We start from the raw sequence: 121,896 nt of genomic DNA, 5'->3' as shown, positions 1-121,896 counted from the left end.
ATCTGCCAGAGAATCTCTTGGATTCCAGAGTGTATCTAAGTAAACTGTCACCGTGCATAACTGTATTGCCTTTTTTAGACATTCCTAAAATGTCTTCTTTAATATTAGGCTGTGCACCTAGCAGGCGAGTGACATTGCGTGGAGTCCCAAAATGCTGTAACTGGGCCCCCTCCGTTTATCTACTGACTTTCAGCACCGTGCTCCCTTCGAGCTGTGTGTTTTGTTTTTTTTTTACTTCTTTCTGCTCTGGATTGATCTATGTGACAAATGGGTCTGAACTGCTCCTTGTGACAGATGGGTCGTCATTGATCTGTATGACAAATGATCTGAAACATCAATGAAAAGATACTCCGCTTACTTAATTTTAAGGGGAATGCAAACTAAAACCATGATGAGCTGTGTCACCTACACTTGTTAGGATGGCTATTACCTAAATCAAAAGCTAAATTTTGGCAGTGTAAGATCTTCTCTCAAAGATCGTCAGATAGGCTTGCCCCAAAATGTCCAGAGCAGGATGTTTTCTTTCCCTCTCTCATCTTTTCCCTTGGGGGAGGGAAGGAAGTGACTAGAGGGACTTTCCAAGCAGTGTACTAGTATTGGGGATTGACAGTTCAATGCTGGGACGGAGCAATATGATACTTAGCAAGCTTGATTTGGTGTTGCTGTGGTGTCATCAGGATACACTTGGTATTCTCTGTGGGCCCTGAGTACAAAGATTAGGACTCAGGTTCTTTGTGCTATGTCCCCAGTCCTAAACAGGAATTTTCTACTATCTAGGTATGGGTAACTAAGACCAATAAAGGCCATATGGGCATTAGGAAAAACTTAACCATAAAAAATGAAAATTACCAATATGAAAACATCTCAAGAAATCATCTTTATTTGTGAAGCCTATATTAAGAGAAGTATCTAGAATTTTTCATATAATGTCATCTCCACTTTGTCATATGAGATCTCGCCTCCTGTCTTATGCTGTAGCCCATATCCATTCCTTAGCTCAGTACATAGAGTCCAACTGTGTTCCATTTACTTTAGAAATTAGAGTCATATATATGTACATACATTAACATACATCATTAACTTTTTTGCTCACTGCCTGAGAAGAATCCAGAAGTGTGGAAGATTGTACTGTTTCACCTCAACAACAAACTGTTGCTGGAACCAGGGAACCAATGCCAGTGAGCAGGGTTGAAGTATGGGCATCACTGAGGGTTAAGAAATAAGAAAGAAATGAGAGTTAAAAGAGTGGGGTCAGGGGAGCAAACAACCTCGCAGGCTGAGGTCTCTGTCTCCCTCAGAACATAATTATTGCCTTCCTCCAGGAAACTGGACCAGGAAATAACATTCTTGGGGGAAAGGGGTAACAGTATTCTTTGATTATAAGCATAATTATTCTTATAAGAACTATAAGTTTCTACACTGTCTGGGTCATTTGGGACAAACACCTTCCTTGTAGGCTCTTTCTAAGGGGGTTGTTTTCTCATAACAATAAAGTCAGACAAACATGGAGCAGTCACAGGACCACTGCTTCAGTGGCATTCTGAAACAGCTGATGCCTACCCTTAGTTCCCAAGAGATATGGAGAAACAGAAACATTGATACATCATGCTGGGCATATAAATTAGTGTGACCACTATAGAAAACAACATGGAGTTTTCTCCCAAAGCTTAAACATAAACTAACTACATAATCCATGTGTTTCACTTCTAGAACCCAAACAAAATAAAATAGCTGTCTCAAAGAAAGCTGAAATTTCATGTTCATTGAATTATTCACAGTAACCTGGATATGGAAACAGCCTAAGTGTCTAATAATATTAATGCATAAGCAAAATATAGTGCATAAGTATATTTGTATATAAGCATGTACACATATGAATGGTTGCAGAGAAAGAGATTTAGGCTGAGAGGAATGGAAAATTAAAGTGGGTTTATTGGGGGGGTGAGTTTCACAGATTTCAAAAGAGGCCAGCAAAGTCATTCCCAGTAGGAGTCTGCATGGACTTCTTAGAGGGCATGTTACTGGGAAGAAGGGGTGGAACAGACTGAGGGAGTAAGAGCTTCTGTGCAAGTTGTTTCCAAAGAGGAGCTTCTGTGAAAGCTCCAGGAATTCCAAAATGATAAAGAAAAAATCTCTGGACAATTTCATAGGCTTTGTCTGCAGGTGCTCACCAGTGGTTCCAAAGTTCCCTTTAACCCAAAACCCCCTGGGCCTACCCAACAACATGGAAAACTATTCAATATAAAAGAAGAAAAGAACTATGTACTATCATCTAGTTAGAAATAGAATGACAGCAGGGGTGTGGAGAGGAGGAACTGTTGAGGAAAAATACAACTTTTAATTATACAAAATGTAATTACCTAATTCGAGCGGGCCCAGTAACGTCTCCATCGTGAGACTTGTTACTGAGACTTGTTATTGTGTTTGGCATATTGAATATGTCACGGGGAGCTTGCCAGCTGCGCGCAAGGCAAACGCCCTACCGCTCTGCTATTGCTCCATTATCTGATGTGGGTAGGGCATTTGCCTTGCAAGCAGCCAATATAGCCGACCCAAGTTCAATTCCTCTGCCCCTCTCGGGGAGCCTGGCAAGCTACCAAGAGTATCTCACCCCCACGGCAAAGCCTGGCAAGCTCCCTGTGTTGTATTTAATATGTCAAACACAGTAACAAGTTTCAGAATGTTACTGGGCCCATTCGAGCAAATCAATGAACAATGGGAGAACAGTGACAATGACAATTACCTAATAGTGACTATAATAACTATATGTATTCTATATTTGAGGTGTGTTGAGAGTAGATCTCAACACATACCTGCAAGTGGGACACATTAGATTAGTTCAACTGTAGTAATCACCTAATAGGTCATGGTTATGGTCCTCCCGTTGTTCATCGATTTGCTTGAGCTGGCCCAGTAACATCTCCATCATGAGACTTGTTACTGTGTTTGACATATCGAATACGTCACGGGTAACTTGCCAGGCTTTGTCATGCGGGCAAGATACTCTCAGTAGCTTGCAGGGCTCTCCAAGAGGGGCAGAGGAATCGAACTCGGGTTGGCCATGTTGGCCACTTGTAAGGCAAATGCCGTACCACTGTGCTACCGCTCCAGCCCTATCACCTAATAATATATGCACACATATAAAATATCTTTCACCATAAATGCATGTTATTATTAAAAGTAAATTAGAAAATGTATAATTAAAAACAAAAAGTGAGTACTGTTCAAGTATGGCTTTAACTCAGTTTACTCAGTTGTTTGCTGGAGCTTAGCACATCTGGCACACAATTAATGCTGGATGTGTAAGTTTTGGAGGAATGAGACGATGGTGATTGCAAGAGAACTCAAGTAAAGAGAGGCACAGTCACCATAATCCTTTCAAAGACTGTCTGAGATTAACTGGCGGAGCTAAGAAAAAGCAGGTCTTCATACTTCTAGATTAAGTTCATCACCTATTACATAGCATTGTTACTACCACCTTTATAGGTAATATCGTTACAGAAGTGGTACAAACACACAGCAATAAATGCAACAGAAAAATCTGGCACAAAAACAAATTCCTAAAAGCAATTTCTGAGGTGCTTTGGTCAGCAATGAAAAGAGTCTAACTGTCCCCTTCCACCTGCCCTAGTATTCAAGTTTGCCAGAACTCCTTAAGAGTCACAACACCCCAGAGGGATCGCTTGGGATGGGACATGTGTGCTGAAAGTAGATAAAGGACCAAATACGATGACCTCTCAGTATCTGTATTGCAAACCATAATGCCTCGAAAGTAGAGAGTAAGAAGAAAATCATTTGCTATAGAGGCAGAGGGTGTGGTCGGGTGTGTGTGTGTGGGGGGGGGGGAACAATGGGGACACTGGTGTGGAAAATGTACACTGGTGGAGGGATGGGAGTCCAATCATTGCATGACTGAAACTCAATCAAGGATGTTTTGTAACTATGTTATAGTGATTCATTTAAAAATAATAATAAATAAATAAAATGAAAAATAAAATACAACTACAAAATTAAAAAAAAAGGTCACAACACCCTTGGTCAGTTCCAGGTGTGGTTCCAGATATGACATCTTACTGGACTTGCCCCCAACATCCAGGAAGTCCCCGCCCCGGTTCATACTTGGCAGCCCAGACCCCGCCCACTGCTGCGCGGACCGGAAACGCGCCCAGGCTTCCGGTCCCGGGGACCTCGGCGCGCTGCGCGCGCGCAGGCGCAGGAGCTGCCGCCTCCAGTCCCTCCTTCCTGGTTGCCTGCAACCTGCTTCCTGGACCTTAGTTACGGCTGCTGGTGACCCTCCCCTCCCCAGCCCCAGTGGGTGGGTGGCAGGTGAGGATCAGGGCCCCCGGATATAAGGAGGTGGTCGGGCTGTCCTTCCTCCCAGAGCCCTGCAGGCCCTTTGCCTCTCCCGGGTCTCCCTCCCGAGGGCGCGCCCTTAGGAAGCATCCCATGGGGGAGATCCCTTTTGCTGTCTGGGTTGCTGCAAAAAAAGTGTTGTCTCCACACCGGTGGTAATTCTTTGGTTGTCCTGCCCTGGGCCCGCCCTCAGAAGGAATGGGGGGTGGAGGGGGGAGTCGGCCGGGCTCCTTGGGTGGAGGGTCACTAAGCCCCCGCCGCAGGCCTCCACTGCCTTTTGCTACAGTGCCTCTGATCCGCTGGCCATCTGGCCAGTGTCCGCGGGCTCTCTGCGTGCGCCCTCTGTGTCCCCTATAGCGGGAGAGTGACCATTGGCAGACAGATGGAGAGTGTCCACCACCGCTCAGCTGGACAAGCACGAGAGGGATCTGGAGTCCAGGGAGCAGTGCTGGCACTCGATGACCGGCTTGGCCAGAGCAAGGGCTTTTTCCTCTCTTACTCTTACTTTGGTTCTTCTTTAGAGAGCCTTGTGTAACCTGCTCTGCCAAACTCAGTACAGTCGGGGACAGCTGTGATGATTTTATGTGAAATCTGCCACTGTGTATGTGTGTAAATGTGCAGCTATTACACATCCTGATCTTTCCCAAACACCCTCGGGACATAAGTGACTTTTAGAGTATATACTTTCAACAACCTTAAAAAAAAAAAAAGACTCAAAATGCTTGTCTTATATACTCTTGACCACAAGAGTTAAACCCCAGTGAAAGGTTTTCTTTTATTATTTTATTTTTTTTAAATTTCCCAACTCCTCTTCCCTTTTTTGTGATGATGCCTGGAGGTCATACACATTTGCTTTTGCTATCAAGGGTCACCTACTGTATTTGCGGTGCTTGCACAAGCTGCAACCATTGTTAAGTTCATGCATATTCTGATTGTGTTGCTCGCATGGCTATGTTTTGCCCAGATCTTTAATTGCTGTCTGGCCATGTTGCCATTCTAGCCACTGAGCCAATGCCCCTCACCTCACACTGATGAAACATTTTCTCGGGCCTACAATTTTTCACCTTTTTTTCTTTTGGCTGCTTAATGATGTGTTTGAGTTAAATTATTTGTTTTTTTACCATAAAGTTGGAAGGCATTAATTGGATGATAGACCTCTATGTGTTGAGGGGTATGTAAGTGCAGCATTGTTTATTCAGCCCTTAAAATTCTGTGACATCTAGGATAATCTTCACCATTCAAGGAAAGTGTATTATCTGCTTCATCATTAAAATTGCAGTTATTTTGCTTATACATAATGCAGCTTGTCAGTTTGAGAAGTGCCTTACATTAGTTACTCTTAGACATTGTTGCATTTTATAGATGAGGAAACCAAGACCTAAAGATGCAATGATTCTAAGACTCGGACAAATTTTCAGAGCCTTCTTTCAATGCTCTTCCTTCTTCACCATTCTACTCTCTGTTATTAACTAGCTTTCCAGCCTTATTAGGAAATCAGGCAGAAAAGCAGTGTTGGAATCCTGTCAGCATCAAGGGTTGGCAGAGTAACATTGGATAAATCATGGCTTTCTCTGAAGTATGAGTGAATGATATACTTACATTGGTCCTGGTAAATAATATGCATATAAAAGCTTCTAATAAGTTTGTTTTTAAAACTATATATCGCACTTTTGTAAATATATGGTAATGAGATTTCTACCTCCAATCTTAGAACTCTCATGCAAATAGAGTTTATACTATTCCAGTGTGGTAAAAGCTACCTAATTCAAGAATTTTATGCTTAAAGAAGGCTCTGAGCAGACTGTTTTTAATCATTCTTAGTGATCCCTCCATCCCTTGCTTCTGTTAATGTTGTTTGATCCCGAGGGTCACACGTGTACTAGTGGTGTTGCTCACCAAGGGTTGCAGTTCTGTAGTTGTAATGCTTGCACATGTGCTCCTTGGAGTTTAAACTCTTTGCTCTGATACTCACACAACGTTTTTTAAATGGTGGTACTTGTGGTTGAATTGAGATGAGTTGGGATAAAGGCAGTCACAGTCACACCCTGCAGTTGCAATATTGACACGCATCTGGCCAGAAATCACTTGTATAGAGAGTAGGACTGCAAGGCCCTAAGAGCAGAATGGTGCGGATTGCAGTGGGTTCATGCAGAGACACAGGGATTGAACTGATGTGTCTTCCATACTTGGAAGACAGGTGCTTTAGACACTGCGCCATTACCCATCCCCTTTTTCTCTTTCTTTCTCTCTTTTTTTTTTTTTTTGCTTTGCTTTTTTGGGTCACACCCGGCAATACACTGGGATGTTACTCCTGGCTTTGCACTTAGGAATTACTACTCCTGGCAGTGCTAGGGAGACCATGTGGGATGCTGGGAATCAAACCCTGATCGGCCGCATGCAAGGCAAACACCCTACCCACTGTACTATCGCTCCAGCTCCCCCCCCTTTTTTTTTTGCTTTTTGGATGACACCTGTTGATGCACAGGGGTTGCTCCTGGCTGCTGAAGATCGAACCCGGGTCTGCCACATGCAAGGCAAACAACCTCCCCGCTGTACTATCACTCCAGCCCCACCCAACCCCTTTCTTAAAGAATTTAAAATCTCTTAAAATTATTGCTTAATTTTTAAGGCATTAATTATGCTCATTATTCAAAGCCACTAGTTAGACAATGATAAAGTCAGCTTTCTTTGCCAGCATTTTTGATGCTGATACAAACTGAAAGTGAGCTGTGTGGCTTAAAATACTAAGCCAATAATACAAAACGGAGTAAAGATGGGCCCTAGAGATAGCTCATGGACGCAGTGCATGCTTGACATTCGGGAGGACTGAGTTCAGTCCCTGGTACTACATGTTCTTTTCTCAAGCAGCACCAGGAGTGACCCTAGAACACAGTCAGTCAGGTGGTGTCCCCCCATCCTACTCCCAATAGATGTATACAATATACAAATGAAGAACAGATACAAGTGACAACTCCTTTTTTGTTTATGAACTATAAAGACTACATAGAAGTACCTGGCTGATACAAAGAGCATATTTGCAAACCCAACCCTATCTTCTATACCAGTGTGAAAAAAAAAAAAAAAAGAAAGAAAACACCACAGCCACAGGATTTGAAGTTCCTGTGTTCCTGCCCAGTAAAACCATCTTCCTGTGCAGTCACCTGCATGCCACTCCTCTTTCCTCCCAGCCCCAACTAAATTGGGCATTGTCACCAGGCTCTTGTGTTTCTGTTCAGTAACAGCATTGCTTTTCTGCTCTTCATGCAAAATTACATTCGTAAGACTAAAACATATTATTGTATCACGTGGGGTGGTTTGTTCATTTTCTCTACTGTTACATATTCCAGTTTTGGTTTGAAATTTCCAGTGTTGGTTTGAAAGCCACAGCCAGTTGTGTTCAGAAGATCCTCAGGCTGTGTGCTCTGGGGACCACAGGTGTAAAGGGTGAACCTAGTTCTCCAGCATGAGAAACAGGTACTGTAACCCTTTGAACCATCACCCTCGCCCTCAGAGGATTTCTTTTAATGTATTTCAGTCTAGGCCCAGAGAGATAGTATAGCATGTAGGGCACTTGCCTTGCACACAGCTGACCTAGGTTTAATTTCCCAGCACTCCATATGGTCTTCTGAGCCCACCAAGCGTGGTTTCCTGTGTGGAGCCAGGAGCAGCTCCTCAGGACCACCAAGTGTGACCCCAGAACCAAAAATAAATATTTTAGAACAGAAAGGAGGGAGAGCTTAATAGGCTGAGTGCATGCTTTGTATACAGAAAGTTTGGATTTGATTATTGAAATAATATGGTGCCCCAATCCTTGCCAGGAGTAATTCTAGCAAAAATGAAAATTTGCCCTGGTATATGTTTATTTTTGCATTTGGGGGCCACCCCTCAGGAGTGCTCATGGATAATACCTGATTCTGTGCTCAGGGATCATTCCTGGTGGGTCTCAAGAAACCTTATGCAGTTGTAAGAATTGAACCCAAATCAGCTGTGGGCAAGGCTTTAGTATTTTTGACCAGTAAGTAGTACAGGGAGTTAACTTATTTGCCTTGCATGTAGCCAGCTCTAGATTGATCCCCAGATATCTTCTTGAGCAGAGCCAGGAGTAGCCTTGAGCAATGCTGGGTGTTCCCCTCCAGAGAAACAAGTAGTTCAGGTAAATCGGTTTTTAAAAAAAAAGGTGTATTTTTGTCCTCTCTCTGCCTAGCTGTTCCCATTCTCAATAAATAAGATTCGCCTAATTCCCAAGGAACTGACACTTCTAATAGCATAAAGAAATTGCTATTGATAATGCTGTTTGTCATGGTGCCATGACTTATTTGTCCTACTGTAGATGGGTATTTGAACTGCTTTAGGTTTTTAGTATTGCAAAGCGTACTATTAATGGACATTCTTAGATATATCTCCTGGTGGGCTCGTATGTACTTCTTGATATTTCAAATAATTTATAGGCAAATATAGCCTGTTTTGGTCGGCCTTTAATTATTACTGATGCAGTTCTTTCTGTACCTGTCCCCCATAATGAATGGGTGTGCTTGGTTATTAGTAGTCTCTAATTCCAGTGTCTCTTGGGACCATAGCAGTGTCAGCTAGGGGCAGCCCTTCAGAGTGCCCATTTAATCCCTGTCTTTCTCTGTAAGCGTCCTGCTATGTGTGCAAATTAACCTCGACTAGAATTGACTTACACTTATCTTCAGTGTAGAATTTTCTCGGCTCTTCCCTTTATATAAAGAAAACACGATGATTTAGGTAGTTCTGTTGTTCTTGACCTTTTCCTATAATTGTGTGTATTGGACCTTTTCTAATATCCTACATTTTCTGAGAATTATTCATGAATACAATACTGGGAAATGTGGAGTTATAGTCAGAAGTGATTTTGTTCTGAATGAACTCAGAACCAGTAGTTACTGTGTCTGTTAGATACCATGCTTTAGCAGCATAAGGGATATCATCCGAAGGACCAAATTCCATACCTGGCAGAGTCATTTCCCAACACTGATTGGGGAATGGTCTCTCGATTTTAGATGTCCTTCTGTGTAATCCGGCCTTTGGTTCCTACACTACTGCCCTGTGAGTCATGCTTGTCTCCATGCCCTTCCTGCCCAAGCCTTACTTACCACCTGGATATGTTCCCTCTTGGATGTTCTGTGTTGGCCTTCTTTCTGGCTCACTAGCCATTATTACACGAAAAGGGCTTTTGTCCCTTTTCAATGTATTTTTGCCTCATCTATAACTAATAATTATGAGATGACTACTGTATTAAAGACAGGGAATTAATTAGTAACTGTGCTGAGCAAGAAACCTTCCCCAAAGATTTACATTTCATTATCTACTTTGAAAAAAGTTTTTTAGACCTCAGGGTGATCCATGATATAAAAGGGTAGAATGTTAATTTGGAATACTGTGATAAAAAGTGTTGACTTTTCATCAAAAAGTAATCTCATCAAGAGATCAGCTAAGTATAGATTTTAAAGGTCAGAAAGGTGTTTTTTATTTTTCTAAAGAAACTCATCTTTTCTCTTAATTTCAGTTTTTTTTACTGCAAGTGAAGCTATATGCAGTAACTTTTGCTCAGAAAAATTCTTTAGGAAAAAGAACAAATAATTTAGATGTTTAGTTCAAAATCCTTGTTTCATACTGTGGCCTTCATTCATGTTAGCCTAACATTTCAAATTCTGTATGCTTGTTTTTTTTTTACATACTGGAGATAAGGGCTGGAGGGATAGCACAGCGGTAGGGCATTTGCCTTGCACTCAGCCAGCCTTGGCTGAGCCATGTTCGATTCCTCCGCCCAGCAAGCTACCGTGAGTATCTTGCCTGCATGGCAGAGCCTGGCAAGCTCCCCGTGGCGCATTCGATATGCCAAACACAGTAACAAGTCTCACAATGGAGATGTTACTGGGCCCGCTCGAGCAAATCGATTAATAACCGGAGGACAGTGCTACAGTGACTAGAGATAAAAGGAGCAAGGGTGTACATGTTTCTCTAGGCCTCATTTTACTCATCTGACAAATGGAGTAAATTATAGTAGCTATATCAGAGGAGTTTTGTAGGATTAGTGTCACGGTCACGGTCACGGTCCTCCCGTTGTTCATCAGATTGCTGGAGCGGGCCCAGTAATGTCTCCTTCGTGAGACTTGTTATTACTGTGTTTGGCATATTGAATACGTCATAGGTAGCTTGCCAGGCTCTGCCGTGCGGGCGAGATACTCTCGGTAATTTACTGGCCTATCTGAGAGGGGCGGAGGAATTGAACTCGGGTCGGCCATGTTGACCGCTTGTAAGGCAAAAGCCCTACCGCTGTGCTATCGCAACAGCCCAGGATTAGTGTAACAAGATAGAATAGTGCCAGAACATAACAAGTAATAAATAGCTTCACCCACCAGAGTGCCTCACCTTCTTTATTTCATACTGTTTATTTTGCTCCAGACACCTAGCTATCTTAAATTCCCAGATGAAGGGAGACTGAAGAGATTTTGAATAGTTGGAATGTCTTGGAAAGTCTTCATAGGAGAAGGAGGACTCCAGCTGAGTCTCGTACACTAAGTAAAAATTAAAAGCCTAGAGACCTCATACAACGTAGTATATCAGTGCACCAACTGCTATCAGAAAGAGAAAATTAAAAGTGCTGGGGTAAAAATGTGGAAGAAATTGGAATACTTGTGATGGGATTGTAAATGGTAGAGTCATTATAGAAAATAGTTTGTTACTCAAAAACTTAAAAACAGAATTACTGGAAAAAATAAAAATAAATTTTAAAAAAACACACAGAATTACTGGGACTAAGTGATAGTAAAGCAGTTGAAGTATTTGCCTTGCATGCAGCCCACCTGGGTATAATTCCTGGTATCCCATATGGTCCCCGAAGCACCACCAGTTTTAATTCCTAAGGGTAAAGCCAGCAGTAACCTCTGAGCATCTCTGGGTATGGCCCCAAAACCAAAAAATAAAACAGATTATGATCTAGCATTTTAACCTCTTGGTATACCCAACAGAAGTGAAATATCTGGAGAAGATACTAGTTGCGGCAGCATTCACAATAGACAAAACATGGAAGCAGCAGAGAAGTAGATAAATAAATATGGTACGTACATCTGATACAGTGTTAGCCTTAGAAGACAAGGAAATTCTGACCACTTGGGTGAACCATGAGGACATTGTGCTAAGTGAAATAAGATAAAAGACAAATTTTATGTGATTCCACTGCACCAGACTGGTCACAGTGATAGTCATCAAGTAGAATGGTGGTTGTCAGGGTCTGGGGAAAAAAATATGGGGAGTTGTTTACTAGCTACAGAATTTTAAATTTCATGAGATGAAGATATTCAACATATACTCCTTTAGTATTTTGAACTACTTGAGTATCAAGTATTAATATCAATCATTAAAAATAGTTATTTAATAAAATTTATTTTTATTCATGCCATGGCCTAGATGGAGCTCTATCCCTGAACCACATACCTAGCACAGATTTAGTTTAAGTTTCAGGTTCACTGTAAAATTAAGAAGAAGGTAAAGAGATTTCTCATGCGCACTCCTCATTCCCTGTTCTCACCATCCCCCAGCAAACTGGGACATTTGTTATGATCCGAGAATCTATATTTAATCACATATTTAATTCCTCATAGCTTACATTAAAATTCACTCTTGGTCTTGCCCCTTTTGTAGGATTGGGCAAATGTTATAGCAGCACATAGCCACCATTTTCTCTCTAATTAGAAAGCAGTTTTAATCATAAGGCTTACAATTAGCTTACAAATAACCCAGGTAGAAAGCTGATGTGTTCAACATACATTTGTCTCTTTTTCAGCTACCATGGAGAACACGAATGGGGCTGATCGAAACATGAATGAGGACAATGGGCTGGCTGTGGGACAGACTGACACCAGCTCTCCACAAGGGCCCGTGGAAGAACCAGACCAGCTTCTCTACCATGAGGAGACCATCGATCTCGGTGGAGATGAGTTTGGGTCTGAAGAGAACGAGACCATCTCTGAAGACTCAAATCATTTTGTCGACAAGCTAAACGAGCACATGATGGAGAGTGTCCTCATCTCTGACTCACCGAATAACAGCGAAGATGACACCGGTGACCTGGGTTGTTTGCAGGACATGGCGGAGCCTGCCACCAGCAGCTCTGAGTCCAGACTAGAAAGTGCTGTGGACAAGGGAGTGGTAGACACTCTGAGCAACGGCAGTGAAAGCGAGGGGGATGAGACGCCTAAGAGCGTCTCTGAGATGAGTCCTGATCGCAGGGCGTCCTCAAAGGAAGACCCAGAGCAAGAAGAAGCAAAAGACAAGCCTGTCATTGAAAAGGAAGATGTAGAGGATATGGAACCGGGGGATGAAAAGACTCCCGCAGACACCCCAGTCTCGGAGCTCTCCTCCAGGCAGGCCTCTCCCAAGGAGGAGCCCATCCCCGTTTGCACCATTTTCAGCCAGGCCCAACCTGCTGGCTCCCAGACGTCTCCGTTCCTGCGGGATGGCTTTGAGTCACAGATGGTAAAATCTCCCAGCTTCGGTGGCACCAGCGAAACAGCAGCCAAGACCCCTCCTCAGGTGGTCCAGCCAAGCCCCAGCCTGAGTAACTTTTTTGGGGACACAACCAGCACCAATTCCGTGGCCGCAGACTTCTTTGATTCGTTCACCACTTCCACATTCATCTCTGTCAGTAACCCCAACGCAGCCACTTCTGTTCCGGAGCAGCTGTCTTCCCTCACGACTCCAGTGGGAGAGAAATCTCTCGGCTCGACCGATCCTTCTTACTCCCCAGGCATGGCCAGATCGGAATCGGGCATCTCCACTGCTTCTCTAGAAATCCCTCAGTCTCCCAAGCCGTTCTCTCAAATCCAGGCTGTGTTTGCAGGTACTGAGGACCCCTTTGCCACGGCCCTGAGCATGAGTGAGATGGACCGGAGAAATGATGCCTGGCTGCCTGGGGACGCCACCAGGGAGGTCCTTATCGCGGTAGCAACTCAACAGTATGGCACAGTCTTCATTGAAAAGGAGAACCTCACCATGCCTGGCCTCAAGTTCGACAACATCCAGGTAAGTCTGGAGAGTTGTTAAAGAAAATGGTCACCAGCAGAATTCTTCCCTAGGGAAACAGGTCATTCTGTGTGGATAGGTTGTTCCTTTTTTATCTACTGTTGATAAAATACATAAAATACATTTCTGTATTTGAAATACAGTTCTGTAAGAAATGTATAATTCCTTTAATAACTTGGAGAATCCTTGTTGCAGCATTTCATAAGATTCTAATTTGTGAGTCCGTTGCTATGACCTTAGGTAATTTGGGTTTTTGTTGATTTCTCCCAGGTGTTTGAAGTACTGTGAAATGAATGTCAGCAAGCTAGTTTGTTCCATCTTGGTTCTCAGAGATAGTTCTAAACTGTATAATCAGTTTACTTGTGACACTTCAGCTCAAGTAAATGATAACTCCTATCTATTTTTTAAATCTGGGAAAATACTTGTATACAGCAATGTTTTCCAAACTTTTTTCTGACCATGGTCTCCTTCTTACTTAGTTTCCTTGCTGTGACACTCCTATCCTACCAGCTAGCCTAATCTTATGCCAGTGCCACCTCATTTTCATTTGTGGTCCCCTTAGAATGTACTGAGATTATTTTTACAGATGCCCCCTCCCTCCCATTGAGAAATGCTTATTTTTTTAACATGCTTGATATCGAGAGTTCTTATAAATTGTTTGTGGCTGGAGTGATAGCACAGCAGATAGGGCATTTGCCTTGAACAGTCCATCTTGGAGAGCCCTACAAGCTAACGAGAGTTATCCCACCCACACAGCAGAGCCTGTCAAGCTCCCCATGGCATATTCGATATGCCAAAAAATAGTAACAACAAGTCTCACTTCATGTTCCTGGAGTGAGCAGACACCGTTGGGCTACACTAGCACAAGACTGGGATGACTGGAGATGTTACTGGTGCCCGCTCGAGCAAATCGATGAACAACGGAACGGCAGCGACAGTGACTTATAAATTGTTTAAGTAAAATGTAAGGCCTCTAAATGATGGGTCACAAAAATGTGTGATGTTATATATAGTAATAGTAATACTTAAAAGTTTGGGCTAGTGGCTGGAGTGATAGTACAGCAGGTTTACCTTGCACACGGCCGATCTCAGTTCGATTCCAAGCATCCCATATGGTCCCCTGTGCACCACCACCAGTAGTTCCTGAGTGCAAAGCCAGGAGTAACCCCTGTGCATTGCCAGATGTGACCCAAAAAGCCAAAAAAAAAAAAGAAAAGAAAAGTTTGGGCCAAAGCAGTAGTGCAGTGGTTAGGATGCTTGCCTTGCACACAGCAGACCCAGGTTCAATCCCCGGCACCCCATATGGTCCCCTGAGTACTGCTAGAAGTGATCTCTGAGCATAATCCCTGGACCGTGAGCACCACCAGGTGTGCCCCCCCCAAAATCTGTGTGTGTGTGTGTGTGTGTGTGTGTGTGTGTTTTAAATAAAAAGTTTAATGTTTCAAATAATCAAAGATAGCAAAATTATTCTCATTTCAATCTAATTAGCCCTTTTGGTTATAATTATTCAGTGTTTGTTGGGTATGGGAAAACGCCCAGTCAGGCAGCCCAATAGGGTCATATATTGGTAGATTTTATTTTTGTCTGTTTCACTTGCGGTGGCACCAGGACTTAATAGGGCGTGCCTGGCTTCTTGAACTCTATCCCTGACACAACTGAAGACTTTGGAAAATTATAAAATACACATTCATTCAAGTGTTCAGTTCTTTTATTTTTTTTTTCTTTTTGGGTCACACCCGGCAATGCACAGGGGTTATTCCTGGCTCTACACTCAGGAATTACTCCTGGCAGTGCTCAGGGGACCATGTGGGATGCTGGGAATCGAACTCAGGTCGGCCGCATGCAAGGCAAACGCCCTACCCACTGTGCTATTGCTCTAGTCCAAGTGTTCAGTTCTTTGATACTGGAATCCCACTATTGCAACTTTTTAATAGGGAAATAATCTTATATATAAAAATCCAAAACATCTTTGGTTGAATACACTTGGAGTTGCGGGGAGGGGAGTGGGTGCTGTTTGAACCACACCCATTGGTGCTCAGGGGTCTACATGATGCTCAGGAGACCATGCGGTGTAAGGGATCAGACCTGAGCCTCCTGTATGCTCTCAACCCATCAAGCTATGTTTCTGGCCCTATTTAAATTTTTCTTATAGCGCTCACTTTGGGCAGTTCCTGGGGATACTTTATAGTGCCAGTGATGAAACTCCGGACTTTATATGTGCTAGGCATGTGCTCTACACTTGAACTATCTCCCAGACTTGTGTTCTATGGAAAAATCATATGGTGGGACTGGAGTGATAATATAGTGGGTAAGGTGTTCACTTTGTACACAGTAGGCCAGGGTTCAATCCCCAGCATCCCATACAGTGTCCTGAGCCTGCCAGGAATGATCCCTAAGTGCAGGGCCAAGAATGAGCACTAACACTTCTGGGTGTGGCCCCAGACTTCCCTCTTACCCCCCACCCCCACCCCCGGGCACCACGGAAAAAAGGGAAAAATGACATGGAAAAGGGAAATGGTTGATTTTTAGTAACTGAAGTTAACCCCATGGGATTTGGAGACTTTGTAGTGCTATTTTTCCATAGTATGTATTTACCAAGAGTATTTATTCTGGGCTTACTATTTATCAGGCTTTGTTCAAAGTGTCCTTTTCTCCCTTCTTTTTTGCTTGTTTTCCCCGGTTTTTTGTTGATTTTCATTCATCTGTAATGCAGAATTTCAGGGACTTCTCTACCTTAATAAACAAATATATGTAACATAATTTACTTTTGAAACATCTTAGAAAACTTATTATAACTTAGGTAATACGATAGCATTACCTTCCATGGTTTTAATGTAAACAGTCACTGCACCTTCATCACCACCAATGTGCCCAGACCCTCCTCCATTGTCTCTATGTGACTCTTAGTCAAACTCTTCCCTCCATCCTCTTTCCACACTGTTTGGCAGTCTCAGTTTTATAATCAAAGGCCAAGGGTTTGCCATCCCTTGATACTGCCTAGCCCTGTTTTGTTTTTTTTTCTCTCTACACCTGTAGGATCTTTCTAATGATCTTTCTAATGTCCCACTCACGGACATTGATTTTGGAGGATATTGGTTCTTGGGTTGCTTTCATTTCACTAAATCCTTATCCAGCCCTTCTTCAACCCTTGATCTTCATATCCTTAAAAAAGCCTTAGTGTTCTGCTTTATGTTTCAAACTTTTCTTCCCTCTCGTCTTGGGGTCTTTATGTTCTGCTCTCTTCCTTTCTCTTCGCTGGGTTTGTTGGCCCTTAGTTCTTCCTTCTCAGACAATTTCATGTCTATAGTTGCTTCTCCCTCTTTAATGTCATTGAGGGGAAAGTTGAAGGCTGGTATACCAGACAATAAAAAATCATTTGGGAGTGCCAGAGCAATAGTACATTTTGTCCCCAATTTTGGTGATTGTTAAGAAACCCAGGTGCCAGAGATTCTGTGCAACTGATTCAAAACCAAAGGTCCTATCTACAAGGTAAGAGCATGTACACCCTGGTGGTCCCCCAGAGCTGTGTCTGTCTTCTCCCCAGTTCCAGATAGCTAAAGTGCTTAGAGCACTCATTACTCCAGTAAGGACTAGAGAGCCTCCGCTATGTGGATGAAACATGTGCCTGTGACCAGCAAGGGAATAGTATATTTTTATTCCTGGAAGTTCTAAGATATTCTCACCCGTACTCTTGTAATTCACAGTGGTTGTGTTGGAAACTTTATGGTAAATTGAAATTTGGACCAAGATTAGTTTACAAAATGCCATTGATTTTTACATAAACAAACGTACTAGATGTGTGTTCACCTTTGTCTCAGCAAAGAAACTTTTATTCTCAGGGCAGAAGAGAAAAACTATTTGGTTTACTTTGAGTGAAACGCTCTGTTTATTTTTTCAGAAGACTTCGGATTGGTTAAAAAAAAATGAGATTTTATTAACTTTCTGTGCACACCAAGCTTTTAAGATGTCAACCAACATTTCATTGGGTTTGTTTATTAATAGATTTCTCTGGAAATTTTTACTCCTGCATTGTTTCTTATTCTAAATTGCCTTTTTTAACACAATTTGACATTTTTCCAATTTGGTACCTAATTAAAATTTCCCTTCTTACGGGATCAAATTTGAAAAAAAAAGTCTTAGTTTTCTTATGAAGTCACTTTTATAACAGTCTCAAAGGCCTTAAAGGTGAATATTTAACAATTCATTGAAACTATGGTAGCATTAGCATTGAAGATAGGCATTTTCAAGTATTTATAGTTGATGATGGCCTATGATCTACATAGGGAATTTAAATTAGGAGTTAGGGGAAGTCATAATTTTTCAGAAATTAGAGTAGAAGGTTATAGTCCAGATGGAGAGAGAGAGAGAGAGAGAGAGACAGACAGACAGACAGACAGACAGACATAGAAGGATAAATAAAATGGAAGCCTTAGAATTTCACTGGTAAAAATAGTAGGATCAGGGACTTACAATGGTTTCACTCTGACTGCAGCTTACAGATTTGGAGGCTGGATCTTTTTCTGCTCCCTTCCGTTCTGCTAGAATTCTTTCCTTTCCTCTTTTCCTTTCTGTTTGATTTTGACAGGATTTCAGTCAGGGAAGCCCACGTTTTAAAACCCCTCTCTTAGGCCATTTCAAGAACCCTTTGACATCTCCGGCAAACCATAGGTGTCACTTGTTACTGCAGGTCCAATCAGCTACTATCTTTCCAGCTTATGTTACTTTGAAAAATAGAAAGAATTCTAGGTTGTCATATTTGTTTTCCTTTAAGGAAGCCCTTTATCTCCTGGCTGTGTCATTGCTTTTGTGAAGCCTATAATAACTTTCATTTTTGCTTTTCTGTGCCTGTATTGCCCCCTGCCCCCATGGTTGCTTATAATGTTTTATCACAAGTTTCCATCAATTAGATGAAATACCATTTTCCCTTTTGTATTTGTTACTGTTTTGTTGTTGTTCTGTTGACTCTGGGACCTGTGAGTTTATCATCTCTATTTGTGTTAGAACTCTTTTTGTTCATGCTTTTTCATTAGCACTTTTTGGGTTTCCCTCTTTTTCTCTGCTATTTTTTGAAACTTCAAATCCACATTGCATTTGATATTGTCGAAGAGGTCACTAAGGATCTGTTTGGAGAGGTTTTGCTTATGTGTTTACTTTTAATACTATATAATTTTTTATAGTATGATGGGTCTCATTCTCCTAATCCTGAAAGAGCATTGAAATGGCTCTTTTAAAATTTCAGGGCTAGGAAGAAGGAGACGTTACTGGTGCCTGCTCTAGGAAATCGATGAACAACAAGATGATCGTGATCTGATCGTGATCATTTTGTATGTTTACACTTTGTGGGCTGGAGCAATAGCACAGCGGGTAGGGCATTTGCCTTGCACGCCGCCGACCCAGGTTTGATTCCTCCGCCCCACTCGGAGAGCCCAGCTGCCAAGAGTATCTCGCCTGCATGGCAAAACCTGGCAATGCCAAAAACAGTAACAAGTCTCATAATTTGTTGTGAGATGTTACTGGTACCTGCTTGAGCAAATCAATGAACAATGGGAGGACAGTGCCACAGGACAGTGCTTAATTTTGAAATTCCTATTATTTTGTTAAGTTCATCAATCTTTTCTTATGTACCTTTTGCTTTGTTTTGTTTTGTTTCTGGTTTTGGGTCACACGCAGAAGTGCTCAGGCTTACTCCTGGCTCTGCACTCAGGGATCAATCCTGGTGGGCTCAGAGGAGCCATATGGGATGCCAGGGATCAAAGGACAGGAACCTTACCCACTGTACTATCACACCAGCCTCCTTCTGTACCCTTTGCAGTTGAAGCTATTCAGGGTTATTTTTTCCATCTTTTTGTTCTGGCAAGCTCCCCGTGACGTATTCGATATGCCAAACACAATAACCACAAAGTCTCCAATGGAGACGTTATGGGGCCCGCTCGAGCAAATCAACGAACAACAGGAGGGCCTTTACCTTTACCTTTTGTTCCCATAATCTTCATTGGTCCTTTAAAAAATGTTTTTTCCTCAGTGTGTTCAAGTTTTACTTTAGATCCTTGAACAGATTTACAATATTATAAAACTCTATCATTCCTTAATTTCCAGGCTCATTTGAATTTACCTTTTCTCTTGGCTATGGGTCATGTGTACCTACTTTTTCAGTAGAGTTACTGTTGATTAAAGGCTGACATTGTGGATTTATGTTCTTAATTATTTGTATTCTGTCTGCTATGTCTGATATTCTTTAAAAAAAGTTATGTTTTGTTCTAGCAGGTAGTAGGTTTTTTTGCAGATTTATCTGACCCTTTTCAGGTTTCTTTAGAAATTTCAAAGTGAATTTAGACTAGCTATTACTCTTGAGTGATCTTTCTAAAATCTATACTGAAAGAAAGAGTCTAGATATACAGCAGGGGCTCTGCACAGTGACTGAGCTAAACTTGACAGCTTACAACACAGCTGTGATTTCTCCCTGTGCAAGAACAGCTGCTCACTCAGTAGCAGAATCAGGGACTCCTACAGATTTCTAGAGTCCTTCCTTTGCATACCTCTCTGGTTCTCCCGTTTGTAAATTCCAGCCTCCTAGAATTAATTGACTCTTCTAGGTTCTATTTTATCTTTGGTCACTAAAATAAAAAAAAAAAAGAAACTGCTGGCACCAGAGAGAAATAGTACAGGAGGTAAGGCACTTGCTTTGCGCAAATCTGACCCGACCCTGGTTAGATCCTGGACCCCGGATATGGTCCGCAAGCATCACCAGGAGTGACAAGGCACCGAGCTAGGAGTAGACCCTGAGCACTGCCAGGAGTGGCCCAAAACTTCAGGGGAAATGAATGGTGCTGCTCTGAGAATCAGTGCCTTGACTTCTCCATAAATGTATCTGACAGGGATAGGTGTCCTCACTATGCTGGGCTCTGCCTATAACCCCTCATTGTCCTGTCCTGACCTGACCTTGGAGGCAGTAGCCCTGCCCTGGGCATATTGATTTTATGGGCTCCATTGGGTTCTAGATAGAGCCTACCCCAGATGGAACCGCCCAGCTCTCAGTTCCAGCACCGTCTGTGCAGAAGCTCCCTCCCTCAACACAGGCACCGTGTGAAGATTTGCAGTAGAGACCCCATGGCCCCCGCACCATAATTGTCTTCAGCTTGGTGACATGCCAGGAGTTAGCTTTCTGTTAAGACATTTTCAAGTCTTGGGGCTTTCACAGTTGAGAGTTTGTTAGTCATCGTGTGCTATTGTCCAGGAGCTTCCTGTGGTAACGGAAATGTTAACTAGCAGAATTTTAAGGGCAGAGAGAGTTTTTTTTTGCAGTGTGGACTAAATAATTGGGCACTTCCAAGGATGGAGGAGTTAAATCTGTCCTCCCTTTGTGCCTTCCGATTTCATTTTGCCCTTTTCTGGTCCAAAGCTCCTCCAGCTAAGATAATGTCCTTTGTCTCATTGGAGTTGCATTTCTGCAAAGTTTTGTGAAGTCATTTGGTTGAGCTGTCTCTCTTCTGCCCTTTAATTATCCCTCCTGGACCGCTTAGCCACTTCTGTGGCCCTGGCATTTGAAGCATTGTACCTTTCCCTCAGAAAGGAAAATCAGGGGAATGCGGCTTCTCAGTCTTGGCCCTGGGGTCACTTGTATGACTTGACCTCTGAGCATTAGCCTCAGATCCAGGGCAGAAGCAGATGTGGCCTAGAATTCTCCACTGCCACCAGCTGTCACCTTCCCTTCTGCAGCAGAGGGGTTAGTGGACAATGGCAGCAACCTTCCTCTCTCCTGCTCTGTAGGGAACCGGGGGGGTGGGGGGGGAGCGGTGTGGAGACAGTGAAGGGCTGTAATACTGTCACCATTTTGGAGGTTACTAAACAATTAAAGAAACATTCCATCTGAGTAGGACTACTGTCATGCCCTGATTCTCCACCAACAAAGGGAGGGGAATGTTTGGAAGGGACCTGGGACAGTCATGAAGTCTGTACAGGGGAAATATCCATGCCGATGCCCCTTTATCCTCACCCAAGGATGGCACCCAGTTGCCACCTGAGTTCACTGCTATTGGCTGAAAGCCAGGCTAATGCTCCCTGGGCTGCTGGGTTTTTGTTGTTGTTGTTGTTGTTTGTTTTTTGTGTTTTAATTTTATTGAATCACCGTGAGATAGTTACAAGCTTTCATGTTTGGGTTATAATCACACAATGATCAAACACCCATTCCTGCACCAGTGCACATTCCCCACCACTAATATCCCTGGTATACCCCCCGTTTCCCACCCTCCACCTGCCTCCATGGCAAACAGTATTCCCCATACTCTCTCTACTTTGGGGCATTATGGTTTGCAATATAGACACTGAGAGGTCATCATGTTTGGTCCATTATCTACTTTCGACACACATCTCTCATCCCGACCGATTCCTCCAGCCATCATTTTCTTAGTGATCCTTTCTCTATTCCAGCTGCCTTCTCCCCTTTGCTCATGAGGCAGGTTTCCAGCTATGAAGCAATCTATTTGTCCCGTGTATCTACTATCCTTAGATGTCAGCCTCATATTATGTTGTTTTATACTCAACAAATGAGTGCAGTTCGTCTATGTCTGTCCCTCTCTTTCTGACTCTTTTCACTTAGCATGATACTCTCCATATCTATCCATTTATAAGCAAAGTTAATGGCTTCATCTCTCCTAACAGCTGCATAGTATTCCATTGTGTAAATGTACCATAGTTTCTTTAACTAGTCATCTGTTGTAGGGCACTTGGGTTGTTTCCCGATTTTGGCTATTGTGAACAGTGCTGCAATGAACATAGAGGTACAGATGTCATTTCTACTGTGCTTTTTTGCATCCTCGGGATATATTCCCAGAAGTGGTATTGCAGGATAATATGGAAGTTCAATTTCTAGTTTTTGAAGGACTGTCCATATTGTTTTCCAGAAAGGCTGTACTAGTGGGCATTCCTACCAACAGTGAAAGAGTGTCCCTTTTTCCCGACATCCACACCAGCACTGGTTGCTTTAGTTTTTTTGAATGTGTGCCGGTCTCTGTGGTGTGCGATGATATCTGTTGTTGTTTCTATTTTCTAGAAAGGGAGAAGTAGGCCACATAACTTTGGAAACCTCTGATTCCACCCTCAGAGCTAGGGTGTAAGGTTGATATTTCCTGTGCTGAGGCTCATAAGGACTCTTCTCTGGCCACAGCCTGAGCCCGCCTTAACTCCTGTGGCTGGACGACCTGCCGAGCTGACTGTGAGGGACCTTGGGGAAGGCACCCTCCATTTACCTGGGGCTGGGGAGTGGACATAGCATTGGGAAGGAAGACAGGTGGCTCATGCCCAGGCCATCTGATAGATTGGGGATGGGAAGGGTGGGGGGTGTCTCCTAAGAAAAGCTCTTCTCAGGCCAGCATGCCCCAGCCTCCGTCCCCAGCATGTCATCTCACATTCTCTAAGCCACTCACTCCTGACTTGGTGAGCCTCTTAGGTGAGTCTTGGACGAGTGACGGTCAATTACCACTTCCTCTTCAAACCAGAGGATACTCCTAAACTACACATTATATTAACATCCACGATACTTTAGTGCCTGGTTAATTGAAGTTTTGCTGTACTGTAATCATAGCATTTTTACCTCCACACACCAATGGAGAAAAAAGAAATTCTGGTTAGTTATGGGTTATGGTTAGCTGAGTTTAATTAACATTTTATTGTCTTGACATATTTTTCTTATATTCTTTCAAGGGAGATGCCGTTAAAGACTTAATGCTTCGCTTCCTGGGTGAAAAGGCTGCAGCAAAGAGACAGGTCTTAAATGCCAACTCAGTAGAACAATCTTTTGTTGGACTGAAGCAGCTAATTGTAAGTAAAAATATATTTGATCTTCAGTATTTTTTTTTGATAAGTCCTGTCTCCCCTCATAGTATTTTCAGTATTTTTCCTCGAGTTAATTGCTTTGAATATATTATCCAAAGCCTTTGCACATAAATAGAATTTTGTTGGATTAGATACCAGCCCTATGCTGCAAAATTGTTATACTTTTAACTTAAGTTTCAAACCAGTTAGTTTAAAAGTCATTATTTTAAACATTTTCTTGTTTGTTTGTTGTTTATGGTGTTGTGGATGGAACCCAGGGCCTCACACAACGAATGCAAGACACTTGCTCGAGCACTGAACAAAATCCCGGACCCACAAACAGCCATTGTTTTAATTAGTTGGCATTAGTTGAAGCTGCATATACATCGATTAAAGGTGTACCAAATAAATACCAAACACATTAACTAGAGACACAAAGTTGGTCGTTATTTTTGTTTTACATTGGGTGCACCCAGTGCCTTTGCTCAGAGCAAACTTTTAACTCTGTGTTCAAAGATCACTCCTGGAGCTGTTTAGGGTACCAAATGCAGTAGCAGGGATCAAACCAGAAAACCAGATTGGGCCATGACTAAGGGAAGCACATTGCCTCCCTCCCCCCATACTATTTCTCCGACCCTGAGATAAGTAAAATTTTATTTTAATTCTTTAATCTTTTTTATTTTTTTAATTTAACTTTGGGCGGAATGATAGCACAGCGGGTAAGGCGTTTGTTTGCCTTGCACATGGCCAACCCGGGTTTGATTCCTCCACCCCTCTTGAAGAGCCCGGCAAGCTACCAAGAGTATCCCGCCCACATGGTAGAGCCTGGCAAGCTCCCCATGGCATATTCGATATGCCAAAACAGTAACAACAAGTCTCACAATGGAGACGTTACTGGTGCACGCTCGAGCAAATCGATGAACAATGGGAGGGCAGTGACAGTGCTACAATGCCTATTTAACTTTATTTTTATAAAGCTGTTCCCAATGGTTTATTATATTCAATATTCCAACACCAATCCTACCACCATTATACCTTCCCACCACCATTATATCCAATTTTCCCAACCACTACCCAAGCCGGCCCCCGTTGCGGCCCCAAATAATTTATATGATTTTGCTTGTTATGAATAATTCACTCAATTAGTTTTTACCATAAATTTTATTTTATCATTTTAGTTCAAAACCTTTGTTTCATAGGGTTATATGGTTTGAACCTCAAAAACTATTTGGAAGCCTAAGTCTTTCAAACTTACTCTCACTCTTGGTCTTAGAACAGAGGCTTTCTCCAAAATAACTAAGAGAACACATTTGTTTTCATCTTAATGCCAGCTAAAAATACAGGTCTATCCATGACAGTGATTTTTTTTTTTTACTTTTTCTGTTCTTTTTGAGCTTTTCAAGGGTCATGGCAATTAAATGGGTGTGGACATCCTTGTAATCTTTTTTATTTTAGCAGTACATATTTTATCTCTACTTAGTAACAGTGATAACTTACTCATAACAGTACTATCCAGGGGCAGAATAAAAGCTTTGTGACAATTAATTTTTTCAATACCCTGTTTTGACTATTTGATATGATTTTAATATTGAATGCCTATGTTTCTAAACATTGTTAAACTTTTAAATAGCATGCATATATTTTATTATTATTAATTGCTGACACTATGCATGTTGATTTGTTTCTAATGAATGTATTATCTGTTGGAGAGCATTAATCACATTGGCTTACTTACTTTTAAGGGAAAAATATCAGAAGATAATCATGAAAATATTGTTGTTCATGGGGCTAGAGAGATGGTACAGCAGGTAAGGCATTTGCCTTACACACAGCCGACCTGGTTCTATCCCCAACACCCTATTTGGTCCCCTATTTGTGCACTGCCAGAAATGATTCCTGAGTGCAGAGCCAGGAATAAGCCCTGAGCACTGCGAGCTGTGCCCCCCACAAAAAAAGAAAGAAAGAGAGAGAGAAAGAGAAAGAGAGAAAGGAGAGTGGGAGGGAGAGAGAGAGGGAAAGAGAGAAAGAAAAAGGAAGGAAGGAAGGAAGGAAGGAAGGAAGGAAGGAAGGAAGGAAGGAGGGAGGGAGGGAGGGAGGGAGGGAGGGAAGGAAGGAAGGAAGGAAGGAAGAAAGGAAGGGAGGAAAAAGTTGTTTAGCCAATTCAGGTTCTATCCTCTGCATTCTGTATAGTGCCCATCAAGCGTAATCCCTGAGCACAGAACCATACGTAAGCTCTGAGCATTGCCGGTTGTGACCCCCAAAAAGAAAATATTATTGTAGCCATCTGGAAATACTATCAGACATAACCACATCTCAAATCCTATTCTTCCTTTGTTAGCTTCCACTCATTTTTGTATTCGAGAATCATTCCTCCAAGGTTTCTAGCTGGTTTGTGTGCTGTGAATTAAGTAAAACCATCCTCTTATATCTTAACATAAGCAGAGGGGCACACTGTTGAGTGGATGTGTGGAGGTACTTGGCTTTGGGAATGTATCTGACTGGCTGTATAAAGCTCTTGACTTGAAATTCCATGTACACCCTGACTGCTTGCTCTTCAGAATCACATCTGTACACATACAGCAGACCAGTGAGTAATCTGCAGATGTGTTAGCTTTCAACCTTTAAAAGATAGTGTCTGGGGACAGAGAGATAGTACAGCTGGTATGGTGCTTGCCTTGCATGCAGCCGCCTGGGTTTGATCTCTCGCATCCCATTTGGTCCCCCTCACCCCACCAGGAGTGATCCCAGAGCATCGTTGGCCCCAAACAAAAGTAAATAAATCAATGGCTTTTCCTGCTTCTCTTCTTTAAGCGTTTGCCTTCTTATTTGTCTCATTTGTGACTTTGGGAAAGCCTTCAGATCTCATACTTTTCAAGCAAGTTTCAGTTCCTCCACCTGTGATAGTTAAGAGGTAAAAAATTTATTGAGGCTTTAACTTTGCAGCTCCTTTCAGTCAGAAGAGACAGTGAGTCTGTAAACTCAGTAAAAAGGGGAAATGGAACTTTCAAAAGGTCTGTTTGGGGAAAGCATAAGTTTGAGTCTCCTATGTAGAGATAGGCATTGATGTGTGTGTGGGTGACTTGATTGTACTGAGTGTGTGTAGTAAAAGTCAGAGTAGTATAATAGTTTTTTGTTTTGTTAGTTGGTTTGGTTGGTTTTTTTACAGTACCCCAACATCCACACAGTAGCAGGATAGAAGTATTAGAAATATCACCAGGAGGCAGCAGTCTTGGAGAGAGAGAAAAGTCTAGAGTCAAGACAGGAAAGTTGAGTTTTTCCTTTGTTTGCGCAGTAGCATTTAGCCAAAGAACAAAATGTTCCTTCTTAACTGACGAGGTATCCTGAGTTCAGACATATTCACTATTCTTAATTTTGTGACTATTTAAAGCTGCAGTGCACAGGACACTTGAGGCTGCAGTCCCTGGCCACCCAGAGCTCTTGGGCAAGCAGCCCAGCTGAGCCAGGAGGATCCAGAGGGCCTGAGAGCAATGTAGCATAGAACCAGAGAAAGGGCCCCAAGGAACCCGAGGGAAGATCCTCCACCAGGATCAGGAGGATATGGCCTGCAACAGATACGAGTGCTCACTCCCTCTCGCTGAGATGGGACCTTCCTAGTTTGTAATAAAATGGAAGAACAAGAATTCCAGACACTCAGAATTTCCTTTCAGTTCTTGTGTCTTGTTAGCTTTCTTTCACCTCTGATCTTTTGCTTGTTTTACCAGGAACATAGTCCAGTGGTAAATCACTTGCCTTGCATATGTAAGACAATAGACAAATAAGATTCTCCTGAGTCTATTTTGAGATGCATAGATACTTTTTTTTTTCCTTTTTGGGTCACACCCGGAAATGCACAGAGGTTACTCCTGGCTCATGCACTCAGGAATTACCCCTGGCGGTGCCCGGGAGACCATATGGAATGCTGGGAATCAAACCCGGGTGGGCCGCATGCAAGGCAAACGCCCTACCCGCTGTGCTATCACTCCAGCCCCAAGATGCATATATACTTTTGGTGGTCTGGGAACCACTGAAAATTGTATGCCACACTACTGCCTTTTTTTTTTTTTAAATCAGCATCTTCTTTCATACTTACAAAACTGTGTGTCCTCAAAAACTTAAGTAAGAATCACTTGTTTAAGTGTTTATCAGACTTTTGCTTAAGCTGATTAAGATTTCATTTTTAGTAAATAACAACCATTTCATTGAGTCCATTTCACTAAATTATTCTAGAATTATTCCTGTGATTGAAGCTTTGGGGAGGAAAGATAGGGAAGTATTGTTTTTTAATGGTAGGGAGAAAAGCTAATTTTCAAATACCTGTATACTTTATTAGTTGCTAATAAAATTCGAGACCCTAAAAGGTAATTATCTTTATGGCCGTCTGAAACTTAGAAGTAGGTTCTTTCATGCTAAAGAGTTTTGTTGTCCTTTCTCTTTTTGGCCTTTGGGGGGGGGGGGGGAAATACAGCAACAACAACTATATACTATAGGGGCAGGAGAGATGGCCTAAGAGCCTGGAGCACATCTTTTATATTTGGGATGCCCAGCTTCAGTCCTCAGCGCTGCCTCACGAGCACTGCCAAGAGGAACCCCCACATCCCTGAGCACCGCTGGCCCCCAAAACAAAGCAAACCTGCTCTAACCTGGTGACTGGCAAGATAGCTCAAGTAGGGATGCTTTGGATGTTCCAGGATCTGTGTTCTAACCCCTATATTGCATGCCCCACTGCTCAGGCACTGCAGAGGATGGTGGTGCTGGCTCAGCAGGGCCCAAGTAGGTCCCCATTCTTGGGACCTAGTAGTGAGCTGCCCCTGTGGTAGGCCCCCGGGCCCCTGAGTATCCCCTAAAAAATGCTATAATACATCATGAGTAGTAAGCTGTACTTGAAGTATGACACTATTTGATGGTGAATTTTAAAAGTACATACAGAACTGTTCACAGTAATTACAACCACTTTGCTCCACAAGTCCTCTTCTTACCTTCTTTCATTATTCCCAGTATTAATAAATACATGCAAAGGTTAGTCTCCCCTTACCCCTTATACTGGACATACCTGAAAGACTAAAGATTTTAGGAACAACTCTAACCCGGTTATTTATTTAAGGCAGAAACTCTATTTATGAGAAAAGATCATTAGACCATTACCTTGCCATGATATTTTAATTATGTCCTAAAATAATTCCTATCATTTTTAAGACAAGGCAAAAATTTCTAAATGTATTTTCCTAAGTAATGTCAGAGTATTCTAGGATTGTAATTTACAGGAAAATGAATGTCATAGCCTGCAGAGAAGGACATTTTAATCACTTTAATGCTATCATATATAGAGTTAATGATTCCCTTTGAGCTGTAGATGGGAAAAGTTATGTACATACTATTAGTTACTTGAGTGATTTTTATTGGACTCTTTTTCTCAAAAAAAGAAGTTGTTGAATACCTATGTTTAATTTTTCAAATATATCTTATTTCCTAGTTGAAAAGAAAAGCAATACTTATTTAAATGTAGATCTTTTTCTATAATCACACTGACTTGATTAGTAGAATTCTCTATGATATGGGAGTATCATGTAAGATTTCCTTCTCAGAGCCCAGTTGTACATAGATACTGTTGTCTTATCTAGAGGGTGAGTATTCCCTGCCCGTCCTTAAGGTTCAGCAGGGCTACTCTCAGCTGTGCTAGGGGTGGGGTGCCAAGGAGTGAACTCAACTCCTTTGCATATGCGAAGTATGTGCCCTACCAGCTGAGTTACATCCCAACTCTCATGGTTTACTTTGAATTTTAATTATTTTAAAAATGGGGGGGCAGGCTGGAGTGATAGCACAGCGGGTAGTGTGTTTGCCTTGCATGAGTCTGACCCAGGTTTGATCCCCGGCATCCCAGCACCACCAGGAGTAATTCCTGAATGAAGAGCCAGGAGTAACCCCTGAGCATCGCTAGATGTGACCCAAAAAGCAATAAAAGGGTAGGGGGCAGTGTGTTCTTTCTTTCCTTCTTTCTTTCTTTCTTTCTTTCTTTCTTTCTTTCTTTCTTTCTTTCTTTCTTTCGCTTTTTGGGGGTCACACCCAGTGATGCTCAGGGGTTACTCCTGGCTCTGTGCTCAGGAATTACTCCTGGTGGTGCTCAGAGAACCATATGGGTTGTCGGGGACCGCACCCAGGTTGGCCTCATGTGAGGCAAAAGTCCTACCCGCTGCATTGCTCAGGCCCCAGCAGTGTGTCCTTAAGTGGTGATCATGTAGCCTGGTGGTCCCTCCCAGCAATTCCCAGCCAGCCAGACCAGTATTTGAATGTGAGGGCCCAAGAATGTAGTGCTGTTCAGCCCTGGGTGTTGGGGATTACCCAGTACACCCCCAACCGTGATCATACTGGGGTCAGTAGCATACATCTCTCATACATCTCTAGTCCTTAAAATTACTTTTTTTTCCACTAAATATTTGATGTCTAGGATTAAAAATGGAGGAGAAGCACAGAAAAGGGAAACTGGAAGGTAGAAAACCATGAAATAAGGGCCATAGGGATAAATTAAAGGTCTGGAGCACGGGCTTTGCATGGGAGAGAGCTGGGCTTTATCCCCAACACCACACAGTCGCCTGAGCACCACCACATGGCCACACGCAGTGTCCAAGAACTGAGCTGGGAGGAACCTGGAACCTCTGAGCACCACAGGGCATGGCCCAACCCCCCCCCCCCCCCCAGCCAACTCCCCCCGCCACACACACACAATCACACCCTCCAAAGAGAAAAGAATGAGATAAAAAATAACTGCTTTTTCCTCTGGTGAGACCCCTGATGTCTTTTGAACACCTTCCTCCCTCTCTCTCTTACTCTCTCTCTCTCCCCTCTTCTCTTTTCTCTCTCTTTCTCTCTCTCTCTCTCTCTCTCTCTCTCTCTCTCTCTCTCTCTCTCTCTTTCTGTCTTCTTGTCTGCACATTTCTCTAAGTGCATTCTCCTAGATTCTCTAAGTGCTTCTCTATTCCCCCCACATTTCTCTAAGTGCATTTTCTTTCCTAAGAATTTAATAATGATAGTTTTGGGGGGAATTATAATTCTCTGGGGGGAAAAGCAAGGATTTTTTTATGTAGCAGGCAGTGGGGAGCAGTGGCTCTTTTAGAATATTGGGAGAGCACAGCTAAGCTTAGTGAAGGAAGAACACGTGCTGGGTTGGGTCACCTTGATCCACTTGATCGAATGCCTTGGTCCACTTCAGCCCCTCCCGCAGACCTGACCTGGCGCATTGCTCAGGTATCAGAGCAGAGAGAGGGAGAGGACGGGCCAACTCTGCTCTCCGCCAGCGTTCTTCTGTTAACAGAGAAGCCCTGATCTTAGGCACGTCCGCTAAGTGAAAGAGACCATCAGAAAACTGGAGGTTTTTTTAAAAGGCTAGAAAAATAATCTCCTGCTTATGAGCTTGTATGACTAGGAAAGAGTTGTCAAACAAGGAAACGCTCACTGTCTGTGCCTTCGACCTCTTAGGCCAGACTCTCACACCAGAAGATAGACCCTGTCCACGCTGGATCTTAGTTACTTTTCGGAGCCGTCTCCTGTCTTGAGTGGCAGGAGGAGAGTCCCTCCCCGGCCCCCAAGGAAGAGGATGCAGTCTGAGCGGGAGCCTAGTCCTCACCTCTCCTCCCAGGCTCATTGTTTCCCCAGAAGACTGCCAGGAAGATGCAGAGAAGGCGTCCAGGCTTGCTGCCATGTGTTGTTAGTGTCGCCAGCAGGCTGCCAAGTCGGTGGCGAGGAGGTTTCCATACTCCCTGCCATATGCTGTTTGGTGTTAAGGATTGTCTGCAGGAATTAGGTCGGCCTGACTCTGAGAAAATTGGCTGTCAGGTTAGTCTGAGTTTCCTCAGATATGACTGCATCTCATTTGGAGAGCACTGATATTAATCAGAAAATTGCCTAGCCTAATAATGGAATACTCAGTCAATAGTGACAATTATATCCAGCTTATCTTTCAGTCATCTCTGGGACAATTTTATTGGAACATAAACATTTCTGTTCTCTACGTTCAGTTAGGAAAGAAGCCACTTTTAAGAGATTTACATTACTAAAAAAAAAAAGAAGAAAAGAAAAAGAGAGCTTTTTGCTTCCTTTTTTAATAGTAGTGATCTAGTTTGAAATTTAAAAGCACATCTTAAAGTATGAAGCCTTGGTAAGAGCTGAAGCTTTCTATATGATATATTCTACTATGTTAAAACATTTATGGAGATTCGTTCTTGCACAGTACTTGCAGATAATTCTATTATACATTTAAATGTTTTATTAGGGGGTTAGTGTCTCTACATAATGAATGGAGAATAAAATAGGAATTTTTGCTGCTTAAAATATTTGGTTGAGATATTTATTGTTGACCATATATTCTTATTCATCATCATATCTTCCTATCTGTGTGTTTTTGCACCTACACACTTTTTAGTCTTCCTCTGGAGTCTGTCAAATAGATCCCACGTGGTTCTCTTTGGAAGTGATACTGCTTCTAGCGGTTCCTTATCTCCAAGCTCAAGTCCACCCACTCAACCCCCCCCCCCCCTTTATTTTTTCAGGAAAAAGCCTCTTGGTTTATGCTTTCAGTGCTGTACCTAGTAGTAACTTATACTTGATATTTGGTTTTAAAAGATATTATTTCAACAAGCACTCATTTGGTTCCTGTATTACAAGCATTCCAAGTCAGAGATGAGGTGAGGCGGTCCCCTTTGCAGCCTCCATGTGGGACCCGAGTGGATGAGGTAGACAGCCAGGATGTGAAAACCTGTCTGCTTGCTGAGTAGGGCTGACCTTCAGAGGACCATTAATCATCCTACTCCCTAAAGAACCAAGTTTCTTTCCCCTCGGCCTCTGTTGCCCAACTGAGAATGTGTCTATATTTGTGCCAGCTCTTTTACAGCGATGAAAAATCAGGTTCTAAGAAAATGTTTTCAAAGATGGGAAAGTTTCAAGTGAAAAAGGACTCAGGATAATGAGTTAAAGATGAGTAGTTCCCACACACAAGAGCATATCATTGTTCACTGTCGGCTTTATTTTTCTTTGTCATGCCCATGTGTTTTCTGCAATTAAGGAGGGCCACGATTCCCACTTGCATTGTTGAAGTAGCTTCCTGTGTGTCAGCTGTGTGGGTGTTTAAAAGGTGCCCCTGCATCAGGACCATTCCCACTGGCACTCACAACCCAGCCTGAAGTTCTCCTGTAGTGTCTCCATTCACGGATGTGGCTCCCATAGCCTAGTCAAGACCTGCAATTTACTGGGTTGTCCTCTCTCATGCCCTCCACACCATATTAAATTGAGCCTGTCCTTCTCAATTCAACAGACTGCTTCAGCAATCTTCCAGCTCCTGGTCCTTGTTGCTTAGATTGTAAACCCCAAAAGAATTAGAAAAAGGTCCATACTCATCAAAAAAGTGTTTGATCATGAGTTTAACTTATGGCAAAGGATGCCATTAGTTTCTAGTCTGTCATATGTTGCGTATGTGTTTTAAGTATATGTTAAATATATTTCAGTCAACACTTGAGACGGTAGAATGAGCTCATTTAGTTTTGGGGAGATACTTGTAAGTAACCACTGGACTTTCAGTGCTTGTCGAAAGCCTCAGATTACAACATTTGTCTTAGAAGGAATTTCACTTCAGTTTTTAAAACTGCATCAAGTTGTCAGAAAGATCCTGGCAGCGCTCACTGTTTTGCTGGTTTGGGTTCTGGCTCCTAGCAGCCCTCTCCCGACCACCGTGAGCTGTGTACCTCCCTCCTGCCTGATCCAGGGCTCTCTATCCCTCTCCCTGCCGCACTGGGAAGTGCTGTTTTCAGAAAACCAAACCTGCTTGCTCTTCCATGCTTTCATGACACGTATCTCTGCCAGTACAAAAGTTGAGGTTGCTGACGTGAACATCATAGCTTGGTGTCGCACAGTTGCCACATTATTAAGGGCCACCATCTTCCAGTAACCCTTCAACACTGTGGAACAGTTCCTCTTTTGGTGGCACGCAATACCTTTGAAATTCTTTTTACTTTTTTCCTCCCTTCTTTGGCAGGGTGGGCCACACCCAGTCTTGCTCAGGCCTTACTCCTGGCTCTGCACATGGGGATCACTCCCGGCTGGGTTCGGGAGTCCATATGGGGTGTTGGGGATCAAACTGAAGTTGGTCACATGTACAACAATCACTATTCAGCTCCCAAATTTGCTCTACACTTTTATGACATTCCACCCTAGTCATGCTTGTGAAAGTGATAGACCTGCTCCCTGGGTTTAGAGAAGAGAATGGGTCCATTCTGTTAGAAGCCTTGCCTTCCCAAAGCCAGCTCTCACCCACTGACACAGTTCCTACCCCTTCCCTCCAGACTCCCTAGGTTGCATTTTGGAACCTTATGTACAGATTGTCCTTTGCTTCTCACATGTAGTCACATCCTGTCTCCATCTAGATCCTGTAACATTCCCAAGTAATTGGTTCACAACATGCATATGTTCACAACAAATGCTTGTCTCTTACCTTCTAGGATGCTGTGTCTCCCTTCCCCACTGAGAGTTTGGGAACTCTGACTCATTATCTTATCCCACTATCAAACCATCTCCCACAGAGATCTCTAGTGATTCTGTTGTCTCTAGGTCTGCCTCATCCTCATCTTCCTCCTGCCCCCCACGCCCTGTCCTCCTTCCTTTCCCTCACCCTCCTCCTGCTGTCTCTTCCCCTCCCTATTCCTCCTCCCCTTCTCCTGTCCTTCTCCCGTTCCCCTCCTCTTCCTCTTCTCCCTCTTTTCTCTTCCTCTAAACCCTCTCCCCCTGGACATACACTCTCCCTTCACTCTCCCCACTTGTTCCTTCCCCTGGACTCCTAGGTCCAATCTTTTCACCCCACAGTGCTGCAGGCCACCCTAGTCATAGCCAGGCTCCTAAACCCTGGCGCTGACAGAATGGGCTTTCTTCTAGTTAAAAGATTTTTCTAATGGGCCAGAATAAGAGTACAGTGGGTTAGGTACTTGCCCTTGCTGTGCCTGACCTGCGTTTAATCCCCAGGGCTACAGGTGTTCCCAGGACTATGTGTGTTACCAGGAGTGATTCCTTGAACAGAGCCAGGAGTAAGCCAGGTGCCCCCAAAACAAAAAACAAATATATCTATTTTGGGGTTCGATATAGAAGTAGATATATCCATGTATTTATTTCTATGTATTATCCCACTACAACTTTTATGAAAATTCATTATTAAGAAAAATAAATAAGGGGCTGGAGCGATAGTACAGTGGGTAGGGTGTTTGCCTTGCACGTGGCTGACCTGGGTTCGATTGCCAGTATCCCATATGGTCCCCTGCGCAACACCAGGGGTAATTCCTGAGTGCAGAGCCAGGTGGGTCACACCCCTGTGTATCACCGGGTATGACCCAAAAAGAAAAAAAAAATCAAAAAAATGAAATGGGAACCCTGAACCAGGCACCTTCTTGCTAACTTTGCTTTCAACTGGACTTAACAGTATTCTCTCCCACGGCTGTAGCAGACTCTTGGTTTCTGGACCTGTCTCATCATGGACAGCCCCAAGCCACCCACAGTTCTTTTGTTGTTGTTGTTGTTGTTGTTGTTGTTGTTGTTGTTTTAGATTTTTATTAGTGAAACACCATGAGGTACAGTTGTAGATTTACAAATTTTTGTGCTTGGGTTTCAGTTATACAATGATCAAGTACCCATCCCTCCACCAGTGCCCATTCTCCACCACCACTGATCCCAGTATCCCTCCCACCCCCCCATCCCACCCTGCCTCTGTTGTGGCAGGCCACCCACAGTTCTTAAAATAATGATGCCTGGGCCTGGGGCAGCCAAATGTCCTGTCAGGACACATGGGAATATCTCAGGCTTTGTGGCCTCTTGGTCTCTGGGCAACTGCTGTGTCTGCTGTGACTGCCGCCATCTCCATACTGATGAGCGGACTGGGTTCCAGAGCCGCGTTCACTCAGGCCATGGGGCAGAGGTGCTTCCTCACACACGCATGCTCCTCCCGTCCTGCTCACGGGGTTTCTGTCAAGTAAAGTCAGTTCCTGGGAGGACAGCCTTGACGTTCATGTTCTGTAGCCCCATCATGGCCCCCGAACCCTGGACCTGCCTGGACGGATACCCACCAAACTGGTTCAGACACGGCAGAATATTTTCCCCTCTCGCTTTTCCACATTTGCAATTCATGGAGAATATACATAGCTACTTTTATTATATAAAGTGGTTATTACTTTGGCTCCCGACCAGTGAAAATGTATAAAGATAAATTTAGTAAATTATCTTCACCAGCCCCAAAATACTTCTAAGCTGTCAACCAGGATATGGAAATCCTACATTACTTGCAATCGATTTGTTCGTAATTTAGACTGCTTGGGGGACGGCGGCTCGGGCTTCAGTCTCACAGTTGGCCAGTTGCTCCCAGGCTTATTCAGAGGTCTGCAAAGTGGCTAGTGAAGAGCACAGTCTACGACGGCGCACAGGCATCATATGGGCGAGGGACAGTTTTAGTAGCAGGAAGCCTGGCTGCATTACATATGTGCGAGTCCTCCTCATCATGAGGGGAGAAGGGGTGGGAAATGCGCCACAAGATATATTTTAAGAAATCACATTTGCGTTGTCCTGTTATGTTTGTTGTAGCTTGCTAGCTGGAGTGTAGCTGGCGCTCGCTGCCAGACTGTAGAAGGCGTGAAAATACACGAGAGGAAGTGTTGAGAACTTCCTCAGCTAAGTGACCACCGTGCCACTATTGACATGGCCAGGTCCAGAACACCACCACCACCACCACCACCACCACCACACCTGGTGACAAAGCGGCACCACAAAACTGTCACCATTGCTGGTGTGAAAGCAGAAAGGTATAACCATTAGCAAAGATAATCTCAGCACTTTCCTACAAAACCGTGTCTGCTCTCGGGGGTGCCACCAGCAGGTCAGTCTGTACCTGTGAGGCAAGTGCATCAGCAGCCTGATGGTGCCTTCAGACTTCTAGATACCCCAAAACTGCTGCAGTACCTTTGGCCAGATCCCAACAACTTGGGCCCAAGTTTACCAAGAAAGTAAATGGCCAGAAGTTAGGTATGTGGGAGACATACCCACAAACCACCTCCGGCTCAGCTAAATAATGAGAGGCAAGGCCTCTCTGGTTCCTGAACAAACTGCTTAAGGGCCATGATCCCAGAGACTCAGAAACAAATCTCGGAACCCAGAGGCCTTTGGCAGAAATGTATCTGGTCCCCGCAGTAGGCCACCGTCACTGGGCCACCCCAGGGGAGAAAGGGTGTTATCCCTCCTCCTGCTCCCTCCTGGAAGCTCAATGACCATCATCCTTCAGAGGCCATTGGACAGTCAGGTTGGACCCGCAGTGAGGACACACACGGGGCCTCATGGGATCGGGGTGGAACCAGCTCTTTCCTCCCTGCCCCAACGAGACCCTAAGTCCTACCCACAAGCGGCCTCTCTGGCTCCTGATCAAGCTGCTTAATGGCCATTATCCAAGAGACTCAGAAACAAATCTCGGAACCCAGAGACTTTTGGCAGAAATGCTTTCGGTCTCCGCAGTAGATTACTGGTGCCTGCCCACCCCAGGTGGGAATAGGTTTCATGCCTTGGCCTGTTCCCCCTGGAGGCTCAGTGACCGTCATCCTCTAGAGACCGTTGGTCAGGTTTGGGCCCGCAGTGACAAGACACGTGGGGCCTCATGGGCTGGAGGTGGAACTGGCCATTTTCTCCCTGCCCCAACAAGACCCCGGGTCGCCACCCACGAAACAGCCTTCTCGGCTCCTGATCAAGTTGCTTAACGGCCAAGATCCCAGAGACTCAGGAACAAACCTTGGAACCCAGCAGGTTTGGGCAGAATTTAATTGTTAAAATCTCCAGATTTAATTGTTAAAATTTTGGAATTCCAGAATTGCGTGGCCACAACTGTGGTGGCGTGACATCATATGTTATTCATGACAGCAATAGAAAGCAAATTGTCTCCAGTTGCCTTTTCGGCAAATCTGAGTGTTGGGGTAAAATCCCAAATAATAATGGTGGGTCTGGTGTCAAAATATTGAATGTAATAAAGTAGAGAGAGACTAATGTTGAAATTCTCTGCCCCACAGGGAGTGGGGGGGGGGGGGTGGGATGGGGGGTACTAGGATTTTTGGTGATGGAAAATCGGCACTGGTGAAGGGATGGGTGTTTCATTATTGTATGACCTAGACTTAAACCCGAAAGCTTTGTTAAAAAAAAAAAAAAAAAACTATGTCTGCTCTCACCATCCCAACCAGCAGTCACAGTCCTTGGTATTTATCAGCAAGAGCTGAAAATTTATGACCACATAAAAACCTGGGCACAGATGTTGACAGCAGCTTTATTGTTAATTGACAAAACTTGGAAGCAACCAAGATGTCCTTCAGTAGGAGGCTAGGGAAATCAAATTCGGTGCAGCCAGTTAATGGAATCTTCTTCAGTAAAAATCAATGAATGATTGAACCCTGAGAGGCCCCGAAGAAGCTTGAGAGGCTGGTAGTCAGGGAGGGTGAGTGACAGGTCACCTGACCCTCGAACAGAAGGCCTGACCCCATGCTGAAATTCTTGATCTTCCTGTGTCCTGATACAGTTTCAATGAGTTTATCCATGCCTGCACACAAAAACAAGACAGAAAAGCAGGTTCCTCCCTGAGGAAGCTTCTATTGGTCATTGGTGATCACATCATTAAAACACATCTTGAGGGTGGGTGCTGGAACATTGTAGGACTGAAACTCATTCATGAACAATTTTGTAACTGTCTCACTGTGATTCCTTTAATGAAACGCGCGCGCGCGCGCGCGCACACACACACACACACACACACCCCTTGAGGGTCTGGAGAGAGCACAAAGGGCTGGAGCATATACCTTTAATGTGCAAGAGCCTGAGTTTGACCCCTGTACCCTATGACACCCTTCTCCCGCCCGACCCCCACTACCACTGGGTATGGCCCTGGTAGGCCCAAATACTACTGGGTCACCTGAGTGCAGTCTCACACTATCAGACTTGAGTATCACTGCATCTGCTTCCTGGGTCCCTGGGTACCTTTGGGGCAGCTTCCTTAAAATAAAAGTTTTCACATGCCACTTGAGTAGGGGCTGGAGGATAGGACAGAGAGGGTGCACCATCTAGGGTAGTGAAAATTATTCAAGAAGGAGAAGGAGGGGGCAACAGTACTGTAAACCACAGGGTCAAAACTATATATATATAACTTTATACAGATAGAAAGTTATATATAAGGGTGTGTGTGTGTGTGTGTGTGTGTGTGTGTGTGTGTGTGAGAGAGAGAGAGAGAAGAGTGTTTGTGTTACAATCACACAATGATCAAACACCCATCCCTCCACCAGTGCACATTCCCCACCACCAATATCCCCAGTAATACCCACCCCCCAGTATTCCCCACCCTCCCCCTGCCTCCATGGCAGACAGTATTCCTCATACTTTCTCTCTACTTTTGGGCATTATGGTTTGCAATACAGACACTGAGAGGTTATCATGTTTGGTCCTTTATCTACTTTCTGCACACATCTCCCATTCTGACCGATTCCTCCAACCATCTTTTTCTTAGTGATTCCTTCTCAGTTCCATCTTCTCCCCTCTGCTCATGAGGCAGGCTTCCAGCAATGGGGCAGTCCTCCTGGCCTTGGTACCTACTGTCCTTGGGTGTCAGCCTCATATTATGTTATTCTATACTCCACAAATGAGTGCAGTCCTTCTATGTCTGTCCCTCTCTTTCTGACTCATTTCACTTAGCATGATACTCTCCATGCCTATCCACTTATAAGCAAATTTCATGACTTTATCTCGCCTAACAGCTGCACAGTATTCCATTGTGTAGATGTACCAAAGTTTCTTTAACCAGTCATCTGTTCTAGTTCATTGCAGCACTGTTCACAATAGCCAAAATCTAGAAACAGCCCAAGTGCCCTAGAACAGATGACTGGTTTAAAATTTTTAAAAAAAGAAAAAGTGAGGGGGCTTGAGTGATAGCACAGCAAGTAGGGTGTTTGCCTTACATGTGACCTGACCTGGGTTCGATTCCCAGCATCCCATATGGTCCCCTGAGCACGGGCCAGGAGTAATTCCTGAATGTATGAACCAGGAGTAACCCCTGTGCATTGCTGGGTGTGACCCAAAAAGCAAAAAAAAAAAAAAAAAGTGCCTTTCATAGCAACAGACTGGTGGGTGAGAAGCAATGGGGGTTGGGGGAAGTAGACACTGGTAAGGGAGCAGTGTTGAAACATTGTATTCCTGATCAAACCAAATCAAATCATGAATAACTTTGTAACTAAGTAAAAAATATATATATATGAATGTGAAAAAATATACAAAACAAACATATATGAATGTGACTGAAAAAAAATAAAGTTTTAAAAATAAAATTTTTCAGTAATCCTGAGCACCACCACTACCACCGTAAGTATATAGTTCATTGCTTCTGTGACATTGGGATCATTCTTAGTAGTATTATAAACCAAAGTAACTCAATTTAAAAAAATTAACATTGAATGAAAAAGCAGATGTTTTCAGCTTGTAGCATAAAACTAAATCATGGGCTTCGGTGTATTAAAATGGCAAGCTATTTCCTTGCTGCCGTGGTAGCCCTTTGGGGTGGGAGAGCTTTCCAGCACTCATTTTCTTTCCTGTATTCTAGCAGTTGTTCCACCTAATGTTTTTGTGAGTTGCTCATCTTGATCTTCATCCCCTGCCCCGTGCCCTTCTTGCCTAATTGCCCGTGCAACAGTGACAAATGGCACTCTCCGTGGCCCAGCATCTGCCTGCCACAGCCTTGTCACTCGTAGTGGATGGAGCTGTGTCCACCCCACCCACACCTGCATGTCTGAGTACCACTGTTTTACGTGACGTACCCTACTCTCTTCCAGAGCTGCAAAAACTGGAGGGCAGCTGTTGACCTGTGTGGCCGGCTTCTCACGGCCCACGGCCAGGGCTATGGCAAGAGTGGGCTGCCGACCAACCACACGGCGGATTCACTGCAGGTACAGTACCTTAAGTGCCTCAATTGTTACCCAATTCATCATCTGGGGACCTGACAGGGTTTGTGACCTTTCCTGCCAGAAAGAACGATGGGAGAACAAAAACAGATTTTGATACCCCAAATGTAATCTCCGCAAATTCCTCCCGCTGGCCCGTGACCAGGCAGCCTCGGAAGGCCTGTGGCTCAGCACAGTTCCCAGGGTGCCGGCCCCAGGAGCAGCTCTCACGGATGCTGTGGTGCCAGGCTGTGAAGGGGTTCAGGGACAGGTCGGCTAGAGAGGTTCACAGGGACGGGCGGGCCATCCTATCCACCACTCACTGAGTGTTTGCTCTCCCTGGTCTAAGAATAACCCTTAACACTTAAATTTAAAAAATGGGGTAGCAAAGGAAGGAGAAAATGAAAGGGAATGCCCTGCCACAGAGGCGGGGTGGGTGGGGGGAAGATGAGGTGGGGGTGGTGGGGGAGATATTGGGATCATTGGTGGTGGAGAATGGGCACTGGTGGAGGGATGGGTACTCGATCATTGTGTAGTTGAAACGCAAGCACGAAAGTTTGTAAGTCTGTAACTGTACCCCACGGTGATTCACTAATAAAAAATTAAAATAAATAAATAAAAGTTTGGGTTGCACTGTAGCACTGTCCTCCCATTGTTTGTTGATTTGCTCGAGCGGACACCAGTAATGTCTCCATTGTGAGACTTGATGTTACTGTTTTGGGCATATTGAATATGCCATGGGGAGCTTGCCAGGCTCTGCTGTACGGGCGGGATACTCTTGGTAGCTTGCTGGGTTTTCCGAGAGGAGCTGAAGAATCGAACCTGGGTCGGCGGCGTGCAAGGCAAATGCCCTACGCACTGTGCTACTGCTCCAGCCCAAAAGATGGGGTATGTGCAGAAAATAGCATTCTGATGCGAAGTACAGTTATAAAGGTCCTTCAGCCACATTACCTAGGAACATTCAGATCTCTCCAACCCTAGGAGAGATATTGGAGGAACTCCTGAGGAGTCCCGCACGGAAGTTATTTCCAGAGTGTTCCATCCTTTTCAGTCTGCGAGCATGAGATGAAGAGCAGTTGCTCAGTGTATCTCTCCTGCAAGGTGGGCAGGGTCACAGGGTGGCCTCTTTCTTCATGGTGAGACCCATAACCTGACCCCTCAGGACTTTAGTGGAAATGTTGCCTCACTCTCCATTCATACTCTTCCAAAACACTGCTGCCATGTGCATGTTGAAGCGCAGTTATGATCATGTCACTCTCCTGCTCAAAAGCTATGACAAGCTTCCTCTTGCTCCCCAAGTCAAGTATAACGCAGTGGTAACAAACTGTTTACAGTAAATTGAAGGGCATAGTGAAGAGGGTATTAGCTTTGTTGGAGTCCTGCCTCTTTTTTTCCCCTTTTTAATTCTGCAAATAACTAATTGTTTGGTTTTTATCAATTTAAGCAGGAGTCCAGGCTTGAAGGCCCCTGCCCCAGCCCCATGCCAGAGTCGCATCTTTTAATTTGACTGTTTACTGTGTGATTTTGAACAGCCACTTCCTTCTGAACTTTTTTTTTGTGCACAGGTAAAGCGAAATTGAATTAGGTCATCTCTAATACATCTTTAATTATCAAACTCTGATTTGACTTCCCATCATCATCGTGAATATGCTCTGCATTCTACCTCTTCTGAGCTGACTTAACACCACATACTCTTTGCTTTATGGTGACCCTGTAATCACCTCCTTCTCTCAGTCTGTCCTGCCAGGCTTCCTCCAGCACAGCTGCCTCCATACCTGTCTCCCCTTTCTCCAAGAATTCATTTCTGCACACTCACTCCCCCCCAGCAGATTATATTGTATTTTGGGGTTTATTGTCTGTTTATTGGTTAATGTCTAGCATTGTGCTTTGCAAAGATCACCTCTTTATTAAGTACTGTCAAAATAAATTTAATCAACTATACTATTGTTCCTATTAAGCTCAATAGTACTTTTATAAATATGTAATGGTGCAAATGAGCACAGAAAGTTTGACCTTTATTTTTAATAAATTAGAATCAAGTTGGGTGGAGCGATAGCACAGAAAGTAAGGTGTTTGCCTTGCATGTAGCCGGCATAGTCGACCTGGATTCGATTCCACCGCCCCTGTCAGAGAGCCCGGCAAGCTAATGAGAGTATCTCACCTGCATGGCAAAGCCTGGCAATATCCCCATGATGTATTCAGTATGCCAAAAACAGTAACAAGTCTCACAATTTGTTGTGAGATGTTACTGGTGCCCGCTTGAGCAAATAGATGAACAACGGGAGGACAGTGCTACAGTGCTACAGAATCAAGCTGATACCAAATTAATAGGAATAGATATTTCTGTACTTGCTATATAACCTATTGTTTCAATCACGTTTTATGTTTCTAGCTTTGGTTTGTGAGGCTGGCATTACTTGTCAAGTTGGGCCTTTTCCAGAATGCCGAAATGGAGTTTGAGCCCTTCGGAAACCTAGATCAGCCAGATCTCTACTATGAATACTACCCTCACGTGTACCCTGGGCGAAGGGGTAAGGCAACAGTGGTTAATGTTTGTCCCTTTGCATGCATTTGGCTTAACTTTGTATGTAATTAGGCATCCTTCGTTTTTCCTTACTTATCCAGTTCTGAAAAATCAATAGAGTAACTTAGCAACAAGCTTGAACTTACAGATGACCTTGCTCAGCTTTATAAATCACTGATCTGAACGTTTTTTCTGATGCTTCCATTTGTTCATTTAGCAGCCATTTTTCAAGCTCCTGCTGTCACAGTAAGGTTTGGTAGAGGGAGTGAATAATTCAGCATGTACTTTTTTTTTTTTTTTTGGCTTTTTGGGTCATACCGGGCGATGCACAAGGGTTACTCCTGAGTGCTCAGGGGACCATATGGGATGCTGGGAATTGAACCCGGGTTGGCCACGTGCAAGGCAAATGCCCTACCAGCTGTACTATTGCTCTAGTCCCCAGCATGTACTTCTTGACTGTGATTCACAATAAAAATTATATCATAACCTAGTACAAATAGAGATCTGGAAACAAAACAAAAATATGCATGCAATAATCCCCACTCTGTTCCATTTTTTACTAGTCTCTAATATGATGAAGATGCATCATATTCATCATATTATGGCGACCGCATGACATCTTATCAGGACATCTTTTTATGACATCTTATTATCTCATTCCTACTTTGGACAAACTTGCAGGCTATCGAATGTAGCCTGCCCACAAGGCAGAGTCTGGCAAACTCCCCGTGGCCTACCAAATATGCCAAATACCAGTAACAATGATGGGTCTCATTCTCCTAAAGAGCCTTGAATATAATCTCAGGGCTAGGATGAAAGAGACGTTATTGGGGCCTGCTCGAGGCAATCGACGAATAACAGGATGATGAATGAATGAATGAATTGAAATGTCTAGTTGCTGCTCAGCAATGGACCATGTCCTTGTTTGGAAAATAGTGGGCTACACAGCACAGTAATGTTTATAGGAGAGTGATCAGAAGTAAGAATTGGGGAAAAGAGGGTGCAGATTATGAGGATCCTTCTAGGCCACTAGCAACCTTGAGGCAGAATGATTGATACTGAATCTTATAAATAGTTTAAGACTCATTAAATGTTCATATTCAGTATAAAAGTTTGGGAAGGACTTCTGCTAGGATGCAGTATATGCTGAGTTATATGCCTGGACTCTGGTCAAATTTTCATTAAATCCTAGTCCCTTCACTTACTCATGTTTGCCCTTGGACAGTAATACATCACTGGGCCCCAGGGAACTTTTCCATACCATGTGTGAAGTCCATGCCTATGTCGCAGGGTGTCACAGAGATTAAATGAGGTCTTAGAACGGTGACTGGGACAGATTACTGAGGATGCTACTTTTTCTTGTTCTGTACCTAATTCATCAGTTGCACTCTGTAGAGTATTTCCATCTTTGTAAGATCAACTTCTTAACGTTTGTTGTATGCAACACCAGAGCTACCGAGAAAAGTTCTGGTTATCAAGAAAAGCAGAACCTTATTGGATGTAGAAAATCACAGTCACTATAGTACAGGTTAGTATAAAAGTCCTCATCAGTAATCAAGATAATAATTGCTAGAGAAGTTTAAGAAAAAAATTCACTCATCTTAACTAGGTGAATATCGGTACGTAAGTAGATAAAATGAAAGTACCAAAAGTAAAAGTGCTTCTCTCGGTTGTAATTTTTTCCTTAAAGCTCAGAGTCCGCATATTTGGAGAGGTTATAGCTTGCTTTGATTTTTTTTTAATTAATTTTTTATGTGTGGCAGTTTTGCCCAGCTTGGGATACCATTTTCTGCTGAGAATAGAACCACTAAGGCTACCTCTTTGCAAAGCATGTGCATTAGCCCTTTGAGGTCTCCCCAGCCCAGAGTGAGCATTCTTTAGTCAGACTTCTTTCTTTATCTTCTTTACTTTTCATAAAATGGGATGGATATAAATTAGTTGGTATAACTGAGTTTCCAAAAATTGGAGAAAGAATTTTAGCATGACCTTTTGCCTCCTGAGTCTTAAATTCTTCATCTTCCAATAGAACTTAACCACTTACAGAAAATGTGAGTTATGAAAAGGTAAGCTTTAAGACCTAAAACAGAGCAAAAATCAGACCCAATTGTTTTCATTGGTTTGGCTCAAGTGAGTGGCAAGGAGTTAGCCAGTCTGGATAGATTTATCCTCGGGAAGGGGACATCCAAACCACCATCACACACATGGACACAAGCCCCCATCCCAAATCTATAAAGCTTATGATGACCCTGAGGCCTGTCATGCTTCAGTAGCCCCCACAAAGTCTAATAATCAGAGGAAAGCCAAAAGGCCTCATAAAGCACTATAGCCAGGAGAAAGCGGAAATCTCACGTTGTCTCCCTAGACACATCTTTATTTGACTCTTGGTGCTTCTTCTCCCATCTGCCATCCTCCAGGAAGCCCCAGGTACCACGAGTCTGTTTGTGGGCAGCAGGGTTTATCTCTCTTCATGACTAAAGTCTCCCAGCCACTCAGTGTCAAGGCGGGTGCCACAGCCTTCCATGTGCTGGAAATGTGGACAGTAACAGCTGGTCCTCTCTCAGTTCCTCAGGGCCAGCTTCTCTAAGTGAAGCAGCACTGTCTCTGTAATCCTGTTTCTTTCTTAGCCGCACTGTCTAGTCATTTGAGGATCATCATTTCACAGAACATGGACAGCAAACTTCCAAACTCAAAAGAAAAATGAGACTTTTCATACTTCTAATGGAATGGTGAAAGGCGTTGTTCAGTGGGGCCATTTGGGGGCTGTTTCTGCTGTTTCTGGGGGTTGATCATTATTTTGTCTGCTGCCACCAAAAACTGAAACTGTGAGCCCACCACCTCATCCTTTAATGACTGTAAGCTACCAAAGTCCCTACACTCAGCGGTAGGAAATGCTCTGATTTATTTTCGTGTTGAAATCCAGGTGAATTGTAAATGAATCAGGATGACTATACACGTATCAACTACTTCAGAATTTATAGGTGTTTAAGAATAAATGAGATATTTATTTAATGTGTTGGTCAATCAAAACTTCCAACTCCTCATTGATTTCTAAACTTAACCAGTTTGAGTATTCCCCCTCACTGGTTGTGCCCAGTACCATCACACTAACCTGCTGATAGAACCATGTAGCACTGCTCACTCACTTCTAAAGAGAGCATGTGGAAATGGCACTGAGCACCTGTAAGTAAGGAGTTAAACTCTCAGTATCCTATCTAGAACTTCCGTATCCTTCCTCTTTGAGGATATTGTCCCCTAAGAGTTTGTGGATAGGAAGTGGCTTCTGCCTCCGCCTGATATTACATTGCATTGGGATATGGATAAAGAGGATATAGTAGCCATGCAACATTAAGCAGCTAATTTAAATTATGAAATAAACATAAATCACACATATATTTTAGCTAAAGCATGTTAAGATCCACAATGATATGCTGAACGTTTACTAATTTTTCTTCTCATTTTGTGGTATAATGAGCATAAATGTAAGGTTTTGATTCATTCATTTCATTTTAGTTTACAATCTATAAGCAAAGCAAGTCATTAAAATGCGCTTTTAAAAGGAGGCTCTAATGGTACAAACAAATAAATAACCTTTAGAATGGGCTTTAATGTATTTCATTTAAATATTGAGCATAATTTTTATCAATTCAGAATAATCTTAACAAGACATGTAATGAATCATGAGTAAAAACCATGAAGCTTGTTGTTTTTTCTTTCATTTTTTAATTTTTCTGCAGGAAAGGAATAGTATTGTAGTGGTATACATTTCTCTTATATTTTTAGCAGTTTTATAGTTTCCGCTACTCTCAAAAGATAGAGTGTATGTACTTCCACATATTCAGCTATTGTTTAGATTCTTCCCTCCTAGTTTCAGTGAAGACTGACAGTAAGCATTGACTAGACCCTCCCCAACGCCCCATGGCTTGAGTTATGAATGGTTTGGTGTAGGCACCATAAAGTCACAGAACCTAAGGATGCCTCATCACTTTCATTCTTTTCCCTTCCTTATTACTCCATCAATAGCCCCCTTTTTCTTTCTCCTTTCACTTTACTTATTGCTTCTCCCTTTATTATATATATAATAAATAATATTATATACATATAAAATGTTCCTATAAATCAGGGACCCAAATTTAGTGTTGAAGCTACTTGCATGAAGCTATTGCTCAACTTCAGGGTGCAGAGTGAAGGAGCTTAGAGCTCAGATTTGATATTTAGAAACCAAATAAGGGAACCGCAAGCAGACTGCCTGCATTTTCTCCTTGACATTGAGGTTCCCAAGCCACACAGAATGGACACATCAGAGAGAACAGCTCTACCTGGAAGTGTCATAGGGTTCAGGAAACTCAGAGGACAGTACTGGTCACACAAGTAGAAGATGTCAAAACAAGAAGACTGAAAATTGAGTTTCAGGTACCAAGTGATAACAAGGTCTCTATCACCAGGGGCAAAGGAAAAGAGAAATGTATCTTAAGGTCGTCTTTCCTATTTCTATTTCTCTGATTTTTGAAATAGAAATTCTCATCTGTGATTTTGGATTCTAGTTCCCTTTATACTCCAAAGGCTATCCCCATTGCCACATGAAAACTGTCACTTAAACAGATTGAATGGTTTGTGTCAATAGAAATTAGTTGCTCTTCTTGTATTGTTCACATCCTAGTTACTTTTTTGCTCTTTCAAAAGTTTGCATTTGGGTTCCCTCTGTGTGTGTGTGTGTTTGTGTGTGTGTGTGTGTGTGTGTGCTTTTTATTTATTTTGCTTTTTGGGTCACACCCAGCGATGCACAGGGGCTACTCCTGCCTCATGCACTCAGGAATTACTCCTGGAATGCTCGGGGAAACCATATGGGATGCTGGGAATCGAACCCAGGTTGGCCGCGTTCAAGGCAAACGCCCTACCCACTGTACTATCACTCCAGCCTCTGTTTGTACTTTTTAAATGTTTGAAACTTTATTTAAACACCATGATTTTCAAGGTTGTTCATAATACAGTCATTTCAGATATTCAATATTCCAACATGATTTCAGCCATCAGTGTGACCTTCCCCCTACCAGTATCCCCAGTTATCCACCCATCCCCCCCACCGCTTGCCACCTTAGCAGACACAAAATAATTTACTTTATATTTCCTATTATAACATGGATGTCATAATGTCGCTAAAGTCATTGTTGAGGATTTACTGAACTGTTAGGTGCTTGTCGAGGGAGCCTTCCATGCTATTGTTTTTGCTCATTGAGCTTATTGAGCTTCTACACAGCTCTTTCATCTAATTTGCTGTGCTCCTACCGCTCTGTCAGTACTGTGAAGTTTGGGGGTATCACGTGGCTGCATATGCTCCAGAAGCTGTGGAACTGGCATGATTCAGCAGCATAGTGTCTCAGCTGGGCCTTTTATGTGCTGGCGGAAGTAAAGTATGGGTGGAATGCTGGGCCTTCCTACAGGGCCAGGACTTGGCTGGCCACCGTTCTGTGATGGCTCCATAGATCTGGGCCTGGAGACTGGCCCTACCTAGTTCAGCTGAGCTTATCTGAATTTGGTTGCAAAGCTCATTTTCTATTGTGTATATACACTTTAGCACTGTCCTCCCATTGTTCATTGATTTGCTCGAGTGGACACCAGTAGCGTCTCCATTGTGAGACTTGTTGTTACTGTGTTTGGCATATCGAATACATCATGGGGAGCTTGCCAGGCTTTATCGTGCGGGCAAGATATTCTTGGAAGCTTGCTGGGCTCTCCAAGAGGGGTGGAGGAATCGAACCCGGTTCAGCCAGGTCGGTCTCATGTAAGGCAAATGCCCTACCCGCTGTGCTATCGCTCCAGCTCCATTGTGCATATTATATATCTATATATTTTGTGTATATATTATATATTTTTTCTTTAAAAAAGTAGTAGTGTAGGGGCTGGAGCAATAGCACAGCGGATAGGGTGTTTGCCTTGCACGTGGCTGACCTGGGTTCAATTCCCAGCATCCTGTATGGCCCCCTGAGCACCACGAGGAGTAATTTCTGAGTCCATGAGCTAGGAGTAACCCCTGTGCATTGCCGGGTGTGACCCAGAAAGAAAAAAAAAAAAGCACCATAGCACTGTCCTCCCATTGTTCATTGATTTGCTCAAGCGGACACCAGTAATGTCTCCATTGTGAGACTTGTTGTTACTGTGTTTGGCGTATTGAATATGCCACGGTGAGCTTGCCAGGCTCTGCCGTGCGGGCGGGATACTCTTGGTAGCTTGCCAGTCTCTCCGAGAGGGACAGAGGAATTGAACCCGTGTGCAAGGCAAACACCCTACCTGCTGTGCTATCACTCCAGCCCTTTTTAAAAAGTAACCTGTCTAAGCCTAACATAAAGTATCCATTGATAATAGAACTAATTTTGGCTTCTTGCAGGACAGTTAGCTTTTCCAGAGTGTATTTTTAATCTATTGTTCAGAACTCCTTCCTGTTCAGGGGGATAATGATGAAAATCACCATGTAAATTTGCACAGTAAATTTTCAAAATACAACTCTATATTACATAGTTCTCTTCAAGTTCACATGTAACTGGAAGAAAATTATGATGCCAAAAGATCTTACTACTTAGAAGTAAAACCTGTTTGATTATTTTCAATGTGACTGACCCTGAGTCCATCTCTGCCCTTCCTCCAGAATCTTGAAATTCAAATTTCTAGTTCTCAACCTAAATTTGGAAACTCTGTACCAACACATAATCGTACATAAAAGTTCAGAATTAAATGATGTATATAATATTTCAAATGTCTGGGTCTGTTTTCTGTGACAAAAGTTAATTCACCTCTCAGAGTATGCATGTTCTGCTCCTGCTAGATTTCCGTTCACTTCACTTGGTGCCAGGACTCGGGAACATTTATCACTTAAAGCATTATTTCCTTCAACCTCAGATCACACCATCTTACAGCTTTTCGCTTTGCTCCACATTCTTTGTTGGCGGGGGGAGGGGGAGGGCGGAGGGTGTTTGGCTGGTTGGTTTTTGTACCGCTTTGGCACGTGTGCCTTATGGGAGGAAGCGCACCTGTTAACCATGAGGAATCCTTTTCACATGCCTCCACTGAGCGTGGTGCCAGGCAGCCTGTGCCATCGCTCAGAACTGCATTGTCCATGCTACCAAAGAGCTCTCTTCTGCTGAAGAGGAAAAAAAAAAAAAACCCTGGCATAGCCTGCTAAAAATATGCTAAAATTTCTACTCTTTTTTCCTTTAATTTTTCACTGCCCAGCACGGAGGCCAAGTTAATATCTGGTATGTTCCACTTTGACTCTCTGTGGTGACAGTATGGATTTGTAGCACTACAGGGGACTGTATAAAATGGATTTTGTAGGAGTATTTTCATTTAATGTTTTCTAAATGATTAATGAGAATGCTTCTACAGTATTTATACCAACCTAGATTTTGGCAGGTCATGACTATACATGGGAATTTTCCAGAAAGACAGATCCACTAGGAATTCTTTTTACCTTGCAGATTTTGACGAGCCCTTTTTTCCCGGGCCATTCTCCCTGTCGGCAAGAGAGGCCTGCAGGCTGGTGTGAAGGCCATGCATATTTTATTTCACTGGAGACCATTCACGTTACAGAGTTCACTGATTTGGGGGGAAAGCTCATCAGACTAAGGATTTGAGGCCAGACCTTGAGACTTGGTACTTTTATCAGCACTTCTTTAAAACAGACAAAACCACAGGTATAGCATTGTTTAGGAAAACCTGAATGGTTTTATTGAAGAGATCGAATCATTTACTTGTGGACAGTGTTCAGGTTCTTCGTTTTTTGCACCCAGCACCTGACCTTGCATTTGGCATGCCAGACCTGCTGTGTGAATTAACGTTCAAGGCTGGAGTAGGCAGTGTTTCTCCCGTCGTTTCTTTCTCTTGTTCTAACTCTTTATGAAAACTTTCATAAACACTTTCTTCTTTATGGGAGTAAAACTTCATAACAGTATACTCTTTCTACAAAGATCCATTTTTTTCCCTACTTGATTTACTTCTGTTTCATTTTTATTCTTTTCTTTTTTTGCATGAGCTTCTGTGAGATTCTACTTTCCTCTTGGTTTTTCTCCTTTGAAATTTTGAAACTCTGCCAGACCTCGTTGCTACCCAGAGAGAAGAGGAAGAATCCTTTTTTCCTGCTTCAGTCCTCACTTACTTCCAGACAGTTCTGAGAAAGTCACAGGTGATCGCAGAGTGTTTAAAGAACAAGCTGGCACTGGCTCTTTCTGACTAGCTGGATTGCGCCCACACTCCCAGTCTCAAGGCACTGGGGGGCAGGTTGGTGTCCTGTGCTCCAGCATCTGCCGTGAGTCCCTGCTGCCTGGCTAGCATGGAGTCTGCTGATGGGGCTCTGTGTGAGCTGCTGCCAGGGAAGTCTGTCCAAGGAAAGGCAGCACAGAGAGAGAGAGAGAGAGAGAGAGAGAGAGAGAGAGAGAGAGAGAGAGAGAGAGAAGCCAGGAGGCAGCAGAGCAGCCAGGGCAGTTCTTTGCTGCCACACAACTCCTTGACTGTTGGAACCGGAGAGATAGTACAGCAGTAGAGTGCTTGCCTTGCACACAGCCAATCGGATTTGTTTCCCAGCACCCCACATGGTCCCCTGAACCACACCAGGAGTGATCCCTGGGTACCACTGGGTGTAGCCCAAAAGCCAACAGAGAGAGAAAGAGAGAGAGAGAGAGAGAGAGAGAGAGAGAGAGAGAGAGAGAGAGAGAGAGAGAAAGGGAAGAAGAGAGACAGAGGGAGGGAGAGAGACTGAGAGAGAGAAGGAGGGAGAGAGCGAGAGAGAGAGAGAGAGAGAAAGGGAAGAAGAGAGACAGAGGGAGGGAGAGAGACTGAGAGAGAGAAGGAGGGAGAGAGCGAGAGCGAGAGAGAGAGAGAGAGAGAGAGAAAGGGAAGAAGAGAGACAGAGGGAGGGAGAGAGACTGAGAGAGAGAAGGAGGGAGAGAGCGAGAGAGAGAGAGAGAGAGAGAAAGGGAAGAAGAGAGACAGAGGGAGAGAGAGAAGGGGAGAGGGAGAGAGACAGAGAGGGAGGGAGGGAGGGAGGGAGGGAGGGAGTGTGTGAACTCAGTTTTCTTTGTAGTAGAAGAGCAGATCACTGGAATAGATGCCAGAAGTCCCCGATTCATGTTAGCTTCTAGCTGTTTCATCAGAAACTGGGGGAATTTATATATATTTTAGTAACATTCTCGGTTATTTTTCAAGCATAATAAAGTTTAGTTCTGAAAATTAATTTTTTAAAAAATTAATTTTAGTTTCGATGGGTTACGATAGCATTCAAATATAAAATTAAATTTTTAGTTTAAAATAATCCTGAAATTTTCCTACTGTTAGTTTCGTTTTTGGTTAAAATTCCTCACGTTCAAGGAGAATCGAGTATATGCTTAGTGGGGCCGTGTGCTTTTCCAAGCCAGAACTAGGGGACCTGGGGACCCCTGCTGATAATATGCAGCCCCTACTGGCTGGATAGCTCAGTGCTCAGGTCTGGCAGTGTGGTACTGCTCAGACTCAGTGGAGCTGGGGGACCTCAGGGTTGTACCTGGCAGTACTGGGAGTGATGGTGGGGTAGAGAGGGCGAGGCAGGGAGGGGGGACCATGCAATGCCAGGGATCACATGTGGTGCCTTGCGTATGCAGGCATGTAATCTAATTCCTTGAGTTATCTCCCTATTTTCCTTTACTTCTGGTTTTGTTGTTGTTGTTTTTACTGGCATTTGTCATTCTCTGGTGTCTTTTTTTTTTATGTAGGAGCATTGCTATTTATTCAGCCATTGATTAGGCTGATTGTCTCTGATGTCTTAAGAAGGAAGCTTTGACCAATATTTCTCAACGTGTGACCATGGGCCCCCAGAATATGGCAGGGAGAAGGGCAGAAGTAAGTCACAGCGGGAGGCCACAGCACAGGACTCGGAAGCCAGGCAGGAGCGCCCCGGTCCAGACCAAGTGCAGAACAAGGTCTCGGTCCGCAAGAAGGGTGAGAAGCAGCCGCCTACTGATTTTAGATCTTGCCTCCTTTATTGGGGATGGGGGGGGGGGGGCGGCTCTTGTGAAGCAAGGTAGTTTTATTGAAACATTTAAAAAGATGTGAGAGAAGAGAAAGAGAAGTATTCAAGAGAGAACACAAGCTTTTCCAAATTGGAAATAAGGGGGAAAAAATTGCTTTGTTTTTCAAGTAAAAATAACCAAAAAAAAAAAAGACACACAAGTAAGATATATGTTCAAGGGAGAACACAGGCTTGAAGAGCAAGCCTCGGTCTTTCCTTTCTCACAATATTGTTAATGTTATAAAATTCCCTCTTAACTCTGACTTTGCCACATCCCACAGAAAATTTTTCCATTTTCATTGTGTTCAGAATGTGTTCTCAGGTCCCTTTAAATGCAGAATGGACCCCATACCCATGGACAGTCACCAGGGTAAAGAGCAAGTCCCTTCCTATCAGTCATTTGTTCAGCTGTTTTATCATTTTGAACTGAAAACTTCTGACTAAAGTTTTGTTTCTCATCTTTAAGAGTTGCAGAGGTGTTCGCCTTTCAGGTTAACTCTAAACTATAAGGGGATGATTATTGTCTCTTTTCAGACTTAATATGTATGAATGGAAATGGCATGATTTATATATGACTTACCATGTTAACGCAGTTCCATGTTAGTAATGCTTATGGTTAAGGACCAAGTTCGAGTCTCAGCACCTCAAGGCCCCCTATGCACCACTCAATATAACCCTAGAGGCTCCCAAGTACTGCTGGATAACCCTGTTGGATTCTGGCACCCTCAAACCCTAGCAATTCCACAAACACAGGCCTAGCATTGAACCCTCTGGGCGTCAGCTGCCTCAGGATCACAGAGAGAGACCTCAGGCCTCCTGAGTACTTCTTGAGGAACCCTCCACGACCCAAAGAAAGAAATACCCTTTTTGGAAACTGAAATGACTCATACTATAATGTAAACTCAGTCAGCAATACTCTTTGGGAATTATTTAGGGTCATCCCCAAAATGCCAAGATTTTAAATTCAGTGATTGTCAGCTTTCTTTTCTCTAGGCTTATAATCACAATAAACCTATTTTTGTCGTGTTCTAACAGACTGAGACACAGAAAGGCCAGTTGGCTTGCAGATGTGACACAGCTTGTTTTCTAACCGAACTCTATTCAGATCTTCCAAAATATATTTCAGGTCTAAATATTGACAGCTTCAGACTATTTTGAGAAGTTCTTTTCTCAATCTGTGTGACCAACCCATGCTGACATTTTCTTATTCTTCTTGTATATTAGTGCAGCTATTAGATTGCCTGAATGATTTTTATGCACTTAGAATATGTACTGCAAATCAAATCCTGAATTGTATTGAGGGGGAAAAAAAAACATGACATGAATCAAGAGATTTCCTTCCACTCAGAGATGAAGCCCAGTTGGATTCAGTGCTTGCCTTCCCTTCAGTCAGCATAGCTGCCCCTTTTCAGAGAATACCGCCTTGCCCACTGGGCTTCCTGACAGAGCCAGAAGAGCTCTGAATCTTCCCCTCAGGGCATCCCTAGGCAATGGTGTTCTCGAGAGCATTTCTGAGGTGAAAGAGATAGTCCAGGGACAGGGTGCTTGCTTTCACACAGCTGACAATTCCCAGCACCTCATATACTTCCTTTTAGCCTATCCGGGAATAATCCCGGAGCACAGAGCCAAAGGGATCCCTGAGTACAGCCGGGTGTGACCCAGAAACCAAAAAAATTAGACCACCCCCTTGCCTCTGGTTGAATCAGCTCTTTATTCCTCTGAGCTCGGCGTGTGTTTCTCTCTCTCTCTCTCTCTCTCTCTCTCTCTCTCTCTCTCTCTCTCTCTCTCTCTCTCTCTCTCTCTCTCTCCCTCCTCCCCTTCTTCTCTCTCTCCTCCTACCTTATTACCTAGACCTGAGACACATCCACCCTCATCTTCCCTGTTCACATTGTTCACACTTAACCCACTCCCAACCACACTCACTCTCAGATCCTCTCTTAAGGGTCTCTTTCTGGGGTACCCAACCTTTTCAGCCTTCTATTTGAATTTACTCTAACAAAGAAATATTAATCCATGGCCTGTGTTTTCTTTGTGGGACGAAGAAGCAGTCTCCTGGTTTATGCATTTTGTGGTAGTTACTCCATGATTGAAACATAGCTGTGGAAATAGTCGTGACATCCACCTGTCTCCTTTGACGATTTTCTAGAATACATTTGCATAAGTTTCATAGGGAAGACGAACGTGCATGTTATATAACTGGCACCCGTGCTCCCTTCGAAGGGATTCTGCCATCCCTTCTGCTAAGGCATCTGCAGAAAGTGTACTTGGTTAAAGCAAACAAACTGACTCCACTTTGATTTTGATTCTAGGTTCCATGGTTCCCTTCTCAATGCGAATCTTGCATGCAGAGCTTCAGCAGTACCTGGGGAACCCCCAGGAGTCACTGGATAGACTTCACAGAGTGAAGGCCGTCTGCAGCAAGGTACGATCTCTCAGAGTTGCTCTGGCACCTCCCTCAGTGGAGAATGTGTTCTTAGTCTCCCCAGAAGACACGGTCCCCACCCCCATCCACCATCTTATCTCTGCTTCCCCCAGAACAGCACAGCAATTTCTGGTGGCCATAGTATTCATTGTTCTTCATGCATTAATGGGGGAGGGAGCGGCAAGGGGGAAAAATGATCTTGGCAGAGTTTGGATCCTGCCACCCCTCCTTGGTATTTTTTGTAGATTAAAAAGCTGGAAAGTTGTAGAGAGAAGTCACGCCTGCGCGCATGGCCCAGGCTGCCAGTTGAAGTACTTCGTGCCATGTCACTCAGCCTGCAGACACTCTGTGCACCTGCTTCCTGTCAAACAGAGGCACTGGGGCAATGTTTAAAGTGATCAAGGCTTAAAATGTAGCAGAATCCAAGTAAATTACACTGTACAATGACAACTGTCACTCGTAATGCTGATGCCAAGGCAGATCGGGTTCAAAGTACTTTCTGAACGATTCTTGCTTGTGAAGTAACAATTATGTGGAAGACACCAAGTGATTGCATCGACAGAAGAGAAAATTATTCCATTAAGGGATTAAGGGAGAAATTGGGATGTGAAGTGTCTCCATTTGCAAGCCTTGGGCAAGCCTGCTGCCCTCTCCAGTTTCATCGTCTTCGGTAAAGGAGTTAAGCTGCCTTTCCTCCCTCCCTCCCTCCCTGGGCTGCAGTTACTGCTTTCAGGGAGAGTCTGCAGAGTGAGCCAGAAACCCAGGCAGTGAAGAGCAACCCAGCCAGCCCCCAGTTCTGCAGTTCTTTGTTCTTCCTGCCCTCCCACCCCCCAGCAGATGTAGAGGGTAAAGTTGGGGTTAGGTTTGACCCCACCTACTGGTGGTCCTCAGAGCTTACTCCTGGCTGTGCAATTAGGGATCGCTCCTGAACTCCTGACAAGGATCAGGGGACCCTATGAGGCAGGGGACCCTATGAGGTGCCAGGGATCAAACCCTGGTTGGAAGACAAGCATCTTGCATGCAAAGCATGTTCTCCAGAGAGCTATCTCTGCAGCCCAGAAGTTTTTCTTGTACTTTGGGTAGTTGATGGGAAATTGAATTGCTTGCTTTTTTTTTCTTTGAGATTCTAGCACTTTCCTTGAATCTTAAAAACATGGTTGAAATATAGTTCTTTTCAGAAATAGGAAGCACCTCACTTGTTATTGAGAAGTTCTTAATCTATGACTTTCTAAAACGGACACAGATGATTTTTTTTTAATCTATGTTTTTCATTCATCTCCAGATCTCTTGGGGGAAATTTGTATGTATTTGAGAGAGAAAATTTTGCATCTTAGTGAACTCAAGGGCAGAACAGTCAGCTCAGTTGAAACGGTTTTGTAGGTCAGTTTTCCTAATCTTAAGTGCTTAATCCAGTGTGGCATCATGTGCTGCATAGCACCGAGAGCCGGCTTCGGTTCGCACACTGCCAGTACTGCCCCTGCTCACCCTCATCCAACTTAATTTAAACATTTTGTCACATTCACCAAGAAACCCCCGAGGGCCAAACGGTTTTCAAGCACTAACTTATTTAATCTTTATAACCCTCGGAAACGGGTGTTATTATCACCTCAGTTCATAGATGACAGGAAGAGACTGAGGGACCAAATTTGCCTCAAATCATGTGTTTGAGCCCCAGCAGTCTGGCTTCACAGTTCCCCAGACCTACTGCCTTCCAGTAGGTCTGGGGAACTGTGACACTTAACTGGTGAGGAAACTTGGGAGGGAAGAACCTGGGTTGAGAATATCAATGATATCTCCTCCATAGCATCTTAAATTAGTTCCTCCTCCCTTTCCATTTCTTGGCCTGCCCACCCATCCCTGCCTGAAACATCAGGTTGTGAGCTTACCCAGGCAGCTCAGTAAAGCTGTCAGCGGTGCTGTTTTTTCCAGCAATTGCCATTTATGGGTGTACAGTCAGCTCACCTCCAGACCATCCTCCCCAGGAGGCCAGCTCTGGTCGCCACCGACTGTACAATAGTAGCCTTGGTGTCCATAGGAGATGCTTAATTCAAGGGTATTCTGAAAATTTCAGGTTGTTTCCAAAAAAGAAGGAAGATACTCTGTTCATTGTCTCCAAGGAGCTCTTCTCCATTTTCTTGCATGGCTTGCATGGCATCTGCTATTGGTCTGCAAGGGTGATTTTCCAGGCCGGGGGTTAGGAATGATTGTAGAGTAAATGCTTTGGAAGGGGGTAAATAATGGAGCCAGAAGCCAAACTAGGACAGCAGCAGCTTTTCATCCTTTAGTCATAGTCAACTAGAGCAGCGCAGGTTGCTTGGCAAATGAGCACTCTCGCCATTTATTCACTCTAAGCCCCACTGTCTGATAATTAGCCGCTCCAGCAAAAGTCAGATCTCAGGCTCAATCCCAGCATGGATTTCCCACATGAAAAGAAACAACCTTACTTGGCAGCCAAGGTAAGGTGTGGGAGGGGGCAGGAGCAGCTGGGGGTGGACAGAGAGCAGAGACCTGCCCCCCAGCTGAGTCCCCCCACCCCCGCCCGTTCGGCTAGCCTTCTCTGCAGTTCTCAGCTCTGTGAGCTCCGTGGGTCAGTTTTTTCCAGGACATGCTGAGATAGAGAGCTCCCGTTGTTTGCAACCCAGACTGCTCTCACCTGAACAAAGAGCTGGAGTGCCCAGCCTCGGGTGTCCAAATAGCCTTGGTGCAGGAAAAATTTATGGTCTGTTACTAATTTTCAAAACCAGCCTATACAATTATAGTTACAGTATGATCTCAATGAAGTGAATGATATGCTCTGACAGAAATGTTAGTGGTGTGGATCATGAAATTTAAGGCCATTGTTAGGCTTTGTTTTCCAGGTTTTATACCAGGCATACTTTAAAATCAAGCTTTTTTTTTTTTCCCCAAGAATATCACCTGAGGACAATGGGGGAAGGAAAGGTGAAATTAAACATGTGTGCAATGGGTTCAATCCAAGGTAAACCAAAAAAGTTTGGTGCCAAGGGTCTCAGTAATCAAAGAGAGATTCAAGAGGGAAAAGCAATCAATTACTGAATTCTCAACATTCATAAATCAGTCATGTGCTCAGGGAACTAAGCTTGGAGCTGGGGCGTAGTTCAGAGATAGAGTCCTTGACTTACATGTGAGGTCCTGGATTCAAGCACCTCTCCCACAGTAAAAAAAATGAAAAAAGACACAAAATAGAACAAACAAGCAAAAAACAACAAAGGAAACCCCCCTCAAAAGACAAAAAACAAAACAAAACAAAAACAAAGACAGAACCAAGTTTTTCTAATTTGAAAGATTGGCCAAGGAGTGATTTAACCTAGTATTTTTCAAGGAAAGCAGTGGTATGCATTTTTAGGTGGGCTCATATTCCACAGAACATCTCTCATGACCTTCTCTGTCTGGTCTTTGAAATTGGATGGAGAAGAGCAAGAGCCTTGAGTTGTGTTAGTAATGTTTGGTTCAACTGCAGTTGTAGCATCAAAGCATACTGCAATTGTACCATCGAAGCATAAAAATCCTGCACTTGAAGTTTCCCAGGGTGCCGTATGTTGGAAAAGCTAGTGACCTCCCCCCCCCCCCCCCCTATCAAGCAGCTCCCACCTCTGTCCACTCTGTCCCTGATGGGTTTCTCTGAATCCGCATCACCTCTTGGTTCCAAGAGAGCTTTGTAGATCAGCACAGGGAAGAGCAAATGAGAACATCTCTAAAAGCCATTTGCATAAGAGGTCACCTTTCCTAAGTCATCAGGCTACTCTTAGATTGGCGTTTCCATCTTCACCAATCTGGGTGTCCCAGTGTTGCTGGGTATCCCAGCCTTGCAGGGCGACCTTTCATGGAGGATGCAGATTGTCAGTGCAGGTTAGCCTGGCTGAGTAGGAGACCTCACAGCTAAAGGAGCTAAGACTCAGATACTTGTTGCGTACTATGGAGAGTAAATATCTTTAGTGTTGTCAGTAGCCTTTGTTCTCTGTGAATGATTTAGAATCAAACTGGTGAGGGCTTGGGGCTGGACCAATAGCATAGCAGGTACTGTGTTTGCCTTGCCCGCGGCCAACCTGGGTTCGATTCCCAGCATCCCATATGGTCCCCTAAGCACTGCCAGGAGTAATTCCTGAGTGCATGAGCCAGGAGTAACCCCTGTGCATTGCCAGGTGTGACCCAAAAAGCCAAAAAAAAAAAAGTGGTGAGGGCTTTTAAACTGATAAAAATTAGTATCTTATTTCAAAAAATTTCTTACCGATGAACAGGCTCACTAGGGCCATTTTTATTGTCAAGAATTCAAAAATGGAAGAGAGCAGAACCACTGTCTGTTCTCACCCTGGCTAGCTGCTTAGAGATATGCCAGTGAGGTTGGCCAACCATCAGCAGGGTGAGAATGTCTAGCCACTGGCAGGCCTGGTCCCAAAGTTCAGTTGCCCTCATCTCCTGCTGTTCCAGCGGAGAATGCATCAGTTGTGGCTGAGTCCGAGAAGATGGAGTCACTGAGAGAGTGCAAAGGGCGGACTCCCACTCCCTGGGGCCTGGCATCTCTGCCCCTCCCCATGGTCATGCACACTCAGGGGCCACATGTGCTCAGCCTGCACGAGCAGGAAGATGGCACTGTCCCCAGGGCCAGGGAGGAAGGACTCTTGCTCCTAGACTCATTTGTGCTCCTGCTAGACATATGCAGATAATCCAGTCTGCCATGTACAGTTGGCCCTCTACAGAGGGATTGACAGAATAGAGGTTTGAGGCTCGGGAACATCAGCAGTCTTTCTTGGCATCAGAGATTTTGTGCTTCAAGGTGAAGCCCCGATGGATACTGTCTATAGCAGGCAGCAGTTGAAGGTATTGGAATCAGTGGGAATTCCAAGGCCCATTTCCCACTCCTCCAGTAGACTTTGCCTGTGAAGCTCTGCTTCTCTCCTCTGTAAAAATGAGGCCACTGTGAGGGACTGAGACAGATGTGGACAAGCCACTGTCACCATGCCTCGTCCCTGGATAGCCTGAATATTCCTTCGATGTCTTGAAGCAGCTCCAGGAAACCTCTTAGCATTCCAGAAAACCTTCCCAAGGACACTGATGTGGGTGGGAGGGCACAGGACCTGCAAAGGACTCTTTATTGCTAGTGGAGAATTGGCCTCACCTTAATCCAGACTCTAGAAAATCATTCATTTCTCCATGGTCCTTACATGAGGCCTCCCCCAACATGTACATCTATATATTGCACATCCCACCCCCCAACAGCACAGATACAAGATTCCTTCCTCTGACTCTACAAACCCTTGTCCCAGACCTTGGGACAAGGTGTGACCTGAGGTCAGCTCTGGTGTGACCCAGAGTCCTAGTTTTCAATCCTTTCACATCTGTGGGCTGGCATTAGTCCACAAACCGGTGGTTAAAAAAATGGATTCTCTGGGCTGGAGTGGTAGTAACAGCAGGTAAGATGCTCTTAAGATCCCCGAGACTTCCAACAGTGATTCCTGAGTGCAGAGCCAGGAGTTAGCCCTAAGCACTGCCAGGTTTGCTCCCCCCCCCCAAAAAAAAAATAATAATAAAAATAAATCCTCAGGGGTGGAGAGATGGTACAGCAAGATGCTTGCCATGCACATGACTGACCTGGTTCAATCCCTAGCATCCCATATGGTCTCCCAAGCACTGCCAGAAGTGATTCCTGAGCGTAGAGCCAGGAGTAAGCCTTAAGCATCATCAGACGTGACCCAACAAAATCAAACCAAAACATCCTGTAAAGTGGACTGCTCTGAATCAGATGTAGCGGGCAGTGTTTTGGCAGTTGGAAACCATGGGCTGAGAGCTTGCCAGGGGTGCACAGTTAGGGGTCACAGCATGTGAGTCAGAGCCTGATGTTAAGACCAGTTTTTGAGGCAGGGAAGACAGTTCAAGTGGTAGAGCACATCGTGGCATGTGTACGATCCTGAGTAGATCCCCTGGCACTGCGCTGCCCCAAACAGCCCTGACTGTGACCTGGGCCAAACACTGGAAGTGTCCCATATTTGAAACAGATAAGTAAACTGCTTGCAAGGCCTGACCGTGTGCCATTCTCCATGAACTGCTTGATTTCTGGCAGTAGGTATAAATCCAGTGTTCTTTGTGCATTGCTAGAGCTTCTTGAAACTTTAAACATGAGTAACTAGTCTCCAGATGGTGGCGGTTACCCAAGATGAACACTCCCCCCTGCCTCCTTCCCAGACTCCTACAGGGAATTCAGAATGTGGATTTTGATCCTTTTAAATCAAAGTAGGCTACAGATTGCCTTATCTGTTTGAGGGCCGTCTTGGTAATGTAGGACATCAGGCTGTGGGACATTCCTGCTGGTCACTTAATTTTCTCCTTACCAAAAACATAACCAGGTTTGGGTTACAGTCATTAAATGCCTTTCCTTCCCTGGGCGTCGGTGGCTAGCTGCGTGGATGGAGTAGGATGGGGACCAGTCAGTGGGAGCAGAAATACATCCTCTGCGCTCTAGTCAGACCTCCCCACTGATGAGGAACAGCTCACATCCAGGACCAGTACTGCCCCCTGGCCCTTCTTTTGCATTGCCATTCAGAGACTGAAATGAAAACTAGATTGAAGGCCCAGCAGCACGCTCGTCTTTAGGAACACGCATTCTTCTCCAGGCAATATCTTCCCTCTCTCCAAACCACTGTTATTTCAGCACTGCAATTGCCTTCAGAGATGAGCGTGTTCAGATACACAGTGAGGAACCCGTTTCCAGCTTCCAAATTGAAAGTAAGTGACCTTGGTACACTGTTCCTCCGGGAAGCCTTTAATAAAAGTGGCTGGTAGCTGTGATAATACCTGAGGATTAGTTATCTAGTGCTGCATAACAGATTACTCCCCAACTTCGTGACTTCAAGAGATAATTTATTAGCTCCACATTTCTTTGGTTTGAGTTAGAGAGCAGCTTAGCTCGGGTTCTGCTCGGGGCCTTTCCTGAGGATCAGTCAGGACTACATCCGCAGAAGGTGCCAAGGCTGGAGCACCGGCTCCCCAGAGCCCCTCACACAGCTGACAGAGTCTGTGTTCCTCACAGAATTCATACCTCGCAGCAGCTCATACCTCACACAGTTCACACTTCACCGCAGTTCATACCTGACACCTCAGGTACTTCACAGCTCACACAAATGCACACTGCACAGAGCCCAGGCCTTTCTCACGGTTCTCACTCACGCTTCACACAGCTCACATTTCGCTCAGCCCACACACCTGTCAGCTGTCTCTGTCTATGGGTAGAAGGCCCCAGCTCCTGGACTCTCCTGTCTCGTGGACCTTGGCTGGAAGCTGCTTTGAGATGGAACCAAGAGGAGAAAGCTGAAGTGCCCCTATAGCCCCACCTGGAGGTCACCATGTGTCACTTCCACCTGGATCCCAGAGTCCCAGAGTCAGGAAAGTAACAGAAGAGTATAAAATAACTGTGTGGAAGTAGCTTAAACAGCCCTCCTAGGTCAGTCGCCGCCCCTCGGGATGCACGGGCCCCCCCATTGCCCTTCAGGAAGAGAAGCCCCTTCTCCACAGTCCTACCTTGGAGGTCTGAGAGTGCTTCCTGCCGTGGACCATGAATGCGTGGCCCACAGAGTCGGGGTTCACTGTTCTGAGGGTCCCGCCTTCACACCTGGGGGCTTCCGCCTAGTCCTGGTCCCCTGCACTTTCCACCCTCCTCCAGGGGGCACCCCAGGCATGTCAAACAGTGAGTGCAACTCCAGTGCTCCCAAATTGCCCCAAACCGCTACTGCTTCATTACAGGGTAAGGGTGGAAGAGAAACAGGAGTAAAAACTTGAGGCCGTGAAAATTACTTTGATTACCTCTCTCTTTCCTCCTCCTCCTCCTCCTCTTCCTCCTCCTCCTCCTCCTCCTCCTCCTCCTCTTCCTCTTATAATCGATACTAACTTAGATCTTTTAAAGTTTTCTCCAAACTTCAGTTTCCTTATCATTAGAGGCCCAGGGTTAGTAAGAGAAGGCATGTGGGAAATGTGTTAGCAGTTGACAACTAAGGAAATAGGAATGCAAAAGGAAATGAACAGACCAGCCAGCCCTTGCGCCTCAGTCTCCAGATGCCGGTCACCTCTGTCCTGGCCACTGCACCCTTTGCTCTGCATGGACAGAGCAGGCAGCTGTGTCTTGAACGGGCCTCCAAGACCATTGGACTGTCTGTGCACAAGACTCCGAGCAGTCCAGAGCTTGTGGCCTTGTGGCAGAAGCGTGTCCCACTGATGTGAGGCACCTTCCAGCTCTATCTGGATTAAAGTTCCGTGCTCCCTCTCCATCAATCCAGCCACATATCTGCCTTCCTGAGTTCCTGAAAAATGTAATTCTGCAATGCCTGAAAGACAAGGCCTTGATTCCGAAGCCTCTATTCTGAACTGCCTATGTTCTGCCGGTGAGGTAGTCATGCTTTCTTACTGTGACATTTTAAGGCCAGAATTAGCTCAGCACTCTGTCTTGACTGTCACTCAGACTCTGACTCTTTTTTTTTTTCCTTTTTGGGTCACACCCAGTATTGCACAGGGGTCAATCCTGGTGGTGCCCGGGAAACCATATGGGATGCTGGGAATCGAACCCAGGTCAGCCACGTGCAAGGCAAACACCCTACTCGCTGTACTATCACTCCAGCCCCCTGACTCTGAATCTTGTGAGAACCGTTTCTACCAGCATCTCCATCTCCATGCCTCTGTCCCATTCCCACATAGGGACCTCTCTTTCCCTATCAAAGGACTTGGGAAACTGCCATTAGGGGAAGAATTTAGCATCTGTCCCTGTCCATGGTTGACAGGTCACTCTCCCAGTACTGCTAGCAACTCCCTCTCACTGTCTTCAGAGGCGGGTGTAGACTCCCATGGCAGCCTTAGGCCCAGATCTGCCAGCTTCCTTACACTCACAGCCACTGTAATGGCCTTGGTCTCAGGGCCATCTCCTTCCCCACTGTCCCTAAGGACAACGTGGTCAGTACCACACCCAACAATGCTTCTGGTTGTTCTCAGATGCCAGTTCCACACCCAGGCACTCATCCTCTAAGCCATTGCCCCAGCCCATGTTATAATTCTTTTTTTTTTTCTGCCTTCCTTCTGCTCTAGCCAAAGAAATCTAACTTCTGGGGCAGAAGCTATAGTACAGCGGGTAGGGAGTTTGCCTTCCACGCAGCCCGCCGACCTGGGTTCAATTCCCAGCAATCCATATTGTCCCCCGAGCACGGCCAGGAGTAGTTCCTGAGTGCATGAACCAGGAGTAAACCCTATGCATTGCTGGGTTTTGACCCAAAAAGAAAAAAAAAAAAGATTTTCAAAGACCAGCGGGTAGGGCGTTTGCCTTACAAGCGGCCAACATGGCCGACCCGAGTTCGATTCCTCCGCCCCTCTCGGAGAGCCCGGCAAGCTACCGAGAGTATTTGGTATGCCAGACACAGTAACAACAAAGTCTCCAATGGAGACATTACTGGGCCCGCTCAAGCAAATCGATGATCAACGGGAGGGCCTTTACCTTTACCTTTTAACTTTTAATGGTAACAAGACTCTCTTTCCTGGTCAGCTCTGTCGTTGGGAGTGGGGGGTGAGGAAGGGGAGCTTGTTTGGGTGATGGTGTCACGTCTTGAGAATTAGGGTTGTTTGGCTGGTTAGTTAGGTTTTTATAGGTGCTTGGGAAGAGGATGCAGGTACTCTCAACCACAGTGCAATATCTTCAGGGACCACTCTAGTGCTGCTCATGAGGGACCAGTCAGTGCCAGGGATCAAATCAGACCCTCACACATACCAAGCATGTACCTAGTCCTTTAAGCCATATCCCCAACTCTTTTTATGATGACCAACTTGAAAATGCCATTTGATCTGCTTGTAAACCAACAATGACTTTTAAAGCCATAATTTCCTTTGGGGGTGGGGGAGTGGAGAATATGGGATCAGTTTGGACCACACACCCAGTGGTACTCTGGGACTATTCCTCACTTTGCTCAGGTGTCACTCATGGTACTGCTTGGGGATTATGCAAGGCAAGCACCTTAGCCCCTGTATTATCTCTCTAATCCCAAAGTCATACTTGTTAATCCCATGTAGGAACAAATTTCCTAAGTTATCCAGGTGCTACACGCCTTCGGATCCACTCCATTTGGACTCTCATCTAGCCAAGGCTTGAGGGTGAGGAGTGCGCCTTTGATCCCTGAGTCAGTGGTGTCTTGTGCTGTACAACTCAACCAGACAACAAATGACAGAACAGATAGTCTCTGTTGGACCCTGGATGATCCCTTTTGGGGTGTTGACTCGCAATGTGAACTAATTATTTCAAGGCTTTTTCACAGATGCATGCAGTCTGAAATCAGTAACTACAGGACTTTGGCAGGGCCCTTTTTCAACAATGTATTTACTTTTCTCCCTAGCAAATTGGCCACTCCTGCCGAATATTTGGTCCTCATCCACACATTAAAAAAAAAAAAAATATATATATATATATATATATATATACATATATATGGGAACTGTGAACTGTCCTCCTGTTGTTCATCGATTTGCTCAAGCAGGCCCAGTAACGTCTCCATTTTGAGACTTACTGTTACTGTGTTTGGCATATCGAATACACCACAGGTAGCTTGCCAGGCTTTGCCGTGCAGGTGAGATACTCTTGGTAGCTTGCTGGGCTCTCCGAGAAGGACGGAGGAATCGAACCCAGCGGGGTCAGGCTGGCTGCGCGCAATGCCCTACCGCTGTGCTATCGCTCCGGCCCATGTATATGTATATATAGAAAGATAGATAGATATAGGTATATGTATATGTATCAATAGATAGATAGATAGATAGATAGATAGATAGATACATTAACTGCAGTGGCACTGGCTTTTCTTTCAAGGAAAACCAGAAGACAAGAGAAGCAAACCAAAGTTATTAACCAAACAGGAAAAACTATGTAAAGTGACAGTTTCTTGGAATTTATTGTAGACATTTTAAAAAGGGGCCACACACCTCAGGGTGCCCTGGAGGAATGAGACTGATACTTTCACACAAGTTAATAATCATTCTCATGTGTAACCTACTTGATGCTTTCCTTAAAAAGAAAAACCGTCTCGCCTGCGTCTGGTGTCTCCGAATGCTTTATGAGCATCATAAACCCAACTCTCCCGTCAGCCAGCAACGTCCCCACGCCCGCACCTCCGTCAGCGGTGAGGTGTAGAACGTGTCCGTGTGAAGCCGGCCCTGACAAATTGCTTTTCCTACAGAGAAATCTGCTGCTCCTCAAATGTATTAGGACACTGTCTAGGAGCACATTCATTTTTTTTACGATTTTTGTTGTTCTTGGAAATCACTGCAGATCCTAACCAATCTGGAGCAAGGCTCTGCTGAGGACGGCAGCCTGGGCAGCCTCACACCGGAGAACCGGCAAGGTCAGTCGCCTGCACTGTGCTTCATTGAGCTACGGGTGAGAGTGGTTCCCTGCGGAACCCCCAGAGAGTGTTACTATTCCCTGGGTACATTCTCTCTCTGTCTCTCAGTCTCTGTCTCTCCTCTCTCCTCTCTCCCTCCCCTCTCTTCCTCTTTTTTCTCCCCCTCTCTCTTCCCCTCTCTCTTCTTCTCCCTCTCTCCCCCCTCCCTCTATCTCCCTCTCTTCCTCTCTCCCCATCTCTCCCCCTCTCTCTTCCTCTTCCTCTCTATTTTCCCCTCTCTCCCCGTCTCTCTCTTCCTATCTCTCCCCTCTCTTCCTCTCACACTCCTCCCTCCGTGTGTGTGTGTGTCTCTCTCTCTCTTCCCTCCTCACCCCCCTTGCTCCATCTCCCTCTCTCCTCTCTCTCTTTTTTTTTTTTGTTACTCAAAAATGCATTCTCCTTCTACATCTTTGTTTACTTGTTCCTTCGGGGGTTACACACACACACACACACACACACACACACCGCCCTTAAACTGTTGATGCTTGAAGACTCACAGCATCCCGCGATGCCCTCACCCCCTCATCCCTTTGGAGACCTGCCCACATGAAGTAATCATTCCCACCACTGAGAGCGGTCGTGCAGAGGCGGAGGCACCCGAGCGGCCTTGCCATGGGCGGGGACCCGGTGTGCAGAGCCTGCGAGCTCCGTAGGATCTCCCTGCTTGTGATCCATTCTGCCCAGCCTGTTGGTGCGGCAGGCCTCATGCCTATGGCACTTGCCTGCTTGGGCCTTTCGTCTGCCACAGTAACCTCAGGGCAGCATGTATGGCGCAGCATCTGTCACACGGTGTCACCTCCTTGGTCCGAGCATCTGGCGTCTCCACCTTTGTCTACCTGACAGGGAGTGACTGTCACTGGCCAGCACAGATTGTGTGGTGCTTCTGGGGCTCAACTCTGAGGAGACCCACATGCCTTAAGGGGTGGGACTTGGGGATTCCACGCGTTTAGGGACAGTGAGGAAGGGAGATGTTTGCCCTCCCTGGGGGCAGCCATGCGGTGCCCTGTCAGGAAGCGCCAGGGAGCAGGTGAGCAGCTCTTCTCTCCTCAGGCACATCCGCCTGTCACTTCACTGCCAGAGTCCAGCCAGACCTGGGGAAGGGAGTCACCATGTGCTCTGAGACATCCCAGTCCCCAACGTTTCCCATACCCCGGTCACTGGATTCCCAGAGAGGCTCTGAAGGGGAATGAACAAAGCTCAGAAAGCACTTTCTGGAAATCTAGGGTTGCAGCCAAGAAAAAAAAAAAAAGATTGATAAGGCAAACGGGAAGACTTAGAGCTAGGAAAGAAGTCTGCAAAGATAATAAAAATAAATCGACAGTTCACTGAGGTAAGCCACATTTTACATGCATTAAGAAAAGGGTCGCCTCTTCACAAAACCATGTCACACAGGGGCGGTAGGCAGCTAATGCACCTTTAATTGCTAAAAGGCAACGTGAACTAAGGTCTGAATGCTGGCACCTCAGGCGCCGGTGTGGTTCCTCAGTTCTCCGGGAATTGGCATGACTTCGGGAGTTGCTGCCCCAGAATGGAACATTGTGTTAGCCAAGAGAGCAGGTCCTTTTGGTTAGTGCACAGGACGTGCACAGGACTCTGGGGTGGCTGAAAGACGTGTGTCTAGGCCAGAGCTGGGCTGCACTGTGTACCTTTGTGCTCTTGCCCCTGGCTCTCTTCGTCCTTTCCATCTCACCCATCCCCAAGGTGCTCCCTGCTTCACTCCTGCCCTGTCCTCCCACAACGCCCCTGTGTCTTTGGGTTTCTGTTCTTGAACGCTGGCCTCTCTGGACAGGAGGACTGGATATGATCAGGGTCAACAGCTCCTGGCCTTTCTGAGCCTCCTTTGCTATTCATCAACAAAACAGACTGGAAAACAACTCCATCGGGGTCTGGAGAAAGGGTGCAGGAGGTAAGCCACTGGCTTTACACGTGGCTGCTTTGTAGTCCTGGGTGATCCTTGACGCTGGTATGGTCCCCCAAGCGCCCCTAGGATCGAACCCTAAGTGCAGAACCAGGCAGGAGTAAGCCCTGAGAACTGGCAGATGTGCCTCCCCCACCAAAAAAACACCATCTCCAAAGCAGAACTTATTTCTGGTTATCACAACATATAAAACTGGTAAAGGTCAGCTAAGGGGAATGACCAACTCTTCCCTCGCCCCAAAACAGCTCCCAGGGATCCTCTGGAATGGGAATCAGTGAACAGATCATGAACAGATTGGGCATTATCTGATAATTAATGGGCAGACAAGGGGATAGGGTATCGCTCTGGCTGTCCACTCCAGGTGTCAGGGGAGCTCTGGGCAGAAAACAGTTCTGGAAAAGAGGTGACAGATACCCTCCTGGGATGTATGCATGTCCCTGCTCAGCACACATCCACATCTTCCCCATTCTGACCTCTGGTGAGAGAGGTCCCATCTCACAGAGCTCCGGAGCCATGCCCAGTGGTACCTAAGGGATCAGACCCCACCGAGCACGTGCCCACCCTTGGAGCCCAGCCACTGACTTACTCTTTTTTTTTCTTTTTTTGCATTTGGCTTATACCCAGCAATGCACAGGGGTTACTCCTGGCTCTTTACTCAGGAATTACTCCTGGTGTAATTGGGGAGGGCTGGAGTCATAGCACAGCAGTAGGGCATTTGCCTTGCGCGCAGCCAGCCCGGTGGAGCCGGATTCAATTCCTCCGCCCCTCTCGGAGAGCCCGGCAAGCTACCGAGAGTATCTCGCCCACACAGCAAAGCCTGGCAAGCTACCCATGACATATTCAATATGCCAAACACAGTAACAACAAGTCTCACAATGGAGACGTTCCTGGGCCCGCTCGAGCAAATCGATGAATAATGGGAGGACCGTGACCGTAATTGTGGAACCATATGGGGTGCCAGGAATCGAATCTGGGTCAACTATGTGCAAGGCAAATGCCCTACCCTCTGTGCTATCGCTCCAGCCCCCGCCGCTGACTTACTCTTAGGTACGATTTTTTAGGTAGCGCTTCCTGGCCTGTCCAGTTGACCTCCCAGGGCGCTGAGAAACTGGCACAGACCAGGATTCACCGTGTCTTTTTTGAGAAGGTGGGGAGCATGCGGCCTGGAAGGGGCAGCCTGGCTGCCCGAGCAGGGATGCCACCCCCCACAACGGACCTTCCTGCCATTCTCTGGCCCGGCCTCTCTGGGGCTGCTGCCCACGGAAGCCTGGCCTACTGCTTGGCTGCTCTGGCGTGTGCCCTGACTCAGGCCACCCCCGTCCTGTTTTTCCCCGCTGCCTTCTCTTCCAGGAGCAGGTGGTGCCACGTCTCCGGCGGGTTGGGGAGAGGGGGCGTAGACACGAGCCTCAGCAGCGCAGCCCCGCAGCACCACCGCAGGCTCCGAACCCAGGCCGTGACTGCGCCCCCATACCTCCCACCACCCCGGCCGCCTGCCCACCACCCGCTCTCCTTGTTTTGCAGCCTCCATTCAGCTGTGGAGGTCACGTCTGGGCCGCGTGCTGTGCTCCATGGCCAACTGTCTGCTCATGATGAAGGTACGTGGGCCAAGTAAGGGGCCCCCGGTGCTGGGGAGGGGGCAGCGCCTTGTGAGAGGGCAGGAGGCCCGACTCAGACGGCCTTTGGTGGACTTTTCGCTCCCCGCCCCTTACAAGGAAGTCCAGCAGCATGCAGAATTCATGGCGGGTGGCTAGATTCTGTAATTAAAACCATCATTCATCCTCTCATTCTCTCCCGCCGGTAGATCTCTCTGCCTTCCATGGTTTTTGGGTTTTTCCTGAAGCCCCTCTGTTAGTGGAGGTTGTTTTTCCTTGTCTTGCCTGGATGGGATGATGAATGCTTACGGCCTCTGACTCTCCACCCCCCCCCCCCCACCTCCTCCTTCCCAGAGGCTTCTGAGTGAATCCAGGAGCTGCACCGGGAGCGTGGGCCTTCGTTTCCCTCCCAAGCAGCTTCTCCCACTCACACCCTAGGCTTCGGGCTGCCCCTCTTCGCCAGGCAAGGTGCCCTTTGCTGAGCTGGGGGGGTGGGGTCGAGAGCTGCTGTGGAATTGATGAGCACAAAGGCCCTGACGCTGCTGAACCCGGGGATGCTGCAAGGAGCTGGAGCTGAGCTCGGGGCTCCTCCCACAAGCCAGCCCAAGGTCGTTGCTGAGCGGGATTTTCTGCAAGGCAGAGCAGGCAGTTTACCAAGCAGAGGTGGTGCCGGAGGGCCCTGTTGGAACCTGACCTGGCAGCCGGGTTCTGCACGGGCCACAGCCCTACGGGAACCTTCTGGGCACGGCACCCAGGTTGGCTGCCGGGCGCAGGGTTCAGCCGGGCATCACTCGCTTATTGGTTCAGGACAAGTTGCCTCCCCCGTCTGCACAGGGCTCTGTCTCAGCTGCCCCGCCCTCTGGATCCCGGGAGTAACTGATAGGGGAATCTCTGAGGCCTGGGACCAGGCCTCTCCTATGGCTGAGGACAGAGCTGCTTTGTCTGGATCTCACTGGCACCTGGGGTTTGAGGAGGCAAGACTGCAGACGGCTCCGAGGACCTTTCCTTCCATCCCACATTTCCCCCAAGGCCAGCTGCCCATGCAGTGACGGTATCTTGCCCCAGCATGGGCAGGAGGGATAAGGGAGCCCCTGCCTGTGACCTCCTCACAGCCGGGCCTGGCCCCCGCTGCCCCTCGAAAGAAGCCAGGCTTCCCAGCCACTGATGGCTGCTGCCACCTCACATGCCCTCCTGGTAGGCCTCCAGCCGCGGGGGCCACTGTCAACTTCCTTTGAAATTCAGTGGCAAAGGCAAAGAAATGAGGAGAGCAAATTACAAATTAGCAGGGCTGATGTTTCATTAATCACGGGGCTAAAACTCCTCAGGAGGGAACTTACTTGTTCTACTGGTAGGTTTTCATTTGCATTTTTAAAGGCCTTTTTCAGTAGGAAATTATGGAATCAAAATGCTTTTCTTTGTGGCACCAGGGCAATAATAACGCCAGCAGGCACCAAATGTAAAGTTTTCTCCCTGCCTTGTTGTTGTGCAGAGTATATTGTTGCATGTCAAGAATGCTTTTAGAAAGAATGCAATTGAACGTGAAATGTTAGGTTAACCTTTTATGTCCGTGAGTTAGAAAAAGAGTGGAAAATCTCAGCTTAGGCCACCGCAAGGACATGGGTAGTCTGTTGGCACCAGATCATGTGTGTCTCCTCAAAGGACATGCGTGGGTTAACAATGAGTAGTGTGTGCAGCGTTTCATTATTCTGAATAATGTTTGCATTACAGTTAAGAAAGTATTAATTTTTTTATTGATGAGAAACCTGTTCACACAATTCCTCCCTAGCACTCCGTTAGTCACTCTTGTATATATAAATGACAAAGCCTGAAATTTCACCAACCCCCACTTTTTGTTTTGTCTTTTGGTAATTTTCACTCTGGTTCTGTTTGTTTGGGACCTCCCAGACAGTGCTAGGGGACCATGGCAATATTTAGCCAACTGGCCTGGTCAGTTCAGTGCTCAGGCTGGTGATGCAGTGCGGCTCGGGCCAGGCAGTGCCTGGGGCTCCCAGAGCTCCTTCTATAGTGCTCAAGGGCCATGCATGTGGGGAACGAGATCAAGTTCTTGTTCGTGCACCCCTGGCCCATGAACCATCCTCCCAACCCCCCGACTCTCCCACCCCACCTTTGTTTGTATTGCAGTGTAGTAGTAACATGGTGACAGTAGTGTTGACATTTATAGTTTTGAGGTACGAAGTTGATGCATCTCGACCACCGAAGTGCCCAAGACTCTTCCCCAATGTCCTTTAGTGTCACCTCTACTCCACCCCATCCCTCCCTGCCCCAACTCTGTTCCCCCTATTGTTTAGTAACCTCCGTTTTGCGATGGAACTTCAAGGGCATGTCATCATCCAATACTGTCTATTCCCTTGTTTTGTTTCTCTGTTGAGTCACAGATGAGTGAGATCATCTGGTATTAGTCCTTCTCTGACTTAGTAACATGCTGCCTTCAAGTTCCATCCAAAATGCATTGAAGATTTCATCTTACCGCTGCTTTGAATTGCATTGTGTATATATACAACTTCTGTATTCATTCATCTGCTGTTGGGCATTGAGTTATTTCCATTATCCTAGGTACTATAGGATACCTATCCCTCTCTCTCTCCCTCTCTCTCTCTCTCTCTCTATACACACACACACACACACACACACAAACACACACACGGGCTGGAGCGATAGCACAGCAGGATATATATATATATATATATGCAGACAGTGAAGTCTGCAGTGAACCTAGGTCTACATGTGTCTTCCTAAGGTAATGTTTTTGTGTTCTTCGTGTAGGGAAGTATACTTGCCTAGAAGTGTAATCATAGATCATATGGAAACTCTGTTTTTAATCTTTTGTGACATCTCCACCACTGTTTTCCATAGCAGCTGATCCATACAACATGCCCCAACAGTGAATGAGGGTTCCTTTTTCACCATATCCTTGAGGACACTGCGTGTTTCTTGATATATGCCATTCTCACTGGCGTAAGATGATACCTTGTTCTAATTTGCATTTCCCAGATAAGAAGTGACAATGAACACCTTTTTATATGAGTATTGGCCATCTGTACGGTTTCTTTAAGGCAGTGTTGATTCAACAACTTTCCCCAGTTTTTGATGGGGTTTATTATCTTCTTCTTGTTGAGCTTTTTGAGTCTTTTTTTTTGCTCCACTCCCTGTACCCATCCTCCATTGTCATTGTCATCTCTTTTCTCTATGTAACTAGATGTTTGTCTCTGGGATGTTTCTCTTCCATTAGTGTATAGTTTACCTTTATCCCAGTACCACACATTTCTTTATTAATGCTTTTTTTTTAAGTAAAATCAGTTTTTATTTGACATGCACACCTGATTACTATAGCTTGATTTTAGAATAAAAAGGTAGGAATGTGATACCTCCCATCTTTTCCTGCAGAATTTCTTTAGCTATTATGTGGATTTTCTGAAGCCATACAACTTTTTTTAAGTCTTCCACATACTTTGTTAAGTTTATTCTTAGGTGCCTGATGTTTTAGAACACCTTGTTATTTGTATTATTGAGGGGTTGGGAGGAGAAGGAGTGCTCAGGGGTTACCCCCAGCAGTGTGTTCAATGGTTGCTCCCAGAAGTATTCAGAGAACCATGTTGGACACTGTAAAATGGGGTTGTGTTTTTTATTTCTTTCTCTTCTACGTTGTTTGCACATATAAATGCAACAAGTTTTTGTGTATTGATGTTTTAGCCTGCTACTTTGATGATATTGCCAACCTTACTCTTTGAATGTCACTTCCTCTCCTTAGATTCACTATCTTTGGGGTGCCTACCCTGGTAGACCACAGGGACACGTGAACTTTAGGCACAGGTGGGCCTGGGATGCCTTGGCCTCGAGTCTCCCTGGTCTCTCTGGAATGTTCTGTCACACCTCCCGCCTGCACAAGCCACTGCGTGGCCTCTCACATCATTTAAGGGAACACGCAGCCACACCATCCTCCAGCTTTCTTACTTCGGCCACACGTCCTTCCCTGGTTTCAGATGATTGTTAATATCGTTGTTAACAATGTGGCTGAAATGAATTTGGTCCCTGTAAGTGGGTCGTTTCTCAGGTCAAATCTCTGTGGCTGCAGAGTGGACGAAGCTCTCCGAAGAGATTGTTTTCATTTTTCACCTTTCAAGGGGCCACAGTTCCTCTAGTTCCCTTCAAAGCCATGTCCTGAAAGAAGCAAGAGAACTCCCGAAGCTCTCTGACATGCCCCTCCCCCGCTCCACCCTGTCTATGGCTGCCGTGGCTTGTTTCCCAGCAGTCTGCTGTCCAGGCCCACACCTCAAGGGGGCCATGTCTGCTCCTTCACCATCCCTCCCCCTCTAAGGGCCAACATAGCGTGAGCGCAGCATCGCACATGGTTCCTCTTGCTGATGGCAGTGCCCGGGAGCAGTGTCCAGGAGCCACCTGTGTGAACAAAACAACATCAGAGGAAGAGGAAGTGACATTTGAAAAGTAAGGTTGACACCATCAGATCATCTCAGAAACCAGGACTTCTAGGGCAGTGACACTGGCCAGCAAACCATCCTAGGAGGGAGACAGGTGAGGAGAGAATACGAGAGCAGGTGATTCTCAGTGCACCAGATGCCCACCACTGCCCGCCACCTCCCCCAGCAGTCTCCTGGGCCTGCAGCTTGGTGCGAACAGAATCCTCACCCACCCTCAACTCGGGTCTCGGCTTCTTTGAGGCTTCAAGAGATGGCTAGGCAGTGGAGTCAGGCTGCTCCAGGAGATACTTCACAGCAAGTGTGCACCCTCTCTCACACACACACACACATGCACGCACACACACACACACACCAGACACACACACACACACCAGACACACATACACACACACACACACACACACACACACACACACACACCCCAGACACACAAGCACATACACACATTCACATATGTCACACGCGTTCATTCACACACCTTTGAGTGCTCACAGCACCAAACAGCATAGCCCTGCTTGGGCAGTAGTGGCAGCAGCAAGAGATGGGGGGAGGGACTGACTAGGCCGCTGATGTCAGGCTCCTCCAGGCACCACACCTTGAATAAGATTCATTTTAATGAGCCACACTCGAAGGTGCCAGACTGCAGAGTCTTTTCATAGTTTCCTTGCCAAAATAAAATCGTACTTGTCTGTCTTTCTCTGTGACGTCCCAATTAGCAAACTTGTAACTCCAGTCCCAGTTTGGGCGAGACTGAAAATGTAGTAGAAATAACAGTTGCGTCTGGGATTTTTAGGACACGCAAGTTAGGAGGAAAACACACACCACCACCACCACCCCCTCCCACCACCACCACCACCACCCACATGACCACGTTTATTGCTGACCAGAGCTGGAACTCTGAGGATTCACCCTGCAGGGCGGGGCTCCCACTTTGTGAGCCCGGCCCTCAGATCTGCAGGGGAGCAGACCTGTTGGGGGTCCTGGGAGGGGTGAGGCTGCTTCCTGGTAATGGCTGAGTGAAGGAGGGGCAGGTGACTGCAGACCTGGACACTGCTCGCCTCACTGGGTCACCAGAGGCAGCACAGAGGGTACAGATGCAGACTTAGAGCAGCCAATCAGAAGGGTGAAGCCTGGCGGGACCTGGTACTGAACGCAGGGCCCGCAGAGCTATCACAGACATCCCCATGTAAACTCAAATGGGAGTGGGCACTGCCTGGGCAGCATTTGCTTTGGACTCTGCCAGTCTGATCCGTAGCTTTATGTTCACACTCTGCTATGCTGTTGGCATGATTTTTAGTTCGTTTATATTTAGCAACATACCTTGTGTTTAAGAGATGCTGTCAGTGAAAGTGGTTTATGTACCTGATGGGTGGATATGGAATGGAATCACCAATTCACTACATTGTTTTGTCAGGACAGGGAATCCATTGCTGCTTGGAAAGTGGAAGCCGGGGCCAGAGAGTATAGCAGTAGAGCATTTGCCTTAGAGCTGACCCAGGTTCAATCCCTGATACCCGGAACCCTGCCAGGAGTGATCCCCGAGTGCAGGGCTAGGAGTAAGTCCCGAGCACCATCAGATGTGCGCCCCCTCACACACACACACACAGAAAATGGAAGGTGGAGGCAGAAGGACCTTCAAGTCTCTGAGGTTTAAGTCCATGCCCAGGAGTCCCTCAGCTGATCCGTTCATGGGAGGGAGTCTTCCCCACCCTGGTAGAACCTGGAACCCCGGCTGCTAGTCTGTCAAAGGTTGGGGCCCCCTTCGGAGACTCGCCCGGGGCACCCTGCCCACCAGCTCTCCTCGCGAGATCCCATGGAGGTGAGTCTGCGGGGCCTCGTGTGCTGCCAGAGAGACTCTTCTCCCATCTCGCTTCCCTTTGCTTCCCCCTCAGGACTACGTGCTGGCCGTGGACGCCTACCACTCCGTGATCCAGTACCACCCCGAACAGGAGGCTCAGCTGCTGAGCGGCATTGGCCGCATTTTCCTCCAGGTATGTGTCACCCTCCTGAGCCGGCCTCTGCTCCGGAGCCTGTGAACCCCCCACCCCCGCCCAAAAATTCTCACCCTGAAGATTGAGACACTTTGGGCATAGAAAATGTTTTCATTCAGCACCCAAGGCGGCCCACCACGGCCCACAAACCCATTGCACTCTGGACAGCAATGCTTTGGTGCCTGCTGAGATAGATCCATTCTACAGACCATTTATTAAGGCATCCTGTAAAAATTTCAAGTGAGTCTTGGACTAGAGCGATAGCACAGCAGGTAGGGCATTTGCCTTGCATGTATCCGACACCCAGGTTCGATTCCCAGCATCCTATATGGTCCCCCCAAGCACTGCCAGGAATAAGTCTGAAGTGTATAGGCCAGGAGTAACCCCTGTGCATCACCGAGTATAACCCAAAAAGCAAAAAAAAATTTCAAGTCTTGGACCAGGCAGCTGGTACTAGCCCCTGAGAACTACTCAGGCCTCCCTGCAAAGATGTGTGGACACGGGGCAGCTGTGCCTCTGCGTGCACAGCCCAGGCCCTGAGGAGACAGCAAGGAAAGTGAGAATGACTCAGGGTTGGGGTTAGTCAGTGATCGATGTCGCCCTGAAAGGGTAGGTTAATAATTCTGCTCAGTCTCTGCTGCCCCTGGGCTCACCTCTGCCTCCTCAGATCTGAATAGCCATATCCACGTTGCTTTGTTGTCATGAGATTATTCTGTGGACAAAGGATGCGGCAGGACATTTGTAGGTGTTGAAAAGTACAAGCCATGAATCCAGAGTACCGTAGGTCAGTCCCGGAATACAAAGAACATTTGTTTTTACAAAGAAGTTTGCGTCAGGATTTTGTAACAGGATTGGTCAATCCTATTCATATTTTCCCAATGTTGTAAGTCTTGCTTGGGTCGCTTCTTTTCTTCCTTCTAGGTTTTGAAAGCAAAAGGAGATTGACTTGCCCCTAGCATAGCCCCAACATCATTCTAGTGGCAGTAACATGGGAAGACATGCAGGATCTGGGGTTCATTTCACTAAGGGGCTGATGCCCCACCCTCCACCCCTCACCCCGTATGTCTGTGCTGAGGGAAGCAATGTAGCATTCTGTAGTGGTCGATCAAATATAAGTTTGGAATTTTCAAATGTCATTGTGCTGGTCACAAATAACAAAATGATGGGGTCTGCCCTGTCACTAAATTCCCCTTTTTCACTCATTTTATTTTCACTCAAATGCTGTGCCAGGCTTTCTCTCAAAGGGTAGCACTGCAGCACTTTAGCACTGTCCTCCCATTGTTCATCGATTTGCTCGAGCAGGCAGCAGTAACGTCTCCATTATGAGACTTGTTACTGTTTTTGGCAAATTGAATACACCATAGGGAGCTTGCCAGGCTCTGCCATGTGGGCGTGATAGTCTCAGTAGCTTGCTGGGCTCTCCGAGAGGGGTGGAGAAATCGAACTTGGGTTGGCTGCATGCCAGGCAGATGCCTTACCAGGTCTTCTTTATTTTGACCTGTGTGTGCATGTGTACAATATTCAGGCATAGCGTGTATATACAAAATCACTGTCACTGTGTCACCACCCTTGCTTTCCAGCCCTCTGTTCCTGAAGTCCTTCCTGAGCTCATTAATCACTCTAGTCATCTCGAGCTCACTGCAAACTTTTGAAGTCCATGCAGATTTTGAATTTCTATCTGAAATTTGAGCCATTCTGTGTGGAATGTGCACTGCCTTCAGCCAGAAACTGCAACGGGGAAAGCCCACCTTTGGACCGCCTTGTCCGCCCACATCTCTGTACACTCCAGTGCCTTCAGATGGTTGCAGTGTGCGTTTCTCCTTTGTTTCGTACAGTTTATAGTTCTGCAGACATTCTAACAGCTAACGCAGTATGAATTTATTCCATTGCAGAGGTGGCTGTCTCCACTCAAGCACAAGTTCCTGATAATAATAGATACGGACTCAGAGAGTCTGACCCTTCCCTGCTTCCCACATCACATTCTCCATTTGCTCTTTACGCAAGCATCCCACCTGAGTCTTCCGTAAACATTCTAAACTAGTTTTCCTTTACGATTTTTTTTTCGAGGGGCGGGGAATTGGAGTGGGGGTAGGTGGCCCACACCGGCTGGTGCTCTGGGGCCCCTCCTGGCTCTGTGCTCAGGAGTGAACCCTGGGATGCTCAGGGGACCATATGTGGTGTGAGGATTCAAACCACGATCACAGGTGCCTTGGCCACATATGCGCGGCAAGTGCCTCACCTCCTGTGCTCTCTTCAGTCTCTCCTTAGGATCTTTATGTTTTGTTCCTGCCTGATATTTCTGTACTTCGTGTTTCTTTTATTTTTTATTGAGCATTTTCTATTTAAAAAATTTTAATAAACAAAAAAACACAAACACTGTTATCCCATTGTTCATCGATTTGTTCAAGCGGGCCCAGTAACGTCCCCATTTTGAGACTTGTTATTACTGTGTTTGGCATATTGGATATGTCACAGGTAGCTTGCCAAGCTTTGCCGTACGGGCAGGATACTCTCAGTAGCTTGCCGGGCCCTCCGAGAGGGCAGAGGAATCGAACCCGGCTCAGGCGGGCTGGCTGTGCAAGGCAAATGTCCTACTGCTGTGCTGTCGCTCCAAATGAAGACTTTTTTTTTCTTTTTGGGTCATATCCATTGGTGCTCAGGGGTTATTACTGGCTCTGCATTAAGGAATTAACTCCTGGCGATGCTTGGGGAACCTGTGGATGCTGGGATTGAACCCTGGTTGGTCACATGCAAGGCAAAAACCTCCTGTCCTCTGTACTAGATGAAATGAATTTTTAATAGGGCTTCTACAGCTTGATTTCTGGCATGCAGATATTGACCTTTCTCTATACCCTACGTGATTCTTGAATTCCTAGAAAAAGTGATGATTACTGATGGGTTGCCAAAGTTTACGTCTGCCTGATGCATATATTCATCCATATCCTAACATAACATTAAGAAAATATATATGGGTCTATATTTATATTTCTAGAAAATATAATACATATTTTTATATTATATCTGTTATATTTCTTGTTTTACCTGAGTTGATTTTGTCAAAGCAGATTGGAGATATCAAGACAGCTGAAAAATATTTTGAAGATGTGGAGAAAGTTACACAGAAATTGGGCGGACTACAGGGTAAAATCATGGTTTTAATGAACAGGTAAGTACTTTGAAACCAAAACTATTTTTCTCTCAGATTTTTCAAAGGAGTTCACATTTTGTTTACTGAGTAGTAAAGCCCTCTGGAGAAAATGTTCCTTTTCATGCTCTTTCCTCACCCATTTATCAGAACTGAAACCTAATAAAGCACAGACCAAAGAAGTAAATTGGTATTTTTCTTGAATTGCAGTCATCATTTTTTCACTCACAAAAACTGATTTTAAAATTTATTTACCCTGGTTTTTCAAAGTACGCCCCCCCGTTTTCCACATTAAGTTAGCATAAATGCTCATTATCTCCCGTGCCCCGGCCACATTTCATTCATGTTGTGGAGCCCTATGACGGGCTTCTGTGAATAAAATCCAAAATAGCGAGACCGCTGGTGTGCCTGTGTGTATCAGGCTGAAACCTCTGCCCAATGTCAAGCTTGAGATGCGGCAGGTATATTACTTTTTATAGAGAGGAGATCATCTTAGGTGATGTTACCACATCGAAATTAGTCAGAGTGAACATTACTTTGATTTGGCAGCCAGTGGGCCTCATGCTGTTGAGCTGGCTGGAGCCTCGCCCCCTTTCCCTCTGGAGACCATTGCTGGCAAATTGCTGAGAATTCCCCGGGAGGAGGAGCCCGCCTCCTGCGCCTGTGCTGTCTGGGCATCCCCCCCAAGTCCCCTTTGACGCATGCTGGCTTTTGACTTCCCCTGGCTTTTGGGATTTGCTTTTTGGGTCACACCCACCAAGGCACAGGGGTTACTCCTGGCTCTGTACTCAGGAATTACTCCTGGAAGTGCTCGGGGAACCATATGAGATGCCGGGAATCGAACCCAGGTTGGCCATGTGCAAGGCAAATGCCCTACCCGCTGTGCTATCACTCCAGCCCCCGACATTTCCTGGCTTAACTGCTCTTCTCATCACTTTGGTTTCAGAGCTTTCCTCCACCTTGGTCAGAATAACTTTTCCGAAGCCCACAGATTCTTCACAGAAGTTTTGAAGACGGACCCAACAAATGCAGTGGTAAGACAATGTGACAGACGGAAGGTTCATCGGCCCCCAGGATGGACGTGGCAGAGGTAGTGGAGGGGGTTGGAGGGAAGCTCCTGCAGGGCAGGGTCCGCACAGCTGGGGCACAGAGCCTGGCAGAGCACAACGGGCGAGGTCCCCAGGCGTAGTGTGGGAGCGGCCAGCCCGCTGCCTCTGTCCAGCCCCCGGTCGGTGCTCCTCTCCCGCAGGCCAACAACAACGCCGCGGTGTGTCTGCTCTACCTGGGCAAGCTCAAGGAGTCGCTGCGGCAGCTGGAGGCCATGGTGCAGCAGGACCCCCAGCACTGCCTGCACGAGAGCGTGCTCTTCAACCTGACCACCATGTACGAGTTGGAGTCATCCCGCAGCATGCAGAAGAAGCAGGCCCTGCTTGGCGCCGTAGCCAGCAAAGAAGGCGACAGCTTTAACACACAGTGCCTCAAGCTGGCCTAGGCGCCCCTCCCGCCCCTGAACGGTGCACCTGTGGGTCTCTGATTGTCTTCATGCAAATGACGGATTAAGGAAAACCGCTCCCCCCCCCCCACCCGCCACCTCCGTGTCTGGGAGCACCCCCTCTTGATCCAGAGCCATGGGCTAGGCCAAGGCATGGCCCACAGCGTGTTGGACTCCAGCCAGTTCAGCACCGCCCCCATCACTCTGCTGCTGTTTGTGAATTCAGGAGGTAAACACGCCGTTAGCATGGTGGTCATGGACAGAGAAAAATCCATAATCACACACCGGGTCTCTCTTGTTTATTCCTGGAAGCTGACCTGCTCCACTGATTAATTCTGAATATCCTCAGAGAAAAACTGAGAAATAGAATAGAAATCACTCTCACTCTATACCTGAATGTTCTGGAGAATTTATAAATAATGGACGAGAAATAACAAACCTAGATTGCCATTCATCTGCCTCTCGTTTCCTTCCTCCCACTCCTGCGGACTAAGCATGCTGGTTCTTTCTCAGCTGTGCTGTGCCCTCAGAAAAGCCCCAGCGTGCGAGAGCCCATCACTACTTCAACCCTGTGTCTGTATGCCATGAGGAGTAGGGATTGCATTGAGGGGCAGAGGCTTATCACTCAAAAGAAAGCCAGGGAGCCCTTTTGAAGGTCATGCCAGGGACTAGGGTGTGGCTCAGTGGTGGAACAATTGCTTCACTTATCCTGGACCCTGGGCCCATCCCTGACACCAAAGAAATCCAGGGCATGCTAGCAGAGGCTGGAGGGGGAGTTCTGTCCTAGCTCATGTGTAATTTATATTCTTTTCCTGTATCTTGGTAGAATATTTTCTTTAATTATTTATGTAGTAATTCCTGCTTGTGAAAAAGAAAAAAAATAGAGGGGCCTGGAGCGATAGTCCAGTGGGTAGGGCATTTGCCTTGCACGCAGCCGACCCGGGTTCAATCCCCAGTATCCCATATGGTCCCCCAAGCACCACCAGGAATAATTCCTGAGTGCAGAGCCAGGAGTAACCCCTGAGCATCGCCAGGTGTGACCCCCCAAAAAAACAAACTAGGGGTCTGAGAGACAGTATAGCAGGTAAGGTATTTGCTTGCATGCTGCAGACCTGGGTTCAATCCCTGATACCCGTATGGTCTTCAACACAGCCAGGAGTAAGCCCTGAGCACCATCAGGTGTGGCCCAAAAACAGACCAAAAAAATCTGTGGGCCGGAGCAATAGTACAGCAGGTCGGGCACTTGCCTTGCACATGGCTGACCTGTGTTTGATCCCCACTATCCCATATAGTCCCCAGAACACAGTAATACTTCCTGAGTGTAGAGCAAGGAGTATCCAGTGACCACTGGGTGTGGCCCAAGAACAAACAAACACTGTCCTCTCGTTGTTCATCGATTTGCTCGAGCAGGCCCAGTAACGTCTCCATTTTTTTTTTTTTTGAAACTTGTTGTTACTGTGTTTGGCATATTGAATACATCACGGGTAGCTTGCCAGGCTTTGCCCTACGGGCAAGATACTCTCGGCTCTCCAAGAGGGGCAGAGGAATCGAACCCAGCTCTGCCGGGCTGGCTGCACGCAAGGCAAATGCCCTACCGCTGTGCTATTGCTCCAGCCCAAGAACAAAAAAAAAATCTGTAAAGTGCTGGAAATTTTCTGCTGTTTACTATAGGACTTCTAACGGGCTTGAAATAGCTAGCTCTTCAAATAGATTTTAAAATAAAATGGATTTTTTAAGAAAATTATTCCATTTTGAAGAGTGATACAAACAACTTGCATAAAGCAAAGCTACATGTCTCCGTTTCCCTATGTTTCTAATATAATAAAGAAAACACACATACAGCATCAACAGGCAAAAGTAGGATAGCTGAACTAGAAGGAGGGCAGTAAAGCCCCCTCCCCGAGCAGTGCTGTAGACTGATACAGGAAATATTTATGTGAAACAAAGGAAATATTTCTATAAATACACAGCAATAAAAACAAATGAGAAGTAACACTAAATGTTAACTAGTTGCAGATCGAGTGGGCAGGAGGTCATTTTTCATTTCACTTCGGGAGTCTAACATCATAATGAGCCTGTGTGTTTGTTTTTATAATCGCAGGAAATGTCATCAAGATTTGTACAAAATTTGCCTTTGAAAGAGAGGAAACGTGTTTTTAGAATAGCAGTGAGTGTGGTGTGCTCTATCGGGAATGATCCAGATACATATATTAATAATAGAGACAGGCCCGGAACCAGATCCGCACCAACTGTCAGGCAGCTTAAGTGCATATCCAATGGATCCCACTTGCCTTTAAAACACAGAGGTCTGGAGCCAGAGCAATAGTACAGCAGGTAGGGTGTTTGCCTTGCACGCAGCCAACCAGGGTTTGATCCCCTGCATCCAGTACGGTCCCCCCAAGCACCATCAGGAGTAATTCCTGAGTGCAGAGCCAGGAGTAACCCCTGAGCATCACTGGGTATGACCCAAAAAAGCAGAAAAAAAAATAAATAAACAGTCTGGGTTGGGGGATGCAGCTCAGTGGCAGACCACTTGCCTTGGTCCTGCTTGCCATCCTCAGAACCACAGAAATAAAATTTATACTTAATTAAGGCTTCATTTTGGGGGAAAAAAAAAAAGACAGCGGTCAGTGCCTGTGCTCTGCATCTTCACGGAGCCAGGTCCTGTGGACCCTCACTCAGCATCAAGGAGAAAAGGCACCACCAAGGGTCCATGCAGGGGCCGGGGGCACGGTCACCCCTCAGGGGTCCGCCGGTGCGGGGGAGCCCCTGGTCTGGGTTGGGGGAGAAGCCAGGGGTTGGGAGGAGGTGGGTAGATGAGCACTAGCCCCTTCTGCTGGTGCTGGGGGTTGGGGGACGGGCAGGAGCCGAACCCCAGAAAATAAGGTATCTGGGGCAAAAGGGATTGGAAGGGGGTAACTAGGTTCCTGAGCTGCCATCGCATATCTCCAGACTAGTGGGGGCCTGCAAACCCCAGGAATACAGTCTTCCAGCCCTAGGGAAGAGTCCGAGCGACTGCGTGGGGGCTGCAGAGGCAGGGTCCGCCTCTACCAGGGAAGGGGCCGGCCCCAACGGGTGGTCACACTGACCCCGTGTGGCGTCCTTTCTCCCATCATCATGGTACAGAGTCTGGTGGGGGCTGGATGCCATCTTCGGGCAGCACCCCGGCTCCCAGCTCCTAGCAGCCATGGGCTCCTGCTGGCCCTGCCCCCTGCTCCAAGCAGCACAGTGGACTGGTCCACACTAAACTGCCCAGGCCACTTGCCCAGCTCTGGGCGTGTACAGCAGAGTCCCCTGCCACCCTCCTGGGCCTCAGTGTTGCGGGGCAGATCCCAGCATTCTGTCTGCATGGGTTCAGCAAGTCCCCGCTTGCCCTGTAGACCTCAGGAAGGTGGAGGCAGCAGCGGCTGTAGGTGGGGGCATTACAGGAAGCTGGAGGGTGGGGTGAGCACTGGGCCCCCATGCAGCTTAGAGCCACCAGTACTGACAGCAAGCTGTGTGCCCCTGGCCAGCACACTATTGGGTGGGCAGCATTCAAGCCCCTGGCCCCACATTCCCCCTGTGCCCCAGTGCCCCCGCTGTGTCCTTGGGTACCCCCTGCCCTGTGTCCTTCTGTGGGGCCAGTCAATAACGCCAGGCACCCCCAATGCTTGCTGCCCTCACCACAGGGCCATGGGGATTAATTAAAGGCGGAGCGCGTCGACAAGCAAATCATATTGATGTCATTGATTTGTCCCCGGCTGGGCTGTCGTGTCACTCACATGAAGTCCCACCTGGGCTTTAGAACAAGGTACTTGGGAGCAGCGTGTGCAAAATATGCACCAGCATGCCTAACCTGGGACATGAAAGACATTCGGTACAGGACGAAGGAAGAAGGGAAAGGCTTGCTCCCCACAGAAGAAGCCATGAGCCCACACCCCTCAGAGCCAGCAACCTGGACCCAGCCATCTAAGAGTACACTTTGAAAAACGCTAACTTCTTAGGCCGGAGCAAGCACAGAGGGTAGGGCGTTTGCCTTGCATGCTGCCAACCTGGGTTCGATCCCCAAGCACCACTGTAGCACTGTCCTCCTGTTGTTCATCGATTTGCTCGAGCAGGCACCAGTAACGTTTCCATTGTGAGACTTGTTATCACTGTTTTTGGCATATTGAATACGCCACAGGGAGCTTGCCAGGCTCTGCCATGTGGGCGGGATACTCTCGGTAGATTGCTCTCCAAGAGGGATGGAAGAATGGAACCTGTTTCAGCCACATGCAAGGCAAATGCCCTACCTGCTGCTCTATTGCTCCAGCCCTTGGTTCAGTCCCCAGCATCCCAGATGGTCCCCCAAGCACCACCAGGAGTAATTCCTGAGTGCAGAGCCAGGAGTAACCCCTGAGTATCGACGGGTGTGACCCAAAAAACAACAACAACAACAACAACTCTAATTTCCACGGCAGGAAACAGCGAGGGCAACGTCACAGACTCAGACAAAGGGGGCTGCACCTCCCGGCAGACAGCCTCTGTCCCCACCAAGTCCCCAGTCTCCTCATGCACCTGTCCCCTACCTCTGCCTTACACGCAGAGCCCGGCTCATGGAGGGGGCATAGGCACCTGCACCCAGGGCCCCCTGACGTATTTAGGGGGAGACTCAATCAGCGGGATTAGGAGCCCTGGACTAGGGTTAGACCCAGAGTCTGTGGCAGTACCTCCTGGGAGTGAAGGCTCCAGCCAGGGCTCCGGGCCTTCCTCATGTGGCCGGAAGAACCCCTGGCTTGGCGGGTGCTCATGGTGAAGAGGAGTTGGCCCGGGAGGACAGGCTGGAGGAGACAGGGCCACCGGTGTCACCCCCACAGGGAGAGCTGAGATGTCTGAGCTCCTGGGGGAAAGGACTTCATTCAGCTTGTGCTGTCCACAAGCTACACACAGCAGGTCCCTCTCACGCACGGCAGAGGGCCCTGCAGTGACCAGAGTTCCAGTCCGCTAAGGCTGAGGCCCACACCACCCTCTCAGCCTTCTGGGCCTTCCTCATGTGAGATGCGGGCCGTCTGCAGCCAGAATGCCACCCTGCGGGCCGCCCCACCTGGAAGCTCACAGCCTCCATAACTGTGAGAAATAAGAGTGTGGAGCCCCCTCTGGGGCTTCTGGCTCTGCTTGGAGAGGGGGCGGCTCACTGGAGCCCAGGCCAGGCTGGCCCCTTAGGGAGTGAACACCAGGAGCCATGGTCCTGTCCCACGGTCAAACCACCTGTGATAAGGCTGTATTGCACCAGCTCTGCCAAGACCCCATAAGGCAGTCCTACACCCTCTCAGAGATTCCTTCTTGGCTGCCACTGGTGGGCCCAAGGAAGGCAGACACAGGGCGGGGTCTGTACCCTCCCCAGACTCTCCAGAGGCCCTGACCATAAGGTTCATAAGGAACCACCAAGACTCTTAGAAGATGCTCCCCCCAACAAAGCAGGCAGACTCAGAGAATGAGGCTGAACACTTGTCTGTCCCTCCCCACCTCAGCCATCAGTGGCCAGCAACTACTTCCTCAATGGAAAGGGCGTGGAGGAACTCCAGGACCGTAGTGTGTCCCCACCCATCCCAACCATAAGTGCTGTGGTGACCCCTCTCCTCATTGAGGCCCCCAAACCAGTGGAGTCACAGTGCCTCCCTGGCAGCCTGGGGTCTGACCTAGGCAGGGTGATCATCCAGGCTGGAGGCTGCAAAGCAAGACTTGACCATCAGAAACACGGTCCGACCGTGAGGGCCCAGCCTAATGGCAGCAGAGAATGAAGTCACCTTTCAGAGGCAGAGGGTCACACTCCTGTCCCTCACGCAGAAGCAATCCGCGCATCCTGTCACCTCATGCTGCCATCCTGTCAATATGGCAGAAAGCCTGACCCCTGGGTTTGTCACTTGCAACAGAGTCCCAACTCAGCGGATTCACATCAAAGACGTGCCGAGGCAGAGGTGGGAGGCTGAGCAGGACAGCCCCCAGGCGCCAGGTTAGCCCTGGGATGCAACTCTTTCTTTGGCCCATCCCAGCGGCCCACCTGCCCCTCTGTGCAAATGGGGACAGTCCTTGCCCATTATCCCCACCCCACCACACACACGCACACACACACACACACACACACACACACACATGCACACACACGTCAACAAATCAACAGTTATTCACCACTGCCCTTGTTTGAGTTTCCTTCTTTCTTTCTTTCTATTTTTTTTTTTTTTTTTTTGCTTTTTGGGTCACACCCGGCGACGCACAGGAGTTACTCCTGGCTCATGCACTCAGGAATTACTCCTGGCAGTGCTCAGGAAACCATATGGGATGCTGGGAATTGAACCCGAGTCGGCCGCATGCAAGGCACACGCCCTACCCACTGTGCTATCGCTCCAGCACCCCCTTGTTTGAGTTTCTATATTATTAATTAAACTGACCTCCCTACATCACAATCAAATCCAATCTCTTCCCAGAGTAACTACGAAGTGGCTTACCACCTCTTTTCTGAAGGGGCTTCCCAAGCAGTGTGCAGGGGGCCCTGGGAAAACTCCCCATAGCAGGGGTCTGGGCTATGCCCACCTAAAAGTTCAGGCTGTGGGCTGGTGATGATGCCATGCAGGTGAGCCTGGGGGTTGGCTGAACAACTTTTTGGTTATTTTTTTGTGGGAGGTGCTCAGGGCTCTGCACTCAGGGATCGCTCCTGGGTGGTGCACAAGGGACCAAGTGGGGTGCTGGGACTCTGAATCAGGTCAGCTGTATGAAAGGTAAGTGCCCTACCTGCTGTACTATATAGCTTCCACCCCCATGGTTGAGCAAAGCAGCTGGAGAAGTAAGTGGCAGCCAGTGGAAAGCCCCAGGAAAGAATCTGCTGATTGGCAACAAAACCCAATCACAGTGACATGTGTGATATGAAATGTGGGCTTGGTACAAAAACCAAAATGCAGGCCCATGCTGATCTTATCCACATTGAACAACATTATGATACTTCAAAGCACTATTTTGGTAAACGAATTAAATCCAGCAGTCATATTTTCTTATCTAAAAATTACGCTGCATGGCTTATTCATGTTTATGAGAAAAGAGGGCTAATGAATAAATCCTGGGGCTGGAGCAATAGCACAGCAGTAGGGCATTTGCCTTGCACGCGGCCAACCCGGGTTCGATTCAAAGCATCCCATATTGTCTCCTGAGCACCGCCAGGGGTGATTTCTGAGTGCAGAGTCAGGAGTAACCCCTGTGCATCGCTGGGTGTGACAAAAAAGAAAAAAAAAAAAGAATAAATCCTGACCTACAGAATCTCAACCCACATTATATCATTGTATTCAACCACAACTCACACACTGTATCACCACACCTACCTAACCACAACCCACATATTACATCATCACACCTACTCAACCACAGCTCACACACTAGACCATCACACCTACCCTACCACAACCCACATAGAGAATCAATCTCACCTACCCAACCACAGCTCACACACTGTATCACCACACCTACCTAGTCACAACCCACATATTACATCATCACCCTACTCAACCACAGTCCACATATAGGATCATCAAACCTACCCAACCACAGCTCACACACTGTGTCATCAACACCTATCCAAACACAACCCACATATAAGATCATCACACCTACCCAACCACAACCCACATATAGAATCATCACACCTATCCAACCACAGCTCACACACTAGATCATCACACCGACCCAATCACAGGGCTGGAATGATAGCACAGCAGGCAGGGTGTTTGCTTGCACGCGGCTGGCCTGGGTTCTATTCCTCCAACCCTCTCGGAGAGCCCGGCAAGCTACAGAGACTATCACTCCCACACAGCAGAGCCTGACAAGCTCCCTGTGCTGTATTCGATATTCCAAAACAGTAACAAGAAGTCTCACAATGGAGATGTTACTGGCCTGCTTGAGCAAATCGATGAACAGAGCTACAGTGCTACCCAACCACAACCCACATATAGGATCCTCATACTTACCCAACCACAGCCCACACACTGTATCATCACACCTACCCAACCACAACCCACATATAAGATTCTCACACCTACCCAACCACAGCCCACACTCTGCATCATCACACCTATGCAACCACAGGCCATATACTGCATCATAACACCTACCCAACCACAGCCACACACGCCACCACACCTATATAATCACAGCACACAGTGCACCACACCTATACAACCAGAGCCCAACAGCGGAATCACAATCCTGTGCTTCCCTACTTTTCTTATAGCTCTAACGAGTACACCTGATTCCTTCACTTTAAAAGATCAACTTCAGATTTGTTTGTTGGTTTTGTTTTGGGGCCATATCTGTCAATGGCCAGGGATTAACTATTCCAGATTCAATGCTTGGGTCACTCATGGCAATGGTCAGAGGATCACACAATGTTGGAGATTGAACCCAGGTCTCCCATAAACCTACATGCAAAGCACATAGTACAGTCCACTGAATTATCTCTCCAGACCATATTTGGAATTTTTCTATTCCAAAGTTCAAAATAAATATTTGATAGATGAGAATTCTTTTGTTTGAAGGGCATAAATAGCAAAATATATGCAAAGCTCTGTTTTTAATTAGCAGCCCTTGGTGGAGCATCTGGCTAATAAGATGTACCCCAGAACAGCTGCTCCCGAGGGGGAGGCAAGAGCTGCCTCCTCTCTCACCAATGCTCTCTTATAGAGTAACCAGTGAGAGCAGAGAGAGGGATGACAAAAAAGGGAAACACAACACAAATGCAGAAAACCCAGACACTCAGGAAATGCGGATAAGGCACAGAGGAAAAGAAACTCTGTAGGAAGGCAGGGGTCTCAATGCATGGATTTCAAACAGGTTGACTGAACATGTAAACATTTCACCTGTATCAGGACAGAACCATCTCACATCTGTGAGAATGGCACATATAAAAATATCTGGGAATAGCCAGTATTGGCAGGTCTAAGGTGAGGAAGGAACCCTCACTGACGGTTGGTGAGAATGTAGTCTAATTCAGCCTCTACGGAAAGCAATATGGAGATTTCTCAAAAAAAATAGGAGTCAAATTCCCATGTGACCTAGCCATATGACTTCTTTGTAGCTATCCTCAAAACACAAAAACACTAATTTGAAAGGACAGATGCAAACCTATGTTCATCCCTGCACTTTGTACAATAGCCAAGATATGGAAACAAGTCAACTATAGATGAAGAGATTAAGAAATTGTGATATAGCACTTCTTAGAAAGAGGTGACCAAAGAAAAAAACAAAAGTTGTGGTAATAGAATACTATGCAGCTCTAAAAAAGAACAAAATCTGCAGCAATTTGCAGCAACAGAGATAGAACCCAAGGGTGCCATGCTGAGTCAAGTCAGTTAGAATGAAAGGAATAGATATAAAATGATGTTACTAATATGAAGACTTAAAAATACACAGGGAAGCAGCAACAAAAATTCAAAGTCAGTATAACAGGAAAACTGACACAACTGAATCAGAAGTGGGTGAGAGGGAGGTGGGGTGGAGAGAGGGGAATAGACAGATACTCTACTGTCTGATGATGATGTGATGTCGGTATTATGTCCATGAGAAATCATTAATAATAGTGTTGTAAATAAATAATAGTATTGTAAGACAATAAATACATAAATAGAATTATCTTTAAACAGTGATTAGAATTTCCGATTAGGTGCACTTCCAACCCAGGATCTGCCCTCATCCCAACCTGAGATGTGTACTCTCAGCTCTCTCCTCTTGGAGAAGCTCACATTCTTCGTATTCTTCTTCTTTCCTCCTTCCTTTATTCCTCTTTCTTTTCCTTCTATTTCCTTTCCCCTTCCTTATCCCTCTCACCCTAATATTCTCTAAATTTACTTTAATCCCCTTTTTTTCTTTATGCTTTTTGGGTCACACCCAGCAATGCTCAGGGGTTACTCCTGGCTCATGCACTCAGGAATTACTGCTGGCAGTGCTTGGGGTACCATATGGGATGCTGGGAATTGAACCCGGTTCAGCCACGTGCAAGGAAAATGCCTTAACCCACTGTATTATTGCTCCATCCCTCCCTTTATACTTTTAAAATAAAAAGAATAAAGATTTTCTAGATTATCCATGATGTCTCCTAATTAGAACAGGACCTGAGGTGTCTGTTTTCTGTAGTCGGTGATGGAGTAGCAGCTACTCCCAGTCTTTAAACACTAATACACGAATCAGCTGCACTGTTACACTCAGAGCAATGACTGACATTCTGACTCACCAATATTCTAACATCACAACTGTGTCACACACCTATTAAAAGAGGACATAGAATTGCATGGAGTCCGGCAGTGGAACACAAAAATAAAAAACAGATTCATCTGTAAAACAACACACTGAGATATTTCTGTTCAATGTTGAGATATCGGGTATCTCATATATATGTGTGTGTGTGTGTGTGTGTGTGAGTGTGTGTGTGTGTATATATATATATGTATATTCCTCACTCAAAGGACAACTTAACCCTAACTTGAAGACTGTGAAACAAACGGCTGCTCTACCTGGAAGACCAACCTCATGGTCCTCAGCAACTTAGATTCTGGAACTCAGGATCTTCGCTTGTGAATTTACTGATGAATTGATGAATTTATACCTTCCACAACACTGAGCATGAAAAAGTGACCTGAACTATGTAAGGAACAGTGAGATCGTCTGAAGTCCTGTTCTTTATCTCTAGGTCTTCTAGCTCTGCTGAGTCCCATTCAGTCACTATAGTCCTAGTCAGGGAGATCAAGAAAGATGTTGGAAGAGCACTCTAGAATACTGATTTGTTGTTACCATCATGCTGCCTGTCCAATTTTTAATCCAAAAATTCAGAGTTCAGTGAGACATTTCAGGCTTGGATTTTCATTATGCAATGAGAAACCAGTCCCTACGACCAACATAAAGAAAATTTCTAACATAGCTTTCTTATTCCAGTTTAAAAAATAAAATAAAACCTTCAAACAACCTGCCCTTCAAAACCTGAGGTTGATTGGGGGTTTTCTGTGATTATAACCAATTAGCCATAATTGTACTTCAGATTGTTGAATTAAAAGTATGCACTCCTTTGCTTATTAAAATTCAAACACTTGATTATAAGAGAGATATAGTGAGCTCCACCTCAAATCTTCACACTGAAATGTTGGTGTAAAAAACACATAAATTCATTGGCCACATATATAATCACACTGAATATCCATATGAGTGATTTTAACAAATCATATACATCTAAATAAATACAAGGTAATTCCAAGTCACAAGCATGAAGTGAAGGTTCCTTTATTCTGAACAAGAACATGGTGTCTGAAGCCCCTTTGGGGAGGAAACCCCCTCTCTTGGATCAGGTCAGACTTACCATACAAGGCACCAGACTGACCTGCATCTGCTAGAAGGCCCATCCCGGTTCCAGGTGGTTCCACTAAGTAGCCACACCGGAGACAGTAAGACTAACTTCGGTTCGAGTCTAACACACATTCAAGTACAGGGCACCACATCTCACACCTTGAATTAGTGAAAAGGCACATAATTTTTTTCTTTTTTTATTGAATCACCATGAGATATACAGTTACAAAGTTGTCTGTGATTAGACTCCAGTCATACAATGTTCATTGGTGTACATTTCCCACCACCAATGTCCCAGTTTTCCTCCCAACGACCCACCCACCTTCTGCCTCCCCCCTGCCATGGCCCCGCAGTCTGCATCTATGGCAGACTTTTCTTTTTTCTCTCTCTTTATTTTCATTTTAGGAACTGTGGTTTGTGATACTGTTACTGAAAGAGTACTGTGCATATCACTTTACCTCCTTTCAGCACTCAGAACTTGCCCAGAATGATAATTTCCAATTACCATTGTCATAGTGAGGGGGACAAAATGGCAGGCTATCGAATGTAACCTGCCCACACGGCAGAGTCTGGCAAACTCCCCGTGGCGTGTCCCATATGCCAAATACCAGTAACAATGATGGGTCTCATTCTCCTAACCCTGGAAGAGCCTTGAATATGGCACTTTTTAAAAAATCTCAGGGCTGGGACGAAGGAGATGTTACTGGGGCCTGCTCGAGACAATCGACGAACAACAGGATGGTCGTGATCATTGTGATCATGATAGTGAGGGGGTATAGCTCAGGGGTAGAGCATTTGACTGCAGGTTGTCATAGTGGTCCCTTCTCTGTTTAAACTGCACTCCCCCTCCCCATTTGTCACAAGATTCCTACCATAGGCCAGTCCTCCTGGCTCTTGTTTCTACTGTCTTTGGGTATTATTCACATGCTGTGGGGTTATTTTTTTCATCCTACAAATGAGTGCAATCATTCTATGTCTGTCCCTCACCCATTGACTGATTTCACTCAGAATACTCTCCACGTCCATCCATGGATGAGCATATTTCATGAATGAAAATGAAAATAATCTGTCTATGTTTCAACGGTCGCTTCCATGTTAAAAATGGTATAACAGCGTTTTGCATTAACCTCACCTAGCTGCAAGTCTACAGTATAAAAGCCAGGAGAAAATGTTAGATTTTTTTTTTCAACAGTTAACATGTCAGGACCTTCTTCAGGGGTGAAGGGGCTTGTGGGAGCACCGCCGATGGAGCACTGCTATGCTGTCTGTGCCAAAAATTCCACATACTGGCCCCGAGCCTCGAAATGGTCAGCTGGCCGGTTATATGCCGTCCACACAGGTTCTCCCACAAACAGCCGCATGGCCTTCACGTAGTTCTAGAAAACACAGAAACATGCCCCATATACATCAGACCAGCTTGTCAAGGGAACTTTTCTAGTTATTTCTACTCTTCAGATTTAACACTTCAGCTGCGTCTTAGGGCCTGAAGGTGACTGTCAGGTGCCCAGGCCCACAGCACCGGTACTCAGGGGCAATGACAATCAGCTCTGAGGTGCAGCTGACACCAACTGATGTACTAGGTAGAAGCAGCTGAGCTGTGGAAGGACCCATCCCCACTACTTCTGCTTCCCTGGACCCCATTTCCTAGGCATTTACAGGGCTCCCTGTTGCTGAGCATGGTGGGGGATACTCTGGCATTACCCATCAAGATGACAACATGCTTTTGGTTTTGTTTCTGTTCGTTCTATGGTCGGGACCATACTCAGCAGTACTCAGGGATTATTCCTGCTCGGTACTCAAGGGTCACTCAGTGCTCCAGGGGGATAGAACCCAGTTAGGTCACCTGCAAGGCTAGTACCCTATTTGATGTACCATCTCTCCACCTCCTCTGTGTCTTTTAATCCAGATTTCAGTATTAGGAACTTATCCTACAGGTAAACTTACTGCATGCAAAATGGTACATGTTTAAGGTTATATATTACACACCATTTATAATGCCAAAAAAACCATGAGGTAGATCCTTCACTGCATCTCCTTGCATTTTGGGGGGCCAGGAGATAGTAGGGTTCTTAGGGGCTTGATTCCCAGCACCCCTAGCCCTCCAAGCATCATGAGGGATCACCATTCACTGGAATGAACTACAGTTTTAGGTCCATCCAAGCATGGATACTTACTCTGTACACAGGCCTGAGCACTTACACAGTGATATGAAATGCCCCCCCCCCGCCCACTTCAAGCATAGGAAGAGGAAAAAAATCAAAACATATGGGCTGGAGCAATAGCACAGCGGGTAGGGCGTTTGCCTTGCACGCGGCCAACCCGGGTTCGATTCCTAGCATCCCATATGGTCCACTGACCACCGCCAGGGGTAATTTCTGAGCACAGAGCCAGGAGTAACCCCTGTGTATTGCCGGGTGTGACCCAAAAAAGGTAAAAAAAAAAAAATAAAAACATAGAACTACATATAGAAGTTGCTACGTCCTGTGTTAAAAAGAAATAGTACTGATTCACATGTGCCATTAAATCTCTCTGGGATTTAAAGCTCTGATATTGGGGCTGGAGCGATAGTACAGCGGGTAGGGCCTTTGGAATCCCCAGCATCCCATATGGTCCCCCAAGCACCGCCAGGAGTAATTCCTAAATGCAGAGCCAGAACCAGGAGTAATCCCTGAGCATTGCTGGGTTTGACCCAAAAAAGAAAAAATGAATAAATAAATAAATAAAGCTCTGATATTGGTTACTTTCAGGGAGAGAAGCCAACAGCTGGGAAGCAAAGAACCGTGAGGTAGATCCTTCACTGCATCTCCTTGCATTTTGGGGGGCCAGGAGATAGTAGGGTTCTTAGGGGCTTGATTCCCAGCACCCCTAGCCCTCCAAGCATCATCAGGTGAAGCCCTGGAAGCCCCCAACACCATATGGATGGCCCAAGTATCCCCAGTACTGCAGGGTACATCCTTGGTGCCTTGTACTGAGCCAGCCCTATTGCTCAAAAATCACCGGTGGGACTCCCAGACCTGCTCAGCACTGCTTGGGAGCAGTCTCATCACAACAAAACAAAAATAATTAGTTCTGCTTCTATTGTCCAACATTAATGACTGTATTGCATCACTGATAAGATCGAAAATGAAATGCTCTTAAAAATGGTAAAATAGGGCCAGATATATGTGCTGGAGAGCAGAAAAATACTTTAATAAGATAAAGTGACAAAAACTCTAAAGATACCTCACAAAGCTATATATTTACTGAGCCTTTTTTTAGAGGGAAAAAAAATCTCTTGGTGCTTCCCTAGAAATCTAACTTCTTCAAAGAAAGAAAAAGCGTTTCCCAACTGCACCTGAGGCTACTATCGCCACCTCTTGTGCTCACTTTGGAAAACCCCCACCCCAGAATCTCAGCATGGTCTCTAGTAAAGTGGTGGGGTCCCATTCCTTTGTTTATCTGTAACCACTTCTCTATGTTCTCTTCCCCAACCAGTTAATCAGCTTTTCCACCTAAGCAGACTCTGTTATTTTGTAAGGTCAGATCCTTCTAGGACACTGAACTTGTACTATAAGTTAATATTGCCTTTCTCCTCTCCTTATGTTTTTTGAATAGTTTACTTTAAAGCAATGTCCTTTTTGTATAGATACAGAAAGACAGTTAATATTATTCTTTTGTAACTTAGAATATAATTGGCTTCAAATATTATTCACTCCTGGGCATTTGCTTTCTCGACTGAAGCCTCAATTGCCCTTACTTCCTAGCACCCCAAAAGCAGGGTCCGGATGAGGGACCAAATCGACCCAGGGCAAGCTGTGAGCTACCCTGCCATCGAAATGGACCAGACCAAAGCAACACGATTCTTAAATATAAGAGCTTGATCATGGACAAATGCTGTCATGATCCAAAAGTAATGACGAGATTAGGACCCTGCTAGGGATAGGAAAGACTAATCTGGTCTGGGCATTGTAGTCTGAGATCTAGATGACCCCAGGAAAGTAATTCTATAAGCTTAATGTATCTCTTACTTTGTCCATACAAAATGATTAATATTATGAATGCTTATATGTTTGTTGGAAAGGAGAGGAGAAACACACCCATGAGATTCCACTCTTGGGTGGGTCGTCCTGCTGAGAGGGTATCTGTCCTAGAAGAAGTACCCACTGAGGGAAAGAACTTTACCCCTATTGATTGTGACCACACCTATGTGTAAGCCCCAACCCCTCATGGTTCTGGGATTTAACTAGACTGTAGGAGTGGGCTGGGGGATCCAGATTCCACAGGCAGAAGGAGGATAAAGGGGGATCGAGAAGGAGAATGAAGTAGCATGGAGGAGGAAGAAGCAGGAGGAGAATCAGAAGAGAATGGGGATGGAAATGGAATAAACAGCAACTGACACAAACCAGCCTGGCCCCAGTTTCCTTACTTCGCCCGCCCATTGCCATCGACCTCTCCAGAGTGGGGGAAACGGCCTGAGACTACCGAGTGCAGGCGGCGGGGAAAGATAGACTGCTGCCCCTTTTTTTATGCTCATGGCTGCTTCCTTGGTCAATGGTGTGTTCTAACACAGCCTCCAGCAAGCCCTCACTGTGGGCAAGGAGCTAAAGGGGCTCTAGGGGTACTAGTACCTACTCGGAGCAGGAGCTCTAAGAGCAGAGTGGGAAAAATACTATGGAAGTTTCCAACACCCCAAGCAACCAGAGTTAAAAATAAAACACAGCAATCCTACCTTTTCGTCCAGGGTGAAACGGTGATAAATCCCCGCAGGAAGAGTTATCATGTCTCCTTTCTCCATGAAAATCCGGATCCATTTGTCCTCCTTATCTCTTACATCAAAGTACCCACTGCCATCCAAGATGTAGCGAATCTCTTCATCCAAGTGTAAGTGCTCCTCGTAAAACATCTTAATCTAAAACAAGAGGTAATTCTCTGAGTCTACCCAGAGATCAATCATGCATATCGGCAATCACTGGCATGGCCTTCAAAGACCAGAGTTGACGTTCATGGAGATTCTTTCCATAACAACAGGAAGTGCTATAATATGAGTGGGAGCTAGGATACTTCGTATGGGCTAGCAATCAACTATAAGTAAAAGAAAGAATTAATAGTGCCATAACTATACTGCCGGACCTCACACTAGGCTGTTTCATTCAGGGCACCCTGGAGTGGAGTGGGTAAGAGTCCTCCCGCCCCAAGGGACCCAGCCCAAGCAGCCAAAAACCTCAACTGCCGCCAGGCTCACGGCTGTTCTCCACAAGCTCGGACCGAGCCTCGCCCATGAGTACAGCTATCCCTGGACATCTCATACCTCACACCACTCATAATCCAAGAATAGTGCACCACATTTGATGGGGTTTAAAGTAGAAGGCAACCATGTTAGAAGGAAATATATTTTTACAGATATATAGATATAGATACATAAGCCCATAAGGCTCAATCTTTAACAACATGTTAGTGATCTCTTAAAGAGGGGTTTAATGACCCCTGGGTGAAATAAACAATCTTTACACACTTTCCTCTAAAGAAACTTTTTTGGACCATTTTCAGTGGTTTGCTCATAATAAAGAATGTAAAATTAATTATTTCAGTTCTGCTTTGGTATGGGATGGAAACATCCAAAATATGGTGATGGGAAGGTGTAATGTTGGTGGGACTGGTGTTCGAATATTAAATGTGCAGGGTTACATGCTAAATAATTTACAGATACTACTCACTTGGATGCTACTGGCATCCCTGTATGACTTAGAAGAAACCATCTCTCAGAGACACTGGGGTGTTGGTGGCAGTGGATGGGCGACACTCACACAGATACCCTGGTTCCTGCTCATTACCCAGGAAACACATAAAAAAAAAAAAAGCAGCCCCTCTGAACCAAGAGGTGTGACCCAAAAATTAAAAAAAGGAAAGAAGGAAAGGAAGGAAAGGAAGGAAGGAGGGAGGAAGGGAGGAAGGAAGGAAGGAAGGAAGGAAGGAAGGAAGGAGGGAAGGAAGGAAGGAAGGAAGGAAGGAAGGAAGGAAGGAAGGAAGGAAGGAAGAAGAAGAAGAAGAGAGGGAGGAAGGGAAAGAAAGAGAGAGAAAGAGAAAGAGAGAGAAAAAAGGAAGGAAGGAAGGAAGGAAGGAAGGAAGGAAGGAAGGAAGGAAGGAAGGAAGGAAGGAAGGAAGGAAGAACACGTCAGAAGGTCAGGACCAGGCCAACACGATAGTTCAAATGAACTATTCTGAAAAGGCCTGAGTTCAGTGCTCATTTAACAAAGTCCTTTGAGCACTACTGTTATCCACATTTTCTTCTTCTTTTTCATCTTTTCTCTGAATGCTTTATGCTTTATCTATTGCTAGGTTTTCAAATTCAATGATCTTTTCTCCTGCAATATCTAATCTGCTATTCATCTCACCGAGTGCAATTTTTTCCATCTAATCAGACGCTGAGTTTTCATCTCTCGGAGTTCAATTTGGGGTCTTTTACTTTTACAATCTTTGCATGATTTTAACTTTCTTAACATATGGGATAGTTATAATGATTGTTTTAAATGCCTCTGCGAGTTCTAACATCTGTGTCAAGTCTGAGTCGGTTTGGGTTGATTGATTTGTCTTCTCATTAAATGTCATGTTTTCTTCTCTACATGCCTTGTAATTTCTGATTGGATGCCAAACATTGTGATTTTGTTCCTGGGTTCTGGGTATTTTTGCATGACTATAAATACTCCTGAGAGCTTTGTTCTGGAATGTATGCAAGTCTACTGAAAACAATCTGACTCTTTGGGGTCTTTATTTAGAGGTTTGTTAGGGAGACTGGAGTGAGGCTCCGCCTGCAGTTCATTACTCCCCCCACGACTGAAAAGCAACCCACGTGTGTAGACCCAAATGAATGATGAGGCTTTACAGCCAGTAGGTAGGACAGGCACTATTCCTGAACCTGTGTGTGAATTAACAGGTTCTCAGGTTGAACTCTAACTTCTCTGCATGTTTCTTCCCCAGTCTCAGGTAGCTTTCCTACACACAAGTACACTGACTGACTGATGCTCAGATGAAAGAATCTGAGAGACTGAAAACCTCTGTGGCATTTTCTGTCAACCCCCTTCCCTCCCTTGGCATGTAGGTTTCTCCAGAGCCCTTGAACTCTCCAGAATCTCCACTGTGTCTCCTCCCTCAGGCATCCTCTCTGCTTCACCAGATCAAGAGCTCTCTCAAGGGCAGGCAAGGCTTCACTTCATCTGTTTTCTGTCTTAGGAATCACTTTCTCCCATGTTCTGCCGGATTGCACACCATTCTTGCACATATTTTGTCTGTTTTGATTGTTGGAGTTGGAAAAGAAATCGGTTTGCTATTACTCCACCTTATCGGGAGACAGCTGTGTGGACTTCTGTAGGCTTTGTGGGCATTTCTAAGTGCTCATTAGTAAATACACTGTTACTGTGAGGAAAAATAACCACTGCAGAACATTTTTATTACAAGCAACCTTATTCAACTGAAAGAGCCAACCAACTTTGTTTCAAAGTTGTCTTTACCTGTTGGGGACCAGAGTTGTTGTTGTTGTTTTTTTTTCCCATCCTCTCTCTTTTGTTATTAGTTGTGATAGCTGCAATGACTGGGAGAGGGGTGGGGGGGGGTCACACACACTCAGTTGCAGACCTTACACTCTGGCTACAGTACTTGCTAGCTCACACACACTTGGTTGCAGTGTGCTGTAGATGGTGTCCTTTATCATGGGGCCAGGATGCACATGGCTGCTGGGATCGGTCACACTCAGCGTGTTGGGCGTTTCTGGGGATTAAACTAGTGCCCTCATGCCTGTACAGCAGGTACGCTACCACTGAACCACTTTCCCAGGTCCCTAGAAGTACTCTTTTCTTGTGAAAATCTGCTTTCAGTGTCAATTTAACAAGCTGAAGATGATGACCACTTTCCAAGACTATGTTGCTAACACCAGGCCCAGAAAGAACCCAGGTTCTCCTGGACTCTGTCTACTAAACCCACCATAAGGGTTCCCAGACTCCAGGCTGTAACTCCTGAATTTGGGAGATGTCTGTGTATATTTCTAAAAATAAAAACATAAACAGGTGAAACCACCACTATCAAAATAACTAGGAATAAAAGTAACGATAACTGCATGGAACTTGTTTAAAGATAGATGTGTTGTGTCATTTTTGTCTCCTTACTCTGCCCTATGTCAAAGAGTTCTTGTAGGTTAGGGTACAAATAGTAAAATGCCTGGAAAAAAAAATGCTATCATTTCTCACTAAAAATGCATGAATGATCTGTGAGATTCTCCTGGATCTCAGGACTGCACCATGATGTGGGATTTTAGATTTCTTATCTTCTTAGTGGTACTTTATCTTACATAAAACAGTCAGAGTGGGTTGAAAGAGCTGAGCACATGTCTACCTGGCATGAGGCCCAGGTTCAATCTCTGGTACCCCATGGTCCCCAAGCACCTCCGGAAGAGACTCCTGGACACAGAGCTGAGTGGCCCCCAAGCACTGCCCAGTATGGTCCAAACCCTCCCCCACCAAAACAAGGGCTTAGAGAGTGTTAACGTTTGTAGTCATATTTCTATAGTTGTCATCTGCTAGAAACAGAAGTCATCTCCTCTCCTGGAATAAAACCCCCATTCCTGAAAGGGGCTTCTCTCTTATTCTGCTAAAATGACCATCTTCCTTTTACTGGATAATCACCTCATGCATGTCTTAGCTTTCCTGGGATGGGATCAGATCATGCCTCTCTTGTGGGAATCTTACAGTGTCCTGTTTGCTCAGTGGGTGGCACGTGCCACTTCATGCCTGTCTTAGCTTTCCTGGGACTGGATCAGATCGTGCCTCCCTTGTGGGAATCCTGCGGAATGTCCTATTTGCTCAGTGGGTGGTATGTGAGGACTCTCACTGCTAGTGTGAAACTTGTGAACTAGGTTGCTATCTGCAGGCTTCTTCTTCACAGTGACATCCCCATCTGGCGGCCTCTGTCACAAATAGAGATTTGTGGAGTTACTTCTTTTAGACTGTGGATGCCCAGCCTATCACACTGGCACTCAGCAGTTTCAGAAAGCCTTAATGATTCCTGCCTGAACCAGGGAACTATTGGGCTATGAAAATAGGGACGATCTTCCCCCTCTGAGCTGGCCTTCTCTCTAAGGAGAAGCAGATAGGCCTGTAGTTCTTGACACTGGATTCTTATTTTACCCACTAATTCCACCTCCCATTTCTCTCATGATTCATTCTGGGGTTTTTGTTCTGTTGGTTTGGTTTGGGGGCCACACCTGGGAATACTCAAGGATCAATTCCAATAGTTGCTTAGGGGACCGTGTGGTGCACCCAGGCCTCCTGCAGTGAAAACATGTGCTCAGCCTGCCAAACTACATCATGCATGACTCATTCTGATGCTCATATGATCCCAGATTTGTGGAGCAAAAGCCACACTGGATAACTGGCTCCTATCCTCCCTCCTTTTTACATAGGGACTCACATCCAGAGGTACTTGAGAAGCATAGAGGCACTCCCAAGAATAGGAGCTATATCCCTGTCACTACCTGGTCCCTCAAATCTCACTGGGTGTGGCCTAGGGGATCCCTAACACTGCTGGGTCCAAGGAGCACTGCATTGCTGGGTCCGAGCGCTGAACCTCCAAGCATCGCTAGGAGTAGACCCCGGTCCCCTTAAGAGGCTTTCCCTGAATTGAAAACTAAAACAACTATATTAATTTCAGAAAAACCAGGCTTCAGAACAAGAAAATCAACAGTGATAAAAGTATATTAGGTGACCCAAAAAAGGGTCAAATTTCAGGTCCAAGTGATAATGTAACAGGTTGGGCATTAGCCTTTTACATGACTGGACTGGGGTATGACACCCCCACCCCCACCCCCCAGCATCCTATATGGATCCCCGAGCACCACCAGGAGTAATTCCCAAGTGCAGAGCAAAAAGCAACCTCAGAATACTACTGGGTGTGGCCCACAGAAGAAAATAAATTTTTAAAAGGTCAGATTTCTGGGCTATTACAATGTGAAGCCGGTACCACATAGCCAGTAGTGCTGAAGGAGTCACTCGCGGCAGTGCTCAGGGGACTCTGTGTTGCCTGTGATCAAAATTAAGCCTCCTGCATCAAACCATGTACTCCAGCCCATTGGGCCCTCTCTGGCCCCTGGGTCATAAAAATCTTCAACATGTATTTGTCTTAACAGAACATCAAAACACATGAGGCCAAAGTTAATAGAACTTCAGGAAGAAATAGTTGGAGATTTCAACACCACCATCAGTAAATGACAGATACTGTAGGCAGAAAATCAGTAAGGATGTAGTTGAACTGAATACCACCATCAATCAACTGGATCTAATTGACATTCATGGAATACTTCAACCAACAACAGGAACGCATATTCTTCTCAGGCTTGCATGAAGCACTCACCAAGGCAGACTATCTCCCAGAACATAAAATAAGTCTCAATATATTTATAAGAATGCAAATCCAAAAAGTTTATTCACTGAGTGAATTTATAAATCAATTAAGTAAAAAAAAATTTGGAAAGCGACCAAAAAATTAAAAACACATAGCTTAAAAAAAAAATACAAGTCAAAGACAAAAACAAGGGGCCAGAGAGCTAGTGCAAGAGTTAAAGGACTTGCTTTGCCAACAACCAACACGGGTTCAATTCCTGGCAACCACAATACTCTAATCATCATCAAGAGTGAGCCCTGAGCATAAAGGTGGGAGTAGCTTCTGAGCACCTGCTGAATGTGGCTAAAAAGAAAAATCCTAACTACAAAGAAGAAGGCCCTCCCGTTGATCATCGATTTGCTCGAGCGGGCCCAGTAACGTCTTCATTGGAGACTTTGTTGTTACTGTGTCTGGCATATCGAATACTCTCGGTAGCTTGCCGGGCTCTCCGAGAGGGGCGGAGGAATCGAACTCGGGTCGGCCATGATGGCCGCTTGTAAGGCGAACGCCCTACCCGCTGTGCTATCGCTCCAGCCCCACAAAGAAGAAGAAAAAAATAAATAAATTTGAATGTATTCATAATTAAATAAAAACAAATCAAAATTTGTAAATGACACTGAAGCAGCATTTAGAGGGAAACAATACAATCCTGATATTTAAAAAGAAAAAAAAAGGGTGGGGCTAGAGCCTTAGCACAGTGAGTAGCACAGTAAGCCTGAGAAGAATATTTGCTAAGTAGTCTTGCACATGGCCAACCCAGGCTCGATTCCCAGCACCACATATGGTCCCCGAGGACCTCCAGGAGTAATTACTGAAAGCAGAACCAGATACCTGAGCATCACTGGGTGTGGCCCAAAATGCAAAAAAAAGAAAAAAGGAAGAAAAGGAGAAAGAGGTGGGCGATAGCAATAGCACAGTGGGGAGAATCTGGTTGTTGACACAGGTTCAATCCTCAGCACCCCATATGAAGCCAGCTCCACCAGGAGTGACTCTGAGTGTGGAGTCAAGACTGATCTTTAAGCAATAAGCAATGCTGGGTGTGACCCACAAACAAAAGAGAAGGAAGGGAGGAAGGGAGGGAGGAAGTGAAGGAAGGGTGGAAGGGAAGGAGGAAGTGAAGGAAGGGAGGTAGAGAAGGAAGGAGAGAAGGAGGGAGGGAGGAAGAGAAGGAGGGAGGGAAAGAGGGAGGTAGGGAAAGAAGAGGACTGCAAGTCAATGACCTCAGTATTCACACTAAGAAACTGGCAAAGAAGAAACTACATGGTCCACCAAGCATCACTGAGTATAGCCCTAAAGGCACCTGAGATTACTAGATGGCTCAGGTAATCTCTGGTACCCCAGGGACCGAGCGCATCACTATAGGGTTCAGACTCTCACACTGAACTGAGGACCAGTTGGCTGAAAATCACTGGAAGGGGTCCCTTGGCTTCCTTTGCTGGGACACTTGAAGGTCCCAGCAAAAATGAAAGCAGACTGGCACAAAGCAATTAAGCCCAAAGTGAGTAGGAGGCAAATAAAGACCAGAAGAAAGTTCAATTAAATGGAAACCAGAGAAAATCAGTGAGACCGAAAGTTCTTTAAGATAATAAAGTTGGACCGGAGCGGTAGCACAGCGGGTAGGGCGTTTGCCTTGCACACAGCCAACATGGCCAACACAGGTTCTATTCCCAGCATCCCATATGGTCCCCAGAGCACCGCCAAGAGTGATTCCTGAGTGCATGAGCCAGGAGTAACCCCTGAGCATCGCCGGTTGTGACCCAAAAAGAAAAAAGAAAAAAAAATGAAATTGACGATCTTTTGGTCTCACTTGGTAAAAAGGAAAGGAAAAAACCACTAGCAGAAATAAAATGGGCCTGAACTAGCTGAACTACAGATTCTATAACTACTTCAAATATTTAAAAGATTTTTGAAATATTTGAAAGGATATTGGAAAGAATATTTGGAATTTTTTTGAAATATTTGAAATAACTTTATACCAATAAATATGACCATCTCAGATGAAACAGACAAACACTCTGAAAGAAACAAAGTACCTAAGCTTAGTCCAAAAGAAGCTGATCATTTGCATGGCCCTGGGTCTGTGAAATACATTTCATTAAGGAGGTGGAGCAATAGTACAGTGAGTAGGGTGCTTGCCTTGCATGCAGCTGACCAGGTTTGATCCCCAGCATCCCATATGGTCCCCTGAGCCCACCAGGAGTGATCCCTGAGCACAGAGCCAGGAGTGAGCCCTGCACACAACTGGGAGTGGCCCAAAACACAAAAACAAACTGAAATTTTTCTACCTAAAAATCGTCCCACAAAGAAAGCTCCGGGCCCTGATGGCTTCAGTGGATAACCTGCCAAACATTTAAATTAGGGGGTGGGGGGAGGACTGGGAAGAAAGCTAAACAGGCTGAGTACATGCTTTGCATGCAGGGGCCCTGGGTTCAATCCCCAGCACATGATCCCCCCCAAGCATTGTCAGGAATGATCTCCAAACACTAAACTGGGAGTAGTGCCCAAGCACCCGTGTGCCCCAAAAACAAACAAAAAAGCTCAGGAGAGAAGCCAGGAATAAACCATTCTCTATATACTCTTCTAAATATGAAATGTTGGGAATACTTCTCAATTTCTTCTATCAGGCCAGCGTTCGTCAGAAAGAGTGGTCTGTGTCTACTAGCAATAAATATAGTGATTCCTCTTACAAAACAATTTAGAGTCCCCTTACCTTTTCTTCATAATTTGGTAGTTTATCTTTGCATATGGTTATTATGTCCATCCAAGAATAGTGTCTCTCTTTCCGGATATTTTCTAATTCTGGATCATTCTCGTACTTGTCAGCATCCAGCTAAAAGAGTTTCAGTAGCAAAAAAAGGAGGTCACATTAATACAAGGAAATGTAAAAATATCCTCTTTCTGGATCTCCAATAGGTTCATAGTCCAAAATTGCCATCTATCTTTTGCTCACCCTAAATCAATTTCTCTGCCCGTCTTTTTCCATTTCTTTGAATGGTTTCCCTTGCTTTATAACAGCTAAAAAACAAAACAAAACAAAAAACCAAGAAAACCAGTGGAGTTGTTTTCAATTCCCACCTTCCTTCTCCACAACAGTCCTTCCTGGGAGAATATATTTCACCTTTCTAATCCCCCTACCACAGGCTCTGTTCCAGGGCATCCTCTCCTCCCACTGCAGGGCCGATTATTCTCCCCCTGGTGTCTCTCTGGTCAGTCTACTTTCTAGGTCAAAATGCCCAATGTTCTCAAAATCTACATATAATAACTAAATTCACTGGGTGGAAGGAACAACCTTCTATCATCCGACTCGATGTCTCTTCTACTCCTGTCCTTCTTGCCGGTTTCTTTTCAAATCTACATTATAGACCCAAGAGTGGCCGGGATTAGTTCGAAAAGGTTTGCTCCATGGCTTGGAGGCCAACCACACATGCTAGGGGGAAAGGCAGCTCAGAGAGAGAAGGGAGCACCAAATAAAGGACGTTGTGAGGATCCTCCCAGGATGGGAGAAGCATGCTGAAAGTAGACTATAGACCAAACATGATTGCCACTCATTGCCTCTTTTGCAAACCACAGGACCCAAAAGGCGAGAGAGAGAACAAAAGGGAATGCCCTGCTACAGAGGCAGGGTGAGATGGGGGGGATGGGGAGTGGGAGGGATACTGAGATCCATGGTGGTAGGAAATGGGCACTGGTGGAGGGATGGGGATTTGATCATTGTATAATTGAAACCCAAGCACAAAAATTTGTAAGTTTACAACTATACTGATGGTGTCTCACTAATAAAAATTTTTTTTAAAAATCTACATTATAGGGCCTGAGCAATAGTATAGCAGGTAGGACTCTTGCTTGCTTTGCATGGGGTTGACCGGGGTTCGATCTCCTACAACCCATATGGTTCCCCAAGTACTGCCAGAAATAATTCTTGAGTGCAGAGCCTGGAGTAACTCCAAGGTATCATTGAGTGTAGTTTACCGCCCCCCCAAAATAAATAAATAAATCGATATTACAGAACCCAGGAATGTAGCCATGTGGTAGAGTACAATCTCTGAATATTGGGGGTACTGGATCCTATCCCAGGAACTGTATCAGACCCTCTCCAGCAAGAACATGGACCTGGACTGCCAAGCACCACCAGATGCGGAACCTCAACAACATAAAAAAGAAATTTTTTTAAGATTCAATCTTTTGAACATTAAAAGAACTGTAGCAGGGGGTATGGTGCCACCAGCAGGTCAATCTGTACCTGTGAGGCGAGTGCATCAGCAGCCTCATGGCGCCTTCAGACTTCCAGATACTCCAAAATTGCTGCTGTGCCTTTGGCCAGACCCCAAAAACTTGGGGCAAAGTTTACCAAGAAAGTAAACGGCCAAAAGTTAGGTATGTGAGAAACACACCCACAAACCACCTCCAGCTCAGCTATATAAATGGAGGCAAGGCCTCTTTGGTTCCTGATTGAACTGCTTAATGGACATGATCCCAGAAACTCAGAAACGAATCTCAGAACCCAGTGGCTTTAGGTAGAAATGCGTCCAGTCTCTGCAGTGGGCTACCAGTGCTGGGCCAACCCAGGTGGGAAGAGGTTTCGTGCCTTGGCCTGTTCTCCCTGGCGGCCTAGTGGCCGCCATCCGTCTGAGGCCACTGGATAGTCACATTTGGGCCCCCAGTGACAAGACACACAGGGCCTCACGGGATGGGGGTAGAGCCGGGCTTGTCCTTCCCACCCCAACTAGACCCCAAGTCATCGCCCACGAACAGTCTCTCTGGCTCCTGATCAAGCTGCTTAATGGCCATGATCCCAGAGATTCAGAAACAAATCTCAAAACCCAGTGGCTTTTGGAAGAAATGCATCCAGACTCCACAGTACGTTACTGTCGCTGGGCCACCCCAGGGAGAAAAGGGTGTTGTTCCTCCACCTGCTCCCTCTTGGCGACTTGGTGGCTGTCATCCTCCAGAGGCCACTGGACAGCCAGGCTTGGGCCCGCAGCGAAGAAACTTGTTGGGCCTCACGGGATGGGGGGGGTGGAGTCGGGCCTGTCCTCCCCACCCCAATGAGACCCCAAGTCATCGTCCACGAACGGCCTCTCTGGCTCCTCATCAAGCTGCTCAACGGCCTTGATCCCAGAGGCTCAGAAACAAATCTCAAAACCCAGAGGCTCTTGGCAGAAATGTGTCTGGACCCCGCAGTAGGTTACTGTCGCCGGGCCACCCCAGGGGGGAATGGGTGCTGTCCCTCTGCCTGCTCCCTCTTGGTGACTTGGTGGCTGTCATCCTCCAGAGGCCACTGGACAGTCAGGCTTGGGCCCGCAGTGACGAAACTTGCTGGGCCTCATGGGATGGGGGGGGAGGGGGGGAGAGCCGGGCCTGTCCTCCCCACCCCAACGAGACCCCAAGTCATCGCCCACGAATGGCCTCTCTGGCTCCTCATCAAGCTGCTCAACGGCCATGATCCCAGAGACTCAGGAGCAGATCTCTAAACCCAATGGCTTTTGGCAGAAATCCCTCCAGATTTAAGTGTTAAAATTTCGGAATTTCAAAACCACATGGCCCCCTACTGCAGCCACATGACATCATATGTTATTCATAACCAGCAATAGAACACAAATTGTCTATAGTTGCCTTTTCAGCAGATCTGAGTGTTGGGGTAAAATCTCAAATAATGGTGGGTCTGGTGTCGAAATAGTGAATGTGATCAAAGTAGAGAGAGAGTAATGTGGAAATCATCTGCCCCACAGGCAGGGGGAGGGTGTGGGATGGGGTATACTGGGATTTTTGGTGGTGGAGAATGGGCACTGGTGAAGGTACGGGTGTTTCACTGTATGACTGAGACTTAGACCCAAAAGCTTTGTAACTGCTCTCACAGTGATTCAATAAATAAAATTGTAAAAAATGGGAAAAATAAAAAGTAAGGTGGAGTTCATGCACAATTCAATCAGCTAATCAGTGGCTGAATAAATAGCAGTACTCCTACAAAAAAATAAATAAATAAATAAATAAAAAATAAAAGAACTGTAGCACTGGAATCGAACCCAGATCGGCCATGTGCAAGGCGAACGCCCTACCCGCTGTGCTATCGCTCCAGCCCTGTTATGTTCTGTTATGTTCTCTCAGAACATTAAAAGACTGAACTAAAATTGAAAATTAAAAATTGAACTAACATTAAAATTTTTAACTTTTTTTTAACTTTTTAATGTTCAATTTTTAAGCCATAATAATTTAAAAATTTTATTGCAGTTTAGATAACGTAGTTGCAATAGCACGGCAGGTAGGGCGTTTGCCTTGCACACAGCCAACCTGGGTTCGATTCCTCCACCCCTCTCAGAGAGCCCTGCAAGCTACTGAGAGTATCCCACCCACACTGGGCAGAGCCTGGCAAGCTCCCCGTGGCATATTCGATATGCCAAAAACAGTAACAACAAGTCTCACAATGGAGACGTTACTGGTGCCCGCTCCAGCAAAACAATGAACAAAGGGGAGGATAGTGTTATAATTATAACAGTACAGTGCTACAGTGCTACAGTTATAACAGTATTAATACCCATGGCTTTGATGCACAAAGTTACTGCACTTTCACCACCATCAAAGTGCCAACATCCTCCCCCACTGTCCCCATGTCACTTCTAGTTGGGGGTCTTCCTTTCCCTGGGCAAGCACCACAATCTTGTTTGTTTTTGTTTTTATGGGGGGGGGGGGGGTCACGGCAAGTACCCTACCTTTCACGCTACTGCTCAAACCCAAGCATCACTACCCTAACTTGTGTGTGTCAACTAAGAGTGTGAGCCACAGCAGGAAACACAGTGCTCACTGGGGTCACAGCAGTGCTCACATACAAACTCCCTGGGCGAGACTACACATCTTTTTAGTTGTGGTGCACACAGGGCTCGCATCCCATTTTGTGGTGCTCACAGACACCTGGCTGTGGTGTAGCTTAAAATTTCTTGTGGCCTGGGGGATCACAGATAGAAGAGCTGCCAGGACTGCATGTGAGACACCAGGGACTTGAACTCACTGCTAGCCACCTGCAAGGCAGGCATGTTGGACCACTGCATTATTCCTTCAGGCCCCAAGTCTATTTATACTTTAAGGTTAATTTTATGTCTTCTTCATGAAGCACTCCCCCGATGGCCCAAACGAAACTTAATATGACTCCTACTTAGAATTACGGGCAATGAGTTTAGCATATTTTGCCTTATGTTGCAATAAAATACACACTTTGCAACAATTATTAAATAGCAAGCTTCAGCTTGCTGTCTCAAAGGATTAATCATCTATATGGTAATTTCTGCAAAGCTGACTCCCGAAATTAGCAAGTCTACATGCATGCATACTTGGTAATGCCACACTGAAACAATCTAACTTCAAGTTGTGAGAATGTATGCATGAAAGAACTTTCTATCACTGTGATGTGTCACTAATAGCAGCTTGGCAAAAGTGTTCCATCTGTTCCCACTAACCAAGAATAGTTATTATGAAGAAAGCAAGGGGCCCAGGAGATGGCTCAAAGTCCTGGTATACATGCTTTGCGTGTGGAAGTTCCAGTTCAATCCCTGGCACCACACGGCTCCACCAAGAGTGACCTTGGAGCTCTGAGCTGGAGGTGCCTGAAGTAACCCTTGAGTACTGCCAAATCAGCATGTCCTCAATTCATATCCTAAATAGGTCTCAGAAAGCATAGCTTTGAGGCTAACAACATATAAAAGCAGGTCTTAAACTGTTTTGAGATTTTGTTCAACATCTTGTAGGGAACCTACTTTATTAAAGGCCGACTAAACATAAGTTCTGGGCTGGAGTGATAGTACAGCAGGTAGGGCGCTTGCCTTGCGTGCAGCCAACCTGGACTTGATCCCTGGGACCCCATATGGTCCCAGAGCCAACCAAGAGTCAACCCTGAGCACCGCCTGGTATGGCCCCAAAACAGACAAACAAAAGCAAAGCAAACATAAATTTTCATTTGGTTTTGTTTGAGGGCCACATTATGGAGGGTCATTCCCAGGCCTGTGCTCAGGGGACCATGCAAGTGCCAAGTATGGAACTCAGGATTCCTCTAAGCCTTGTGCCCATTGAGCACTCTCTCCCTCTCTAGTCCATGTTTTATTTTGTTTTGACAGTTCTTTGAGTCATTTTCCAGAGCAAAACTAGAAAGTAGGAGAAACTGAGTTTACCCTATGAAATAATTTTTAAATACTTCTTATTTCAAGGGTGTTTGGAGGATCCTCCCAGGATGGGAGATGCATGTTGAAAGTAGACTATAGACCAAACATGATTGCCACTCAATGACTTTTTTGCAGACCACAACACCCAACCTCATGGGAAGCTTGCCAGGCTTTGCCGTGCGGGCGAGATACTCTCGGTAGCTTGCCAGGCTCTCCGAGAGGGGCGGAGGAATCGAACCCGGCTCGGCCGGGCTGGCTGTGCGCAAGGCAAATGCCCTACCCGCTGTGCTAGGGAATGCCCTGCCACAGAGGCAAGGGGGGGGGGGGATGGGGGGGAGGGATATTGGGATCCATGGTGATGGAAAATGGGCACTCGTGGAGGGATGGGTATTTGATCACTGTATAATCGAAACCCAAGCACAAAAATTTGTAAGTCTACAACTGTACCTCATGGTGTTTCACTAATAAAAATTTTTAAAAAAGAACTTATTTAACACATCATGATTTTACAATTTTGTCAATGATACCATTGCATGCATAGAAGGTTCCAACACCACACGCTCCACCACCGTCCCCCTCCCTTTACCTAAATTCTTTAGCCTTTGGATTCATTTATACTTTGAAGAATCAACAGCTTCTCATTCGTGTTCTTAAGCAGTAATTTGACTTCTGGTGGTTGGAGAATATAGGTAAACCAATGTTATGAAAAAACGAACCTTATTTTCCTCTTATGGTAGACATTTCATGTTTTGACATTACATACATATGTTTTGACTTTACATATGTTTTGACTGCTTTGAAGGTGGGGCCTCTGGTTTGTTCTCACTCTGGGCTGAGGAAAAAGATAAACACTGCAAAAATCGACATCTACAAACTAAATCTGATTAGAGAGGACACGCTCCAAAGGCAATCCAGCAATACCTGACACTGGTAGACTTCACAACCAGCTGCACAGCACAAGGCTAACACTTTCTTTTTTTTAACTTGTGTGTTGAATCACTGAGAGACAGATCCTTACAAAGCTGTTCATGATTAGATTTCAGTCATACCGCATGCCAACACCCATCCCTCCACCAGTGTACATTTCCCAGCACCAGTGTCCCCCAGTCCCCTGCAGGGCTAACACTTGCCTCAGCTCAGAGGGGCCCGACCATCTCTAAAAGGATCGTGAGCTTAGGGCACCCTACGGCTTTCCATCCTTGGAAATGTGAGGCACCTGAGTAAACCTGTGCTTCTCTTCACGGTCCCCAAAGTGGTGAACCCACCACTTCCCAGCACGCCTAAGTGGGGACGGTGCACGGTATAAAGCGCGGCCACTAGCACCCCGAATTCTCCCTCTCGGGTCCCCTCCACGTGCCTGTCCAATCACTCGGCTGTGAAAGTACCAATCGCCAGGCCGGGGATTGAGCATGCGCAAGAGATCCCGAATGACGAACTTCGCAACTGCGCCTGCGCGCCCCGCCCAGTCCCTCCCTCGGCCCCACCCCCCATCCCCGGCCGTCCAGCTCGGGAGCATGCGCAGTTAGCGGCACTAACCGCACCTCCGCCCCCCCAAACCCCCCGATTCTGGATACCGGGAATGTGTGCACAGAAAAGACGTTCAGGTCGCGCCCTGAGCCCCACCCCCAAGCCGCGTCACCCGGGCCCCGCGCACCTTCCAGTACAGGACCCCGAGTCGGCGCAGCTGCTCCAGGTCCACGGACCGGCTGGGCTCGGCGCGGTGCGGCAGCCGCGGGTCGTCAGTGGACTCGTCCATGTACCAGGCCTGCACCATCCTGGGGCTGGGGGCGCACGGTCTGCACCCGATCTGCACCCGCTAGCCGGCCACCTGACCTCCAACCCCCTGCCTGGGCCACTTGACCCCGCCCCGAGGGCGGCCCTGCCCCCGGGGACCGCAGCGGCGGGGGAGGGGAGGGATTCTCGGGCTGCGGGCGCTGAGCCCTGGGCTGGGAAAGCGCCCTCCCTCCGGGGGACCTGGTTTTCCTCTGCCGTGTGCAACCCGGATGCAAGTAGTCGGATGTAGGTGTGGGGTCCCTCCCTGTTCCCTGGAAGCTGGACAGAGGAGAGATTGCAGTGCAAAATCTTGTTCCTGTTCATCAGTGGGGAAAACTGTGCAGAGAAGGAATGTGGCCTGCGTGCCTCTTCTTATTCCTGTAAATTGGGGCAAGCCTGAACCCCAGCCCATTCCCAGGAGGGGAGTGAGCATTTTGCAGAACTTCTCCCCGATACTTATGGGCCAGCTTGCTCTGCTCAAGCATCTTACAAGTGCTCGTGGTGGTTGATCTTCTCCACCAAGCCTCCTTGCAAACCCAGAACTCCCTCATTAAACGATGTAGATTGAAATTAAACCATTTAATGAAATAACCGGGAGGAAAGCAAATTCTCCACCATCAAAGTGAGTTTGTGAAACCCATGAAGCCCTTGAGGGACATTGCTGTGGCCTAAAGTCAGTTTGAGTCAACATAGACGCCCCTAGCTGCCACTCAAGGTGGAACTTTGCACTTCTTGCCCCAAATATGTGCAACACTGCCTTCTAATTTTTTTCCCTCTATGTTGATTTGTTTTATGGATCCCTGAAAGAATTCTGAAAATCTATCTTACAATTTTAATTTTAAGTTGACTTCTTTCTCGTCATCCCATCTATCTGTCCCCAGTGTAGTATTACATCCCAGAATAAAAACTCCAGTTCTTCAATTTCCAATTCTTGCATTTCTAACTCATTCAGCTGGTAAGACAAGAAAGAGAAAATAAAATTCCAGCTGCTCAATCAGCTCAATGCAATCAAGCAAGATTCTGGCATCTCAGCCATTCTGCCCAGACTTGAACAAGGAATCAAGTAACAGGAAATCCTCTAAGCTTTAAACTGGACTGTCCTAATATATCTCCAAAGAAACTTCCAGAAATATTGTACAGAAACACAGTTCATTCCTGTTCTGCTGCTCAATGACTGCAAATAGTGTGCCCACTCTCTCTTCAGAGAGCTACCTCTCCTCCCTTTTGGCCTCTGTAATCATTGTCCATTCTTCAAGAGTTCTCCTAACACACTGTTGTCCATTTTTCTGACACTTTTGGTGGTGACAAATCATTATGAAAATCTCTCCTGGACATCTCTGCTCTCCTATCACTCCTCACCCACCCCAGGAAAAAGTCAAACCTTATCATTCAGACTGCCTAAAAAGGTGATGATCCTATCTTCCCTGGTGCAATCTGTAAGTTCGTTCTTTTTAAGACATTAAAATTAGGAACAAGGGAGATGGTAGGAACAAGACCAGATGGTCTCTTGAGCATTGCTGAGTGTGGCTTTGAAGGATTGCCGCCAGGTATGGTCCCTAGGGCCCAGGCAGCACTGCATCCTTGGCCCTTAGCATTGATCTGGCAGGTCTGGTTAGCCAAGAATCATGAGGTGCAGCCTTTAGGATCCTTGAGTACTTCTGAGGAGGCCCAAAACAAACAAAAAAGGACAGTAAATAGGAAGTCAAATGAAAACAACTAAATATTATCTCTGAAGTCAGAGAGATATCTCAAAGGTTAGAGCAGATGCTTTGTTCCAGATCCTAACCCTGATACCACGTGATGCCCGTACACACAGCCAGGAGTAACCTCCAGCACAGAACCAGGACTAACCCCAGAGTACCCAAAATAAATAAAATATAACAGTTTCTAATTGAGCTTTACAAAATGACCACGCATCTTTTTTTTCTCTCAACATGGGGATTCTCTACTGTGCAGCAAATGCAGCAATGCCACTGGTGGGGGCTGTTTGTTAAATGTCCCATATCGATTCCTATTGTCTGACAGCCCTGGTGTCAGCTGCGGCCACAGCAGGGAAGTCAGTCCAACTGCAGAGAGACACTCAGCTAGCGGCAGTCAAATCGCCTGAACACTGAAAAGGGCCAGGCTGAAAGCTCTGCTATTTCCTCTTTCAGAAGCAAGAAGAGAATAAACCCCTTAATAGCTGGGCAATAGGTGAGGTGAGAAGAAATGGCAACTTGGGAATGAAAACCAAGGGCAAAATTTTACTTCTTCCTATAGAAGAATTGCTCTAAAAGTTGCAAAGATCTTAAAGTGTTGCTATCTTAAGAGTTATAAGTTCACAATGTCAAAAGAAGATCACAAAATTTAAACTGGATTTTGGAGGCAAGTATTAGCATGTAAAGGAGGGAAGAGTCAGAAAGAGTAGTCAGGCATTTCCAATCCACATGGCATAGACTGCTTTCTTTCCACGCGTGAGGACAGTGGAAGAGTTCAGTGATGAGGGTAGGACCAAGCTTTGACCAGCTGCTTTTTCCTCACATCATTGTGTTAATGATTTGATAACCTGGAACCATGGATCTCATTTTATTTTGTGCATCCAGCATAAGGAAGAAAGTATGAAACATTGGTACTTGGCATAACAAGTTTGGTCATTGTGATTATCAGGGTGTCTTTTTTAATTTTTTTTCTTTTGGGTCACACCTGGCGATGCTCAGGGGCCACTCCTGGCTCTGCACTCAGGAATAACCCCTGGTGGTGCTCAGGGGACCATATGGGATGCCAGGAACCGAATATCAGTGTGTCTTTTTATTTTACTTTTCCCGTGACTTCTCAGGAAATCTTTTTTTAAAAGTATTTAAAGAGAGTGGGTATGTCACTCAATGGTAGACCACTTGCCTTGCATCTGTGAGGCTCTGGGTTTGTGCCCTGGTACTTTAAAAAAATTATTTTTAATCGTAAGTCTACAACCTCAGAACAAACCACATTAAGTATTATGTTACTACCACGACTATAATGAATAGCACTTATTGAGTGCTTGTTATCAGTTAAGCTTCTTTATTTGTAATCTCCTAATGAGAATGAAAATAAATCCAATCTGGGTCACTTGGTATTTTCTGAGTTCTGAAATCAAAGGCTGTCCAGATTGAGAGAAATTATTCTCAAGTCTACTGTTAACTGTTTCAAGAAAAGGGAAAAAAATTGTGTGTGTTGGGGGCGGGGGGGGGGAACGGGTATTACTCAAACAACAAACTGAGGAAAGATGGCTCACAGGACTGGAGTATATGCTTTCTGTGTAGGAGTCGAGCTGGAGCGATAGCACAGCGGTAGGGCGTTTGCCTTGCGCGCAGCCAGCCCGACCTAGCCGGGTTCGATTCCTCCGCCCCTCTCGGAGAGCCCAGCAAGCTACCGAATATGCCAAACACAGTAACAATTCTCAAAATGGAGACGTTACTGGGCCCGCTTGAGCAAATCAATGAACAACGGGAGGACAGTGTAGGAGTCCAGTCCATTCCCAAAAGCAGCAGTCCACTGAGCACCACTGGGCTAGCCAGGTGTGACCACCCCCCAAACACACAAACACCCAAAAATAATTAAGAATGAGCTGAAACTCTTGGAATCCACCATGAGAAATGTACATGCCAGCACAACAAGCCTTTTCCCGAGTTCTGTGCTGGCAACAGCAATGAACAACTGAAACTCAAACACACCAAGGTCTTTGGGACCCTCCCAGACTAAAGGCCTTTTTTCAAGCAGCTCTCCTCCCAATCCCTTACTTATCTTGTACTTCAGTAGTTCTCAAACTCTCAGACCATGCTTAAAAATGTGGAGGACCAGCAGGGGCTTTTGCTTATGTGAGTTGTATTAACATTTACATGTTGAAAATTTAAAAATTGAAGAAAACTTAAATGTGTATTTAACTCAACATAGCAATGATACTACTTGCAGGTAACCAATGATACTAGTTTGAAAAATTGTGTTACAAAATTTTTTTTTACATTTTTGCAAATATTTTTATTATCTAGGTTTGGGGACAATATTAGGCTATCACCTCAGTAGCATCCGTGCTTTCCCTACTATCATGCTTACATATATAAGGAAAGTTTTGGGGATGCATTTTGTCACCGAGGATATTACAAAGACATGTACTCAAAAGTCAAAATATAATATAGAGGCTGGGGAGACAGCTCAAAGGGATGGAGCACATGCTTTGCCTATTCAAGGCCCCACAGTATATCCTCAGTTCTTGTGTGATCCCTGAGCAATAGGTATAACCCTGTGGTTCCCAATAACTTCTGGGGAAACTCCTATTAAAAACTTAATATGGATCAGAGTTATAGTAGAGGGATTTAGGTCTTACCTTTCATGCAGCCAATCCTGGTTTGATCCCTGACACCACCAGGAGTGGTGAGCACAGAGCCGGGAGCAAGTCCTGATCATAGCAAAATGTGACCCAAAATTCCCCCCTACCCTTAGCCATTGACAAAATGAACAATATGTACAGCTTCATCGGGACTGTTCTCAGAGCTCTGCTGTTCTAGTGCAATTGTCTGGTGAGAACATGCCACTGACATCAAACTAGTGCAACACTCAGGAAAGAAAAAGGGGTGGATATCACCTAGCTTCATCACAAATATTTTTCATTTAAATTTTTTTTGTTTGGGGGTCACACCTGGAAGTGCTTGGGAGCTATTCCTGACTCTGTGTCCAGGGATGACTCCTGGCAGTGCTTGGGTTTGAAGCAGGGTTAACTGCATCAAGACAAGCACCTTACCCCCCTATACTATCTCTCCTGCCCCACAAAAATTTCTTTAACTTACTGTCGCTTCTTTAATATTATAGCTCTTAGCACATACGCTGCCCAAGCCCATGTGCTGCCCAAGCCCATGTGCTGCTTGCACCCACGTGTCGACTGAGCACATGTGGTGCCCACATCTCCCCCCTTGAGGTGTGCACTTTCATGCTTCCATATTTAATGCTGGTGTGTATGTGTAGTGGCTCTCTCTGCCTTTGGAGAAGGCCAGGTTATCTCTTGAGCATGTTACACTTTCCACTTTCTCACTTTCTTTCCCTTCTTCCCCTTCCTAAATACTTCCAAATAATATCTGTTTTTACTTCAAAAAAAAAGATTATAGCTCTTATCTTCACTGCTCAGGGTACTTTGGTCTGCAGGATGTTGTGACAACATCCAACAAGTTACTTCAGCCAACAAAGCAAAACAGCCAACAGCTAGGTTGGCTCACATAACTAATATTAGTGGTACTTTCTCACCTCAAGCATGACCAGACGTGGGGCCAGAGAGATACAGGGAAAGGCACATGCCTTGCATGCAGCCAACCAGGCTTGGATCACCGGCACCACATACGGTTCCCAGAGGCCCTCCAGGAGTGAAGGCACAGAGCCAGGAGTAAGTCTTAAGCAACACTGAACGTGATCCAAAAACAAAAACAACAAAATAGCATGACCAGACTCCAAGAATGGTACTAGTTCTGTCTTTCTCCGTGTTTCAATTGTGACTTCTCCATGCATTGGGTTCGTGCGTATCTGTGAGAATTTTGCACATCAGAAGCACAGTAGTCCCCACCCTGGCTGCTCTAAAAACTACACTTGCTTGTGACCTCAGGACAAGCAGCTCTTTTGTGTACTGCTGTCTGCATACCCAGTCGCCCTGGGTGGCCTTGCTAGAGCTGCTTGTCCACACTGTGGATGTCTGTGTGAGTCCAGGTCCTGCAGGGTGGCCATGGAGCAGAGCAGAGCCCAGCAATCCCATAGGAAGCTCATGGAATGGTGGGGAGTGAGGGTGGAGAGGGGGGAGTCTTTACCCAGGGATAAAAGTGCTGAGCAGGTCACAAAGCAGAGCAAACACTATACCCAGGGTGCAACTGTTTCTAATCAAGGGAGAATAATGAGGCCAGAGAAACAGGTCGGAAGATTTTCTCTATATAGTCCTGCCTGTTGACACCCAGGCCAGGAGCCAAAAGCAAAGGAAGAGACCAGATCTAAAGCAGTTACCCAGTTAGGGCCAAAAGTGAGCTCATGTTCTATAAATGGAACAACCTGCAGGATTTTCTGAAGAAGAAAAACAAAACAAAACAAATAAAATGAAACAACAAAACTAGAGAATGTGAGGGAGAATGGGCATACTAAATAATGAAAATAGCCCCCCAACCCCGAAACTACAGAGCATCTGATAAGAATTGCTATCAGGGCTGGAGAACCAGCTTTAGGGCTGAGCACAGACTGGGTGGGCAAAAGACCTAGGTTCGATCCCAGGCTCTATGGGAAGTGACTCCCAAGCACATAGAGTGTGACCCCCCAAAACAAAAATTATTATTTCAGAAGGGCTCAGCTCAGTGGCAGAAGCATGAGGCCATGAGACTGATCCCTGATCTACCCACCTGATCTGATCACCTACCTCGTCTGGTAACTTTGCTGTTTGGGACCCTTGTACCGAGAGTATCTCGCCCGCACAGCAGAGCCTGGCAAGCTACCCGTGATGTATTCGATATGCCAAACATAGTAACAATAAAGTCGCCGATGGAGACGTTACTGGGCCCGCTCAAGCAAATCGGTGAACAACGGGAGGACAGTGACAGTGCCAGTAACAGTGTGATCTTCAGCACACCACAGCCAGGGGTGTGCGGCCACCAAAACAGAAAGTGTGCAACCCCTTGTGAGCATTGTAACAAAAGATGTCTGGGCACCACGGCTAAGAGTGTGACCCCAGTAACTATAGGTATGAGTAGCACAACGGGTGTGATGCCAGTGCGCAACTGTGGCTGGGTGTGCATGCATCAAAATCAGATGTTCGACCCCCTACAAGAAGCACAACCAAGTGTGCAAGCTCTATAACCACCTAGAGGCGGTGCAGACCCTAGTCATGGGAACAATGACAAAGGTGGAAGGTGGAGGGGGTTAATAAAAAAGAGTTAAAAGTACAAGTTTGCTGTGAAACAGCAGGGTCCATCAACAAATAAACACAGTGCTTAACTATAGAAAAACCAGGGGCACTGACCATGTTTCCCAAACCAAGGAGCAATTTCAAGGAGTCCCTAAAAGACAGGTGACATGAAACCGGAGAAGCTGAACAGAGTATATGACATTCAGCAAATTCTCCTCTTGTCGTGTATACTGTTAAAATCCCAATAATAATTTTTATTGAAATTTATAGTACTTTGAATTAAGTAGCAAGCCACCTGTGCATTCGGTTTTCCTAACTGAGGGAAGGGAATGGCCTCTGAATTTCTTAACAAAGAAGCTACATTCAGAAACAGCTGCCTTGAGGCCAGAGTCAGCAACATTGTGTTCAAACTAATTAAAAGGAAAACATTTCTCTTGGCCTTAATACATCTTTGAAATAAGATAGGCTGCTTTCACAGGACTCCCGGCTCTCCTTCCTGGGAGAAAACATGGGCTGATTTACAGCCTTTCAGTGAATTATCCCAAACCTTTGTGCTTCCAGGATGAAAATAAAACCCAATGTTTATTCCAGTGTGAGGGTACCTCTCGCATTCATTTGTCATCATATTTGGGATCAGACTGTCTCCTAAACACTTGTCCCAATAAAACATTTCCCAAAGCTTGCTCCATGTCACATAAGTTGAGAGATGATGAGAAGAAAAGATTTTTCAGGGCAAGAACTATTAGGAGATACTGCCTCTACTACCCCCCATCAGAAAAGGGAGGGACCTGAAAAACTTTGGTCTGCTTTTGGTCTGAACTGAGGGTCACACACAGTGGTACCAGGGACTACTCCCAGCTCAGAGCTTGAGGCTCACTCCTGGCAATGTTCAGGAGATGATGCAGTTCCGAAGTCCAAACCCGGGGCTCTCATATGTGAAGCATGCACTCCAGCCCTCTGGGCCACTCTCCCTCCTGCCCCCTACACACAGAAATTAATTTTTTCACCATTTTTCATTTGGGGTTTTCAGGCCACACCCAGAAGTTCCTGGGGCCTACTCCTGTCTCAGAGCTCAGGGATCGCTCAGCATCTTAGCTCCTGTACTATCTCTCTAGATCCTTTCATTTTTTTTTTGTTTGTATGTTTCTGGGTAACACTCATCAATGTTCAGAGCTTACTCCTGGCTCTGTGCTTGGGGGTCACTCCCAGCTGGCTTGGAGGGGGGGGGTGCATATGAGGCACCAGGGACCAAACCTGGGTCGACTGCATGCAAGATAAATGCTCTACCTGTTATACTATTGCTCTGACCCCCTCTCTCCAGCTTTTTAAAGAAGTTTTTAATGGTGGCACTACTTGTTACCAAATTCAGAAGGTATGTGGAAAAAATATTCCACAAAAAATCTTTAGGAAACATTTCGAACGTTTAGAACTGGCAAGAGCTTTAGTATAATTAACAAGCATTCTCTGGGAGGGACCACTCCTGTCCAAAAAGATGCTCACACATCATCTGGCTGTAGTTGTCACCAGGATAGTATGCTGTGGGGTTGGAAATCACAGGTGACACCAGACCACAGACAGCAGGTCTGCAGGAACCATGCCCAGCACATGTGTCGGCACTGGGATCGAACTCACAACCTCACACTGGCAAAAGAAAGTGCTTTAGACACAGAGCCATCTCCCAGCTCCGATTAGAATTTTTTCTCAGATGGTAGGAAATTGGTTAGTGGTTTCTTTGGGTCTATTTGGAGGAACCGGTTTAAGTTTACCTCACGATTTTCAGAGCCATGAGCAAGAAATGATCCGGGTCAAGTTAATCATCTTGGGTCAAGACGAATCATCTCTTCGGCTCTGCAGGACTAACTTGATGAGTCTTTGTATGAGCAAACAGGCTTTGTTTGCTCAGGGTATTTTCTGTTTTGTTGAAAGGACATTCAAAGTTGTGCTGGAAGTGAGGGGGGCGAGGTGGGTTAGGCCACTTGCAGCAATATGGGGCTGCCATGCGGAGTTGAATTCTGCACCTAATGGGCATCAGGTTTTGAGCCAGGATTAAAGTGAGGAACTTTGGAATCAAAGAGTTGTGTCTATTGGTGAATTTGCTCTGGCAAACCGAGCAGAACTTTGTGTAAAAGGGCTCAGCTTCCCCTAGAGGCCTCAGTCAGGTCAGAGGTGGAGAAAACCTTCTCTAGATTCTAGTCTTGGTTCCC

At 45.8% G+C, this 121,896-nt stretch overlaps 2 protein-coding genes across 2 annotated transcripts; one reads left to right on the top strand and one right to left on the bottom strand.

Moving 5' to 3' along the window:
* The first annotated feature begins 4,198 nt into the window (after window positions 1–4,198).
* TRAPPC12 (trafficking protein particle complex subunit 12) lies at window positions 4,199–81,611 on the top strand. The gene is made up of 12 exons (XM_056123101.1): window positions 4,199–4,326; window positions 12,161–13,398; window positions 23,098–23,214; window positions 40,068–40,181; window positions 42,568–42,706; window positions 55,039–55,151; window positions 66,451–66,523; window positions 70,002–70,075; window positions 76,422–76,520; window positions 79,586–79,686; window positions 80,612–80,699; window positions 80,915–81,611. Exons 2-12 carry the CDS (start codon window positions 12,166–12,168, stop codon window positions 81,155–81,157), a joined length of 2,394 nt encoding a protein of 797 aa, XP_055979076.1. The 5' UTR covers window positions 4,199–4,326; window positions 12,161–12,165; the 3' UTR covers window positions 81,158–81,611.
* An 11,948-nt stretch (window positions 81,612–93,559) lies between these two features.
* ADI1 (acireductone dioxygenase 1) lies at window positions 93,560–112,881 on the bottom strand. The gene is made up of 4 exons (XM_056125402.1): window positions 112,694–112,881; window positions 105,603–105,722; window positions 97,197–97,376; window positions 93,560–93,864 (listed from the first exon to the last, which is right to left on the bottom strand). Exons 1-4 carry the CDS (start codon window positions 112,811–112,813, stop codon window positions 93,745–93,747), a joined length of 540 nt encoding a protein of 179 aa, XP_055981377.1. The 5' UTR covers window positions 112,814–112,881; the 3' UTR covers window positions 93,560–93,744.
* Window positions 112,882–121,896: the final 9,015 nt, after the last annotated feature.

The sequence above is a fragment of the Sorex fumeus genome, unplaced genomic scaffold (assembly GCF_029834395.1).
Source record: "Sorex fumeus unplaced genomic scaffold, SorFum_2.1 ptg000006l, whole genome shotgun sequence".
NCBI lineage: Eukaryota > Metazoa > Chordata > Mammalia > Eulipotyphla > Soricidae > Sorex > Sorex fumeus.
This window is presented reverse-complemented; position numbering and strand designations above follow the sequence as displayed.

Coding starts and splice junctions, on each gene's coding strand:
- ADI1 (XM_056125402.1), bottom strand. CDS start 112,813: ATGGTGCAGGCCTGGTACATGGACGAGTCCACTGACGACCCGCGGCTG. Junction 97,377..105,602: donor TACCAAATTATGAAGAAAAG/GTAAGGGGACTC, acceptor CTCTTGTTTTAG/ATTAAGATGTTTTACGAGGA. Junction 93,865..97,196: donor GTTTCACCCTGGACGAAAAG/GTAGGATTGCTG, acceptor TGTGTTTTCTAG/AACTACGTGAAGGCCATGCG.
- TRAPPC12 (XM_056123101.1), top strand. CDS start 12,166: ATGGAGAACACGAATGGGGCTGATCGAAACATGAATGAGGACAATGGG. Junction 13,399..23,097: donor TCAAGTTCGACAACATCCAG/GTAAGTCTGGAG, acceptor TATTCTTTCAAG/GGAGATGCCGTTAAAGACTT. Junction 40,182..42,567: donor ACACGGCGGATTCACTGCAG/GTACAGTACCTT, acceptor TTATGTTTCTAG/CTTTGGTTTGTGAGGCTGGC.